General features: G+C 49.8%; 2 protein-coding genes across 2 annotated transcripts; one reads left to right on the forward strand and one right to left on the reverse strand.

Annotated features, from left to right (window-relative positions):
* Nucleotides 1-904: 904 nt before the first annotated feature.
* Nucleotides 905-113,948, reverse strand: LOC127586313 (MAP/microtubule affinity-regulating kinase 4-like). The gene is given in 23 exon segments (XM_052044159.1): nt 905-1,112; nt 4,586-4,630; nt 9,016-9,098; nt 13,355-13,412; nt 13,415-13,611; nt 13,984-14,087; nt 14,723-14,743; nt 19,188-19,289; nt 19,291-19,394; nt 20,998-21,032; nt 21,034-21,158; nt 23,903-24,015; nt 24,746-24,845; nt 29,456-29,538; nt 29,541-29,574; nt 33,627-33,863; nt 35,020-35,076; nt 36,720-36,790; nt 41,907-41,972; nt 44,447-44,495; nt 60,127-60,180; nt 67,141-67,338; nt 113,290-113,948. Coding segments are annotated over 23 exon segments (2,052 nt in total). The 5' UTR covers nt 113,341-113,948; the 3' UTR covers nt 905-1,047.
* A 27,964-nt stretch (nt 113,949-141,912) lies between these two features.
* Nucleotides 141,913-143,652, forward strand: si:dkey-182i3.11 (leucine-rich repeat-containing protein 15). Its single transcript, XM_052044041.1, has one exon. The coding sequence runs from the start codon at nt 142,030-142,032 to the stop codon at nt 143,650-143,652; it is 1,623 nt and encodes a 540-aa protein (XP_051900001.1). The 5' UTR covers nt 141,913-142,029.
* The last annotated feature ends 527 nt before the right edge of the window (nt 143,653-144,179 follow it).

Genomic DNA, 144,179 nt, shown 5'->3' on the forward strand with positions numbered 1-144,179 from the left:
CGAGGGAGAGGGGGGAGAGAGAGAGGGCGAGGGGGAGAGGGCGAGGGGGGGAAAGAGGTTGGGGAGAAGCAGAGAGATTGAGAGAGAAACACAGGGATCACCTGCAGATTTGACCCCAGCATCTCCACGACTCAGGTCCATGGCGAGGATCCTGTCACCCAGTCCCAGGGCCGTGTGATGTACTGGGGACTCCCCATTAACCACATCCCACTTGCTGAAGCCCCGATTCTCTGCATCTTCAAGGTAACCGTGTCTTCTGAGACTGTTGGTGCTCCTGGACCGCCCTCCACCCAGGGTCCTCTCCCAGGGCACACAGGAGAGGCTGGGACCAGTCATGTTCACCTGTCATTTCCTTCCATTGGGCACCTCCCTGCATCAGCCCTGGAATACCCACCCCCAGAGACAAGGCGCACTCCCCAAGCAACGTTACAATGGGCTGTGGAGCTTAGTTCACCATTCCTTCTCCCTCCCTCGCTCCACGAGCCTACTCCACCCCCCAACACCCCCTACACCCAACCGAAGATCAGCTGGCCAGCTATCCCACCAGAGCACCAGCAACCCATCCCATCGCAAGCTGACTGAGGCTCGAGGTGTTGGCCAAAGGCCCTTCGAGGTGGGAGCTCAGCCGAGGCAGCAGGAGACAGGACGTCCCATCGAGATGAAGGAGGAAACCCCCAACATTTGAGGTTTTGAGACAGGTTGGCCGTGCGCAAGGATCCAAAACAGAAGGTAGAAGGTCACCTTCAACACGAGTGGGGGGGAGAGGAGTCTTCATGTGTCTAAAGCTTCAATTCACTGGTGATTTTGGTCACTATGTTCCTGAATGACAGGAAGGTCCCAGAGGTCCTCTTAAAACGCACCCCGTTGACAGAGAGATTGGGCAGACGACAGACCTCAATCTCCCACTGGACAAGTGCTCTGTGTTCTCACGGCCATGGGCACAGGACAAGAGGAAGGGCTCCTGCTGATGGAACTGGCAGCCATTCGCTTCCAGAACCTTGCAGATCAGACCAATCATCTCGCTAGGGTCCCGCGAGCTGGTGATTTTTATATTCCATGTAAGTCTGATCGACCTGGGCTTTGCTTCTTTTTTATCCCAAGATACATTGCAACTAAAACAAAGAGAGTAGAAAGAATTAGTTTCCTCATCCCAAACTTCCATACACTTCCAGGCTGTGATACTCCCAGGGCAGGGTCAACACAGGATGGCTACAGAGATACTCCCTCTACACTGTCCCATCACACACTCCCAGGGCAGGGAAAGCATGGGTAGACACAGGTAAAGCTGCCTCTACACTGTCCCATCACACACTCCCAGGGCAGGACTGCACAGACAGCCAGATCTTCTGGCACCCGTGGGCGACACCTCAGGGGGCTGTGCCTCGGGCTCAGAAGTCTGTGGTTCAGGTCCCATAGATTTTTGGGTCCGAGGGGAACCAAAGGATTAGTGATGAGAGCAGGGAAGTGTTGTTGAGCTGAAAGATGAGCCATGGTCTTGCTGAGTGGCACAGCACGAACGAGGGGCTGAATGGCCTCCCCCTGCTCCTATCTCACTGGTTCTTATTTTCCCACTTTGGAGGCTGAAGCATGGCAGTCCAGACTGAGGGAGTGCGACACTATCCCAGGCGGAGGTTAGTCCCAACCTGAGCCGGATCACCCCAAAGGGACCCGACTCTGTGTGTCTGGTCTGGTTTGGAGCACGGAAACAGGCCCTTTGGCCAGTGAGTCCGTGTTGACCCTCCAGTACCCATTTACGCTAATCCAATCCTGAACCAATTTTATTCACCCCACATTCACATCTCTTCCTGCACCCCCCCCCCCAGATTCTACCCCTCACCCACACGAGGGGCAACTCACAGCGGCCGATTAACCCACCGACCCTTGTACATCTCTGGGATGTGGGAGGAATCCGGAGCGTCACAGGGGAACCCCATGCGGTCACAGGGAGAGCATGCAAACCCCACACACAGACAGCACGGAAGTCGGGATCGAACCCGGGACTCTGGGGCTGGGAGGCAGTGGCTCTACCCACTGCGGCACCCCAAAGCATTTCTCATTAAATCCTTGGGACTGGTTGGAGTTCAGTTTTGGCCACCATCAGGTTGGATTGGGTCACAATGTCTTACTGAGGAGACCTCCAGATGGAGGAACCAAGTCTCGGGCGAGTTGTTGAACTGATGCATGAGGAATGTCCACTATTTATCCTGGAATTAACACCAACAGAACCCATCGTCTGCTCTTTGTGGGATCTTGCTGTACTCAAGCTTGCTGCTGCCTTTCCAGAATCGCAACAGTGACTATGTTTCAAAGGTGCTTGGTACAGGGCTTTGGGGTGTCCTGTGGCCGGGGAAGGTGCTATAGAAATGCGGGGCCATGGTAATGTAGCGGTTAGTGTAATGCTATTACAGCACCAGCGACCCGGGTTCAATTCTGGCCGCTGTCTGTAAGGAGTTTGTACGTTCTCCCGTGTCTGTGTGGGTTTCCTCCGGGTGCTCCGGTTTCCTCCCACATTCCAAAGGGTTAGGAAGTTGTGGGCGTGTTATGTTGGCGCCAGAAGCGTGGCGACACTTGCGGGCTGCCCCCAGAACACTCTACGCAAAAGATGCATTTCACTGTGTGTTTTGATGTACATGTGACTAATAAAGAAATCTTCTTATCTTATAAGACGGACTTTCATCGTTTTCTCCAGCCCAGTGACCACAAGGAAGGCCACAGTTAGATTCCAAGCAATTCCCAATATGACCCTCACCCCTTCCCCGCCCTCATGACCTGCCCATCTATTCCCCACCTCCTTCCCTTTATTCCATGGTCCACTGCCCTCTCCTACCGGATTCCTTCTTCTTCAGCCCTTTGCCTCTTTTACCCATCACCTCTCAGCTTCTTACATCTCCCCCCTCCCCCACCCACCTACCTTCCCCCCTCACCTGGACTCACCTATCACCTGCCACCCCGTGCTCCTCCCTTCTCCCCCGACCTCTTATTCTGGCTTCTGCCCTCTTCCTTTCCAGTCCTGACCCGAAACGTCGACTGTCCATTTCCCTCCACAGATGCTGCCTGACCTGCTGAGTTCCTCCGGCATTTTGTGTGTGTCGCTCCCAATATCCTGAAGGCCGCAGCATTGTGATTGGTCGTCTCCTAACTACACCCTCACCTCTCCCTCCACACACCACCCTCGTCTTCTTGAAGTCATGTAACCTCACGGGAGAAACCCAAACAAGGCCAGGGAAAGTAACAGTGCCGAGTATCCGAGAAAGCTCCTGCTCCACCCCACGTTCCCAGAAAGACATTTACCCTCTGGAAGCAAGGGTTATGTCCCAGTATGGAACCCGTCCATCTCTCTCTGGCTGGGAGGCAGTGATAGACTTTGTCAGCATCTACCCCAACCAGTCTCCCTGTATAACCCCTGACTGCTGATCTGCTACTTTAACCCAACTGCCACCCTGGGTCTCCACTGATGACCAATGAAGGATCCACGGCCACTCGGAGACAGGATAAGGTTGTCCTAGCACCGCTGGCGGACAGAACGGCTCTCGTTCCCGCTGCTCTGGGCCCGGTTAAAACGTGCCCCAGAGCAAACCATCAGTGTTTGACCCTCATCCTTTTCCCCAAACACTTTCCCACAAGAAGAGCTCACTCTTCTCGCCCAGGATGATGCATCATACATTTTGCATTCTTTCGCTCCCTCTCTCTTTCTCCAACTCTCACTGTCTGCCACTCCCCGTCAGTCTCTCTCCCCTCAATTCTACACCAACAACCATACTCCAAAGCCACAAACCCAAAATCCAAGTCGACAGTGCAGGCACCACGGGAATGCTGAGGTGTTGTCTGTAGGACAAGCTGGGTGCAAAAGATCCCACAGCAACGTAAACCAGCCTACCGTCCTTCGACTCTGTCTTTACCTCTCGCTGCCTTGGCAAAGCAGCCAGCGTAATCAAAGGACCCCACCCACCTGGGTCATTCTCTCTTCTCTCCTCTTCCATCAGGTAGAAGATACAGGAGCCTGAGGGCACGTACCACCAGGCTCAAGGACAGCTTCTATCCCACTGTGATAAGACTATTCAACGAGATGGACTCTGACCTCACGATCTACCTTGTTGTGACCTTGCACCTTATTGCACTGCACTTCCTCTGTAGCTGTGACACTTTACTCTGTACTGTTATCGTTTTTACCTGTACTACCTCAATGCACTCCGTACCAACTCAATGTAACTGCACTGTGTAATGAATTGACCTGTACGACCGGTGTGCAAGACAAGTTTTTCACTGGACCTCAGTACAAGTGACAATAATAAACTAATACCAACTGCGCCAAAAGTTGGCCACAGTGAATTATTTCCAAAACCCATCCCTCAACTAGCACAACCAAACAGATACTCAGTCCTTCATTTTAATGCTTCGGGACAGTTTACTGTACAGCAATTGGCTTGATTAAGACAGTAACGGTGATTTGGAAGATCTGCATTGGTCATGAAGTGTTTTGGGACATGCTGGAGTGAGATGACAGAAACTGTACTACTTTCATTCATGTGACTTCTCAAGCCTGCTGGGATGACTGACAGAACGGGCGCAGCAATAAACTCCTCACCTTGTGACCTCAGGTCTCCAGTTTCTCTCAGGTTCGTCTGCGACCCTCAACGATAAAAGAAGAGAAATCGGAAGTTATTAACCACGGCACCCCAGAGCAACGAGAACACACTGTCATTGAGGAGCAGGTCGGCTCGGCACCAAAGGAGGAGAATCAGCCCAGGTTCGGAGGTTCTCTGTCGACCTTAGATGGTCCATCTGCGCCCATACTCGCTTCCCCCCACCCGCTCCATCTCCCCCATCCTCCTCTCCCTCATGTTTATCCCGTAAACCCATCCCTAACATTCACCTCCACCCCACCTCTCAGCTGCCAGTTTCACATTCTTCCTACGGGATAAGGTAGTTCCTCCCGAACTCCCCAGCATGGGTTTTCAATGACAGATCCTGCACTCGCTCCGTGTAAGGGCAATGATATTCCACCTACCACCAATCTCGGGTGACAGCCAATAGGGAAACTCTGGAGAGTGATCCATGTGGTTCCTGCTCCGGGATTTTCCAGCATTTTTGCCCACAGTGGCTTCATTGGGAGAGGAGGGAGGATGGGTTTGAGGGATGAGGCAGGGACTGAACAAGGCCAGATGGCTGACCTCTGGCTCAGGGGGAATGGGTTGAACCCACCCAAGGCAGGAGCATTGGTGCAACAACGGACCGCTGCAATGCTCCGGCAAGGGCCTTGCACCTTATTGTCTGCCTGCATTGCACTCTCTCTGTAACTGGAGCACTGGATTCTGCATTCTGTTATTGCTTTTCCCTTTGTACTACCTCGACGTGCTGATGTTTTGGAATGATCTGACAGGATGGCAGGCAAAATGAGGTTTCCTCACTGTATCTTGGTACATGTCACAATAATAAACCAATTACCAATGTCACCGAGCTGTTCTACAACAGAAGCTATCGCCTTCAGGGGGAAGTGGTGGTTGGCGTGGGTGGGTGGGTGGGGGGTGTGATGAGGGCAGTAAGTGAATAAACACTCCCTCCTCCCGTCAGGTTCCACCTGTAGCTTCATGGGGAGGGCTCCCACCCACGACACATTCCTGAGACTTCAGCACATAACTCTAGGCATAATCTCCCGGTGGGAGCATTATGCTGTTAGGAGGAGGTGTTAAATCATCTGCTCTCCATGGGCGAACCTGCCAATTTTACCCCCCCACCCAATAAATACATTGTTTGCCCATTGCCCCTTTTGTTTGCTCACAGGATGAGGATTTTTTTTTAACCAGTATTTATAGTCCATTCCCAATTGCCCATGAACTGGGGAGTCAGTTAAGAGTCAATCACATTGGCCGGTCTGGAGTCACATACCGGCCAGATCAGATAAGGACTTACCCTGAAAACCTGATAGTTTCACTGCCCCCTCCCTCCAATTCCTGATTTACAGTAATTCCAATAGTGGACTCAGCCCCATACATCATGGGCACATCCCTCCCCACCATCGGTAGTATCTACAGGAGGCGCTGCCTGAAGAAGGCAAAATCTATCGTCAAAGATCCCCCACCATCCGGGCCATGCCATCTTCTCGCAGCTCCCATCGGGCAGGAGGTACGGAAGCCTGAAGTCCCACACCACTAGGTTCAGGAACAGCTACTTCCCTTCAACCATTCAGTTCTTGAACCAACCGGCACAACCCTAATCACCGCAGTTTAGCAACACTGTGACCACCTTGATCACTTTGCACTGAAATGCACTTTGGTTTTTTTTGTTCTAATTGTGTTCTTTCCTGTAAAAATTGTGCATAATTTGTTTATTCTTGTGAATGCTGCTTACGTGATGCTATGTGCCTGTGATGCTGCCGCGAGTTTTTCACTGCACCTGCGCACAGATGGACTTGTGCATGTGACAATAAACTCGACTTTGTCTTATTTAAATGAATTTAACCTCCCCAGTTCCCATGGGAGGGATTTAAACTCACGTCACCAGATCAATGGTCCAGAACTCTGCAGGCCAACCCACCAATTTAACTGCATACTGTGCGCAGGTTGGCTGCTGTGTCACTAAGGTTACAACTGTGACCAAACATTCTGTGGGCGTAAAGTTTTGTGGAACATCTGGGCCATCTCTTCCATTTTCTCCCACCACTACGGCAATGCTCTGCTTTCCACCCCTTCCGGTCGGAATTCTCCCCCTTTTCCCCAACCCCGAATCGCCAACAGGATGCGTCTTACTTTCTCCCTCAATGTTCTGGGCGACCAATGTCAAATCCAAGAGGCTGCCTCCAATCCAATGGCTCCCAAGGCATCCCTTGCCCAGCGCCACTCCCACCCCCTTCCCTGCCGGCAGCCCCAGCCAAACGCCAGACAGTATCCGCTCCTCCTCTGCGTCTCATGGATGTCAGTGGGATATCCCTGAAGGAGTCCCCACAGTCTACACTTGTTCCCCCTTCTCTTTGCCCACCTTCTCATGTCCAAAATCCAAGATGTGGGTCGTGCACAGTGGGAGCTTGTCACCAGTGGGAATTCCGTGTGAGATTCTGCGCCCTGACCCCATGTTCTTCCCCTCTCCACCAGCACCCTCAACACTGCCCAACCAACATGGTGTGACTTGGATCCCGAACCTCACTAAAATGGCCACAGTGTTTTCGTAACATCTCAAAGCAAAACTTGGTTAGCTTTCTGGTCGCTCTCACGCTGCCGCACGTGGGATCTTGCTGTGCACACATTGGACTTCCCTACAACAGTGACCCACGCTTCAGAGGCCCTTCAACAGCTGCCCAGGGCCATGGGACGTCCCTGATGTGGCGTCGAAATGCAAGCGTCTCTCCCTCCCCACCAGACCAGCGATGGATAGTCCAGCCTGGGTTTCTGGAACCCTTCAGCTGGGCATCGGTAGGTGGGGGTCTCCATGCCTGCGCGTGCTCACGGAGGCACGCGTTCATGCCCTTCAGCGTGCACCCATGTACGCGTGCATCCGTCACCCATGTTCGCGTGTCTGCATGTGCATGGATACGCACGTGCCAGAGCGTGTGGGCACCACCACTAGCGTCGGCGTGGATACACCTCTCGTGCGCCCGTGGGCACGGTATACTGGGAGGGGTCGTGCAAGTGCGTGTGTGCGTGCCTTTGCATTTATATCTGCGTATCGATATACCCGAGGCTGCCTGTGCACATGTGCCTGTATCTCCTCTCTGTGTGTACACTGGACCTGGATGGCACCGTTATGTGCTGGACCGGTCCTGGTGAGTAGCTGGCTGTTATACTGCACCATTGGGCCAATTCCCAACACTGTCAGAGCTGGCATCGATAAAAGTGACTTACTTTAATCCCTATGGCTCAGCTCCACACAGTCAGGCACATTTATCATGGAGGTTATCGGTTACAGAGGAGCAGAGAAAGCCTTGACCAGTTGAGTGTTCACAAGGCAGTGGCTCAGACTGAGGTCGGGACCCTGCTCAGTGCGTTAGTGCGGGAAGGACAGAAAGGAAAAAGAGAACAGAGACAGAGATACGTGGTCTCAGGGGGACTCGGAGAAAGTGGGAAGCCCACCCACCCTGCTTCCGCCAATCAGGGACCAGAGAACCACCCCACAGGGCTCCCCCTCCCCTGCTAGCACCTTCCTTGCTCCCAGGAGGTCGGCAATCCTCTGGGATTTCCCACCCCCCCGAAGTCTCCAGGAAATCTTTGTTAATCCTACGGGCAACTCGCTTGTCAGAGAAGTTCGAGAGGGCAGGAGAAATATGAGCAGAGTCCTCAACCCCTCACCATGTGGAGACTCCATGAGGATTGGTGGATGATTCCGGGTGGGGGGGGGGGGTGGATGGGGTGGGGGGGGGTGGATGGGGTGGGGGGGGATCAGATCGATATGAAAGGATGGGATATAATCAGATCAACTGGAGTGGGATGGTTTTGGACGGGTTGGGGTTGGAACGGGATAAGGGGAGGATCGGTTGGAATGGGATAAGGATGGATTGGGATGGGATGGGGTAGGTTGGGGTAGGGTTGGCTGGGGTGGGATTGGCTGGGTCACATCAGGTCAGATACAAGGTGGCAGACCCATTGCTCTACTCCAACAAGTCATCCTCGCCCACCCTCACTAGGTCGTCCTACCTGTTTTCCACCTCCTGCCACCTACCCAGTTGGGCGGCCAGGTGTCCCCCACCCACGGCTCGGGAAGCCGCTCTGTGCTGGTGAACCAGCTCCAACAGTCACGCGTCGAGACTGCCCCAACTCACTCCCCTCTCGAGGGGGATTCAGGGACCAGTGGAGGAGACACACCTGTGCCCATTGGAACCCCCAGGACATTGGGGTGGAAGGACCCACCTTGACGCCCAATCACTCTGCTGACTTGCACTTGGCAAGTCCGCTGCTTCGTCTATGGGGGGGGGGGGAGGCGGGGAGCTGGGGGAGGGGGCTGGGGCGGAGGTGACCACATGACTACACAACCCCACGCACTCCATCAGGTTTGCCGCTGAGCACGAGGTTGAACAAGAAGACTTACTAACGGTCTTGGATCCCTGCGGGAGGGAGTTCCCTGGTACAGGTTTGTTGGCACTCTGCCGTTTTGATGGGTCAATAGTGACCCTAGGAAAGGAAAGACAAGAGGCAGAATTAGGCAGCAGAAAGCTGAAGCAACAAGACCAAGAGCTTAATTATAAAAAAAAGAAAAGATAGATAAATCTCACTTACTAATTGCGACTTTTCTGACCTTGACTTCACCGACCCAGATCACTGATGCTCTCTGGAGCAGATCACGGTGCAGAGTTGGTGAAGTACTTACAACCCGCCTCTTCATTCCCCTGAAGGCTTATGACCCAGATTGAAGCCTTTCTGCCCTTCATGTCAATGCCAGCTCAACTCAAAGTAACCCAACTTGTGCACTCTTCCTTCAAACCCTTCCACCTCCCCGCGTTAACATTGAGTCTCGCTGACCCTTAATCCAAATTGTTTCTTTGAAGCTTGAATCTTTTCAGTCTTCCACACTAGCCTGGAAATTTTACCCAAACGTTTCTCAAGGCACCTAACCCCTTCTGAGATTTTGACGTTGTCTCGAGGGTTTTCAATAGACAGATCCCCCGCAAGGAACACCGACAAAACCAGACTCTGAGGGCTTTTCCTTCCATGGGTTTTCATTTGGGAAAACCAACCATATCGAGGTCTCCGGTGTGAACAATTAATCTTCTGAGGGTCTACACTCCTGATCCAGGTCAATCTTTTCTCAAACTTCCATCGCTGATTCTCATCTACAGGAAATTGGGACCTTGTACAAAACAGCAACATAACTTCCACAGATGCAGGCCATTTGGCCTATCTGGTGTATGTTGGTGTGAGCCACCTCTCACTGCTTACCCCTCCCCTTCTATTCCTTTCTCCGTTTTATAAATACCTCCATGCTGATCACCTCTGAGTGAGGGATTGGTTTAAGTGGGTGCTCACTAACCTGGCTCTACACTGCTCGACTCTACGACTATCTGTGGGAGCTTCCTCGTTCACTCCAATTCCTGGATACTCTCCTGAACTCTGGGGGGAGGGGGAGATGCTCCCTTGATTTGAACTCACCCGCAATTGCAGGCAAGGTAGTGTAGTGGTTAGCGTAACGCTATTACACTGCCAGCGACCTGGGTTCAATTCCGGCCGCTGTCTGTAAGGAGTCTGTACATTCTCCCCGTGTCTGTATGAGTTTCCTCCGGGTGCTCCGGTTTCCTCCCACATTCCAAAGACATATGGGTTAGGAAGTTGTGGGCATGCTATGCTGGTGCCGGAAGTGTGGCGACACTTGCGGGCTACCCCCAGGACACTCTACGCAAAAGATGCATTTCACTGTGTGTTTCGATGTACATGTGACTAATAAAGATATCTTATCATTACATCTCCCCGACCAAAACTATTTCATAATCTTACAAATCTATAAATGGTCACGCCTCCGACTGTTCCCCGTCAGGAGAAAAGAGTTCCAGCCAGCTCAACCATTCCCCATCAGCACCATCTGAGGGTCTGGGATCATCCTCGTAAACAATTCTTGCATCTTTTCCAGTGGGAGACCAGCACGGCCGAGATGGGAAGCAGGGAGGCTCAACCCCTGGCTGATATTCTATAAGCTCAGTGTTGAACTCAACACCCTCAGGGACTTTGCTCTCTCTCTGTGTATCACAACCAGCTCTGCTGAGGAGGCACCCGCCTGTAATGGGGGGTGCGTTTTCCCCTCTCTCCAGTAGCACGGTCTGAACTTCGCAACAAATAAACTGCTGGAGGTACTCAGCGGGTCGAGCAGCATCTGTGGGGGGGTGGAGGGGGAGGAACTATCGACGTTTCGGGTCAAGACCCTACCTCAGATCTGGCAGTTTCCCCCCCGCTACACATGCTGCTCAACCCACTGAGTTTCCTCCAGCAGATCGTTTGATGCTCCAGATTTCTGCATCTGTTGTCTCCTGTGTCTCTATTGTATTATTCCACTGTGAAGTCTCTTCAAGGTATGCCGAGCTGGAAGAGGGTTTCCCCCTCTCTCCAACGGGAGTAGTGCGAGACCCTCCCTCACTGCTCCCCGTGTCTTCGACCACACTCTCACCAAGACTCGCTACTCAAGCCTTGCATCCTTCGGGTCCTGATGCTGGCTACTTCTGATACGGGGGAGGGGGGGAGGGGGAGGGGGAGAGGGACCAAAGTCCCCGAGGGTGTTGAGTTCACACTGAGCTTGTAGAATATCAGCCAGGGGGTGAGCCTCCCAGTTTCCCATCTCGGCCGTGCTGGTCTCCCACTGGAAAAGATGCAAGAATTGTTTACGAGGATGATCCCAGACCCTCAGATGGTGCCGATGGGGAATGGTTGAGCTGGCTGGAACTCTCTTCTCCTGATGGGAAACAGTCGGAGGCGTGAACGCTAGAGGTTTGTAAGATTATGAAATAGTTTTGGTTGGAGAGAGGAGTTGCCAGTTGCAGATGAGTTCAAATCTAAGGAGCATTCCCCCTCCCCTCCAGAGTTCAGGAGAGTAGCCAGGAGGTGGAGTGAAGAAGGATGTTCCCACAGATAGTTATCAGTGCTCCAGATTCCAGCATCTGTAGTCTCTTGCGTCTGCATTACCAGACTTTACATTCCACTGTGCTCCAAATTCCTTTATCTCACGATTTTTATGTTGCTTTATTTGTGTTACTTCTCTCCAGTTCCTCTCATTAATCCAACAACCGGATTCCTCCAACAACAGCTTTAACCCCTACAGTCCCTACACTCGGACACTAACCTCCATCTTGAAAATCCAAAGGACTGCAGATGCTGGAAATCTGAAATAAAAACAGAAACTGCTCGAAATGTTCAGCAGCATCTGTGGAGAGAGAAACAGTTAATGTTTTAGGTTGCTGATCCTCAGTCAGAACTGTTTTCTCTCTTTTTCCCAGTTCTGATGAAGGGTCTTTTGACCTGAAACATTGATCCTGTTTCTCACTCCACAGATGCTGCCTGACCTGTCGAGTGTTTCCAGCATTCTCTCCCTTTGGACACACAAGAGACGGCGAACGCTGGAATCTGGGGCAACGCTGGAGGAACTCAGCGGGTCTGGCAGCATCTGCGGAGGGAGATGGACAGTCAACGTTTTGGGTCGAGACCCTTCATCTGGACTGAAAGGTAGAGGGGAGATGGCTGGTATAAAGATGTGGGAGGGGTGAAGCAAGAGCTGGCAGGTGATTGGTGGATCCAGGTGAAGAGAGGGTGATAGGCAGATGGAGGAGGGGAGGGTGGGGACAGCGAGAGGCTGGGAGGTGGTAGGTGGAGGTGACAAATGGTGGAATCTAGGAGGAAGGCAGAGCGTGGAACCAAATAAGGGGTGGGGAGGGCAGATGGGAGCAGTGGGGGGGGTACCCAGAGGGAGGATTGCTCCATCCCCTTCCCCTCACCTCTTTACACTGGCCACCTCCCTCCTAATTTCCAGTCCAGATGAAGGGTCTCGACCCTAAACATCGACTGTCCATTTCCCTCAGATGCTGCCCGACCCGCTGAGTCCCTCCGGGACCTCGTGCGCAGCGATGCCTTTATTTCAATATTCGACCAACCCTGTCGCGCTGCTCTTGGCGTGAGGCTGTTACGTCGTTAACACTCGCTACTAGCCTCCTTCCGTCCTCATGGGGCACAACCCACGACAGGCCAATGCTCCTGACCTCTCCCTCGTCCTCTGCCACAATTCAATCACAGGGAGAGACGCAGCAGGAAACAGGCCCTTTGGCCCATTGAGCACCATGTTGACACCAATCCTAGCCCAACCCATTTTTAATGGGATTTTTGATCACCCTTCCCCTGGATCCTGGCTCCTGAGCACCTGTTGCTCTCTCAAGGTAACCCTGCTATAAAGTCTGAGGCAACTCCTGCAAGTTGTTGCTCAGGGGATGGAGATAAGTTGGGAGGGCAGACCGGTTGCCGGGGTGACCCCTCGCTGAGGAGAGAACCTGGCCCCTTGGACCTCGAGGTTACCAGGCACCCTCCCCTCCACCAGCTTCTACCCCACTGTGATAAAACTATTGAACGGTTCCCTTATACGATGAGATGGACTCTGACCTCACGATCTACCTTGTTGTGACCTTACACCTTATTGCACTGCACTTCCTCTGTAGCTGTGACACTTTACTCTGTACTGTTATTGTTTTTACCTGTACTACCTCAATGCACTCTGTACTAACTCAATGTAACTGCACTGTGTAATGAACTGACCTGTACGATCGGTGTGCAAGACAAGTTTTTCACTGCACTTCGGTACAAGTGACAATAATAAACCAATACCTCCCCCCCCCCCACCCCCCCTTCACTCGCAGGCGAAGGCGACACCGGAGGTTTGACCTCCCCTCCCTCTCCCCTCTTACCTTCTGGTAAGCTTGGAGGTGAGCTTGGAGAAGAGGTTGGAGGAGGCCCGGCTGCGGGTCTGGGCAGCGGCGTGGCGTCGGGCGAGAGGGTGGGCGAGGTGGGCGAGCCGTTCTGCGCCCCTGCTCGCCGCTCGCGGAGCTGACCCCCGTGGAAGGTGCTGCGGCTGGAGGTGCCCCGCGGGAAGCGGGTGCGGTCGGTAGAGGCGGCGATGCTGTGGGTGGAGGGCGAGGCCGGCGTGGCACGGTTCATGGCTGAGCTGAAACAGGTCAAACACCACAGGTGCGTTACACACCGCCCGGGGGTCCTGGGGGGGCACAGAGGCATCGAGGGACCACCCTTCCCTCCCCAGGCCGGAGGCTTGCCCTGAGTGTGCAGGGTCAGCGGGGAAAGGGTTACTAGTGTGACTGTACAACACACCGCACTCAGCAGGGTAAGGGTTAATCACAGTGCGACTGTACAACACACCACATTCAGCAGGGTGTGACTGAAGAAACCACAGGATCAGTAGACAAGGCGTTTCCTGGCACCCAGGTAACCACCTCGGTGACACACCGCTGACCGTGTCACTCACTCTCCCAGGTTACAGGCACAGCTCCCACCCACACTGGTCAGCGCCCACACTGACTACCTGTTCTCCTTCCCGTTCTGTAGAAGTGATTGTCTGTCGTTGGGTGTGCGGTCAGTGCAAACGTAGGTGTTCCTCCTGCTCATGGCGCTGGCTGGGATATTATTCTAGAGGAAAGGAGAACAGAAGGAGACATTTATTCTCAAATAAATATTCCCGAACCATTCCCCTGGCTCACCAAGTCAAACCAGGGCTCACCGCTGCCGCCTGGTGGTGAGCTCAGCAGGGGACGGGCATAGTGGTTCAGTGCAGCTACTGTCCCTGATCCCAGCTTCTTGTCCCTGAGTCACCAGAGACCCGAGCAGGAAAATCTTTTCCGACACTCCACTGCATTGCCGAGAGAGTGCTGCACTGTCAGAAGCAAGCAATGAACAAGATGCTGGAGGAACTCAGCGGGTCAGGCAGCATCTGACGGAGGGTCTCGGCCTGAAACGTCCACTGTCCATTTCCCCCCACGGACGCTGCCCGACCCTCTTGAGTCCTTCCGGCATCTTGCGTGTTGCTCTGGAGTCCAGCATCTGCCGCCTGTTGTGTCTCCTGCACTGTTCGAGCCGTTCATATGAGGAGTTCAGCCCGGACACTGTTTGCTCTCACGGGTGAGAATAAAACATCCCATTGCAAAAAACAGCCTGGCAGAGTGGCGCAGCGGGCAGAGCAGCTGCCTCATAGCTCCAGGGACCCGGGATCAATCCCGACCTCCGGCGCTGTCTGCATGGATTTTGCACGTTCTCCCTGTGACCGCGGGGGTTTCCCCCTGGGTGCTCTGGTTTCCTCCCACATCTCAAAGGTTGGTGGGTCAATCGGCCACTGTAAGTTGCCCCCCCCCCCGAGTGTGTAGAGGGAGTGACAGTTGATGAGAACGAAATAGCTTGTGTTGGATCAGTGCAAATGGTTGACACAAACTCAGTGGGCCGAAGGGTCTGGTTCAGTGTCGGATAACACGGCTAATGACTGCGGAGTTCCCTCTTGCAACACATCGACATCGGAGAAACAGTCTATCCAATCAACAAATGTGGCTGCTTGTGGGATCTTGCAGTGCACACATTCCCTGATGCACTAGTTACAACAAAGATTATACTTCAAGAATGTTTCATTGACTGTAAATGGGTTGGGCATCCTGTATGAAACATCAACAGCTTCACAAAAATACTTTCTCCAATTAGAAGTCAGTACACTGTGACTACATTTTCTGAGTATCCACCGATAATTGTCAGCCAATCAGCCAGGGTCAGGAGAACTGACTGTGCAGCAGTCAACTTACTCAGAGGATAAAGTCCATGAAGAGAGCACAGGAACTGGAAATGACAGCAACCTCTCCCAGTAAAAGCAGGCAAACCTCTCCAGAAAATGCAGCGGCAGGAGCATAACTACATATAAATGACAGTCAAAGTCGAGCTTATTGTCACATGCACAAGTACACGTGTGCACAGGTGAAACGAAAAACTTACTTGCAACAGCATCACAGGCACAGAGCATCAGATAAGCAGCATTCACAAGAAAAACATTAAACATAAATAAAACAATTTTTACAAGAAAGAACAGAATTAGAATAAAAAGACAAAGTGGTCTTAATACGAAGTGGTCGTGGTGTTGCCAAACTGTAGTGATTAGGGTTGTGCAGGTTGGTTCAAGAACCGAATGGTTGAAGGGAAGTAGCTGTTCCTGAACCTGGTGGTGTGGGACTTCAGGCTTCTGTACCTCCTGCTCGATGGAAGCTGTGAGAAGATGGCACAGCCCGGATGGTGGGGATCTTTGATGATAGATGTTGCCTTCTTGAGGCAGCGCCTCCTGTAGCTACTACCGATGGTGGGGAGGGATGTGCCCGTGATGGATTGGCCTGAGTCCACTACTCTCTGCAGCTTCTTACATTCCTGCGCTTTCGAATTGCCGTCCCAGACCGTGATGCAACCAGTCAGGACACTTTCAACAGCACATCTGTAGAAGCTTGTTAAAGTGTTCAGTGACAAGCCGAACCTCCTTAACCTCTTAAGAAAGTAAAGACGCTAAAGTAACTCAATCTCAGTCACTTCTAGTGGGTGATCAATATTCCTGACAGAGAAATTACCCACACATTCTCTGCTCCACCCAGAATTGGCACCGTCACCGTAAGAATTGTCTGGATTTCACATAGATTTCTGCTGCTCTGCTTAAATTAAGCCAAAGTGAGTCAACAAGCAAACCATGTGTGGGCCACAACACCAATGAAAGCCTTGTAGGTCAGAGACATTTCCCCTGGGTGGGGTGTGGGTCAGTCTCAGTATAAGGGGTCGACCATTCAGGGTAGAGATGGAAAGAAGTTCCAGCAGCTAGAGGTTGATGAATCCTCAGAATTCTCTGCCCAAGAGCGCTGTGGGGCCTCAGTCACTGAGCGTATTGAACACAGAGGTCGACGAATATTAGATATTAAGGGAATCGAGGGACGTGGAATTAGTGGACAAAAATTGTGTCAAAGTAAAAGATCAGCCAGGATCTTATTGGACGGCACAGCAGACATGAGGGGCCGAATGGCCTCCTCGTGATTCTACCTCTGAAGTTTTCCCACATCACAAGACCAAGATGCCGAGGTCGAGAGGGTTGAGAGCTTCAAGTGAACATCACCAACGGCCTGTCCTGGTCCAACTACGTAGATGTCATGGCCAAGAAAGCTCACCAGTGTCTCTACTTCCTCAGGAGGTGAAAGAAATACGGCATGTCCGGATTGAACCACACCAAATGTTATCGATGCACCATAGAAAGCATCCTATCCGGAATCATCACGACTTGGTATGGCAACTGTTCTGCCCGAGACCGCAAGAAACTGCAGAGAGTTGTGGACACAGCCCAGCGTCTCATGGAAATCAGCCTCCCCTCCAGGGACTCTGTCTACACTTCCCGCTGCCTCGGTAAAGCAGCCAGCATAATCAAAGACCCCACCCACCATAGACATTCTCTCTTCTCCCCTCTCCCATCGCGCAGAAGATACAAAAGCCTGAAAGCATGTACCACCAGGCTCAAGGACAGCTTCTATCCCGCTGTTATAAGACTATTGAATGGTCCCCTAGTACAATAAGATGGACTCTTGACCACACGACCTACCTCATCATGGCTTTGCACCTCATTGTCTGCCTGCACTGTGACTGTAACACTAGATTCTGCATTCTGTTATTTCTCTTCCCTTGAACTACCTCGATGTACTGATGTGGTGAGATGATCTGTATGGATGGCATGCAGAACAAAGTTTTTCACTGTACCTCAGTACATGTGACAATACTAAACCAATTTACCATGAGGTTCTGCCTTGAGACAGATCCTGTAGGAGTTCGAGAGTACAGATTTTTCAGTGAAGGTACAAAAGCCAATAGCGATCTGACCTGGAATTAAGGAGCGATCTCCAACACTCTGGGGGAGGGTTGTGGGGGGTCACAGCAGTAGTCAAATTAATTCCTTCCCAACCCTCGCCAACGCATTCACTTCCCAATTCTGGAAGTACCGGATTGGAAGTGAACGTTGTTTGACTTGGAAGGTTGCAGAGGGGTCGGTCAAAAGGAGGAACCTCCAGGGACAGGTTCATCGGAGCAGGAAGATGGGGGTGGTGGGGAGACGGTGGAGGGGAGGGGGCTGTGAGGAGGGGGTGGAGGAGGGGAGGGGTTGGTAGGGAGACAGAGAGGATCAGAGGCACCCTAGTGGAGGGGTACAGGGGGACAGAGAGAAGTGGGTAAAGGTAAAAAACAGGGAGGAGGACAAAACACCTGAGGGAGAGTCAGAGACAGTGCTTCACCTGGGACAGAAATGGAAATCCTGCTCAGTTGGAGCCCCATTTTTCAGGGAATCTGTGCTCAGGGAGTTTAACCTCAGCCCACTGAGCTGACTGCAGGAGCGAACACCTGGTGTGAGCCCTCACATCAGCAGAACAACTCCGCACCCTGGGTTACAGTCTGACTGACAGAGACATGTTTTCACTTCACTGAGCCTCGGGAGCTGTGGGTGTGACCCTCTCTTCCATATGCATGTTCAGCTTGTTAATGAGATGACTCAGCCACACGGCTATATCGAGGAGTGTGTGGGTGCAGGAGTGACTTCTGTTTGAATTAACACAGACATTGGAGATGGAGAGAGAGCGCGCGGGGTGGGGGGGGGGAGAGAGAGAGCGCGTGATGGGGGGAGAGAGAGTGCGCGGGGAGGAGAGGGGAGGAGAGAGAAAATGAGAGAACCAGATTGGAACTGTCCTGACACTGGGGTGGGTGTGGGGGAGAAAAGTGCTGGAAACAATGAAACTACTGGATTGTTTCCATGCCATGAATCAGGGAAGGGAATTTTCCACCTTCCCCTCTTCCCCTGTCCGGTTTCCATGTGACTCCGGACCCATCAATGTGGTTATCTGCCTCCTCAGTTCAGGGGCAATGAGGAATGGACAATAAATGCTGGCGTATCCAGCGATGCCTCGATCCAGTATATGGATAAATACAAGCTTCCTTTAAGAAAACAACCTTGAATTTCAAACCTCAACCTCACCGTGCTGGGGCAGAGGGGTGAACTTGGGAGGAGGAATGGATGACTGTCTTGCAAAATCCAACCCTCAAAGGGGCGATGGTTGGAGGCTCCCCACCCAGCACCAGCCTTTTCCCACCGCCTCAACCCCACCAAAACCTCAACAAAACCAAGGAACGAATCATTGACCAGGAGGGGAAAGTCAGGAGACCACGTGGAAAGTTTCATGGGTGGATCGGACGTGGAGAGAGGTAGCAGTCCATCGTGGACACAACCTTCCCCACCACTGACAGCATCTACAGGAGGCGCTGCCTCAAGAAGGTGGCATCCATCCTCAAGGATCGCCACCATCCTGGCCATGCCCTCTTCTCGCTGCTGCCATTGGGCAGGAGGTACAGAAGCCTGAAGTCCCACACCACCAGGTTCAGGAACAGCTACTTTCTTACAGCCATCAGGTTCTTGAACCAACCGGCACAACCCTAACCCCACCTCAGCAACGGAACACGACGGACCACCTCTCGCACTGCTGTGGACTTGACCCTGATCGTGCTTTTTTTGCACCAACGTTTTGACTCTTTCTTCACTGCCTTGTATAATGTATGCTCTGTGTGTTGTCTGTACCTACGTGCCTGTGATGCTGCTGCAAGAAAGTTTTCCATTGTACCTGCGCCTCACCGGACTGGTGCACGTGGCGATCAACTCGATGGATTTGGGAGCGCCTTACGTTGGTGGGACCCGACACTTTTCCTTCGGTCGGGGATCTCTGACTTGTTGGGGTTGTTGGCGCTGCTGACCATGGGGCTGGAGGGAGGGACGCCACTCCTGGAGCTGCCGGTGACTGCCGGGGCTGTCCACCTTGCGGGATGGGATGCGTTCTTCCTTCAGGTCGTGGTCGGCCGTGCTGGTTTGGCTGCGCTTGGGGTGAGAGGTCAGCGCCGCAGGCCCACCTGTGGGGAAACAAGGGCCCGGGCCTGTTAGATGTTCCCGTAGCGACCAGCCCTTCTGTCCTCTCGAAGGATGGAAATTCACAAGGAGCCGCCAAATCCACCCGCAACCCCAAATCTATCCTAAATCCACCCCTCCACCCCACCTCGTCCACTCCGTCTCCTCAAATTCACCCCTTCACCCTCCTCAAATCCACCCCTCCACCCCACTCCCACCCCTCTCCCTCCTGGCTCCATCTGCCCGTCAGCCCCCTCCTCACCTAGTTCCAGCTATCTCCCGCTAGCTCCTGCCTCACTACCCCCTCTCCTTTATACTGGCTGTCTCCCCTCTAGCACTCTCCGTCCTGGGTCCTGACCCGAAATGTCCACCATCCCTCTGCCTCCAGAGATGCTGCCTGAGCCTCTGAGTTCCTCCAGCAGCTTGTTATTTTGCAACACCCTGTACTCGTGTGGCTCAGCAGGCCACCCTCTTGCCTCCGAGTTGGGGGGGTGGGGTCACAGGTTCAAGTCCCGCCCCAGACTCCTGGGTCTTGGGATCTGGCCTGACTGATCCCATCACTGAGGGATGCTACACTGTTGAGGAATCACCTTTGGTGGACAGAAGTGACCTTCAATAGCGTCAGAGTCATGCAGCACGGAAACAGGCCCTTCAGCCCAAATCACCCATGCCGACCAAGGTGCCTAGCTCACAGTTAGTCCCAGTTGGCTGCATTTGGCCCATATCCCTCTAACCTTTCCTATCCATGTATCTGTCCAAATGTCGCTATTGTACCTGCCTCAACTACTTCCTCTGGCAGCTTGTTCCATACACCCATCGTCCTCTATGTGAAGAAGTTGCCCCTCAGGTCCCTTTTAAATCTTTCCCCTCTCATCTTAAACCTATGCCCTCTAGTTTTTGATTCCCTTTCCCTGGGAAAAAGACTGTGTACATTCACCCTGTCTATGCCCCTCATGATTTTATACACCTCATATTGTCAATGTTAATGGAGGCTCGTGGAGACTACTCTGAAATTGTGGGTACACGGAATCTCCCCAACGTTGTCAAGCCAAGGTTCATCCCTCAACCAATAACATAACAATAATTTAACAAATCATTGCTCATCGTGGGCTTTTGCTTTGGGTTCAACACACGTGCTGGAGGAACTCAGTGGGTCAGGCAGCCTCTGTGGAGGGAAATGGACAGTTGAAGGGAGGAGCAGGGGTGGCGGGTATAAAAAGGTGGAGCAAGAGCTGGCAGGTGATAGGTGTATCCAGGCGAGAGGATGATGATAGGCAGGTGAGGGAGGGGGGAGAGTGGAGGTGACAAAGGACTGAAGATGATGGAATCTGATAGGACAGGAAGGTGGAGCCTGGAATCAAGGGAGGGAGGAGGGAGGGGAACCAGTGGGAGGTGAATGTGGGTGATGGGCAGATAGAGAGAGTGGGAAGGGGAAGGAGAGAGGGTGATGGGGGCTGATGTATCAGGAGGAGGGGGAAAAGGGGAAAAGGGAGAGAGAGTTTGAGAATTTGACTGGGCCTCGTGCTTTCCCCTTGCTTGTCTCTTCTCCCCCCACTGCGGACATTTAGGCCCAGTGGCCGGGGGGGGGGTGTCCCACATTCTACTCACTGAAGTCGCTGTGCCGACGTTGTCTGTGGTAGGTGGGACGAGCTACGTTGGCTCCTGCTGTGCGTCGAGCTCTGACTTGTGGTACTGGTGTTCAGCTCGTTGCTCGGTCGGATCTTGGCCAACGAGAGGTTACTGCCGGTGTGGGAGTCGCCAGCGTCCAACTGGAAGAGGGGAAAGAACCAATGTGAGAGGAGGAGTCCATGGGCCACCACCTTGATCGCTCCATTTCACCACACTGGTGGAAACTCTCCTCAAAATGTCTCCATGTCCCTCTGGCCAACTTATCCAAAGGCGACAACTGACAGCAGCCATTAACTCGTTCCCAGTAGCCTAGAGGTTACATTGGAGGGTGACCAACCTAGAGGTCACCAGCTCAACGTTCACCATGATTCAGCTGAACTCTGGTTCATTTGAAAGACAGTGAAAGATTGCAGTCAAAATGCACCCCATGCATTTGCAGAGAGATGGTGGGCTGTCTCTACCACCCCCACCACTCTCGTCAATACGACTCCAGACTCACACAACGTCCTAGACTCTCAATGCCGTCCCAACCCTAACCAAACACTTTTGGGACCAACACTGTGACCCAGGTATTGAATCAGGTAACCAGACTCCTGTTCACTCTGTAAAACACTTGCACATCCCAGAGTTAACTTACAAGGAGAAATTACACAAACTAGGGTTAAAGTTGGAAAGTTGAGGCATGACTCAATTGTGGTTTACAAGATATTAAGGGGAGCTGACAGAGGGAAATCATTCTCACTGTTCAAGATGTCTGGGACGAAGGGCAGAGATGAAAAATTAGATCCAGGGTTTCGGAGTGCAGTTCGGAAATACTTCTCCACAGAGGGAGAGAAATTCAAATGCACAGGAATGTAAGAAGCTGCAGAGGGCAGTGGACTCTGCCCAATACATCACGGGCACATCCCTCCCCACCATCGGTAGTATCTACAGGAGGCGCTGATTGGCCTTCTCGTGTTCTTCCCAAGCAATGTGTCATAAAGTCAAGAGCAATACAGGATGAAAACAGGCCCTTTGGCCCAACTCATCTGTGCTGACCAAGATGCCCATCTAAGCTACTCCCATTTTTCTGCGTTTGGCCCATATCCCTCTTAGGCCCATAAAGGTTTTCTACCTATGTATTAGTCTAGGTGTCTTTTAAATGTTATACTGTACCTACCTCAACTAATTCCTCTAGCAGCTTGTGCTTAACCAACATCTGAGGGAATGGTTTCAAAGGTGAAAGAAACTTCTCGCCAGCAGAGTTGGACCAACATTGCTTTATTAAACCCTTTTGTATAGACTGTGTTCCCTCTTAGACCCCTTATTTAAGGAAGGATACATCAGCATTGAGGCAGATGAAAGAGATTCCCTCAGCTATATCCTGCGATGAGAGGATTGTCCCATCACGAACGGCTAACAAGGTGGATCTGTATTCTTTGGAGTTTAGAAGAATGAGGGGTGATCTTACTGGAACATACAAGATCTGGAAGGGGTGCGACTGGGAAGATGTTGAGATGTCTCCACAAATGGGAGAGTCTCAAAGGAAGGGAGGTAGTTAGAAGATTTCGGGGGGCGGTCAGTTACAACTGAGTGTGTGGGGAACTTGAAGCAGGGCCCATCGAGTCCATGGCAACCAGCAAGCAATGTCTATAACGGTCCTGCAGCCTCACAATAACAGCAGTGCACTTTATAGACGGCACACACTGCGAGAACAGTGCGCAGGCGGTGGAGGGAGTGAGTGCTGAGAATGGCTCCGTGGTCCTGTGACCAAGGCTCAAACCCGGACTGGAGACTGTCTCTTTCATCTGGGTGATTACAGCACAGCACAGACTTCACTGTGTGCAGTTTCTGGTCGCCCCATTACAGGAAGGATGTGGAGGCTTTGGAGAGGGTGCAGAAGAGGTTCACCAGGTTGCTGCCTGGATTAGAGGGTATTAGCCATAAGGGAGAGGTTGGAAAGAGAAAGGGCAGGCAGAGTTGAATCTGAGCAGGTATAAGTGGTTGGACTTGGGAGGTCAAACATAAGTCGAAAAGTATGGCAAGACCGTTAACAGCATTGTTGTGGAGAGGGATCTTGGGGTCCAAGTCCATAACTCACTGAAAGTGGCCACACAAGTAGATAGGGTGGTAAAGAAGGTGTACGGCATGCTTGCCTTCATTGGTTGGGGCACTGAGTACAAGAGTCAGGAAGTCACATCGCAGCTGTATAAAGCTTTGGTTAGGCCGCACTTGAAGTATTGTGTTCAATTCTGGTCGCCCCATTACAGGAAGGGTGTGGAGGCTTTGGAGAGGGTGCAGAAGATTAGAGATTAGAAACCAGGATGCTGCCTGGTTTAGAGGATTGTGCTATAAGAAGTGATTGGACAAACTGAGTTGTTTCGCTGGAGAGTCGGAGGCTGAGGGGAGACCTGATAGAAATGCATAAAATAATGAGAGGCATACATAGGGTACACAGTCAAAATCTTTTTTCTTTGGGTAGAAATGTCAAATACTGGAGGACATGCATTTAAGGTGGGGGGGCGGTGCGTTTAAAGGAGATGTGCGGGGCGTTTTTTTTTACACAGAGAGTGGTGGGTGCCTGGAATGGGCTGCCAGGGGTGCTGGTGGAGGCAGATACGATAGTGGTGTTTAAGAGGCTGTTAGACAGACACATGAATATGCAGGGAACGGAGGGATATGGAGCAGGTACAAGCAGAAGAGATTTAGTTTAATTCGGCGTTTTGTGGGGCGTAGACACTGCGGGCCGAAGGGCCTGTTCCTGTGCTGTACTGTTCCGTGTTCGATGTTCAGTTTTAAGGTTGGAAAAGAATGCAGATGCCAGATGCGAGATGTCACCGTGTTAACCCATTGATCTAGCCAGGCGCACAAAGTTGAGTCGGCCCAAGTTAAAATGCCCTTTTACCTCACTCTTATTCCTGCCCAGGAGGAGGTAGGTGGCTGTCACTTCATTATACTTGTGCTTGGTCAGGGCCTCTTTAATCTCCTCTCGTGTGTAACCCATTCCAACCATCACTTCTGTTAACGAAAATGGAGAAAAGGTTAACCTGCAGTCACAGATGGGTGTCCGAGCACAGAGCTCAGGGTGGCCTCCTTAAGGTTAGACTGAAATCCCTGTATTTTTAAAAATGTATTTATTGACGTTTCTGGATCTGGACATCACAGGCAAGGCCAGCATTTACTGCCCATCTCTAATTGCCCTGCAGAAGGTGGGAGTGAGCCTCTTGCTTGAACCACTGCAGTCCTTGTGGTGAAGATGCTCCCACGGTGCTGTTGGGGAGGGAGTTCCAGGGTTCAGACCCAGAGATAAGATATTTATTTATTAGTCACGCGTACATCGAAACACACATTGAAATGCGTCTTTTTGCGTTACTGAGAATGTGCTGGGGGCAGCCCGCAAGTGTCGCCACGCTTCCGGCGCCAACATAGCATGCCCACAACTTCCTAACCCTTACGCCTTTGGAATGGGGGAGGAAACCGGAGCACCCGGAGGAAACCCACGCAGACACGGGGAGAATGTACAAACTCCTTACAGACAGCGGCGGGAATTGAACCCGGGTCGCTGGCGCTGTAATAGTGTGACGCTAACCGCTACACTACCCTGCCTGAAGGAATGGCCATTTATTTCCAAGTCAGGTGAAACTTGGTGGGTAACCAGCAGATACCTATGCAGGAAGCCTTGTGATCTCACAACTGAAGAGTTTGAACGGGGAGAGATGTTTGTCGCTGAAGGATATACCACTCTCACCTATGCGTTTGTTGTCTCCCAGGTCCTGTTCGGGTTCCATGTAAGGTCGGAGCTCGTCTCCATCGCAGCCGACGTTTATCCACTTGTCCTTCATGATTTGCTGGTGAGATTGGAAAAGAACAGACCATTAGTGTTGGTCCATTGGCCCCTACCCACGATGCTCCCCCTAACCATGTGGTCATTGTGTGTGTGCAGTGTGCCAATGTTATCCTCACCTGGAGGTGACTGGATAACTCCACCGTTAATCAGGCTTGTCACTGTAAATGACTGAGGCTGATTTGTATGGCCCTATCCTCCATTCACAGGATTTCTCTGGAAAATTAGCCCGCTATTGTCGGGAGGAGGTGCTGTAGTTTCTGTCATACATTCAAGTTCCTCCCTTCTTTAAATAGATTGCTGAGTAAATTGCTTTTTTTGCACTCATTCTGTTGAGACTCATTCTTGCCCCCACCTCCCACTCACTGGCTGATAACTGTCTTATTAAATACACCACTGCCAGTCAGGCTATCAAGGACACAAACTGCCCCAGCCTCATCTCCATCAGCTTTGGATCACATTTCATTTCCAAGAGCCTGGTATAGGAACTCCAAAGCGCAGGAACGCAAGAGGCTACAGAGAGTGGTGGACTCAGCCAGTTCCATCACGGGAACTGACGTTCACAGGTATGAGAAGCCCAGACAGGATTAATAAGGGATCCACCTTCCTGAGAGGAGGTCAGGAACATAGAACGCTACAGCACAGTACAGGCCCTTCGGCCCACAACGTGGTGCCGACATTTTATCCTGCTCCAATATCCATCTAAACCTTCCCTCCCACATAGCCCCCCATTTCTCTATCATTCATGCGTCTATTTAAGAGTCTCTTAAATGTCCCTAATGTATCTGCCCCCATAACCTCTACTGGCAGTGCATTTCACGCACCCACCACTCTCTGTGTAAAAAACTTACCTCTGACATCCCCCTTATACCTTCCTCCAATCACCTTAAAATTATGTCCTCTTGTGTTAGCCATTGTCGCCCTGGGAAAAAGTCTCTGACTGTCCACTCAACCTTTTCCTCTTATCATCTTGCACATCTCTATCAGGTCACCTCTCATCCTCCTTCTCTCCATAGAGAAAAGCCCGAGCTCACTCAACCTATCCTCATAAGACATGCTCTCCAATCCAGGCAACATCCTGGTAAATCTCCTCTGCACCCTCTCTAAAGCTTCCACATCCTTCCTATAATGAGGTGACCAGAACTGAACGCAACACTCCAAGTGTGGTCCAACCAGAGTTCTATAGAGCTGCAACATTACCTCATGGCTCTTGAACTCAATACCCTGACTAATGAAGGCCAACACACCATACGCCTTCTTAACAACCCTAACGACCTGCACGGTAACCTTGAGGGATCTATGGATGTGGACCCCAAGATCCCTCTGTTCCTCCACACTGCTAAGAGTCCTGCCATTAACCTTGTATTCTGCCTTCAAATTTGATCTCCTGAAGTGTATCACTTCACACTTTTCTGGGTTGAACTCCATCTGCCACTTCTCAGCCCAGGTCTGCATCCTATCAATGTCCTGTTGTAACCTACAACAACCTTCTGCACCATCCACAATTCCACCAACCTTTGTGTCATCAGCAAACTTACTAACCCACCCTTCCACATCCTCATCCAAGTCATTTAAAAAAAAATCACAAAGAGCAGGGGTCCCAGAACAGATCCCTGTGGACTAGGGGCATATCGATAATTGGTAGAAGGATTAGACAGGGATTGAGAAGAAGTTACTTCACTCAATGAGCTGGAACTCACTACCCAAAAGGATAATGGAGGCAGCAACCCACTGCACATTTAAAAAATACTTGGGTGTTTGATCCTCTGGACTGGGAAGTGGGATTAAGGCGCACGTTTTTGCCAGTATAGACATGTTGGGCCAAATGGCCTCCCCCTTCTGTGTTGTAAATGTCTATGCTTTCCAAAGGATGGACAAAGAAGGCACAAGGAAATGGCAATGTGTCACTCTCCCCCCACTGTAGTTGCAGCAAATCAGTGATAGCTCAGAAACAGGCCATTCGGTCTGTCTTCTCTATGTTGTTGTTTAGGCTTCACACTAGCTGTCGCAACCTCTCTTCATCTCCCCCGCCCCTACGCCCCTCCAATTCACCGGCTGGCTACTGGAAGTGTTAGTCAGAGAGTTATAGCACAGAAATAGGCCCTTCTGCCCATCGAGTCCATGTTGACCATCACTAATCCTACATTTTATATGCTCCACACATTGTCATCAACTCCCCCCAGATTCCACCTTTCAACTCCACACTGGGCGCAACCTACAACCTACCAACCTGCACATCTTTGGGATGTGGGAGGAAACCGGAGCGCTAGTTAGGGTCAGGGATTAACCCTAACCCATGTAGTCACAGGGAGAACGTGGAAACTCCACACAGACAGCGCCGTTCAGGATCGAACTGGGTCCCTCACTGAATGGTGGAACAGGCTCGAGGGGCTGATTGGCCTCCTCGTGTCCCCATGCTTAACCAACATCTGAGGGCCTTGCTCCAGAGGTGAAACAAATTTGTACGGTTGGACTGATAACATTGCTTGATTAAACCCATTTGTATAGATTGTGTGCCCTTTGGTCCCCCTATTTAAGAAAGGAATTATTGGCATTGGAAGCAGATAAAAAGAGGTTCCCTCAGCTAATTCCTGGCCCAGTGTGGGGTTCTTTTACCTTTATAGCCCCCTCACTCCAAACATCTCAGTTTCAACCACCTGTTCAATCTTTCTTGAGTGGTATATCCACCAGTTCTCTATCTGGTACACAAAGAGTCCTGATTCCTACACAACACTCTGAGTGCGGACCCATTGCCAATACTTGAAGAAATGAAGCCTGTGCCAAAAGCACATCCTGAGTAAAAAAAAAACCTGTCGAGCGTTAACCAATTCTACCGTTTCATGACTCCTTAAATAAAACTTCAGTTTTAAAATTTGCACACATTTTCAGAACCTTTCTCCCTCCCTCTCCAAGATCTCTGACCTCTTCCAATCCCAATCTTTTTGACGATCGCCAAACTTAATCACTCCATTGCTGGACACCACACCTCAGCGCCCTGGTCTCCACTCCCTTTGTAAGACGCTTCTTAAAGCTGCCCTCTGACCGATCTTTCAGTCATTTGCATTTGCGCCTCTGTGTCAATTTTTTTCCGATAGCACTCCTGTGAAGCACCACAGGCTGCTTTGTTGCATTAAGGGTGCTATACAAATGTAAACTGCCAATACAGATTTGTGTTATGGGTCTGGGTTGGTTAGGAGGCTGTAGCCTGCTTCCTTTCTACAGTCAAGAAAGCACACCAGAAGGCTAAGGAAATTCAGTATCCCCACCCCGATGACCCTCACCAATTTTTACAGATGCATCATCCCACATCCGGATGCATCACAGCTTGGTATGGCAACTGCTCTGGTGAAGACCGCAAGAAACTGCAGAGAGTTGTGAACGCAGCCCAGTCCATCACACAAACCAGCCTCCCCTCCACTGACTCTGTCTACACTTCCCACTGCTCCAGGGAAGCAGCCAACGTAATCAAGGACCCCCTCCCCACCCAGGACATTCTCTCTTCTCCCCCCTCCTGTTGGACAGAAGATACAAAAGCTTGAAAGCACATTCCACCAGGCTCAAGGACGGCTTCTAACCCACTGTGATCGGACTCTTGAACGGACCTCTCATAGACGAACTTCTTCCCCATTGCCATTATGTTCTTGAACCAATCTGAAAAACCCTAATTCTACCTCGGACTATATTTCCCTCAACTTGCACTAATGTTGTTATGTTATTTTTGTTTATTTTGCTGTGTAAGTTATGTATAATTTATGTTAATTTAAGTTTATGTTAACTTATGTTTGTCATGTCCGTAACATACTGTGCTGCTACTGCATAAAGCTAATTTTTGTGGCACTTATACCCTGGGTATGTATGCCCTGTGACAATAAACTTGAACTGTAGATCTTCCAGTCAAAGTAGAGTTTTTTGTCATATGCACAAGTACATGTCTGCACAGATGCAATAAAAAAACTTGCTTCCAGCAGCATCACAGGCACATAGAATCAGATACAACATTCACAAGAAACACATAAATCAAACATAAATTATACCCAATTTTTTTACAAGAAAGGACACAAATAGAACAAAAAAACCAGTCCATTTTAGTGCAAAGTGGTCATCATGTTGCCAAACTGTAGTGATTAGGGTTGTGCCGGTTGGTTCAAGAACCAAATGTTTGAAGGGAAGTAGCTGTTCCTGAACCTGGTGGTGTGGGACTTCAGGCTTCTGTACCTCCTGCCCGATGGTAGCTGCGAGAAGATGGCATGGCCTGGATGGTGGGGATCTTTGATGATGGATGTTGCCTTCTCGAGGCAGCACCTCCTGTAGATACCACCGATGGTGGGGAGGGATGCGCCCGTGATGTTTTGGGCTGCCCTTGCACTTAATTTGTTCACCTTCACTGCCCTTTCTCTGAAACTGTAACACTATATTCTGCATTCTGTTTTCTGTGTACGACCTCGACATATGGCATGATCTGTCTGGACGGCAGGCAAACAAAGCTTTTCTCTGTATCTCGGTACATGTGACAACAATAAACCAATTACCAATACAATCCTACAAACCAGGGAGAGGGTTGGTTTCCACAAGCAGTCTGAATCATGCAGCCCAGTTGAGTGTAACGTGACTTACCTCCAGGGTGCCTCTCTTGGCCGGGTTGAGCACAAGGAAGCGTTTGAGGATGTTCTCACAGTCGGTGGACATGTAGAAGGGACGCGGTACTTCCCTCTGAGTACCCGCTCCCTCAGCTCCTGTGGGGACAGAGCAGAGATGTTAACCCTCGCCTTCAAAGGGAACACGTACGCCCAGCAGTGTAACCCAAGGTACTCCATAGGGGAGACCAGAACACTGGGCTTCAACAGAGACAACTGAAAGATCTGCATTCTTATGGTGCCTTTCATACCCCAACAGTGGCTACCTCATTGGCAATGTGGGAAATATGGTAGCCACTCCTGCAGAGCAAGATCCCACAAGAAAGCAGTGTGATGTAAGCTGGATAACATTAGTTGAAGAATGATTATTGGCTGTGGGACTGTGGAGAACAAACTTCTTTCCCTTGACCCCTCTCCTACAACAGAGTGCCAAGTGATCCAGGGAACAGTATAGCACAGGAACAGGCCCTTTGGCCCACAATGTCATGCTGAACTAAATATGTTAATGACACGTGGTTAAACTAATCCCTTCTGCCTACACAATTTCCCTATCCCTCCCTTCTCTGCATATTAATGTGCCTATCTAAGATCCTCTTAAACGCCTCTATCATATCTGCCTTCACCACCACCCCTGGCAGCCTGTTCCAAGCACCCACCACTCTCTGTGTAAAAATAATTGCCCTGTACATCTACTACGAACTTTTCCCCTCTCACCTTAAATGCATGCCCTCTAGAATAAGACATTTTGAACCTGGGAAAAAGATACTCTATCTATACCCCTCATAATTTTATAAACTTCTATCGGGTTCATCAGAGAAAATAACGCAGGTTTGTCCAACTGTCCTTGTAGCTAACGCCTTTTAATCCAGGCAGCATCCTGGTAAACCCCTTCTGTGATCTGTTATAAGAAAGCAGAAGGGGTTTTGGCTCAACAATTCAAAAGGAAGGACAGTGAATTTCTACTCAACAATCACTTCTGCAAGTAAATTCGTAAACTTGCTATGGCACAGAGGCCATTCAGACCATCAAGTCTACACTGGCCATTAGCAGGGCAAACCTGTCAGTCCCACTTCCCCACTCTTGTAGAATAGGTGCTGTGGACTCTTAACAGGCCAATGTCAGCATTGGCTTATCTTACTCTGCATTAAAATTCAACTTTGGTTTTCAGATTAAAATTTACTCCAATTTTAATTTAGCAAATGATACTTATTCTCCTTCAGGTAAAGAGAAAAATCCCAGCTGATGGACAATGCCCTCAAGGCTCAGAAGGACCTGTGTTGGAGGGAGTTTGTTTTAACAGACAGAGGGCCTGTTTTAACATCAGCCAGTGCTCTCCCCTAGTGACACTCAAAGAACAGGTTCCTCTGCCCAGTCCCCATCCCGGGTGGGTGGCTCAACTGGATTGCTCTTTCACCTGAGTCAGAAGGTTGTGGGTTCGAATCCCACTCCAGATATCTGGATGTCAACTCTAGGTGATAAGAAATAGGAGGAGGCCATTTAGGCCCTCGAGACTGCCCGGCCACTGATTAAGGGCATGATCTTTGACCTCAGGGCCACTTTCCTGCCTTATTGCTATTGATCTCCTGAAAGCCCAGAAGCCCTGAAAGTAGCAACACAAGCAGGGTGGTAAAGAAGGCGTAAAGCAAGAAAGTCATGTTGCAGCTGTATAGAACTTTGGTTAGGCCGCACTTGGAGTATCATATGCAGTTCTGATCGCCCCATTACAGGAAGGATGTGGAGGCTTTGCAGGGGGCGCAGAAGAGGTTCACCAGGACGCTGCCTGGATTAGAGGGTTTGAGCTATAAGGAGAGGTTGGATAAACTTGGGTTGTTTTCCCTGGAGCAGTGGAGGCTGAGGGGAGACCTGATGGAAGTTTATAAAACTATGAGAGGCATTGACAGGGTAGACAGTCAGAGTCATTCTCCCAGGGTAGATATGTCAAATTCTAGAGGACACAGCTTTAAGGTGAGAAGGGGGAAGTTTAAAGGGGGCAAGTTTTTTTGACACACAGAGAGTGATGGGTGCCTGAACATGCTCCAGGGGAAGTGGTAGAAGCAGATACCTTAGCAACATTTAAGAAACATTTAGACAGGCACATGACCAGGCAAGGAATGGAGGGATAGTGACCACATGCAAGCAAATGGGATTCGTTTAATTTGGCGTCAAGGTCGGTACAAACATCGCGGGCCGAAGGGCCTATTCCTGTGCTGCACTGTTCTACGTTCTATTGACTGATTGTTACCATATTGATATTTGTGGGATCTTGCTCCGCACAGCTTGGCCACCAGGTTTCTTGCACTGGAACAGGAGCTACACTTCCTAAGGCACTTCAAATGCCCAGAAAGGGAGGTGAGAGGTGCTAAGGAAATGCAAATTCTTTTCCTCCCACATCAGTGACACAGGATTGGGCCTTGGTGAACCAGGAAAAATGATGAACAACCGGTGCCGGGGCACACCTTCCTGTGCAGTGGAGTTACGCTGGGGTGCGATGACTTCCACAGTCGAATATCATGCCAAGCCTGTTACTGGGAGTGCAGGCCACGATCCAGGAGGGTGTCTGGGAGCTGGGGAACCGAGACCCTGGAATGGTCTGGGGAGCCTCTCCACTGAAACATCACCTTAGAGAGCAGCTTCTCTCGTCCCCGATGCTCTGAGATGCTTTCACTGGGGTTGGGAGGGGACCAGGCTCAAGTCGGGTGAGCTGATCAGAAATCGAGTATGACACTGCACCCTGTTCACCGACCACCGTGAACCCCCGATCCCAGGGCACCGTGGTCCCAACTCTGGCGAGACTCGTTCCCACGGCATGACCTCTCACCTTCAACTGCCCTCTCCTGGGGCGCACCTCTCCTGGGCCTCACTCCTGCGGTATCCTGGAGATCATAGCCTGACACGCCACAGAAACGTGACCCTGGACCCTTGACTCTGAGCTGACCACCAAGGGTGTGGTTGTGCCGGAGAGAGCGCAGAGGAGGTTCACCAGGATGCGGCCTAGATTGGAGGACTTTAGTTATGGGGAGAGATTGGACAGGCCGGGCTTGTTTTCCCTGAAGCGAAGGAGGTCAAGGGACAATGCGATGGAAGTGTATAAGATTATGAGAGGCATAGAGGCACGGTAGTGTAGCGGTTAGCGTAACGCTATTACAGCGCCAGCCACCCGGGTTCTATTCCCGCCGCTGTCTGTAAGGAGTTTGTATGTTCTCCCCGTGACTGCATGGGTTTCCTCCGGGTGCTCCGGTTTCCTCCCACATTCCAAAGATGTACGGGTTAGGAAGTTGTGGGCATGCTACGTTGGCGCCGGAAGCGTGGCGACACTTGCGGGCTGCCCCCAGAACACTCGACACAAAAGGTGCATTTCACTGTGTGTTTCGATGTACATGTGACTAATAAAGACATCTTAGGTGGATAGTCGGAATCTTTTTCCTGTGGTTTGAGGTATCAAAGACGAGAGGGCGGAGATTTGAGGTGAGAGGAAGGGGATTTAATGGGGATTTATTATTTTTTTATACACAGAATGGCTGTGATACAAGATGATCAAATCAGATATACTCACTATGTTTAAGAGGCATTTAGACAGACACTTAAATAGGCAAACCATAGAAGGATACAGTACTAATGCAGACAAATAGGATTAGTGTAGATGGGCAAAAGGGTTAGCATGAACGTGATGGGCTGGCCTGTTTCTGTGATGTACGACTCTGTGACTGTAATGCACCTATTTACATTGATTCCATTTTATTCTCCCCACATTCCCCTCAACTCCCCCAGATTCTACCCCTCACCTCTGCACCAGGGGGCAATTTACAGCGGCCAATTAACCCACCGACCCCACACATCTTTGGGGTGTGGGAGGAAACCGGAGCACCCGGGATGGGGGGGGAACCCACCCAGTCACGGGGAGAGCATGCAAACTCTGCACTGACAGCGCTGGAGGTCAGGATCGAACCTGGGTCGCTGGAGTTACGAGACAGCGGCTCTACCTGCTGCGCCACTGGGCTGCCTGTTATCCTCTCGTTTCTGGAGCCTTCTGGACGAGGATGGGAGGGAGGAGGAGCAGACTGAGCGGGAATTGTGTGCGTACGGAGGGAGGTTGGAATCACAACTGAGGAAACTCGAGTTGAACTGGTCGCCCCACAGGCATCAGGTCCCACCTTTAGATTCTGACCGTCGAACGGCAGTGAGCCGCTGACCAGTGTGTAGAGGATGACCCCCAGGCTCCAGATGTCCACCTCGGGACCGTCATACTTCTTGCCCTGGAAGAGCTCAGGGGCAGCGTAGGGGGGGCTCCCGCAGAACGTGTCCAACTTGTTGCCGAACTGGAACTCATTGCTGAAGCCAAAGTCCGCGATCTTGATGTTGCAGTCAGCATCGAGGAGGAGGTTCTCGGCCTGGGGAGCGGGATTAGTGGAGGGGGTGGGGTGAGGGAGGGGGCAGGGATGGAGGGGGAGGAAGGGTCGTAGAGGTCAGAGGAGGAGGAAGGGTCGAGGGAGGATGAGGTGGAGGAGTGGCGAGGCAGGAGGGGGAGGGAAGGCGAAGGGATAGGAGGGGACGAGGAGTGAGGTAGGAGGAGGGTTGAGGTAGGAGGGGAGGAGGAGGGGTAGGGGGGATGGTAAAGGGGGAGGGGAGGGGGAGGGATAAAAGGAATAGGAAAAGAAGAGTTAATTTTAAACGTCTGGGCTCGACGTTCCCACCTGGGTCAGACCTCCTCTGGGACACCTCCGGGAAAGCCCCCAGCCACCCCGTGGGGTCCACCCGGCCCTTGGTGATTTAATTCACTGAGGTTATGGCACCTCACAACAACAACTTGCATTTCTGTATCACCTCGAACAACGGCTGCGGTCCAACCCTGGCCTCCGGGAGCATGGGGGAGGTGGGGAGAGACAGGTGCAGGTGACCGAGGGGGAGGGGGATCGATCGTGTGGAAGGAGGGTTGGAGAGGTTTACAGAGGCAACTACAGAGCTCAGGGCAACAAGTCACTGAGGGAGCGGCAGAATTCGGGGAGTGCGGTTGCCCAGAGCTGGGGATACAGTAACGGGGTTGGTCCAGTCACTAGTCCGTCCGTGGGTTGAGGTCAGTTTGAGTTTACTGGGGCAGGGAGCTATCTACCATCACCGTCCGAGGTCACGTTGTAGCTCGGTCATTCCCTCTCTCGGCTTCTGACCCTGAAGGTTGTGTGGTTTCCAGTTCCAGGATTGAGTCGAGGAAAAAAAACCCACAACCTTCCATCGAAAGAGGGTAAGGGGTTCCCTCCTCACTCTGTCACCAGTGGCCAACACTTGATCTCCGCTAAATGCCGCCAAAAAGCGAAAGGTGCCTTTGTGCTCGCACCGCTCCCCGTGGGATCTTGCTGTGGGCAACACAGCCAGGAGCAGGAGGGCTCCACTGGGGGCGAAGCGCGTCCCGAGGCGTGATAGAAATGCAGGTCTGTCTTTTGGTAACTGGCTAGAGAGATGAGGTGAGGAATCGCAGGCAGTGGGAGAGTACAGTGAGTAAAACCTCAGAGGCTACACCACACATGGAGTAACAGAACCCTGGGTGCCCACCTTGAGGTCCCGATGCACGATGTTCCTCTGGTGGCAGTACTGCACGGCGGACACGATCTGGAAGACAGGTTAGACAGCAGTTAAAGTGCAGGCTGTCTGGTCCCTGACACACCTACTGCAAACTCCGTACGCCCCAGAGTTCACCTCCGTATATATCTGTCCACCAATACTTCAAATAAACTCTTTTCCCAGCAGGGACAGTAAGTGCGCTGCACGGCTTTGTACGAAGATATATTTCACAGCAGAACCCCTGGGGTGGGCTCAGGGAGCTGGGTCAGGAAGTAGTGTAGGGGCAATTACTGACCTCAGTAACCAAAGGCTGATGTCTCAGTTTGAGCCAATTCCTCAATGAGCAGCACAAAGGAGAGAGAGGGGAAAAGAGAGAGAGAGAGAGAGAGACAGGTGAGGGGGTGAGAGAGGGAGGGAGAGAAGAGGGAGAGAGAGAAGAGGGAGAGAGAGAAGAGGGAGAGAGAGAAGAGGGAGAGAGATAGAGAGGAAGGGGGAGAGAGAAGTGGGAGAGAGAGAAGAGGGAGAGAGAGAAGAGGGAGAGTGAGAAGTGGGAGAGAGAGAAGAGGGAGAGAGAGAGAGGGGGAGAGAGAGAGAGGGGGAGAGAGAGAGAGGGGGAGAGAGAGAGGGGGAGAGAGAGAGAGGGGGGGAGAGAGAGAGGGGGGGGAGAGAGAGAGAGGGGGGGAGAGAGAGAGAGGGAGAGAGAGGGGGGAGAGAGAGGGGGGAGAGAGAGAGGGGGGAGAGAGAGAGGGGGGAGAGAGAGAGGGGGGAGAGAGAGAGGGGGGAGAGAGAGAGGGGGAGAGAGAGAGGGGGAGAGAGAGAGGGGGAGAGAGAGAGGGGAGAGAGTGAGAGAGGGGGTGGGAGGGAGGGTGGGAGAGGGGGAGGGGGGAGAGTGGGGGGAGAGAGGGGGAGATGGGGGAGAAAGGGGGAGAGGGGGAGAGAGGGGGGAGAAAGAGGGGGAGAGAGGGGGGGAGAGGGGGGAGAGAGGGGGAGAGAGGGGGGAGAGAGGGGGGAGGGGGGGAGGGGGGAGAGGGGGGGGAGAGGGGGGGAGAGGGGGGGGAGAGGGGGGGAGAGAGGGGGGGAGAGAGGGGAGAGGGGAAGTCAGTACAAAAACGAGGGTGCAAGAGAGAGCATGAGAAAGAGATCATGAGAGGGAGCACTAGAGAGAAGTGTGTGAGAGAATGTCAGTGCAAGAGAGAGAGAGCATGAAAAGAGAGAAAGTAAGAAAGAGCACAAGAGAGAGAGACCACGAGAGGAGGAGAGAGAAAGAGAGAGAGAGAACAAGCACGAGAGAAAATGAGTGTGAGAAGATTGTGAAAATGAGAGAGAGAAGAGGAGAGAGAGAGCAGAGGAGAGAGAGAGAGCAGAGGAGAGAGAGAGAGCAGGAGAAAGCAGGAGAGAGCAGAAGAGAGAGAGAGAGAGCAGAAAGAGAGAGAGCAGGAGAGAGAGAGAAAGAGTGTGCAAGTGAGAGAGAAAGAGCGTGCAAGTGAGAGTGCTATAGCCAGAAAGGGGGTGGGGGGTGGGGGAAGGGAGGATTGGGGAGGGGAAGAGGTGGGGTAGTTTGATGACAATGACGAGAGGGAAGTGTGTGGGTGACAGGAGGGCCATGCACTGTGGGGGGCCTGGGACAGGAGACACAGGACATTCTAAAGGAACATCTGCCAACAAAGAGCATCCAGAGGTGCCGGTGGTACCTGCCGGAATTTGGCTCTGGCCTCTTTCTCCTTCATCCTCCCGTGAGACACAAGGTAGTCGAACACTTCACCTGGGAACAGTAAAGCACACGGTTACTCTCCTCATCCTCCTGTCAAGAGTCCCGCATCATGAAGCCCTCCCCAGCCAGCCCACCAAACCATCCTGACCATGGGGATACAGGATACCGCAGATGCTGGAATCTGGAGCAACAATCGATCTGCTGGAGGATCTCAGTGGGTCAAGCAGCATCTGTGGGAGGAAAGGAATTGCAGATGTTTCATGTAGGGTTTCGACCCGGAACATCTACAGTTCCTTTCCCCCACAGATGCTGCTTGACCTGCTGAGTTCCTCCAGCAGGTTGTGTATTGACTGTGACCAAGGCCTGGTGACCCATTGGACGAGCCTCAATCCTTCCGTCTTCCCAACCCTCTGAATTTATTCGTTGTGAGAATACCAGAGATAGGAAACGGGGCCCGCCGGTTCCCAGTTGAGCATCGCCCAATCCGGTAATGAGAAGACAACCTTCCAATTGGCCATGGGCAGGTGGAGCCTTCACAGCGGTGACCAATGGCAGGATAGAGAGGAAGGGTTGTTATGGCAATGAAAGCTCTTCAGACTTGAGTTGAAAAGCCACAGGATGGATCAATCCAACGTGTTCTTGCTGTGTACTGCCACCCATTGAACTCTGGCCCAAGGGGTGTGAAGAATACTGATCAGGCAGGATACTTTCCACAGTCTGTCTGAAGACAGGCACTCCGGCAAGAAGACCAGGGCAAGCTACTGAAAGGAAGGGAGCAAAGGTCCTGTAAGTATGCTGGCAAAGGAACTTGTAAACACAGTCCCCATTGCTTCTGACTCGCATGGTGAGCATGTTGCACAAGTCCCTGTTTTGAGCCGGAGGTAACCGCTGCACCGCTTCTGAGGGCAGTGGGATCGAATCCACTTGCAGCTCACAAAGGGGGACTGGATGAAGATGAAGGAGGAACTCTTGCAGGAAAATGCAGAGGATTTGTGCGAACTACACAAGTGGCGCAGTGGGTAAAGCCGCTGCCTCACAGCTCCAGGGACCGGGGTTCGATCCTGACTTGCGGTGCTGTGTGCGTGGAGTTTGCACGTCCTCCTTGTGATCACATTAGTTTCTTCTGGGTGCTCCGTTTTCCTCCCACAGCCCAAAAATGTGTGGTTAATTGGCAATATTGTAAAAAACAGCACAGAGGTGCAGCGGGTAAAGCCGCTACCTCACAGCTCCAGGGACCCAGGTTTGATCTCCACCTCCGGCGCTGTGTGTGCGTGGAGTTTGCATTGTTCTCTCTGTGACCCCGTGGGTTTCCCCCAGGTGCTCCGGTTTTCTCCCACATCCCAAAGATGTGCGATTAATTGGCTGCTGTAAATTGCCCCCAGTGTGCAGGTGAGGGGTAGAATCTGGGGGGAGCCGAGAAGGTTGTGGGGAAAATAGGACATGGATCAGTGCAGGATTAGGATGCTTGATGGTGCGCGGGGACTCGGTGCCATGTGACTTGATGACTGGGACGGATTGACGGTTTTTCCAAGGAGCCAGCACAGGCAGAATGGACCGAATGGCTTCCTGCAGCGTTCTAAACTTCTCCCAGCCTCGGATTCATGGAACCATTCTGGGAAACCATTGAATCAACCCTGGCTGGAGTCATGTGGACCCACGTCACTATCTCCCTACCCTGACCCTGACCCCTCCCCAATGTCCCCTCACCTCGCTTCCCCACTGCCTCTTCCTCGTCCCCTACCCTTCCTTCACCACCTTCCCACCCCCAACTAACCTCTCTACTGTCCTCTCCCCCACCACCACCTCCTCCAATCCCCTCACCACCTCGCCACCCTGACTCCCCCACCAACTCCCCACTGTCACCTCCCCCTCTGCCTCGCCACCCTGACCCCCACCAACCTCACCCCTCTCCCCCACCATCATCTCCTCCAGTCCCCTCACCAACTTCTCCCCTGCACTCACGACCAACCCTACCCCGACCCCACACTCCGGCCCACCACCATCTCTGACCACCTCCCCACCAACAATTTAGCCCACAGCCCTTAACCTGGGGCTTGCAGTGCTCGCTTTGGACTGACTCATGGGTCTTGGTCCGAACCAGTTTAGTTCAATCCAATTGTCTCTTAATCCCTCCTGAACCCTCGACTCCCCAGCCCCACCATTCCCCATCCCTCATCCCTTCCTTGACTCACCCAAGTTACCTGGGCATGGTTGACGAAGGCGCCAATGATGGTGGTACCCAAGACCCAGAGCCTGACCCGAGGACCAGGGCTGTGTTGCATCTCCATCCAGTGCACTGGCACATGGTGGCATCCAAGAGCAATGGGCTTGGGCCAAGGAAAAGGAGCCAAAGAAGTTGCATTGCCTACCAGCTGCCAATCGCCTTGGCACAGAGGCTCGTCGCCCACAGCCTGACATTCTTTTTTTGCTGCCTACACAAGCAGATTGCATTCTGATTGGTAGATAACATCTCCCTGGAGGAACCAACTGACATCATCGGCTAATTTGCACATTTGATTAGCCAACCAACCATGTGTGGTGCCAGCAACTAATTTACATATATCCAAATATTCATATGGCTGTGATTTATGTGAAGCAAATTACTTAACAGGCAATTGAAGAGGGACGACATTGATTTGGAACAGAGCATCTGAATGGGTCTGCAATGTCCTTCACAATAAGTCAATTTAAGACCATAAGATACAGGAGCAGAATTAGGCCAAATGGCCATCTCTGCCATTCAATCATGGCTGATTTTTTTTAACCCCATTCTCCTGCCTTCTCCCCATGACCCTTAACCCCCTTACCAATCAAGAACCTATCAATCTCTGCCTTAAATACACCCAATGACTTGGCCTCTGCAGCAACGAATTCCACAGATTCACCACCCCTGGCTGAAGAAATTCCTCCTCATCTCAGTTTTAAAGGAACCTCCCTTTATTCTGAGGCTGTGCCCTCAGATCCTAGACTCTCCTACCGATGGAAACATCCTCTCCACATCCACTCTATCGAGGCCTTTAAGGTGATGAGGTGCCCTGTAATCCTTCTGAACTCCATTAAGTACAGGCCCAAAGATATCAAACATATGTTAACCCTTTCGTTCCCTGGATCATTCTTGTGACCCTCACCTGGACCCTCTCCAGGGCCAGCACATCCTTCTTAGATACGGGGCCCAAAATTGCTCACAATACTCCAAATGCGGTCTGACCAACACCTTATAAAGCCTCAGGGGCACATCCATACTTTTATATTCTAGTCCTCTCAAAATGAATGCAAACATTTCATTTACTACCGACTAATAACCTAAGCCAAGAGCCCAATGCCCCACAGAAATTAAACAGCAAGGTCAACTTTCAGTTGAAAGGTTAAAGCCAGGCTCCACTCTTTCTCCATGTAGATATTAAAGATTCCACTTGGTGGGTACAATTACAACGTTTAAAAGATATTTGGTTTAAAAGATACATGAATAGGAAAGGTTTAGAGGGATATGAGCAAAATGCAGGCAAATGGGACCAGCTCAGGTAGGCAACTTGGTCGGCATGAACGAGTTGGGCCGAAGGGCCTGTTTCCATGCTGTATAACTCGATGACTATGATCCATTTGCAGTTGGATAACAACCGTCCAGGATTGCGCCAGAGTCTCCAGGCATGGATTCGATGGGTTGAATGGCCAGCTCTTTCTGTGCTGGTTATAAGGACCCAGTCATTTAAAACAGAGGTGCATAGAAATTTCTTCTCTCAGAGGGAGCGAATCTCTGGAATGCTCTGCCCCAGAGGGTGGCAGAGGCAGGATCATTCGATATATTGAAGGAGGAGATAGATAAATATTTGAAAGATTGAGGAATTGAGGGTTATGGGGAACTGGCACAGTGTGGGTCAGAAGGATCAGGGAGTTGGAGGTTTATGATGAAACGACGCTTAGAAGGTGATGAGGCCTGGGGCAGATCAGCCATGATCATACTGAATGATGGGACAGATGAGAGGGGCTGAGTGGCTGTCTCCTGCTCCTATCTTCTCGTGTGCTATAACCATTTTATTAATCTCCAAGACACCACAGGGAGCAACAGCCCAGCAAAAAAAAATTATAGGACCCTTAAATAAATTATATACGTGTGGGAAGGAATGGTTAGATAGATCTTAGAGTAGGTTAAAAGGTTGGCACAACATCGTGGGCCGAAGGGCCTGTACTGTGCTGTGGTGTTCTATGTTTCTTTAAGATCATTTCCTTGGAACATTTTACAATCACAAGGAAGGTGCGCCAGCATCTTTACTCTCTTAGGAGGTTAAGGAGGTTTGGCTTGTCACCGAACACTCGAACTTCTACATGTACTGTTGAAAGTATCCTGACTGGTTGTATCATGGTCTGGAATGCGCAGGAACGCAAGAAGCTGCAGAGTGTAGTGGACTCAGCCCAATACATCACGGGCACATCCCTCCCCACCATCGGTAGTATCTACAGGAGGGAACATCCATCATCAAAGATCCCCACCATCCGGGCCATGCCATCTTCTTGCAGCTCCCATCAGGCAGGAGGTACAGAAGCCTGAAATCCCACACCACCAGGTTCAGGAACAGCTACTTCCCTTCAACCATTTGGTTCTTGAACCAACTGGCAAAACCCTAATCACTACAGTTTAGCAACACTACAACCACTGATTAGTTTGCACTAAAATGGACTTTTTTTTGTTCTAATTCTGTTCTTTCTTGTAAGAATTGTGTATAATTTATGTTTATGTTTTTCTTGTGAACGCTGCTTATCCGATGCTGTGTGCCTGTGATGCTGCTGCAAGTAAGTTTTTCATTGCACCTGTGCACACATGGACTTGTGCATGTGACAATAAATTCGACTTTGACTTTGTTCACTTAATATTATCGTCAGATTGGTGTGATGGAAGCCTACAGGCTAAAAGTTAAAAGTTGACCAATGGCTATCTAAGAGCACGTGCACACTGTCCAATTGGACTCAAGAAGGCTGATGGATGTGCCAGGCAACCAACGGTAGGAGCTTGGGGGTGGGTTGTTGCTCATGGGAGGTCACATAACTCAATCTCCAGGAATGTAGTCAACTTGAGATGGTCTACTAACAATAACTCCCTCTGTGGATTAACTTGAATGTCCCGATCTGCAATATTTTCAAGTGTAATACAGAGTCAAGCTTGCTGCCTTACCTCCACTTGCATATTCCATCACCAGGTAGAGAGTTTTCTCGGACTCAATCACCTCAAATAACTTCACTAAAGGGAAAAAAAAACACACAATTATTAATTGATGAATTGACTAGACTTGCAGCAGGAGAATGTTACCACATTGGCAAATGGAGTTCAATTCAGATAAGTGTGAGGTGTGCATTTTGGAAAGTCAAATCAAGGCAGGATTCACAGTGAACAGCAGGGCCCTGGGGAGCCTTGTAGAACAGAGGGACCTAGGAGTTCAAGTACACGGTTCCCTGAAAGTGGAGTCACAGGTAGACGGTGGTGAAGAAGGCTTTTGGCACGCTGACCTTCATCGGTCAGGGCATTGAGCATAAAAGTTGGGAGATCACGGTGCAGTTGTACAGGACGCTGGTGAGGCCGCACTTGGAGTATTGTGTTCAGTTTTGGTCATCCTGCTAAGGGAAAGATGTTATTAAACTGGAATGAGTGCAGAAAAGATTTACGAGGCTGTTGCCAGGACTTGAGGGATTGAATTATAGCGAGAGGTTGGACAGGCTAGGACTTTTTTCCTTGGAGCATAGGAGACTTAGAGGCGTATAAAATCATGAGGAGCATATATAAGGTGAATGCACTCAGTCTTTTTCCCAGGGTTGGGGAATCAATAATTAGAGGGCATCAGTTTAAGATGAGAGGGGAAATATTTATTAGGAACTTGAGGGGGAAGCTTTTTTTTACACAAAGTGTGGTATCCATGTGGAATGAACTGCCAGAGGAAGTGGTTGAGGCAGGTACAATAACAACTTTTAAAAGGCTGTTGGACAGGTACATGGATTTGAAAGGTTTAGAAGGTTATGGGCCAAACGCTGGCAAATGGGACTAGCTTGGATGGGGCATCTTGGTCAGCACGGACCAGTTGGGCCAAAGGGCCTGTTTCCGTGCTGCATGACTCTATGACTTTAAGAACAAGAGGAGATCTTATTGAAAAGTACAAGGTTATTACAGGCTGGATGCAGGGAAGATGTTTTCCTTGGCTGAAAGCCTAGGACCAAGGGTCACCGTCTTCAGAATAAGTCGTAGGCCATTTGGGATCGAGATGAGGAGGTGGTGAATATTTGGAATTCTTACCCCAGAAGGCTGAGGAGGTTTAACCATGGGGATCCTGTGTCACAACAATTCCAGTTATTTCCTCTCCCCTGCCCTCTTCATAACCTCGCTTTTTTTTCTCCCCCCACTTTCAGAATCAAATTTATCATCACTGACTCAGATCACATGAAATTTGTTGCTTTGTGGCAGCAGTGCAGCGCAAGACGTAAAATCACTTTTAATTACAAAAATAGAGCAATAAAAAAGCAATAACGAGGCAGTGTTCATGGTTCGTGGACCGTGATGGTGGAGGGGAAGAAGCTGCTTCTGAATCGTTGAGTGAATTCAGACACGAAGCCAGGTCCCTGTTGAACCTCACAACCGTACCTGCTTCCACCCAAGCAGAGATTGACGGACTTCTGGGAATCGGATTGCGGGATATGGGAGGAGGGGGATGGGCTGAGGCAGAAGAACAGCGAAAGGAACATAGAACGGAGAACAGGTCTCTTCGAGTCTGGCCTGTTCAACCCGATCGTGGCCGGGGGGTCCATCTCAACAAACTTGACCTTGATGAATAAAGCAGCGGCTTGAAGGACCAAATGTCCTGCTGCTATTCTTAGTTCTTACGATGTCAACAAAGAAATGCTCCTGTGTGTGTGTGTGTGTGTGTGTGTACCTGTGGGGCGAGGCAGCATCCTGTACTCACTTCCTCAGTCACCGTGCCTTGCGCCTCGATAACCACCAACTCGGAAAGCACAGATTTGAGGTCCAAGTTAAAGGTGTGAACCTCTCGCTCTGTGTACTGGGCCAGTATTTATTCTAGACGAAGGTCAGGGGCTTTCTTGAGGTGGTCTGACACCGAGCTTACACTGTTGACAGGCTCCTGTCTATTCCGTGGGGGTCAGGGGAAAGTCAGTCCATGACCAGGGCTCATCGAGTCTATCCCGGCTCTCGATCAATCCCATTCCCCCGCTGATTTTCCCTATAACCTCCTCACGTTCCCATCCACTCCTCAAAGATACCACCACTCACCCACACACTAGGGGTCAAACTTACAGCGGCCAATTAACCTGCCATTGGGACCTGGGAGGAAACCAGAGCATCTAGGGGAGTGCGTGCAAACTCCACACAGACAGCACCAGAGGCTGGGATCGAACTGGGATCGTTGGCGCCATGAGGCAGTGGCTCTACCCACTGCGCCACCGTCGCCCTGGCTCTACCCAAATGAATGCTGGGGAATGTCAAGTGAGGACTCGTCGTCGAGTAGCCTGATACCTGTATGTGGAAGCATCCTTCCACCTTCTCCCAGTAGGGCCAGGGCTTGGGGGTGGTGGGGGGGGTGGTGAGGGGGAGGTTCGAGGGGATGGGAAGGATAGAGGAGACAGCTGCCTGAGAGACAAAAGGTGAAGAAAATACTTCCTGCAACTCTTTAAACCAGCCCTCACCCACCACCGGCTCCCCATCCCACTCACCAATATTCGGGTGGTTCAAACACTTCATAATCCGCACTTCCCTGAAAAGCTGGAAAAGAAAGAAAAACAAAGATGGAATATTTAATACAACGTGCAGCTGAAGAAGGTAATGAAGACTTTTTGGATCAGGTCTGTTGAGGGGAGAGTCTCGAAGTGTGGTGCAAGGATCGCTGGTGTGTCTCTCGGTGGGGAGATCACAGGAAGCTGACAAATCTCTCCGAGAGACATTCTCACATCCCAGGCCCATCTCTGCCAGATGTGCCAAGAACTACAACCCTCCAAGATTCGAGTGCCTTGCGCCCCATAGTGTCAACTGTGGCTCAGTGAGGTCTATTGGTCAGGAAGGTGGGGGGGGGGGGGGGGGGGGGGTGGGGGGGGGAGGGGGGGTGGTGGCTTGAGGTCCACTCCTGGGACTTGAGCACCAGGGTTGCCCGGCAGTACTGAAGGAGCACTGCCCTGCCAGAGGTGCCATCTTCTGGGCGAAATAGTGATGATTCAGGTCGGCGATTCCTTTACATCAAAGATGAGCGGGGAAGTCATCCTCAGAACACAATCAATCCCTCACAAAAAAAAAATTGATGAGCTGCTCATTATCACATTGCTGCTCGTGGGATCTTGCTGCGCAGACATTGGCTGTTGCGTTTCCTACTTTACAACTGTGACCATACTTCAATGGTTGTGATGGACGTCCAGAAGTGGGGAACGGCCCTACAAGTACATGTCTTCAGACTAGAAGAGAGAACTAGAACATACAACTGTACAGCACAGAAACAGGCCCTTCAGCCCACCTGGTCTGCAACGCCAATAATCCAATCTAACTAATCCATCTGCCTGCACATGGACTATATCCCTCCATCTCCTGCCTGTTGATGTACCCACCTAAATGCTTCTCAACGCACTATTGTATCTGCTTCCAGCACCTCCCATGGGAACGTGTTCCAGGCACCCACTGCTCTCTGTTGCTTACCTCAATGATCCCCTTTAAGCTTTCCCCCTCTCACCTTAAACCTATGCCCTCTAGGATCTGACCGGGGAAAAAATACTATCGACCCTACCTATGCCTCTCATAACTGTACATGATTCTAATATCTCAACTCAGGGTCTCTTGTACACAGTGAAAACTCAATTATGAGAGGCTGGATAAACTGGGACTTTTCCCCCTGGAGTGGAAGAGGCTGAGGGGTGACCCTATAAATCATGAGTGGTGCAGATAGGGTGAATGGTCACAGTCGTTTTTCCCCAGGGTAGGGCAGCCTAAAACTAGAGGGCATGGGTTTAGAGTGAGAGGGAAAGATTTAAAAGGGATCTAGCGGGTCAACATTTTCCACACAGAGGGTGGTGGGGATTATGGAACGAGCTGCCAGAGGAAGTGGTTGAGGTGGGTACAACACAAACGTTTAAAGGACATTTAGACAGGTGCATGGAAATGAAAGGTTTAGAGGGATATGGGCCAAATGTGGGGAAATAGGACTAGCTCCAGTATACATCTTGGTCCGCACGGATGAATTGGGTGAAAGGATCAGTTTTCCTGCTGTGTACTCGATGAATCTAAAAGTTGGTTACGTATACAGATACGAATTCAGAGCAGGAGTCCGTCTTCAGACCCTCGTACCTCCTCCATCGTTCACTAAGATCAGGCTGATGTTATTGGTACCTCAACCCCACACCCATCTATCCCAGTAACCTCTCACTACCCTGCTTATCAAGAATTTATCTAGGCTCTTCCTCCAACAATATTCAAAAGGCTCTGTCCATTGAGAAAAAGTTCCAAAGAATTTCACCAAATCACTGTCTTAAGTGGGCATTCCCTTATTTTTTTTTAAAGAGGGACATTCGGCTGGTCTGATGACAATGTCGGGGTTAGTGCGGAGGGTGTGGAGAGCAGAGCGTTCAGACGGGGTTAGGTTGGAGTAGGTGAGGGGGTCAGGGTTAGTGTGGAGGGGTGTGGAGAGCAGAGCATTCAGACGGGTGTAGGTTGGAGTAGGTTAAGGGATCAGGGTTAGTGCGGAGGGTGTGGGAGAGCAGAGCGTTCAGACGGGGTAAGGTTAGAGTCGGTGAGGTCTTCCCTTATTTTTAACACTGACCTGACTTCCAGATTCTCCCACCAGAGGAAACATCTTCTCCACATCCACACCTCACCTCAGGTCCTTATGTTTCAATCACGAGGGGCATAGACAGGGTGAATGCACACAGTCTTTTTCCCAGGGTTGGCGTATCAAGGAGCTAGAGGGCAGAGGTTTAAGATGAGAGGGGAGAGATTTAATAGAAACTTGAGGGGCAACTTTTGTTCTAACACACACAGAGCGAGGTCAGTACGTGGAACGAGCTGCGAGAGGAAGTGGTTGAGACAGCTACAATAACAACTTTTAAAAGACAGTTGTACAGGTACATGGATAGGAAAGGGTTCGAAGGTTATGAGCCGAATGGGACTAGCTTAGTTGGTCAGCATGGATCAGTTGGGCCGAAGGGCCTGTTTCCGTGCTGTCTGACTCTACGACTCTATAAAATGTAGCAGATAAGATTCAGTCACACATTGTAAACTTCAATAAAAGTCCATACATATCAAAATCTGAAATAGCTCCTTCACATAACTGCAGCCTTGTGAACACAAAATGCAGAAGGATTGTGAGATCAACTTGGCTGCAAAATTAAAACTTGACCTCAACTCAACGATGGCCAATGTGCGCTCGAGAAGCTGTAAGTACTTGACTGCCTGGACCACCCTCGCTGATCCGGTCCCAACCCCGATATTTGGACAGGTACATGGATATGAAAGGTTTAGAGGGATATGGGCCAAACACAGGCAAATGGGACCAGCTCAGAAGCGCCTTGGTCAGCATGGACGAGTTGGGCCGAAGGGCCTGTTTCCATGCTGTATAATTCTAAGAGGGTTTCAAGCCACTGGGTTGACCCACCCGGGACGGTCAAGGGGAACAGCTTTAACATTATGATGCTGGAGGAACTCAGCAGGCCAGGCAGCATCCGTGGAGAAAAGCAGGTACAGTGAAAAACTTGTCTTGCATACTGATCGTACAGGTCAGTTCATTACACAGTGCAGTTACATTGAGTTAGTACAGAGTGCATTGATGTAGTGCAGCTAAAAACAATAACAGTACAGAGTAAAGTGTCACAGCTACAGAGGAAGTGCAGTGCAATAAGGTGCAAGGTCACAAGGTAGATCGTGAGGTCAGAGTCCATCTCATCGTATAAGGGAACCGTTCAATAGTCTTATCACAGTGGGGTAGAAGCTGTCCTTAAGCCTGGGTGGTACGTGCCCTCAGGCTCTTGTGTCTTCTACCTGATGGAAGAGGGGAGAAGAGAGAATGACCCAGGTGGGTGGGGCCTTTGATTAGACCCAGGATGGTCTAAAACTCGAAGGCATGGGCTTAGGGTAAGGAGTATGGGTTTGGAGAGGATCTCATCCAGAGGGTAGGTGGAATCTGGAACGCACTGCCTGAGAGGGTGGTGGAGACAGAGACTTTCACAACATTTAAGAATATCTAGATGAGCACTTGAATCACCCAAGGCATCAAAGGCTAGAGACCAAAGGCTGGTAAATGGGATTAGAAGAGATAGGGGTATGTACTCGGTAGGCCGAAGGCCCTGTTTCTATGGAGCACAACTCTGCGACTCCATGATTCATCTTCCTCCTTGAAGACGGTGCAGATTGTTATTCTCGACAGACTAAAAACAGAAGCAATGTTGGCTCCGGGAAGGTGAGAGTGACGAGGAACTGGGTTTTAGGCTGGATGCCAACATTTTGCAGCACGGTGCTGAGACCACTGCCCCTCCTGCTGAACACTGGCGCCCTCGACCTGGCTCCCAGCAGCAGAATCCCAGACGAGGCACGGCGCAGGGGTTCTGAAGAACAACAAGAGGGCTGGCAGAGACCCCAGGACGAGAGAGAGAAGGTCACCCAGCCTCGCCCAGCACCAAGACATGAGACAAACGACGAGAAAGAGAAGGGACAAATCTGTTTTTGTTTTAAAAAGCTGTGGGTTGGAAGGTGCAACTGGGAAATTGACCCTTTACGAGTTTCCAGACGAAGAACTGAAGAAACCTTTTGGGAAATTTGCAGCATTACCAGGAGAGAAGTGCAGGGAACAAATTGGAGAACCCTTGCAAAAAGATAGCAACAAAGTGAAGGACTGAGCAGCCTCCTTCTATAGCGTAAGACAGAGATGGAAAGATTCTCAGATACTGCGAATTAAGGGAAATAGGGTTGGTACAGGAAAGTGGCACTGAGGTAAAAGACAGCCATGATCTTATTGAATGGTAAGGAAGATTTGAAGGGCCGAATGGCCTACTCCTACTTCTATTTCTCATGTAATGGGAGCTGGGCGAGGAGGACTTGGCTGGCTATGGAGACCAGGGTTCCGGCATGACGCTGGTTCAGGAAAGGGAGACGAGAGGGGGCTGGTATAGGTCGAGGCTGGAGGTGGCGAGAGCTGTGGGAAGGAGGCGTCAGAGGGAGGTGGAGTGTGTGGCTTGGACAGAGATGGTGACTAGGGCAGGGCAGCAAGAGTCACAGACTCTGCCTGTCGAGGCCAATGAGCGGACACTTGACCTTCACCAGTTTATCACCGTCAGAGATGCCAACTCTCCCCTCCCCGCACCCTTCAGCTCTGGTCGTCAGATTCCCCAACATCCTTCCCATTAATCCTGGACAACAGTGTCTCCAAAGAAATCGACCCAGGATCCGGGACTGGGCTCCAATGTCTTCCAAGCGGAACTTCTACTCAAGGCATCAACTGGAAGGCCTCCTGGAGCAGAGACATTGAGAGAGACAGCACAGACACAGGCCCTTCAGCCCACCGGATCCGTGCTGACTATCAACCAGCCATTTACGCCAGTCTAACATTAATCCCATTTTTTTTTCACTCCCCACAGTCCAACTCCCCCAGACTCTACCACTCATCTGCGCACTCGGGGCAATTTACAGCGGCCAATTAACCCACCGACCTGCATGTCTTTGGGATGTGGGAGAAACCGGAGCACTGGGGAGAATGTACAAACTCCACCCGAGGCCAGGATTGAACCTGGGTCCCTGGCGCCTTGAGGCAGCGGCTCTACCCGCTGCGCCACGGTTTCGCGCCCCTGCTGTTTTCACAGGGTGGTAAGCTGGGGGAATGCAATCAACGGTACAATGAAACCACGGCAGGAAGCTTCCAGGAGAGCAGCCAGGAAGAAGGGGCTCCTATTGGCAAACATGTCAATAAAACAAATAAAATAATAATTGTTAATAATCACTTTCCCTGGGCACAGAGCCAACAAGGCCTCAAATGTCAAGAGGGAAGGGCTGCGGCTACACAAGCATCTCACTTCAGGCTGAACTGCCTGCTGTAGAGGAGGGAGGAGGGGTTGGGCTAATTTCAACCCAGCCCACCCACCCCCAGTCCCAACCCTGATTTGCCTTCTGGTCGCGCCTCAGGGTCAGAAGGTTGTAGGTTTGAGACTTACCTAGGTACTTGTGCATCCAGGTTGATTGGCATGCAGGAAGCTGCAGAGAGTAGCTCTGATATACATCACGGGCACATCCCTCCCCGCTGTTGAAAGTATCTACGAGGCGCTGCCTCAAGAAGGCAACGTCTATCATCGAAGATCCCCACCATCCGGCCGTGCCATCTTCTCACAGCTACCATCGGGCAGGAGGTACAGAAGCCTGAAGTCTCCACACCACCAGGTTCAGGAACAGCTACTTCCCTTCAGCCATTCGGTTCTTGACCAACCTGCACAACCCCAATCACTACCTCAGTACAGCAACACTATGACCACTTTGCACTACAACAGACTTTTTTTTGTTCTAATCGTGTTCTTTCTTGCAAGAATTGTGTATAATTTATGTTTTTCTTGTGAACGTTGTGTGCCTGATGCTATGTGCCTGTGATGCTGCTGCAAGTAAGTTTTTCATTGCACCTATGCACACATGGACTTGTGCAGATGAGAGTAAACTCAGCTTTGATTTTGACGCTCCGGTGCGGTGTTATGGATGTCTTCTGGGCGAGGTACTAGACCAAGGCCCAGGTGAGCGTGAACTATCTAGAAGAAGATCAGGAGGTTCTCCCAGTGCCCTGGGACTAATACTTATCCTTAAACCCCCATCAATGTGAAAATTATTCTGGTCTTTATTTCTCTGCTGTTTATGGGATCTTGCTCTGTGCAAATTGGGAGCTGTGAGCCCACGATGCAACAGTAAAGTTGTCACGTCATCACCCAGCATGGAAACAGGCCCTTCGGCCCACCGAGTCCGTGCTGACCGCCAAGCACTCATTTACACCAATCTCATTTTATTCTCCCCACATTCCCATGAACTCCCTCCCGGATTCTGTCCCTCACCTACACACTAGGGCAATTTAAAGCAGCCACCAACCTGCACGGACTTTGGGATGTGGGAGGAAATCGGAGTAATGGGGTGGGGTGGGGGGGGGGTGGGGGTGGAACCCATGCGGTCACAGGGAGAATGTGCAAACTCCACACAGAGAGCGCCGGAGGTCGGGATTGAACCTGAGTCTCTGGAGCGTGAGGTAGCGGTTTTACTGGAAGGAACAATGAAAGGCCTTTGGGAAGAACTACAGCACATCCCGAGGTTGTGGAAGGTGCAACCAAAATGCATTCAAAAACACAACCAAAGCCCTCTCATCAATCTGGGCCCGACCAACCTACAACTCGAGCAGACCGCCCTTTGACCCCAGACTAACCCTTGACCGTAGACAGCCCAATCCTCACCTCTAGGCCAGAATGAACCCTTGCCCCCAGACCAAAGCTGGACCCTCGGCAGACCCTTGACCCAACTGACCGATCCTCGTCTCCAAGCCATGACCGACCCCTTGCCCCAGACCAACCCTCAACCATCGGCCAGATCAATCCCCTTGGCCCCCGACCGATCCTGGCGACAGGAAGCAGCCTCTGGGTACGATCCCATCCGCCTCCAACTGCCAGTCAATCTCCTGCATAATTTATTTCTCTTCCTCAGCTGAAGTCATGGTTTCCATGACAACACCAGGCACTCCTTCAATTCAGTCCCAGGAGACTGACACACGAGGAATGGATTCTCTCAGATATCCTTCCCACCCCAAACCCTTCCCAAGGTCGGAGGCAGAAAAAACATCATCACCCGACCTTCCTACCTTGTCCCACCCAAAGGTGATTCACAATGCGCACTGCCAAAGGAGAAGCACCCGTCGTCCAAAGGGTGTGCCCAACTGCTCAACTTGTAATTGGCAACTGGTTTATTATTGTCACATGCAAGATGCAGTGAGAAAGTCTGCTTCGCAATGCCGTCTACACAGATCGGTTCAAAACATCAGTACGTCGAGGTCGTACCAAGTGAAAAGCAATACCAGAATGTAGAATAGTGTTACAGTGCTTGAAAGACACAAAAAGATTCCAGAAGAAATTAATGTCCCTTCAGTGCGAAACTACAATTGTTCCCAGTTCGCTTTGGACCATAAGACATAGGAGCAGAATTAGGCCGTTCAGCCATCGAGTCTGCTCCGCCATTCGATCGTGGCTGATTTATTTTTCCCCCTCAACCCCATTCTCCCTCCTTCTCCCCGTAACCTTTGACGACCTTACTAGTCAAGAACCTATCAACCTCCGCATTAAAAATACCCAATGATTTTCCTCCACAGCCGTCTGTGGGCAAACGAATTCCACAGATTCACCCGCTTACTTTTCGCACTCTTTATCTTCCAATCCTTCACTTTTGCCCACCCTCCTACAACCCTTTGAGATCTCTGCGTTTCTCGAGTTCTGAGCCTCACTGTGATCCTGAAGTTTAATAATTTCTTCATTATTGGTCGTGCCTTCAGCTGCCTGGGCCCTGAGCTTCAGAATTTCCTTCTAAACCTTTCTTCCTCTTTTTCTCCTGTTCAGACTCTCCCGAACACACACCTCAGGGGAAACCTGATGTAATCTCTCTTTCTGTGGCTCAGTGTCAAATGTTGTCCTCGGTCGCTTCCCACAAAGTGCCTCGGGATAGGTTACTGTGATAAACGTGTGAACACAAAGGGACTCCTTATGGTAGCACAGAGACACACTGAGCGATTATGAAAAGCAGGGAGAGGAAACAGAATGATGAGAGAAATTAGATCGATATACTTTGAAGTTTAGAAAAATGAGGGGTGATCTTATTGAAAAATAAAGATCCGGGGGGGGGGGGGGGGGTGACAAGGTAGATGTTGAGATGTTTTCCACTGGTGGGAAAGAGGACACAGAGTGGGGGATGTGGGCACTCATTCAATTTGAGGTGTGTAGGAACTTCATGCAGAGAGTGGTGAATCTCTGGAATCCTCTACGCCAGAGAGTTGTGGAGGCTTAAAGAGGAGGAAGGTACATTTTTGAAAGAAAGATTGGGGAATTGAGGGTTATGATCACATGGTGCAGAAGAGGAGATGAGGCCTGGGCAGATCAGCCATGAATCATATTGAATGGTAGAGCAGGGTTGAGGAGCCGAAGTGGCCTACTCCTGCTCCTATCTTCCTGCATTCTTATGAGAGCAAGGGGGAATGAAACTGAGAGACAGGGGGACGTAAGAGGGGATGAGGAGAGCAAGAGAATCAGAGAGCGAGAGATTGAGAGAGAGAGAGAGAGAGAGAGAGAGAGAGGAAAGAGAGAGAGAGAGAGGAGAGAGAGAGGAGAGAGAGAGAGAGAGAGAATTTTTTTTAAATTTTACTTACAGTGTGGTAACAGCCCTTCCAGCCCAACGAGTCCACGCCGCCCATTTTAAACCCAAATTAACCTACCCGTATGTCTTTGGAATGTGGGAGTAAACTGGAGCACCTGGAGGAAACCCACACAGACACGGGAGAACGTACAAACTCCTTACAGACAGCGACGGGAATCGAACCTCGATCGTTGGCGCTGTAATAGCGTCGCGCTAACTGCTACGCAGAAAGTGTTTAAGCCTTTGGCCCATGTTTTGTGCTCGGGGAACAGTGGTTTGTTCAAGGTGAATATTTCATGCCGGGTTTCCCCGACCCATGAAACTGTCAGCTGAGAGAGGGAAAGTCTGATGGCAGGGCTGGATGGGGCAGAGAGAGCTCCCCCTCCCTACCCCCCACCCAGACCCCCCCGGCATCAGGCTGAGTGGTGCCTATTACAGGGGCACAGAGTCAGCAATCCTCGTGTGCCAGTGGGCCGGGTGTGAGGGGAACGAGTGCCGAATGCCCCAACACCCTGGGAGAGGGGAGGGTGGGGGTGGGAAATAGGGGAAGACGGGGGTGGGGAATGGGACAGAGGGAGCTGGGGTCTGACAACAGGATGGGAAATGCCACACAGTGCATCCTGAATCTTCCCTAGAGCACAATTCTGGATTCAGAACAGGACAAACACTGGGATTAGCGGGAAGCACCGGCAGGAAAGCATCTCTTTGTTTAGAAGTTCACAAAGGAGCTGGGTGTGTGTTGTCCTCTCCGACAGGAGGAGGGGGGTGGGGAGGTGTGGGGGGAGGCAAGGGAGATGTGGAGAAATGAGGGGGGAGTCGGGGGGCAGGGAGGAGGGAGGGAGGTGAGGCAAGGAGGAGGGTAGGGAGGGTTAGGTGAGGAGAGGGAGGTAGGTGAGGGGAGGAGGAGGGAGGTAGGTGAGGGGAGGAGGAGGGAGGGAGGGAGGTTGAGGGGAGGAGGAGGGAGAGAGGGGGAGGGGAGGGAGAGAGGTGAAGGGAGGAGGAGGGAGGGAGATGAGGGGGAGGGGGAGGAGGAGGGAGGGAGATGAGGGGAGGGGAGGAGGAGGGAGGGAGATGGGAGGAGAGGAGGAGGGGAGGGGAGGGGTGAGGGGTAGATGGGGAGGGGAGGGGGGGGGAGGGTGAGATCCACAACCCGTGGTGTGAGTGGGTCCACCCCCACCCTCAGCGACCAGTGAACAGGACGCCATTCCTGGGAGTGGGCCGCCAGAGGTCCAACCGCTGCCCTGGAATAAGGCCGAGGCTGGTCTCATCTTCCCCCTCCGCTGGCTGGGAGGGAGAGGAGCAGGAAGGGGCATCTCCCACTCCACCCCAGGGGAAAGACAGCCATTGTCCAGATAACGGCCCTATCCAGGACGTACATTGACACCACAATCCCATCCCCCAACCCAAAGCAAAAACAGGAACATGCAACTTCAGGACTTCCCAAATTCGGCACTCTCAATGGTATCTCAGCTGCGCACTAGAGGTGATGTGTCCTCGGTGACCAATGGGAATCCTCGGCTAGTGGCCCTCCGGGCACTGAGCCCCTCTGGTCCCAACAGGTGGAGCCCGGGAACATTGGAGAGGATGCATCGCAGTCCAAGGAACGCACACACGCACCCTGTCCTGGCCACAACACCTCCCCCGCCGGCGGGAGGGTCTGTGGAACCCACAGAGAACAGAAGATGGGGACGGGAGAAATTAGTGAGGAAGGTGGGAGGTGGGGAAGGGTGGGGGAGGTGAGTGGGTAGTGGGGGAGGAGGATGAGGAGGGAGGCGAGGGGGGGAGGGGCAGGGAATCTGTGCAACCCTGTCCTTTTCCGACTGCCAGCACTGCTCCCACGTGGGGGGGGGTCAGTGCCAGATGAGGCCGTGGGACACACGCACTGGCCAGCGGAGGCCACAAGCAGCCGCTACAGGGCACTGCCGTTCATGATGCCAATTCCTGCTGCCGAGGTCAGGCTTTGAATCGGTTTCCTGTGTTGGATCAGCAGCGTCCGGCCGAGTCATGCCATGGACAGACCACAGCACTGAGCAGCAGCAACCGGGAGCCTCTGGGCTTGTTACTGCACACAGGGCAGGCGCTACATAAATGCAGGCTGGCATTCCTACAGAACTACAATGGTCGAGGATAGCAGTCAGGGTATCTCTGCCCCTGTGTATACGAGCAACACTGCCTTAGCCAAGACAACAGGCACCGAGTCCCCCCCAACACACAGACACCAGACAGACAGACTCCGCGCTGCCAGACAGGCTCCGAGAGCTTGTGTCAAAGGTCCTGCCACACAAGGGCTTGGGACTAATGTTCAACAGACGTGTTCACAAATCACCAGCACAGCTGGGGGATTAAATACTATTTTCCTGGAATTAAACAGCTCGCTATAGTAACGGTGACCAGGAAACTATCAAGAGATTTGTTTTGTGAACTTGGGGAGCAGGAAACATGAGGAGGAACAAGAAGTGTTTATAATGGAGTTAAACTCCCCAGCAGCTGCCTGTGAGATTACCTCTCTGAAAGGTAAAAGATTCCTCCCACCACTGACACCATAGAAAGCATCCTATCTGGATGTGTCACGGCTTGGTACGGCAACTGCTCTGCCCGGGACCGCAAGAAACTGCAGAGAGTTGTGGACACAGCCCAGCGCGTCATGGAAACCAGCCTCCCCTCCTTGGACTCTTCAGGTTGAGCCAAAGGCAGGACTGGAAGAGCACCTTCTCCTAGGAAGGCTGAAAGAAGGACCAGGGCAGGAAGGTGTGAGAGCAAAGAGTGGGGCTTTGAAAAAGAGAACTATCAGTAAAACAGAAAACGCCGGAAACACTCAGCAGGTCAGGCAGCATCCGTGGAGAGAGCTCACGCTTCAGGATGAGAACCGATCAACGGTCATCAACCTGAAACAATAACCCTGTTTCACTCTCCACAGGTACTGAGTGTTTCCAGCTTGTTCTGATTTTATTTCAGGTTTCCAAAATCTGCAGTATTTTGATTTTTTAAAACAAAACTGCACAGGAATTATTAGACTGACTGCCAATGAAGCATGGGTTGGAGTGATGGATAAAGAGGGTTTGGTACAAGTTAAGGCAGTAGAGTTAATTCTTGAAAACGACAACATGCATTTCTACAGCACCTATCACAACCTCAGGATGTCCCAAAGCATTTCACACAGCCAACAAAATACTTCTGAAGCAGAGTACTGTGAAGTAGGAAATGCAATGTTAGCATTCAGCAATCTTGGACATCAGGGAGAATTTTTCGAACCTCCATGAGTGAATCTTTTATATTGGCGTTGATCTCACCCAAAAGATGGCAACTCTGACTGTGCGGTGCTCCTTCAGCGTTGTACTGGGTGAGTAGGCCAGGATTTTGGGTCGGGGGTAGGAATCGAACCTCTGGCCTTCTGACGCAGTGTCACCCAGTGGGCCCACGATTAATGACCTCCAAGGTGCCCAGTCACTGCCATCTGTTGTAAGCCACACCTGCAGCTGCCATACTGTGTGACAACACACTCCCCACATCATTTGCCATTCATTTCAATAAAGTATTGGTATTGGTTTATTATTGTCACTTGCACCGAGGTACAGTGAAAAAACTTGTCTTGCAAACCGATCGTACAGATCAATTCATTACACAGTGCAGTTACATTGGTTAGTACAGAGTGCATTGATGTAGTACAGGTAAAAACAATAACAGTACAAAGTGTCACAGCTACAGAGAAGGTGCAGTGCAATAAGGTGCAGGGTCACAACAATGTAGATCATGAGGTCAGAGTCCATCTCATCGTATAAGGGAACCGTTCAATAGTCTTATCAGAGTGGGGTAGAAGCTGTCCTTAAGCCTGGTGGTACGTGCCCTCAGGCTCCTGTATCTTCTACCTGACAGAAGAGGAGAGAAGAAAGAATGACCCGGGTGGGGTGGGGTCTTTGATTATGCCGGCTGCTTCACCAAGACAGCGAAAGTTAAAGACGAGAGAGTCCAAGGAGGGGAGGCTGGTGTATCCCGACTGGAAGGAAAAGTCACCCTGCAAGCAATTGCTTCACCATCATCGATGAAAATTAGTCTGGCCAGTGCACTGGAGAATTAAAGGAAACCTCCACAAAACAATCAATGACGTGTCCACGACTTCCCAGAATGCAGGGTGCGGCCTACAAGTGTCAGAGATAGGGACTTTTCTCTGCCATCGTGAATTGTGGGAGATGCAGTCCTCCATGAAGGAGTGAACCCAACCAAGACTCTTCCTGGCCGCCGCATCCACAGACTACTTTTTGGTGTTTCTATGTCAGTTTGTTAGGGATGTTGGGCGGGGTGCTGGGGGCAGATCTACCCAGAGCTGAGACTTGACGTTTATACTGTAGGACTGCCCTGCTGACAAAAAACGGGTAGAGAAGCTATCTGATTGGTCGATGGCACCTCTTCACCCCAGAGTCCTCGTACAAGGTTTGACAAGTGTCTACAATCGATGGAGTTGTTTAGCTGGTGTTGATCACGTGACTCTGATCTCTTTCAAGATGCTTCCATACATGGTAACACCAGGGAAACAGGACCCGAGGTGGTGGGGGGGGGGGGGGGGGAGGGGGTTAGCCTTTATATGCCTGACCAAGGAAGGTTAGACAAGGTCATGGTGAAGTCAGTCTAATGTCACATACTTGTGCTTCTCTCACCTTCTCTTTCTCACCCTCCCCCACTTCAGAGTGAGCTGCATCTTGCAACAAAGCAGCCAGGCCACAGAGGGATCTATTCTGTGTCCCACTGGGCCCTGGTTTGCACTTTCAAACCAGTCACAGGTCTGCACAAGGTTGGTTCTCCATCGTTGTCTGATACCTCTTAAAGGGACCCCACCTTTATATAAAAAAATTACTAAAATCCCCAACTCAGATCCCTCGAAACCTCAACAAGCTACAAAACATTTAGCAGCCAATGAAGTCCTTATTGAAAAGCAGTCCCTGTGCTGATGTAGTAAACACAACTGCCAATTTCTGCACGCCCCTGTGCATCTATTATTCTGTTTATGTTCCATCCAATTACATTCAAGCCTGTAAACCACTCTTGGGTATCTGTTATTCTCTAAGCCACTCAGTATAAAACCCAAATCCCTCAATTAGATTGCAGCCTGTAACTCACTCCTATGTAGTAGTTATTCTATGCATAGTTCCCCCAATTAAAATGCAAACTATAACGCTGAAGTATCTGTAATTCTAGGCATAACTTATTCAAAGGCCTCCAGAGAGGATTTCACTCTGTAACTCACTCCCAGTAACTGTTATACTACATCTTAACTCAACCCCTCAATTACATTAAGGATTAACTCACTCCTATGTATCTGTTATTCTATGTATATACCAACATAGCCTCAAGATTCGGGGGAGTAGATTTAGGATGGAGATGAGGAGAAACTGCTTTTCTCAGAGAGCAGTGAATTCTCTACCCAGGGAAAGCAGTAGAGGCTACCTCATTAAATGTATTTAAGACACAGTTAGATAGAGTTTTGCATCGTAAGGGAATGAAGGGTTATGGGGAAAGGCAGGTAGGTGGATCTGAGTCCACGGCCGGATCAGCCATGATCTTATTGAATGGCGGAGCAGATGGCCTCCTCCTGCTTCTTATCTTCTTCTCCAATTAATTCCAGATTTTTTTCACTTCCAGGTATCTGTATTCTACATAAATTATCTGAATCCTTTGATTTGAATCCAGTCTGTAACGCACTCCCCGGTAACCATGATTCTACATATAGGCAGAATGCCTCAACTGGAGTCCAGTGTGTGACTCATGCCCAGGTACCCGATATAACCTGTGCTGATGGCTGACGTTCACCAGCAAAAAGTTTCCAAGCACTCTTCTGTTCCAAGGATCCATCCAGACCTAACAATTAATATTCCACGTGAAAACCCAAACTAAGACCTTTTCCCAGTAAACTCAGTGACTGACACCCTGTGCTGCTTCAAAGTTCCCCGACACAACCAACAGTCGAACAACAGATATGGCAACTGCTCTGCCCAGGGCCGCAAGAAACCGCAGAGAGTCGTGGACACGGCCCCAGCGCATCATGGAAACCAGCCTCCCCTCCACGGACTCTGCCTTTACCTCTTGCTGCCTTGGTGAAGCAGCCGGCATAATCAAAGACCCCAAGACCCCACCACCCGGGTCATTCTTTCTTCTCTCCTCTCCCATCAGGCAGAAGATACAGGAGCCTGAGGGCACGTACCACCAGGCTCAAGGACAGCTTCTATCCCACTGTGATAAGACTATTGAACTGTTCCCTTATATGACAAGATGGACTCTAACCTCACGATCTACCTTGTTGTGACCTTGCACCTTATCGTCTATCCTCACTGCACTTCCTCTGTAGCTGTGACACTTTACTCTGTAGTTATTGTTTTTACCTGTACTACCTCAATGCACTCTGTACTAACTCAATATAACTGCACTGTGTAATAAATTGACCTGTACGATCGGTATGCAAGACAAGTTTTTCCCTGTACCTCGGTACCAGTGACAATAATAAACCAATACCCAATAACATCCTGATGCTACTGGCTGATCTCTCCTCTTCATACAGTTCCAGCCTGAAAAAAGTCCAGATCATCATCCCTACTGTTGGAGGAGACACCTTCAGCTGCAAAAGTCAGTCAAAGTCGAGTTTACTGTCATATGCACAGGTGCAATGAAAAAACTTACTTGCACCACAGGCACATAGCATCATCCACAAGAAAAACATAGATTAAACACAATTTTTACAAGAAAGAGCACAGTTAGAACAAAAAAAAAATTGATATTGATTCTGAATCAATAACAAATCATGTTGGGTTCAGGCAGAAATCTAGGATCCAGATTCCAAGGTCCAAAACCTAAGCCCCAAAGCGACCAAGCTGAATTGGGGCCTTGGAACTGGTCACTTATGACAGGTGAAACTTTCAGAGTAGAGACAAGATAGCCAGGTTCCACCACATGCAAAGTTCGTCCATATTTTTCTACACCATTTGGAGACAGGCAAGAATTGTTTGCTAAAACAAAAGATACCTCCTACCTTCTGCAGGCTTGTCGGGTTTAGTTGGGTCTTGTCAATGATCTTTATTGCCACCTGGAAGGTAAAAAGAAGGAAATGAATCAAGGCAGGTTTGGTACACAAGGGGGATGGACTGGACCAATTAGGGCGTACAACGCAGGGGAGATCAAGGAGTAGCTGATTGCAGGGGTTACGTGAGTGAAGGAATGCCGAGCACCATGCAGTGCAACTTTGTAAACAGTCCACGTCACCACTTTGCTCCAAGAGTAGTTATTTCATCAGAGAAAGGTCAACAATTTTATTGAATTACCATACTTTAATAATGCATTGCAGGTGTTGTGCTTTCCCTTAATCACTCTCTCACACTCTCCTGAATTCCACTTTGGTATGACGAATAGAAATAGAATCATACAGCATGGATACAGGCCTTTCGGCCCAACCAGTCCATGCCAACCACGGTGCCCATCCAGCTAGTCCAATTTCCTGCATTCGGCCCATATCCCTCCAAGCCCCGCCCCTCCCTGTACCTATCCAAGTGCTTCTTAAATGATACTATGCTCCTGCCTCAACCACTTCCTCTGGCAGCTCGTTCCATATACTCACCACCCTCTGTGTGAAAAAGTTGCCCCTTGGGTCCCTTTTAAATCTTTCCCCTCTCACCCTAAATGTATGCCCCCTGGTTTTGGACTCCCCTACCCTGGGGAGAAGACTTTTACCGTCCACCTTATCTTGGCCCCTCATGATTTTATAAACCTCTGTAAGATCACCCCTCATTCTCCTACGCTCCAAGGAATAAACACCTAGCCTGACCAACCTCCCCCTGTAACTCAGCACTCCTCTAGTCCTGGAAACATCCTCCTAAATCTCTTCTTCAGTCTTTCCAGTTTAACCACGTCTTTCTTATAACAGGGTGACCAAAACCATACACAGTACTCCAAGCGCGGCCTCACCAGCGACTTGTACAACTGCAACGTGACGTCCATGAAGAATTTTTTTTTTGAGGAACTTGGGTTCTTGCACACAAGGGACAGAAAGTTGACAAGGAGGAACCGCAAGCAGGCAGGACTGTGAACAGTGTGTTAACTCTCATTGCAAGGAAGATGAAGAACAAGAGAAAGGAAGCCTTTGGTGACACGTCAGCCAGATCGGAGGATGAACTTCTGGACCCTGAACCTGAGGGGGTGTGGGGTTACAATAAAGGCTCACCCCATTTCTTAAAGGAGAATGCTTTTATGTGCAAAGAAGGATGGGCTGATAGTTATACTGACCTCCTCCTGTGCCCACTTACAACGCAGGGGAAGCCATTTGGCCCATTAATTCCGCACTGTCTCCCAACAAAGCAATCCCATCAGTCCCCTTCCCTGTACTGCTGCAACTTATTCTCTCTCACACATGCCCGTCATATCCTCCTGAATTTCTCTGCACTTAACTCGGAGGTGATTTACAATAGCCAATTAACCTACTGCAGTTTAGCGGAGTAAATGGTAATCTCATTAAGATGATTATAATTCTTCGAGAACCTGACAGGGTATCCCTTCCCGGTGGTGCTGCTACATTTTCGAACTCTTTACCTCCCTCAGTTATACCGTTCCTGTCACTTTAGCATTTCTTTTTGCACGACCTCAGACTGCCCTACAGTCTTTGCACCATTCTGCTGTTTTGTGCTCATTGTTAATATTTATTATCACTATTACCCTGTGAGCTTCAGGTGAACAAGGAATTTCATTGCACCCTGTCTAATCTGAGCCTGCAAGGTTTCTCAGGTGTATATTCTATAACCAGAGGAAGCAGTGGTAAGGGTTTGACCACTTGGTACTGATGAGGGACCATTTGAGGGAAGTAGTTTTCATGCAGAGGGGCGTTTCCCTCTGGAATGCTCCACCTCCGTTGTGTCAAGGGAATCAAGGGGGTTAGGGATTGAAGAGGAAGGAGGCACAAGACGGGCTACGAAGCAAGCTGCTGCGGCGGGTCGGGCAGCCTCTGTGGATACAGAGGGATGATCGACGTTTCTGGTCGAGACCCTGCGTCGTGACTGGAACATCGGCCATCCCTCTGCCTCCACAGAGGCTGCCCGACCCCCTGACCCGCTCCAGATTCCAGACTGCACTCTGCAGTCTCTCTTGTGTCTACGGGACGGGCTGCGCTCTCGTTGAATGGTGGGGCAGTGCAGAGGTGAAACACAGCCCCGGCCACAAGCCCAATGTTCAACTCACGATAAAGGAGTTTGCAGACGGTACAAAACTGGCAGTGAGGGCAGGAGGTCAGGTGGACAGATGTGGAAAGCAATCCAGGGAAGGGTGGGGTACTGTATTATGGAGGTGCATTGAGGCAAGGGAACGTACAATAAGTGGGAGGACATTGAGTGGCATGGAGGGACAGGCTGCTTGGAGTAAATGGAGACACGACAGACTGCCGATGCTGGAATCTGGAGCAACCACAAGATGCTGGAGGAACTCAGTGGTCAGGCAGCATCTATGGAGGGAAATCGACTGTCCATCTCCCTCCACAGATGCTGCCTGAACCCGCTGAGTTTCTCCAGCGTCTTGTGCATTGCTCCTTGGAGTAAAGTCCACGGATCCTTAAAGGCAGCTTGGGCAGGCCAATGAGGCGATTGAAGAGGCATGTGGGGAATTTTCCTTCATTAAACAGGGTACAGAATAAGATCAGGGTGATTGGTATTGGTTTATTATTGTCACTAGGACCAAGGTACAGAGAAAAACGTCTTGCATACCGTTCATACTGATCAATTCATACACAGTGCATTGAGGTAGTACAGGGTAAAAACAATAACAGAATACAGAGTAAAGTGTCACAGCTACAGAGGAAGTGCAGTGGCAGGCGGACAATAAGGTGGCAAGGTCACAACGAGGTAGATTGTGAGGTCAATAGTCCATCTCATCGCATAAGGGAACAGTCTTATCACAGTGGGATAGAAAACTGTCCTTGTGCCTCGTGGTACTTGCCCTCAGGCTCCTGTATCTTCTACCTGATGGGAGAGGGGAGAAGTGAGAATGACCCGGGTGGGTGGGGTCCTTATGCTGGCTGCTTCACCAAGGCAGTGAGAGGTATAGACAGAGCCCATGGAGGGGAGACTGGTTTCCGTGATGCGCTGGGTTGTGTCCACAACTCTCTTGTTTTCTTGCGGTCCTGGGCAGGGCAGTTGCCATACCAAGCTGTGATGCATCCAGATAGGATGCTTTCTATAGTGCACTGATAAAAGTTGGCGAGTGTCAAAGTGAACATGCCAAATTTCTTTAGCCTCCTGAGGAAGTAGAGGCACTGGTGAGCTTCTTGGCCGTGGCGCCTACGTGGTTGGACCAGGACAGGCTATCGGTGATGTTCACTCCTAGGAACTTGAAGCTCTCAACCCCCTCGACCTCAGCACCATTAATGTAGACAGGTGCATGTGCACTGCCCCCCTTCCTGAAGTCAATGACCAGCTCTTGTTTTGCTGACATTGAGGGAAAGGTTGTTTTTATCACGCAGGAATAAAAACAGAAAACACTGGAAGTACCCAGCAGGTCAGACAGCATGTGTAAGAAGAGGAACAGAGTTAATGTTCTGGGTCGAGGACCCTTCGTCAGAACTGGTTATGCTGGAACTGCATACAGAACATTCCCGGGGTACGAATGTCCAACTTATGGACACCTCTGACTATATTATTAAATTCAAAAGTCTGATGTATGTAAATACATCTGTTCCTAAGAACAGCAGAAGTAGTTTCCTTTCTCTCCTCCACTTTTAGAAATTGTTCTTTCCTATCATCCTATGTGCTTTTGATGCTAATTAATACAGCACTGCAGAGGTGTGGTTACAATATCGAGTGAGTTTTGTGTATTTTTTGACATGTGGAGAAAATTGGCAGAACATCTGTAAAAACGGAACCCATTCATTGACCAAGGACGGCCTGTCCGAGACACGTTAGACCACAGCTAGCGTACTCATATCACAGGAAGGATGGAATTGCATTGGGAGGGTGCAGAGGAAACTTATGCGGATGTGGCCAGGATTGGGAAGTCGTGGCAATGAAGGAGGGCTGAATATGCTGGGATCTCTTTCTTTGGAACAGAGGAGGCTGAAGGGAGACTTGACTGAGATGTTTAATTGACGTGTACAAAACGATTAGAGGCCTGGGTAAAATCGGGAGGATGGACTTCCATCGGTTGAGGGATTAAAAAAAACAGGGGAAGGAGATTTAAAGTAATTGGCAGGATTCATTAGGAGGCGACTGTTTTCACTGAGGAGGCTGGTGGGGGTCTGGAACTCACTGCCTGAACGAGTGACAGAGGTGCTCACCATATTTAAGTAGTGCTTGGGTGTGTACTGAAGAGCTATGACCCACAGGGTCCTAGTGTTGGCAGGTTGGATTCGACTAGGTGCAGAAATGATGGGCAGAACAGCCTCGGTGTCACGAGCACACTGGGATTTGTGATACAATTTTCCAACACTTCCCTCCTCTGTTGGCTTTGATGTGCTCCTTCATTCACATTTTCTTGATGGGGATGGAGGCTGTTCAGCCCATCGAGTCCGTGCCAGCTCTCACAGCAATCCCATGAAACCCATTCTCCCCTCACATGTCCATCAACGGCCCCCCCCACCCCAGGTTCTACGACCCACCTACACCCTAGGGGCAATTTACAGCGGCTAATTAACTCACCAGTCAGCACATCTTTGGGATGTGGGAGGAAACCGGAGCACCCGGGAAAAGCTCACAGGAAGAACGTGCAAACTCCACACAGAGAGCACCAGAAGGTCAGGTATGAATCTGGGTCACCGGAGCTGTGAGGCAGCAGCACTACCTGCTGCGCCACTGTACCGCCCCTATCTGGAGGTTAAGAACCAAACTCAGCACAAACTTCTACCTATGATGATTCATCCTGTCCTCTTAGCTCCTAAATCCTCAATCTCTAGTCACCAACACCTGCAGCTTCCCCTCCATCCTAACTGGGAAATAGTGAATTTCCTTAGCCTCAAAGCAACCTATGTCCCTGTTGACCTTCACCAATTTTTATCGATGCACCAGATAAAGCCTCCTATCTGGATACATCACAGCTTGGTACAGCACTGTTCTGCCTGAGGCTGCGAGAAACAGCAGAGAGTTGTGGACAGAGCCCAGCGCATCATGGAAACCAGCCTCCCCTCCAATGGACTGCCTACACTTCTCGCTGCCTTGGTAAAGCAGCCGACATAATCAAAGACCTCACCCACCCTGCACATTCTTTCTTCTCCCCTCTCTCATCGGGCAGAAGATACAAAAGCCTGAAAGCACGTACCACCAGGCTCAAGGACAGCTTCTATCCCGCTGTCATAAGACTATCGAATGGTCCCCTAGTACAATAAGATGGACTCTTTACCTCACAATCTACCTCGTCATGGCCTTGCACCTTATTGTCTGCCTGCACCGCACTTTCTCTGTAACTGTAACACTTTATTCTGCATTCTGTTATTGCTTTTCCCTTGTACTACCTCCATGTACTGATGTGGTAAAATGATCTGCAAGTTTGGTACACGTGACAATAATAAACAAATTTGGCCAACGCAGATTGAGTGACTGCTTCATCGAGCACCTTTGCTCCATCCGCCACAAAAAGCCAGCATCTCCGGGTGGCCACCCACTTCAATCCCACATCCCACTCCCACACTGACATGTCTATCCACAGCCTCCTCTACTGCCACGTCGAGGCCAGGCGCAGGTTGGAGGAACAACACCTCATATCCCGCCTTGGGAGTCTCCAACCTGACGGCCTCAACATCGATTTCTCTGGTAACCCCTCCCCTCCTTTCCCACGAATTTTTGTTTCCTCCCTCCTCCCTGTCTTCCCTCATTCCTGTGGCCCCTCACCCCTTCTCTCATCCTCATGACCTGCCCATCTATTCCTCACCTCCTTCCCTTTATTCCATGGTCCACTGCCTTCTCCTACCAGATTCCTACTTCTTCAGCCCTTTGCCTCTTCGACCTATCACCTCTCAGCTTCTAACATCTCCCCCCTCCCCCACCCCCACCCACCCACCTTCCCCTTCTCACCTGGACTCACCTATCACCTGCCAGCCTGTGCTCCTCCCTCTCCCCCCACCTTCTTATTCTGGCTTCTGCCCTCTTCCTTTCCAGTCCCGATGAGGGGTCTCAACCTGAAACGTCGACTGTTTATTTCCCTCCACAGATGCTGCCTGGCCTGCTGAGTTCCTCCAGCAGATTGTGTGTTGCTCCAGATTCCAGCATCTGCAGAATCTTGTGTCACTGATTATTCCTTGATGGGTCTCTAACCTGGAATGCCTTCTCTAATCTGATTGGGAGCTCCCACCCCGGAAACTCTCCCAATTTGCCCTGCATTTCCAGGACTGAGCCAAAATTACTGAGACTCCACTCAGGAATGTTGGTGGAGCTACGGAACTTTGTTATCAAAGTGCTGGATGCACTGTGGCATTGTGGGAGCTGGAATTTGACCAGCTGCAGGGGCTTGTGGGAGTTGTAGTTCGTTGTTCACTCTCCAGTAGCTCAGCTCAACCGTTACATTAGAGAGCAGGAGTTCGACGGCACGTGTCCTGCCTGAGGATCTGAAACATCGACCCACCATTCAGGGATCAATTGGAGCCTGTGGTCAAAGGGGTCTCAGCAACAGCTTCCAAGAATAGATCCAAAGTATGGCCAAACACAACTGCAGTGGGATAATGTGGAAACAGAAAGGCTGGAAGGGGCGTTTCTGATAAAACAATGGCCTCAAGGTCACCAGGGATTCAAGTAACACCAGGGAGAGAGAGGGAGGCAGAGAGAGAGGGAGGCAGAGAGAGAGGGAGGCAGAAAGAGAGAGAGAGAGAGAGAGAGAGAGAGAGGTGAGAGGGAGGCAAAGGGGAGAGGGGAGAGGGAGAGGGAGGGGAGAGGGGAGAGGGAGAGGGAGGGGAGGGGAGAGGGAGGGGAGGGGAGAGGGAGGGGAGGGGAGAGGGAGGGGAGGGGAGAGGGAGGGGGAAGGGGGAGGAGGGGGGGGAGTAGAGGGAGTGAGAGGGACCCCCGACCTTACCCCACCCTCGGCCTCTCACCTCTCTCCCAGTCAGGATGTGCCGGGCCAGTTTGACCTTGGCGAAGTTGCCTTTGCCGATGGTCTTCAACAGGCGGTAGTTCCCGATGTGGGGCTGCTCGTCGGTGCAGGAGGCGATGGAATTGCGGCAACGTGCTCCCAGGGAGCGGCTGGACCAGGTGGAGCCCCGCTCCGAGCGGCTCTCCATGTGCGAGGAATGCTGGGGGGGGGGGGGGGGGGGGGGGGGGGGGGGGGGGAGGAAGAGAAAGAAAGGACAGTTAGTGACCTCAGACACACAACACACGTCGGCCTGTCTCTGAACACAGCCCAGAATGTCCGTCAACCACTGGAACGTGGACACCACAATCAGGAGGAGTCCATTCGGCTCTTTGAACCTCTCCTCTATTCTGGAATTCAGTGGCTGATCTGACTGTACCACATCCCCCCTTGACCCCAGTGACCTCTCACTCCCTTGCTCACCAAGAATCTACCTACCAAGTAGATTAGAAGAATGGGGGGGTGATCACAAGATCCTCAGTGGACCTGACAGAGTAGATGTTGAGATGTTTCCATTTGTGGGAAAGTCTCAAGTGAGGGGACATCAGTAAAGTCGCAGTCAAGTTTATTGCCAGACGCACAAGTCCATGTATGCACAGGTGCAATGAAAAACTTACTTGCAGCAGCATCATAGGCACATAGCATCAGATAAGCAGCATTCACAAGAAAAACATAAATTATACACAATTTTTACAAGGAAGAACATAATTAGAATAATAAAAAAAACAAAGTCCATTGGAGTGCAAAGTGGTCATCATGTTGCAAAATTCTAGAGATTAGGATTGTGCTGGTTGGCTCAAGAACCAAATGGTTGAAGGGAAGTAGCTGTTCCTGAACCTGGTGGTGCGGGACTTCAGGCGTCTGTACCTCCTGCCCAATGGTAGCTGTGAGAAGATGGCATGGCCTGGATGGTGGGGATCTTCGATGACGGATGTTGCCTTCCTGAGGCAGCACCTGCTGTAGATACTCCCGATGGTGGGGAGGGATGTGGCCGTGATGTATTGGGCTGAGTCCACTGCTCTCTGCAGCTTCTTGCGTTCCTGTGCATTTGAATTGCTGTATTATAAGCTCAAGAGGGTGCAGAAAAGATTCACGAGGATGTTGCAGGGACTGGAGGACTTGAGCACGTCGAGACTGGGACTGTTTTCCCCAGAGTGAAGAAGGTTGAGGGGTGACCTTATATAAGTTTATAAGGGGCAGAGATGGGGTAGACAGTCACACTCTCTCCCCCAGGTTAGGGGAGTCTAAAACTAGAGGACACAAGTATAACGTGAGAAGGGTAAGATTTAAATGGGATTTGAGGGGCAAGTTTTTCCACACAGAGAGTGGTGGGTATATGGAACGAGCTGCCAGAGGAAGTGGTAGAGGCGGGTACAATTACAACATTTAAAAATAATTGGACAGGTACATGGACAGGAAAGGCTTAGAGGGATATGGGCCAAATGCGGGCAAATGGGACTAGCTTAGTTGGGTATCTTGGTTGGCATGGACGAGTTGGACCGAAGGGCCTGTTTGACTCTACCATTCTCTAAGATTAAGGAGCGGTCATTTAAAACTGAGGCATGTAGGATCAACTCATCTGTGGTGAATCTCTGGAGTTCTCTACCCTGGAGTTCTCTACCCTGGAGTCTGGATCACTACAGGTATTTACAGATGATAAACGTTTGTAAGATCAGAGAATTGAAGGCTACGGGGAACAGAGACCTGGGGCAGATCAGCCATGATCACATTGAACAGTGGCCTATTCCTGCTCCTATCTTCTTGTGTTTTTCCTTCTTCCTTAAGAAGGTTCGAAGACTCTGCTTCCACCGTTCTTTGAGGAAGAAAGTTCCAAAGACTCATGACCCTTTGTGAAAATTTTTTGCCTCATCTCTGCCTTGTATGAGTGACGACCCTTCAGTTTTGAACAGTTACCCCTTGTTTTAGATTCTCCCACAAGAGGAAACATCCTCCCCTACACCCACCCTTGCAGGAGCCCTCAGGAAGGTGTGTGACAGGAACATACGTGCATTATTGATCTAATTAACAAGGAGATTCCAAGGCAGGTGACCAAAGCTTGGTCAAAAGGAGCTTTTGAGGAGAGGACAGAGGTGGAGATGTTTCAGAAGGGGGATTCTAGAGCTCGTGGCCTAGGCAGCTGAAGACTTAATAGTCATTGGTTGAACCACTAACATTCAGAGTCTTATGGTATAGAGGAAGTTAGACGACAGATTTATCTGAGCTTGTTCCCCTCCACCATCAGATTCTGAATGAACCCATGAACACTACCTCATTATTCCTTTTTTTTTGCACTATTTATTTTTTGTAATTTTTAGATTTTTATGTCTTTGCTGCCACAAAGCAACAGATTTCACATCACATGTCAGTGATAATAAATCCGATTCTGAATTTCAGACGCACCCAGAAACCTTTCGATACCCAGTCTCCCTGTCCCATCCACTCCAAGGATCGCTCATAATCCACTTGGGAGTCAGGAGCTGGTAGGTTCCAGACCAACTCTCGTGCCCACACACCAGAACTGGTGAAACAACGCTTGCTAACCAAGTCCGACCTCGACAATTCATTAACCAGAACTCATGAGCCAATCCAACATCCCCAACAGGAAGACTACATCCCCAGCGTGCAAGTCCAATCTCATTCAGGATCTCACACAGACAGATTTATCTGAACTTGTTCCCCTCCGCCATCAGATTTCTGAACGATCCAATGAAATACAGTTGAAGTGCGCACAGCAAGCTCCCACAATGCACACCAATGCTTTCACTTCCTCAGAAGGCTAAGGAAATTCTGCAAACCCCGAATTAAGAGTCATTCTGTCTTTACCTCTTGCTGTCTTGGTGAAGCAGCCGGCACAATCAACGACCCCACCCACCCGGGTCATTCTCCCTTCTCTCCTCTTCCATCAGGTAGAAGATACAGGAGCCTGAGGGCACGTACCACCAAGCTTAAGGACAGCTTCTATCCCACTGTGATAGGACTATTGAACGGTTCCCTTATACGATGAGATGGACTCTGACCTCATGATCTACCTCGTTGTGACCTTGCACCTTATTGCACTGCACTTTCTCTGTAGCTGTGATACTTTACTCTGTACTGTTATTGTTTTTACCTGTACTACCTCAATGCACTCTGTACTAACTCAATGTAACTGTACTGTGTAATGAATTGACCTGTATAATCAGTATGCAAGACAAGTTTTTCACTGTATCTTGGTACAAGTGACAATAATAAACCGATACCAATTTTTTATTGATGCACCATAGAAAGCATCTTATCCGTATGCATCACGGCTTGGTATGGCAACTGCTCTGCCTGGGACCACAAGAAATTGCAAAGAGTTGTGGACACAGCCCAGTCCATCATGCGGACCAGTTTCCCTCCATCTACACTTCCCGCTGCCTCGGAAAAGCGGCCAACATAATCAAGGACCCCTCCCACCCTGGTCATTCTCTCTCTCCCCCCCCGACACCCCACCCAAATCAGGCAGAAGAAACAAAAGCATGAGAGCACGTACCACCAGGCTCAAGGACAGCTTCTATTCCGCAGTTATCAGACTCTCATATGCTAAAAGTTGGACTCTTGAAAGCTGATCTCCCAATCTACCTCATTATGGTCCTTGAACTTTCTTTCTCTCCCTGCACTGCACTTTCTCTCCTACATTATATTCTGCATTCTGTTGTCTTTTTACTACATCAATATATATGGAATGATCTCTCTGGATGGCACACAAACAATGTATCTTGGTACATCTGACAACAGTAATCAACCAATTCCAAATTTGGTATTGGTTTATTATCGTCACTTGTACTGAGGTACAGTGAAAAACTTACATACTGCTTGTACAGATCAATTCATTACACAGTGCAGTTACATTGAGTTAGTACAGAGTGCATTGATGTAGAGCAGGTAAAAACAATAACAGTACAGAGTAAAGTGTCACAGCTACAGAGAAAGTGCAGTGCAATAAGGTGCAAGGTCACAACAAGGTAGATTGTATTATTTTATTTAGAAATGTCGATTGAATGAAAATTATTGGCCGCCACACCAAGGAAAACCCCTGCTCCACCGTTTTCTTCACGTCCACAAGAGGGCCAAAGGGTCCTCTCTGTGCCTCCTCGGACAGTGTCGCACTCCCTCAGTGTTCCCCCACCACCACCCCCCCCCACAACCCTGTCTGTATACTCGCGCCTCTGCTGGGTGGGGGAGTGGAGGACTCGAACCCATGGCCTTCAAAACAGCGAGAATGCAGTGGCATGGCAGACAGGGAGTGGTGGAGTTCTCCCTTGTATCCCAGGTCCAACATTTCCCTCTCCGCCTGCACCCGAAAGCAGGTCATTGTCACGTCTTGCTGTGCTCAGTTTGGCCGTTGCATTTCCTACATCATAGCAGTGCCTGCCCGTCAGAAGGACTGCACTGACTGCGACACACCTTGAAATCCCCGGAGGTGGAGAGAAACACTTCTGGAATCCATGGCTCCGGTTAATGCAACCAGAGGAAGGAGAGACGTGCATTTCCATAGCAACTTTCCCATCCCCTTCCAGGCACCCCAAACTGCTTCACAGCCAATGAAGTCCTTTCCTGTGTGGTCGAGCTCTTGCAACAAATAGGTTGGATCCCCAACAAACCTTATACTGGGGCTCCCAAGGTGAAAAATGACCCCGGCTCACAAAAAGACAACTTCTCCCACACATCTTTAAAGCATTTTTAAAGTTAGTAATAATAATGTTTTGTGGTAATTCTTAATTACGGGATACAGTATATATTCCATTAGTTTGATTATGGGTAGTGTTAGGGTGAATATTGAATGAAATAAAAGAACTATAACAAGTGTACACAGAGCGACAGGATGCAGGTAGCTGTTGAACAAGATGTTCCAGACTTTCAGAGAAATTGGGGAGTGGAACCCAGGGACTGTCTGAACAGTGAGACTCCAATAACCCGGCACGTTTGGAACGATGCCGGCGGACTGGCTGATTTTCCAGACTATTGGATGTTATTTCTATTTCTATCCCAACACACTTTTAATTCACCATTTTTATTTAAAAAAAACGATGTTGCCGTTTTATAATAAATTTTTGAATGAACCAGGTATGTGGGTTGGGAGGGCGGGAGCGGGGGACCCTGGTGAGGGGGCGGAGGGCGGGAGTGGGGAATCCCAGCGAGTGGGACGGGAGTGCGGCAAGCACCACCTGGCCAGCCAGACGCCGAACCTTCGGAATTTCCGAACAGCCGGATAGTGGATACACGCAAGGGGACACAACTCGGTTTTACGCCACTTCGCCCTGAATCACGCACTCACTGCTAACTCCCAGGAAACAAAATCTGCTTCAAGGGCCTGTGGCGATCGCCGTTTGGTACTGTCGACAGAAGGCAGCCCAACTGGAACCGGCTGCCCCACCCGTCAATCACAGGGACCCGGCAGTTCCGTGTTGGAGTAAAACCCCCGTTCCCCTCAGATTGACACGGATATTAACACCAGATTCCTTGCATTCAGCAACATTCCACATTTGCCAGGGAAGCACTTCTCAATAAACAGGCCTCATAGTTCCAAGCCTTTAGATAAGTTTAGTGTGCATGCTTTATACAAGTTTCCCTTGCGTGTATTTTGTGATTTTTCTCTGTGTGCGCGAGTGTGCAGACGTGTATGTATGAGTGCATGTGTGTGTGCGTTTGAGCATGGACGAGGCGTTTTCAGACGTGCAGTTAGCTTTGTGTAAAAGGTGTGGCTTTGCTCTGAGCTGCTGCCTCAGGACATTGTGGGAATCATTAACCGAGGCGTTCTAATCGTTCTCAAACTGCTCAAAACACCTCTGACAGGCGGAACGGTTTTTGGCCACTTCACCATGTTCGGCTGCACCCCGCCCCACCCGTCATTGGGAGCTCTGTCTCCTGTTCCCTCTTCCCCGGCCCGCCCCCAATCAGAGCTTTGTTGCTGTGATCAAGGTGGTGGGAACCAGCTTCCACCAGGGGCAACGCAGTCACAGAGGGAGAGTTCGGGGGCCTGTCGTCTCCTTCACCTTGGGGGGCAGCTCATACAGACTGGTGATATACAGCAGGAGAGGAACAGAGGGATTCAGATTTATTATCACTGACACGTCATGAAATTTGTTGTTTTGGGACAGCAGTACAGTGCAAGACATGAAGACAAAATTACTATAAGTTACAAAAATAAATAAATAGTGCAAAAGAGGAATAATGAGGCGGGGTCCACGGACCGCTCAGAAATCTGATGGCGGAGGGGAAGAAGCTGTTCCTGAATCGTTGAGTGTGGGTCTTCAGGATCCTGTACCTCCTCGCCGACAGTAGTAATGAGGAGAGGGAGAGAGGGAGACAGAGAGAGAGAGAGAGAGAGAGAGAGACAGAGACAGAGAGACAGAGAGAGAGACAGAGAGAGAGACAGAGAGAGAGAGAGAGAGAGAGAGAGAGAGAGAGGAGAGAGAGAGAGAGAGAGAGAGAGAGAGAGAGAGAGAGACACACACACACACACACACACACACACAGACAGACAGACCCTGTTGGTCTTTTGATCCCCAGGGTTTGGGGTCAGATGCCAACTGCTGGGCCGTATGTACCGGGACAGACCTTCTGTTGCCGAGGCTGTACCGGGACCATGAACCACTTTTGCAGTCCAAGCTCAGCCTCACTATTGGAAGGGTTGGTCTGGTGTCGACAGGAGTCTCTTAACAGTGGAAAGCTCCAGCTCTCTGCAGCCTTCTCAACGAGGAGTGACAACACCTCCAGGCTCCGGTCTCTGGACGAGGAGCCCACTCACACCACCCACTCCCTGCACCAATCCCTGAAAATAGTTAATCCTAGAGGCGCGTGAAGTTAAAGGTTTCAAAACCAATGGCTTCCACAATGGCTCAGATCTACCCTGCTTGTTCCAACACACGCCCCCAAAAAAAAATCAATGAAGCGCTTTTAAAATTGACAGAGCTGGGGAGAAATTCATTGCATTTCTATAGTGCCTTGTATATCTCAAAGTCCTTCACAGTTGGAGAAGTTCTGTCTACACCTGCCTCGAGAAAGCAGCCAACATAATCAAGGACCCCTCCCACCCCAGACATTCTCTCTTCTCCACCCTCTCATCGGGCAGAAGATACAAAAGCCTAAGAACACGTACCACCAGGCTCAGGGACAGCTTCTATCCCGCTGTTATAAAACTCTTGAATGAACGTTTTAAAACAATAAAGATGAACTCTTGATCTTTCAGTCTACCTCGTCATGGCCCTTGCACCTAACGTCTGCCTGCACTGAACTTTCTCTGTGATTGTAACACTATTCTGCATTCTGTTATCGTTTTCCTTTTGTACTACCTCGATGTACTTGTGCATGGAATGATCTGTCCGGATGGCACGCAAAAAGTTGTATCTTGGTGATGTGACAATAATAAACCAATTACAGTGCAGTCACCATTTGACGAGGCTTCCAAGGTGGTTTGAAGATGCAGGGGAACATAAATTGAAATGTTGGACAGAGCAGTGAAAAATGGAGTTTAATCCAGACAAGTGCACGGTCAAATTCTGTTAGGACACATACAGTAAATGGCAGGAATCTTTGGAGTGCAAATCCACATCTTCCTGAAAGTGGCAACACAGGTGGATAGGATAGTGAAGAAGGCTTTTGGTGCTTGCCCTTCATAGGCCGAGGCATCGAGTGCAAGAGTTGGGAGGTCACGTCCCAGTTGTACAAAACATTGGTTGGACCGCACAGAGTATTGTGCTCACCACAATACAGGAAGGTTGTGGTAGCAAGAGAGAGAGTGCAGAAGAGATTCTCCAAAATTTCACCTGGAATGGAGGGCTGCGGTTCTACGGAGGGATTAGATAGGGTGGGTTTATTCTGGAGTGTGAGAGGCTGAGGGGTGACCTTATAGAGGTTTATAAAATTATGAGGGGCATCGATAGGGCAGATAGAGTCTTTACCCCCAGAGAGGGGAGTCTGGAACCAGAGGGCACAGACTTAAGCTGAGGGGAGAAATGTAAAGGAGATCTGAGAGGCAAGATTTTTCACAGAGAGGGTGGTGAATATCTGGAACGAGCTCTCGGAGGAGGTGGTGGAGGTCAATACGACTACAACATTTAAAATGCATTTGGACAGGAGGTTGTGAAAGGAGTGGAGGGACACAGGCCCAATGCAGGCAAATGGGCTAAAGACCAGTTTCTGCACTGTACAACTCTACGATTCTGTCTCCCTTCTGCTCTCTCGCCAACAACCACGTCATCCTTGGTGATTGGGCACTTGCTGGTTACTCCGGGCTCGTATTTATGAGATTGTCCTTTTTAAATTCCACTTTTATTTGATTACTTTATTTAAATTCTCCATCTACCATGGTGGGATTCAAACCTGCGTCTCTGGCTCAATGATCCAACACGCTAGCTGCTGGTCCAGTCACTTCACCACTACACCAACACAGTGTGACTGTAACTCCTTTCCCCGATATCTCCAAGGGGTGACCTCGCCGCGAGATGCACTGTGCTCTGGAGCACTACGGCACAGAGGAAGCCACTCAGTCCAGAACTAGGGCAGGCATGGTAGTGTAGCGGTTAGCGTAACACTTTACAGCGCCAGCAACCCGAGTTCAATTCCGGCCGCTGCCTGTGAGGAGTTTGTACGTTCTCCCCGTGTCTGCGTGGGTTTCCTCCAGGTGCTCCGGTTTCCTCCCACATTCCAAAGACGTACGGGTTAGGAAGTTGTGGGCATGCTATGTTGGCGCCGGAAGCGTGGCAACACTTGCGGGCTGCCCCCTGAACACTCTACGCAAAAGATGCATTTCACTGTGTTTCAATATACATGTGACCATTAAAGAAATCTTATCTTATGCTAGCTCCTCAAAAAGAGCTGTTCAGTTCCCCCACCCCCCAAATATGTTTTCCCCTCAAACATCAATTCAGTTTCCTTTACAGTTTCTGTTGAATTTCACAGGAAGTGTGTCTCAGATCACAGCAACCCCACCTGTGGTCACAGAGTCTAACAGCACAGAAACAGGCCCTTTGACCCAACCGGTCCATGCCGACAACAATGCCCAGCTAAGCTGGTCCCATTTGCCCGCATTTGGCCCATATCCCTCAAAACCTTTCCTATCCACAGACCTGTCCAAGCACCTTTTAAATGTTGTTGTTGTTGTACCTCCCTCAACCACTTCCTTTGGTGGCTCGTTCCAAATACGGACCACTCTCTGGGTGAAAAAAGTTGCCCCTCTGGTCTCTCCCCTTAAATTTACACCCTCTATTTCTTGATTCCCCAAACCTAGGAAAAAGACTGTGCGCACATTCACCCCATCGATGCCCCTCATGATTTTATACATCTCTACAAGGTCACCCCTCAGTCTCCCCGCTCCAATGAATAAAGTCCTAGCCTGTCCAACCTCGCCCTATAATTCAGTCCCTCGAGTCCTGGCAACATGGGCATAGATAGGATGGATGATGAGGAGCTTTTCCCCATGAGGGAGACGTCCAAAGACACAGCAAAAAAATTTTCACCCAGAGGGTGGGTTCCAATCCAAGAGGGGAGAGAGGAGGGACGAGTGGTGGGGGGGGGGGGGCGTGTGGAGGGGAATCATGTGGGGGGGGGGGCGGTCAGGGGGAGTGTGTGGAGGGGGGTCTGTGAGGGCGAGGAGGTGAGGGGAGGGGGGCACTCGCAACATTTAAGCAGTATCTGGATGGGCAGTTGAATCAACAGGGTACAGAAGGTACAGATAAGTAAGTGGGATTGGAATGGACATTGGCTGAAGGGCCTGTTTCTGCGCTGGATGACTCCATGTCTGTAAGATCATGGCTGATCAGTGCCATTTTCATACTGCATCTGCATATCCCTTGTTTCCCTAAATGTTCAGAAATCTATCGATCTCTGCAATCAATGACCACCCTCCACAGCCTTAAGGGTCGAGAATTCTAAAGATTCACCACCCTCTGAGTGAAAAGATTCCTCCTCATTCCTCCCAAACAGCCTTGACTTATTTTGAGACCATGACCTTTGGATTTAGACTATTCAACCAGACAAAACATCCTCTTCATATCTATCCTTGGATCCATGAAGAATCTTGTACATTTTAATGAAGCCACCTCTCGTTCTTCTCAACTCAAAAGAATCGTAAAAACATACAGCACAGAAAAAAGTCCTTACAGCCTACCTCGTCCATGCTGATCGTGACACCAATCTATGCTACTCCCATGACAGAGAGATACAGAGAGGGAGGGAGGGAGGGAGAGAGAGAGAGAGGGGGAGAGAGAGAGAGAGAGAGAGAGAGACAAGAGGGAGAGGGACAGAGAGACAGAGACAGAGGGAGAGGGACAGAGAGGGAGACAGAGAGGAAGAGGGAGAGGGAGAGAGACGGAGAGGGAGAGGGAGAGAGACGGAGAGGGAGAGGGACGAGGACAGGCGGAGAGGGACGGGGACAGGCGGAGAGGGAGAGGGACGGAGAGGGAGAGGGACGGAGAGGGAGAGACTATTAAAGTTGAAATATAAACAACCATCCCATTCACTAATCAAGGAAGGAAATCTGCCGTCCTTACCCACCTGGCCTATACGTGACTCCAGATCCACCAGTGTGGCCGGGTCTCAACAACCTCCCAGTTCAGGGGCAGCTGGGGATGGACAATAAGTGCTGGTGTCACCAACGATGCCCACCGCCCAGAGGCAGATACGGGAGGTCCAGACCAGACCTGTCCTGGACCCTCACATCTGGGCACATGGCTCGAAAGGTGGTGTTGGACATCCGTTCACCTACCTACACCGGGGCTGCCACTGGCTTCGGGTCCCGAATGGTTAAACACAGTCAGACTAAACCGGAGAATCCTCCACCAAGGGGCCGTTGTGTCATCAACAACTCACCCCCGCCACAAGAGGGCAGCAGCATGATTCCACACATGACGAGGCCTGTGGCTACATCAGTGCATCGGCTCTCAAGATCGATGAGCCTGAGGAAGCTGTGTTTGAAATGTAGTTGGAGGGTTGGGCATGGAGTTGGCTCAACTAGAGTGGAGGCCCCCTGTCCCCCCTCTCTCCCCTCTTCTCACTTCCCCACTGTCCTCCAGTCCCTCCCCCCACCTTCTCCAGCCCCTAACCCCTCCCTCTCTCCCTCACCTCCATTCCTTCCCCTCCAGTCCCTCCCCACACTCTCCTCCCCTCCAATCCCTCCCCCAAACTCACTCTCCTCCCCTCCAATCCCTCCCCAAACTCACCCCCCCTCCAATCCCTCCCCACTCTCTCCTCCCCTCTCTCATCCCTCCCCACTCTCTCTCCCCCCTCTCTCATCCCTCCCCACTCTCTCTCCCCCCTCTCTCATCCCTCCCCACTCTCTCTCATCCCTCCCCACTCTCCCTCCCATTCTCTCTCCTCCTCCCTCTCCAGCCTTCCCACTCTCCCTCCACCACTCCCCCCAGTCCCTCCCCACACTCTGTGGAGCACTAGGGGAACCCACACAGTCCATGCTTCATGGTGGAGTTGACCCCCTGGTATCCATGTGCAAACACAGTCCTGTCCATCCCCAACTCTCACCCACCCACCACTTCCAATCAGATCACCCTTTGCATTCAATATCCTCCGTGGACTTGCCCTCTCCCAGGTTTTGTTGCGTTCCCTTCGATAACCTCACCCCCCTCCCACCTCCACCTCTTCCCTCAACCGTTAAAATAGCTCACTTCGTCATTTTGCTCACGGAAAATAACTGCCCTAGTGGGATCTTACTATGCAGCCTCTGTGCCTCAGGAAGGAAGACAAGCAGCCTTCGAGGATGCTCTCCAGTGCTGCCCAGCCAATGGAAGCACTGTTGTCATGTAGGAAATGTGGCGGTCAATCTGTGATCTAAGAATTTTAGTGCCATTGTTCAAGGAATATGTATTGGTCGGGAATGCTCACTTAGACCATAAGATATTGGAGCAGAATTAGGCCACTTGGCCATCGAGTCTGCTCTGGCCTTCAATCCTGGCTGATTAATTTTCTCATTCTCCTGCCTTCTCCCTGTAACCCTCAACACCCTTACCAATCAAGAACTTATCAATCTCTTCCTTAAATACATCAAATGACTTGGCCTCCACAGCCCTCTATGGCAACGAATTCCACAGAGTCACCACCCTCTGGCTAAAGAAATTCCTCCTCACTGTTCTAAAGGGACATCCCTTTATTCTGAGGCTGTGCCCTCGAGTCCTAGATCTTCTACTGATGGAAACATCCTCTCCACATCTACTCTCTCCAGACGTATGAAATTTTTGAACCTGAAGGGGGGGGGGGGGGGGGGGGGGAGGGCCTCAATTTAACGCCTCATCCGCAACACAACTCTTCCAAGAGTGCAGCACTCCCCCAGTACTGCATTGGAGGACGTTGGGCTAGATTTGGGTGCTCAGGACACCTTTAACAATCTATTCAACGATGCCACAACCATGACAGCTCTTTGTAAGCAATTCACTGCCGCGAGGGCACGTCTCCTTGCTGGTTACCACAGGAGAGGCCTACTCATGGACTCTCCTCTCACTAGGCCGTGATCAGACAAAGCACCTCAGGGGGGGTGAGTGCTGGAGGACAGAGCTGTCTCTGGGTCTCTGCAAAGTGCACCAGATAAATCAATGAAATGCCTTTAGTTTGGAGATCGATAGGGGAGAGAGTGCTCTTAACAGGGCCTGCGTTACCACGGCAACGAGGCCAGGCTGACGCGTTACCCCACTTAGAGAGAGCTACATGACTTGTGCCATCGCTGCATTGAACTGTTCAAATTAATGTCACTTCACAAAAAAAAAATTTTAAGAAGGTATTTAAAGCAACAAACAGATTTGACATGCTGAGCTGGGTGTTTGTGGTAATGGTGTTTGAATAAGGCCCTGTGTGTATTCCAACATTGCAGCCTGTTCAAAGGGACAATATCCCCTCCCCAACCATTAAAGGACTACTCATCACCCCCCCCCCCCCCACTTAAAAGGTTTCTCACACGTGAAACGGGGCAAGGTTGAGGAGGAGGAGTGGGTGTGGAGGGTTCCCTCACTCCCTCAGAACCAAGGGTCTCTGGGAAGGCCGGCGCAGGGAGTGGAGCAGGGAGCGGAGCAGGGAGCACACTGGCATGGAGCCAGAAGCTGCAAGAATGTGTGGGATTCAGAGCAAACCTCGGGCTGCGAACCTCGTCCCTCCCCCTTCCCAGTGTCTGGAACCTCTCCCAGCTCTGGCCTCATCTACATCTCCGATTCCTGTGGCTGTCTGGGCCTCGACCTCTGGAATCCCCTTCTGAGTCCTCTCCCACTTAAACTGGAGAGGCTGCATAAGAGACTTAAAGGGTATGTTACCGGGATTGGAGTGCAGGTTTATAAAGGGGAGGCTGAATAGGTTGGGACCTTTCTTTTCCCTGGAGCATAGGAGGCTGAGGGGTGACCTAAAAGAGGTTTATAAAATCATGAGGGGCAAAGATGAGGCGATTAGCTGAAGCTTTTCCCCAGGGTAAGTTTAAAGTGAGAGGGGAAAGATTTAAAAGGGACCTGGGGAGGGGGAGGGCAACATTTTCACACACTGCTGAGAATATGGAATGAGCTGGCAGAGGAAGTGGCAGAGGCAGGTACAATTACGACATTTAAAAGGCATTTGGACAGTTGCAAGGATAGGAAAGGCTTAGAACGATATGGGCCAAACGCATACGAATGGAACTAGTTTGGTTAGGCAACTTGGTCGGCATGAATGAGTTGGGCCAAAGGGCCTGTTTCTGTGCTGTATAGCTCTATGACATCAAGATACTCCTTCACAACCCCTCTCTACCCAAGCTTACAGTGACCAGTTCTAACATGTGGCTTGGTAGTCTGATTTTGTCGCTTGCGCATCCTTCGAAGCTAACAAGACTAAAAGTGCTTTGTAAAATGTGTGGTTACTGCAGGCGTTCTATAAGCTCATAGCCTGGTTGCCTTACTTCCCTCGGTCAGATACAGGGGCAGGACTGATAAGCTTGCTGCTACATCTTCCTGGTTGCAATCGACACAATCCTTTCTTTGGAGCTTATCCAGAAGTAAAATTGCATCGTAAGCATCGATTTCTAACACAGAACTCTTTGCTTTCCATTTGCTGATAAAGCATTAGGAGTGCACGTACAGAAACATGCCCTTCGGCCCACTGAATCTGTACTGACCATTTTATTCTCCCCACATTCCCCTCAACTCCCCCAGATTCTACCCCTCACTCACACACTAGGGGCAATTTACGGCAGACAATTAACCCAAGCCACACGTCAATGGGATGTGGGAGGAAACTGGAGCACACGAGGCAAATCCACACGGCCACGGGGAGAACGTGCAAACTCCACACAGGCAGCGCCGGAGGTCAGGATTGAAGCGGGTGCACTGCAGTCGGGAGGCAGCGACTCTGCCCACCATGGGAACACAACCTCAATCCCTCAGCCTCCTCGGGTGAAGAGCTTCGTGCACCATGGTAATCTGTGCACAGTAGGATCCCACAAACACCTAACCTGCTTAATGACTAGATTTTAACGGTTTCATTGACCAAGGGACAAATATCGAGCCAGTTCTGGGGGCAGGGGTTGGGAAAAGGCGAGGAGAATCTTGTGCCCACTCTGCCCAAGAATCTTGTGGGGACGGGTCAGATTTACGATCCAGGAGCAACTTGGATGTGCTGCATCATTCCTTCAGTTTTGGGGACCTGGGAATCACTGGCAAGGCCAGCGTTTATTTCCCATCCCTAACTACCCCTGGACAAGGCGATGTAGAAGTCCGTCATGCAAACCAGCCTCCCCTCCACTGACTCCGTCTACACCCCCTCTGCCTCGGAAAAGCAGCCAACATAATCAAGGAGCCCTCCCACCCCAATCCTTGTCTCTTCTCCCCTCACCCATCAGGCAGAAGATATAAAAGCTTGAAAGCACATACCACCAGGCTAAGGACAGCTTCCATTCCTCTGTTATCAGACTCTTGAACAGACCTCTCGTACGCTAAAATACAAACACTTGATCTCCCAATCTACCTTGTCATGGCCCTTGCACTTCATTTGTCTGCCTGAACTCTCTCTGTTACTGTAACACAATATCTGCATTCTGATTCCTTTTCACTACCTCGATTGTACTTGTGTATGGAATGATCTTTCTGGATGACATGCAACCAAAAGCTTTTCACTGAATGGCTAACACGAGGGGGCATAATTTTAAGGTGATTGGAGAACGATATAAGGGGGATGTCAGGGGTAAGGTCTCTTTTTTTTACACCAGAGTGGTGGGTGTGTGGAACGCCACTTCCAGCAAGAGGTTTGTGGGGGGCAGGATACATAGGGACATTTAAGAGACTCTTAGATAGACACATGAATGATAGAGAAATGGAGGGCTATGTGGGAGGGAAGGGTTAGATAGATCTTAGAGCAGGATAAAATGTCGGCACAACATTGTGGGCCAAAGGGCCTGTACTGTGCTGTAATGTTCTCTGTATCTGGGTACATGCGCCAATAATAAACCAATTACCAATTTCATTACAGAAAGATTCAACCACACTGGGCAAGGATGTCAGAGTTCCTTCCCTGAAGGACATCATCGAGCTCTATGAAAATATTTTTAGTTGTGTTTAAAGACACAAATGGCGGTTTTCACTACCGTCTCGTTACCAGCGCTTCCCCCTCCATTCTCTGCCCCCTCGAGGCAAGCTGGGTGGACCCACACTGCAAGGCCACATGTTGCACACCAGAGATTAAAACTGGTAAAGTTAAAATGGTAAATTGGTTTATTATTGTCACATGTACCGAGGTACGGTGAAAAACTTTGTTTCTCCAATACAGATCATTTCACTGCATCAGTGCATGAGGTAGTACAAGGGAAAAGCAATAACAGAATGCAGAATAAGGTGTTACAGTTACAGAGAAAGTGCAGTGCAGGCAGACAATAAGTGCAAGGCCATGACGAGGTAGATTGTGACGTCCAGAGTCCATCTTATCATATTAGGGGACTGTTCAATAGTCTTATAAACAGTGGGATAGAAGCTGTCCTTGAGCCTGGTGGTACGTGCTTTCAGGCTTTTGTATCTTCTGCCCGATGGAAGGAGGGAGAAGAGAGAAAGTTTCAATTATGCTGGCTGCTTTGCTGAGGTAGCGAGGTGTAAGCAGAGTCCATGGAGGGGAGGCTGGTGTCCGCGATTGTGCTGAGCTGTGTCACAACTCTCTGTAGTTTTCTTGCGGTCCCGGCAGAGCAGCTGCTGTACCAAGCTGTGATGCATCCAGATAGGAGGCTTTCTATGGTGCATCTATAAAAACTGTGGAGGGTCAACGGGAACGTGCCGAATTTCTGAGGAAGTAGAGGGGCTGGTGCACTTCTTGGCCGTGCCTTCTACATAGTTGGGACCAGGACAGGCTTCTGGTGATGTTCATCCCCAGGAACTGAAGCCTTCAACCCTCTCGACCTCAGCGCCATTGAGAGTGTGCACCGTCCCTCCGCCACCCCCCCCACCCCCCCAAAGTCAATGACCAGCTCTTTTGTTGACATAGGAGGAAAAGGTTGTTGTCATGACACCATGTCGTGAGGGCTCATCCAGTAAACAAGCATCAACTCCCTCCTCTTCCTACCCTGAAGCTTTCTGGCAAACCACCCCCCCCCCCCACCCCAGAGTCGTACAGCACAGAAAAAGGCCCTTCAGCCCACCACATCTATGCTGACCTTTTTGCCTTTGACACTAATCCCTTCTGCCTGCATTAGATCTGTATCATTCTGTGCCTTGCTATTCAAGTGTCGCTCTAAATGTCAGTTATATCAGCACTGCACGTTCTTTGCAATCCTTGCTAGAGGATATGAAGCAAGTGAAAGCCTTTTCATTGCACAAGGTTTTAAACAACAAAAGCAGATTCCACTGCTGAATGGGGAATTGCTGAGTTTCAAAATAACCGGTTTGACACACAGATCTTCCGACCTTTACCAGTTCCCGGTTACTGCCGTACTCCTACTGCTGGGAGCAAGCTTTGCCGACAAGGCGTTTTCACTCCCTACCCAGGAATCTCAGGAGCTGGGCAGCATCCTTCAACGGGAAGGAAATGAAGGAAGGAGAAGCGGACAGGCCTCACATTTCCGAGACGTTTTTGCGGAACGTCCAATGGGCCTCACGCAACCATCAGCAGCGGCATAACGTACACCGGCACAACCAGTAACCCCTGGCCCGTCCCATCCCTCCCTCACTCTGCCATTACTGTCAACGTTTCAATAAGGAGTGTAGGAACGCTCAGAGCATGCCTGAGAGAGAGCCACCAATCTGGTAACAGTAAAGGCAGCGTGCATTAGATTGGTTCTACGATCACTTCACCCAACGTCATAGAATCACAGGCCCTTCGGCCCAACTGGCCCATGCTGACCAAGATGCCTATCTAAGCTAGTCCTATTTGCCTGTGTTTGGCCCATATCCCTCTAAACCTTTCCTATCCAAGATATCTTTATTAGTCACATGTACATCGAAACACACCGTGAAATGCATCTTTTGCGCAGAGTGTTCTGAGGGCAGCCCGCATGTACCTGTCCAAATGTCTTTTAACTGTTATTGTACCTGCCTCAACCACTTCCTCAGGCAGCTTGTTCCATATATCCACTACCTTCTGCGTGGTCGCCCTTAAGGCCCCATTTTAAATCTTTCCCTCGCACCTTCAAGGTTTTTGATTCCCTTTCCTTGGGAAAAGGGAAATGTGTGCATTCACCCTGTCTATGCCCCTCATGATTTAATACTCCTCCATAAGGTCACCCCTCAGTCTCCTCTGCTCCAAGGACTAAAGTCCTAGCCTGCCCTACCCCTCCCTATAACTCAGGCCCTTGAGTCCTGGCAACATTCTCGTAAATCTTTGCATTATTTCCAGCTTAATGGTTTTTTCCTACAACAGGGTGACCAAAACTGTCTGTACGTAATACTCCCTTGGTGCAGCTATTGTACACTGCAATGTAATGTCCCAACTCCTTCCTCAATGCCCTGGCTGATGAAGGCCGTCGTGCTAAATGCCTTCTTCAACTTGTCTGTACTCCTAGGTTCCACGACAGTTCCCCAGGGCCCGACCGTTCTTTGTGATGGTCTAATGTGTCACATCAAAGCTTTGTAGTTCTGCTTTATCCAGCTGGGAATGCTGGTGAACAATTAAACAGGAAAAGGAACCTCCATGAACAACCCCATCCCTAACGACGGCGGTGTCCAACAACCTAAATCCTGAAGAAAAAGGCTTGAGACTTTGCAACAACGTTCAGACAGAAGTGCGGAGAGGGCAATCGATCTCTGCTTCTTCCTGAGATCCCCACAGTCCTCACCAAATCGGTTCACTGCACTCAACGTCAAGAGAGTGCTGGATACAGCAAAGGGTAGATGCACCACAGAAAGCATCCTATCTGGATGCATCTCAGCTCAGTGTGGCAACTGCTTTGCCCAGGACCACAATAAGTTGCAGAGCTCTGAACACAGCCCACAGTCCATCAAACCAGCCTCCCCTCCACTGACATTTAACCAAGGGAATTAATGACCAGTGTCCCAGAGGGCATTTGGCCCAACGAGCCCAAACATTTGTAGCTCGTCCCCCACCCACAAATACACAAAAGTATACAGACGCAAATAAAACACGCGCACACACACTAAAACACACATGCCTACCCGCAGACATACAAACGTGCACACACACACAGACACAGCCTCTCTCCACCCCCCGCCCACATTTCCTATTCTCTGCCTGCTCAGACCCACGTTTTCCAACAACGCAAACCCAAGCCATGCGCGAGACACAGAGTCAGGTCAGCTCTGCCTTGGGTAGAAGAACCAGCCTCTTCCACACATCTCCAGTCCACCAGATCATCTTCTGCACGGTCACTGACACCTCAATGACTGCCACCTCATGAAAGCTTTAATTTAACTCGAGAAAGCAGCAATAATTTAAAAGCACAACTGGCATTAATGTGGAGAAGGAAAGTTGGCAGGAGAGAGGTCAGAGGGGTCACAAAGAACTCCCAAAAATCTGTCAATCCTGATGAAGGGTCTCGGCCCGAAACGTGGACTGTTCATTTCCCTCCACAGATGCTGCCTGACCCGCTGAGTTCCTCCAGCGCTTTGCTCCCAAAATCTATGTAATTCATGTACCTGTGGAAACCAGGTCGCCCTAATGGAGTTTGGGGGTCAGTGTTCAAGGGTGGGTGAGATTCCTGCATTCAAACCACTGAGGTGGAAGAGTGGAGTGACCCAGGGGAGGGGGAGGGCAATGCCCACCACTGGTGGTGACTGGGTGGGGAGCGGTTGCTGTGCTCATCTCACCTCTCGCACACATCGCCCCGGTGATCCCCGGCCAGTCCCACAGCAGTGGGTCGGTGGCGTGGGCGATCACCGAGCCGGGTGTTTCAGGTTAACGGGTCGCGACAGGGAGGAGGCTTCCACAGGGTCTCGGAGACAGGTGGGCAACAGCTGTGGGCCACACGCCGGAGGGGTGTGGTGTACATGGCCAGTCTGCACTTTGGCAGGGGGGGGGGGGGGGGTGAAGAGGAGAGGAGTAAAAGGGGAGGGAGGGAGGGAGGAAGGAAGGAAGGAAGGGAGGTTACAGGGGAGTGGGGAGGGAGGAAGGGAGGTACAGGGGAGGGGGGAGGGAGGAAGGGAGGTACAGGGGAGGGGGGAGGGAGGAAGGGAGGTACAGGGGAGGGGGGAGGGAGGAAGGGAGGTACAGGGCGAGGGGGGATGGAGGAAGGGAGGTACAGGGGAGGGGGGAGGGAAGGAAGGGAGGTACAGGGGAGGGGGGAGGGAGGAAGGGAGGTACAGGGGAGGGGGGAGGGAGGAAGGGAGGTACAGGGGAGGGGGGAGGGAGGAAGGGAGGTACAGGGGAGGGGGGAGGGAGGAAGGGAGGTACAGGGGAGGGGGGAGGGAGGAAGGGAGGTACAGGGGAGGGGGGAGGGAGGAAGGGAGGTACAGGGGAGGGGGGAGGGAGGAAGGGAGGTACAGGGGAGGGGGGGAGGGAGGAAGGGAGGTACAGGGGAGGGGGGAGGGAGGAAGGGAGGTACAGGGGAGGGGGGAGGAAGGGAGGTACAGGGGAGGGGGGAGGGAGGAAGGGAGGTACAGGGGAGGGGGGAGGGAGGAAGGGAGGTACAGGGGAGGGGGGAGGGAGGAAGGGAGGTACAGGGGAGGGGGAGGGAGGAAGGGAGGTACAGGGGAGGGGGAGGGAGGGGGGAGGGAGGGAAAACGTGAGGGAGGGAGAGAGGGAGGGAGGAAGGAAAAAGGGGAGGGAGGGAGAGAGGGAGGGAGAGGAGGGAGGAGGAAAAGGGGGAGGGGAGAGAGGGTGAGAGGGAGGCTGGGAGGGAGGGAGGGAGGGAGAGACACAGGAGAGAAGGGGTGTGAGGGGTTAGGGAGTGATGGAGGATGAAGGAAGGAAAAATGAGAGAAGCAAAAGAAAAAAATTACTGTAACTAGTTCGACGTTAGAATTGCTGAGGGGAGTCCATTGTTGTCTGTTTTTTCCCAGCTATCCTGCGCCACCACCCCCCCCCCCCCCCACCGCCCCCGAACTGCCCAAAGAGAAGAACTTCCGACCTCCTGGAGACAGGCCCTTAGACAGACAGCCGCTCTAGTCAGTCAGACAAAGACATCTTCCTGTCCACTAATCAAACACTGCACCCTCAGCTGACATAAAAATGTTTTTTTTAAAAAATATCTATTCCTGAGGGAAACTCTCTCCCTGTGTAAGCAGGCGGTGTGAAAGGTTCATTGATCTGCAGTTTGTTTGGGTGAGGTGACTGATCACCCAAGTGAAAGTCAGATGCCAATCCTGGCACAGTTAGTACTCCAATCCTCTCTCACCCCAGGCCTATGAACCACATTAGTGTCTCAGCAGAGGAGTTGAAGCATAATTAAAGAACTGTATCCACTCACGAGAGACAGTGCAGTTGAAATCTGAACAAGCAAGGCCTCAGTGTAACGGACAGAATGATCTGCAATCTGTGTTGTGGAGCAGGGGTAGATTACAGGCCCTCTCTGTTAATGGGCAGGCATCCAGCTTGAGTATAGCAGAAGACTCAATAACTCAACGGCATCCAATGCTGTGGATGCAGGGAAAGAATCCTAAAAGGAGCTTTTGTAAGAAGAGGACCATAAAACATAGGAGCAGAATTAGGCCATTCAGCCCATCGAGTCTGCTCCGCCAATCATTTCCCACTCTCCCACCTTCTCCCCGCAACCCTCAACCCCTCAAGAACCTGTCAATCTCTGCCTTAAATACACCCAATGACTTGGCCTCCATGTCCCCTCCGAATTCCACAGATTCGCCACCCACTGGCTAAAGAAATTCCTCCTCATCTCAGTTCCAAAGGGACGTCCCTTTATTCTGAGGCTGTGCGCTCGAATCTCCTACATCCTCTCCACATCTACTCTATCCAGGCCTTTCAGTATTGGTGTCAATCTCAAGGTTTGCTGAATCTGGTGGTCAGTAACAATATTTACTTCCTTTTTAATACTTTATTGGTAGCTCTGGTGGTTTCTGCAGCAAGTTCTTCTTTAGTAACTGCCTTGACCACACATACAGGCACCGTCTCATGTCTTCTGCACTAAAGAAACCAAGAGGTGGGTCTTCAGAAAAGCCCTGGACACAGGCTACAGGGAGTGGTGGGACATCCAGTTCCATCATGGGTACAGCTCCCCCGACCCGAGGCAACATCTCAGGAAGGCGATATCCATCATCAGGGACCCCCACCATCCAGGTCAGGCCCTCTTCTCGAATGCAGCCATTGGGCAGGAGGTACAGGAGCCGAAGTCCCACACCTCAAGGTTCAAGAACACCTTAGTCCCCACTGCCATCAAGTTCCTGAACCGACCTGAAAAACGCCAACACTACCTTGGACTATATTTTTTTCCCCCGTCTCCCTCAATCTTGCGATAAGTCATAATGTTTGTTTTACACATGTATAAGTTATGTATTAATTTATGTTAATTTAAGTTTTCATTAACTTATGTTTGTCCTCGTCTTGTAAGGTACTGTGCTGCTGCTGCAAAAAAGCTAATTTTCATGGATCTGTACCTGTGCTATGTAGCCTATGCAACAGTAAGGTTAAACTTGAACACATGGACTCAGTGGTCCATAATCGACAAGGGTGCATCTCCTGACTTTACAAATCTGGGTCTATCCTTCCAACATTTCTTTGGAGAAGTACGGAGACATAAGAGGACTGCAGATGCTGGAATCTGGAGCAAAAAAACAAACCACTGGAGGAACTCAGCGGGTCAGGCAGCAGCTGTGGAGGGAATGGATAGTCGACATTTCGGGCTGAGACCCTTCATCTTGTAAATTGGTTAATGATTGGCACATGTACTGAGGTACAGTGAAAAAATGTTGTTTTTGCATGCTGTCCATACGATCATTTCATCACCATCCGATAGAGGTAGTACAAAGGAAAAAGCAGGTAACAGAATGCAGAATAAAGTGTTTATAGTTACAGAGAAAGTGAAGTGCAGGCAGACAATAAGGTGCAAGGCCATGACGAGGTAAGGTCAAGAGTCCATCTTATCGTACAAGAGGACTGTTAATAGTCCGATAACAGTGGTGATAGAATGCTGGCCTTGAGCCTGGTGGTGCGTGCTTTCAGGCTTTTTGTACCTTCTGCCTGATTGGAGGGGGGAGAAGAGAGAAATGTCCGGTGGTGTGTGGGGTCTTTATCATGTTGGCTACTTTACCAAGGCAGCGGGAAGTGTAGACAGAGTCCGCGGAGGGAGGCTGGTTTTCATGACGTGCTGAACTGTGGCCACAATTCTGCGGTTTCTTGCGGTCTCAGGCAGAGCAGTTGCCGAACCAAGCTGTGAGGCATCCAGATAGGATGCTGTCTATGGTGCATCAAAAAACAAATTGGTGAGGGTCAACAGGGACATGCCAAATTTCATTAGCTTCCGAGGAATTAGAGGCACTGGTGCACTTCCTTAGCTGTGGCATCTCTAACTTGGACTTGCAGCTGGCTTTCCTGGGATTGGGAACTCCTTGGGTGACCTGGGTCTCCCTCAGAGTAGCTCTGGACTGGGAAACCCCATTGCTATTTTTAAATGGGTGACCCTTATCCTTAGACTGTCCCCTCTAGTTCCAGGTACCCCACGAGGAGATCATCTTCTCAATATTTACCCTGTCAAGCCCCCTCAGAATCCTATCTTCCAATAAAATCTCCTCTCCTTCTGTTAACCACCAGAGATTACGGGTCCCTTCTGAGCAACCTTCCCAGGAGGAATCCCTGCTTTATCAAACAGTGAGCCACACACAGTGCAATTCTGATAAATGGCAAATTTTCCAGACTACTGGGTATAACACCTATTAACATACAAACACATTTTTAATTCACCGTTTTCTTTTAACAAAAAGTTACACATGACTGTAATACAGAGGGATGAAGGTCAAATGGGACTGGCTTAGATGGGAATCTTGGTCGGCATGGACCAGTTGGGCCGAAGGGCCTGTTTCCGTGCTGAATGACTCTATGACTTTAAGAACGAGAGGAGATCTTCTTGAAAGGTACACAATTATTACAGGGTTCAACAGGCTGGATGCAGGGAAGATGTTTTCCTTCGCTTCCAGTGAACCAGGTGACTTTAACGGGAGTGTGGAAAATGGGGTTCCTGTGAGTTTAAATAGAGGGCTGGAAATGGGGCCCTGGTGAGTTTAAATGGGAAATGGGGTTCCAATGAACCAGATGCCGAACGAATGGAATTCCTGAACAATGGGATGGCGGATTATCAGAGTTTTATTGCACTCTGGTGAATGGAGGAGGATTTAGGGAAGAGGAAATTCCAAATGGAAAGTGATGGATGTTCAGGATTGATGAGGTGTCAGGACTGGAGAAGCAAGGAAGGTCACCAAGGCCAAACAGGAAAGCCACCCAGGTCACAAGCAGCTTGGTTTGGTCTCAGGAGGATGGGCGCGGGGTTAGATGGGGCCGAGGTGACATCGAGCCTCTCCGAGGCCATTTTCTTCTTCTCCCAAAAGGTGCCTTCGGAATGCTTGGGTTGGGAAACGCTCCAAGGACATTCTCCAGCCCACTCTCTGAAGATTTGGCAACCAGCTTCCCTCTGGGCCGACTAGGTCAGGAAGGACCTCGGCTGTAATTTGTCCCTCTCGTTGGGGAAATCAAATACGAAAAAGGGAAAGTGAAGAAAGAAGGAAGGAAGGAGAAAACGAAACCCCTTGACACACAGGAGTACTTTGGACATAGGAGACTCCCCTTACTCAGGAACAACAAGCTGGCTTCAAAGCTTGTGGCTCTAATGTCTCAAGTTCCCAAACACCTTCAAGCTCAACACCGAAAGCCGAGACCATCACGGGCCCCAGACTGTTTCACACCATCTCCTTGGCAGAAGGATCCAGACCCACAAAGAAAACACGAAGCAACACATGGCCTGCTCCAGAGCCGTGGCCTCTTGCATTCCTTGGGTTTATCTTTCCTTGGCTTTCTGCAAACAGGGACGATCAGATTCCACACAGCAGTTGGTCACTACTTATCCTTCCAAGTATCAATTCAAATATTTATACAACTGGCTAATTGAGACGGGCTTGGCCAGGATACCCTCGACAACCCAGCGTTAATAGAAGGGCCAGCTCCTCAACTGGTTTCCTCTGCAACAGTCCGTAACTTTTCCGATGCAAACACAAAGGTTCAAGCTGTAACAGGACGAGATATGACAGAGCAGAAGGCACAAACCTTGAGGTAAACACTGCACCGAGGATTTGTCAGCTGTACGTCAAGAGAACACGGCGAAGATTGACCAAGGCTGGTTCTGTCCCGTGAGAAATTGAGCAGACCTGCATTCTCCAGGGTTTAGAAGAATGAGAGGAGACCTCAGTGCAATGTTCAAGATTCTTGAGGGCTCGATTGGGTGGATACAGGGAGGATGTTTCTCCTGGCTGGGGAGGGGGTGTTGGCACGGTCTCAGAATAAGGATAGGTCACAGGATCCAAATGAGGACACATCTCTTGGCTCAAGAGGGCAGTGAATCTACAGAATTCTCTAGCTGGAGGGCTGCAGAGGCTCAGTCACTGAGAACAGGAATTGATAGACTTCTAGATGTTAAAGGAACTAAGCGATATTGTGTAGGGTAGGAAAATAATGTTGATATAGAAGGTCAAACAAGATCGTGTTGAATAGCAGAACAGGCTCAAAGGACCAAATGGCCTACTCCCAATTCTTTTTCCTAGTCATTTATACACAGTCCGTCTGCTCTTCAATTGGACCTCACCCTCCAGTGCTTCTACTCTGTTCCAGTGCTCTAAAGGCCAGCAATGACTATTCACCTGTGAGAGGCTGCACAGCACCTTGGCAACTAAACATGGTGTGGTAGAAAGGCCTGCATTTTCATAGCCCCTTTCACTACAGTAGAACACACCAAAGCCCCGTGCAACTAAACCTATGGAGGAGGGGGTGCGGCTGTAATGTGGGAAATGTGCACAGAAAGATCCCAGAAACAGCAACAGATCAACCGCTTGTCAGTGCCGCCGACTAGGCGGATAAGTGACGAACACAATCACTGGGGGGGTGGGGGAGGAGGAGGAAAGTGGAGCAGTTGACACCCTGTTTTTCTATGTCACCTTCAGCAGTAGCTGAACGGTGTAGCCAGTAGAGCCACTGCCTCACAGCTCCAGCAACCCAGGTTCGATCCCGACCTCGGGCGCTGTCCATGTGGAGTTCGCACGCTCTCCCTGTGACCGCGGGGGTTCCCCCCGGGGTGCTCCGGTTTCCTCTCACGTCGCAAAGACGCGAGGGTTGGTGGTTAATTGGCCGCTGTAAATTGTCCCCCAGTGTGTAGGTGAGGGGTAGAATCTGGGCAAACTGACAGGAATGTGGGGGCAATAAAATGGGATTGGTGTAATTGGGGGTTTAGTGGTCAGCAGGGACTCTGGACCGAATGGCCAGCTCACCCAGGACATTGGTGCTGTTCATCTCTCAGACAGCCACCTTAGTGACACTAAGATTAAGTTGCAGAACTTCACCATGACCAATAAGAGAGACAAATGGCAAGCTGTAATAAAAAAAAATTTTAAGTTTCAAAATTGAGTCTGGGTCAAGGGCCATCCAATTTGCTGTTCAAAAGACGTCATCCAATGAGCTGAGAGAGGTCGGGCATTTCAAAGAATGGACATGTCAGACAGCCAAGGGGGAAAATGTGGGGGCAGGAGGTCTCCAGGAATGCACTTTAACAAAGTTGGTGTCTGTATGTCCATTGGTGTATTGTGAGACTGGAGCCAAACATGGTGTATACCAGCCGGCAGCAACAGATTATGTCGGTGTTTGTAATGGACACAGCTTCAATAAGCCCCAACCGTACAACCACTGATCCAGGGAGTAACACAGGATCTTTTGAGCCAAACTCACTTCTCTGATTGTGGACATTGCACAAAAAGATATTAAGTGAAAGAGGAAAAGTAGAAAGACAGCATCTACCGTGACGGCAGTTCTCAAAAGCGTCTATCATTCCATGCCGAGGTAAACGTGAAAAGACCTTTTGGAAAATAAAACAAAAGAGCTTTGACCTCACAATCTACCTCGTCATGGCCTTGGCACCGTATTGTCTGCCTGCACTGCACTTTCTCTGTAACTGTAACACTTTATTCTGCATTCTGTCATTGCTTTTCCCTTATACTACCTCGACGTACTGATGTGATGAAATGATCTGTATGGATGGCATGCAAAACAACGTTGTTCCACTGTACCATCGGTACATGTGACAATAATAAACCGATTTAATTTACCACTTTGCCTACAGAATGTGAACAGTTCACACCATCTGCAAAGAAAGCAAAACACTTCACACTTCGGCAAGTCAAGGACGTCAGTCACCCTCCCTTCCTGTACCACCCCCAAGAGCCTCCGTGCTTTGAGCTTACTTGCAGGTACTTGCCTCGAACAAGGACGATCAGGGCAGGTTTGGTGATTCACAAAATCCTGGAGGGTTTTGTATTAGCATCGGCTCTTTAACAAAAGCTTATTGGAACTGCAGTCAGTGTCAGAGAGAGACCCGTCCTCACCAGTACTGTACCCCAGTGTTACTCAGCGACAGACACTCCCTACCAGTACTGTACCCCAGTGTTATACAGTGACAGACCTGTCCCCACCAGTACTGTACCCCAGTGTTATACAGGAACAGACCCATCCCCACCAGTACTATACCCCAGTGTTATACAGGAACATACCCATCCCCACCAGTACTATACCCCAGTGTTATACAGCAACAGACCCGTCCCCACCGGTACTGTACTCTGGTGTTATAGTGTGACAGACCTGTCCCCACCAGTACTGTACCCCAGTGTTATACAGCGACAGACCCATCCCCACCGGTACTGTACCCCAGTGTTATACAGTGACAGACCCGTCACCACTGGTATTGTACCCCAGTTTTATACAGCAACAGACCCGTCGTCATTGGTACTGTACCCCGGTGTTATACAGCGACAGACCCATCCCCACTAGTACTGTACCCCAGTGTTATACAGCGACAGACCCATCCCCACTAGTACTGTACCCAGTGTTATACAGGGACAGACCTGTACCTACCAGAACAGGATAGGACAGGGGCCCAGAATGCGTCTGGCATCTGGGACCCATCATCTGGGTCCCTCTTGGTGGAAGTGTCATCTCCTACACTGGTACCCCAGAGGTCTAAGACTCAACTTACTCAACTAAGAGTGAAGGAGGTCCCACAAGCAATTAGTCAGTAATTGGCAAGCTAACGTTTGAAGTAAGCAGTTCCAAAGAGCATTTTTAACAAAGCTGAGTAAATTCGGGTAGGATCCCAGAATAATTATGACAATTATATTCTGGGACATTAATTTTCTCTTCATTCATTCTAATAATGGAGCCAATGAACCAACTGATCATCCCAACCTATCTAGTAACTCAAGCCCTTCAGTCCCAGTAACATCCTTGCGAGCCTTTTCTGCACCTTTCCAGCTTAATGACATCCTTCCTGTAGCTGAGTGGCCAGATCAGCACACAATACTCCAAGTGTGGTCTCACCAACACTTACACAGCTGCAACCTTGCTGCGCACAAACAGGCCGCTGAGTTTGGTCCACCATTATGGCAACTGGATAGTTTGGTCGTGGTTCAACCAGCCACTGTCGAACTGTGAATGGCCTCTCTTTTCTCATTGGTTACCCAGGGAAGAACACAGCGCAGCCCAACTCCACTGGGCAAGCACAAAGGTTCCTCAGCAACTCCCTCCATTCCTCCGCTTCTCCGGAAACAGTCTCATTTAACAGCCCAATCAGGTCACAACACATCATCGGATCGCTCCCAGGGAGAACAATTTACTGAGATGCTTCTCCAAGGAAATATCGTGCCCCTCAATAGAACTTCTTTTTGGGAAGAAATGCTGAGCACGTTGAAATTACAAGGAGGCAAGTGAAAATAATTAACACGTTTGGTGCAGACTCTGTCTCTCACTGAGGTCTCTCCAACTCCCTCCTGCTGCCTCAGGTGGATAGGACAGGTGGCAGCGTACCAGTCCGAGGGTGAGGGAGCTCCTTCCTAGCAATAGTTAATATTTACACGTCAGCCCAAGATCACTGGAAAAGTCAAATTAGATTATCTGGCCATCGCTGACCGTGGGATCTTTCGGTGCACAAATTGGCCGCTGAGTTTCCAAGGGTGACTGAACTTTGAAAGTAAATCTCCATTGTTTACAGGAGATCATGGAGATTGTTATATTGTCGCAGAGCTATGTAAATCAACATTAGGATGTGTCTTAATGGAGTGCCTTCACATAACAATACGAGAGAGAGGAGGAGTAGATAATTCAGCCCCTTGAACCTGCTCTGCCATTCATCAAGATCAAGACTGATCTTTTACCTCAGTGCCATTTCCCCCCAAACTATCCCCATATCCCTTGATTCACTAAATATCCAGATATCACCAAGTGAATTCAATAACTGAGTCTCCATAATCCTCCAGAGGGGAGAGTTCCAAAGAGTCTTCACCTACTGCGAGAAGAAAATTCTCCTCATCTTACACCTATACAGCCTACACCTTGCTCTGAGACTGTGTTCCCGATACTAGATCCCTACTTTTTCTACCTGCATCCAACCTGTCAAACCCTCTAAGATAATGTTGAGCTTCAATGAGTCCACTCAACTGAACTCGAGAAAATGCAGCAACTGTGGGTGGAAAGGAATGGTCAACCTTTGGGGTCAAAATCCTGCATCAGGATCCGAAACCGACAATTCCTTCCTCTCCCCCTCCCCCCCCCCCCCCCCCCCCCCCCCCCACAAACACGCTGCTCGACCCAGCAGAGTTTCCTCCAGCAGATCGTTTCGTTGCTCCGGATTCCAGCATCTGCAGTCTCCTGTTTCTCCAGAATATCCAGGCTTTGTTGAACAACCTCTCCATACATGGCAAACCACTAAAAGAATATGAAAGCACAAAGTATTTTTCCCAGGGAGGAGGGGTGCGAAAAACAAGAGGGCATAGGTTTAAGATCAGAGGCGAGAGATTTAAGAGGGACATCAGGGGCAGCTTCACGCAAAGGGTGGTGCGTATTTGGAACGAGCTGCCAGAAATAGTGGTTGAGGCGGGCACATTAGCAACGTTTAAAAGCCATCTAGGTAAGTACGTGGATAGGAGAGGCTTAGAAGGCTATGGGCCAAATGTGGGCAGATGGGACCAGCTCGCTGGGCAACACAGTTGGCATGGATGAGTTGGGTCAAAGGGCCTGTTTCCATGCTGTATGACTCCAATAGGGACCAGGCCTCCTTGATCTCTCCTAATACAACAGACCCATCCATCATCCTAGTGAATCATCACTCCACTCCCTCTACAACAAATACATCCTTTTTTTTTGAGGTAAATCAGACCAAAACCATACCCAATACTCCAGGTGCAGTCTCACCAACATCATGTACATTTGCAGCAAGACTTCTCATTTTCATCTCCAAACCCTCTTGTATTGATGGATAACAAACATTTGCCTTCCTAATCACTGGATACATCTGCACGTTGGCTTTTGGAGACTTTTATACAAGGATACCCAGTCCCTTTGAACTCCAACGCTATCCAATCTCTCACCATTTCAACCAATACTCTGCTTCACATTTACTCTGCTTTCTGCCTTACACTTTTTCCAAGGAGGGTGGGACAGAAAGATTTGGGAGGGATTCCAAAAGTTTTGGGCTACTTTGTTCTTCATCTATTTACAGAATGGCATCTGTCCCAGTTTGAATTTCAGTGTATTTTTCTTTTGCTTTAAACCATCTCTAGAAGCAGCTCATCCTGCTGGGTCTGCTAGTAGCCATTTTGTTGGCATTTATGTTTCAATGTACTTCTAAGTCATGTAGAAATCGTGTCTCATTTGCTCCATGAGTCACGCTCAAAGAAAAAAAAACAGCTTCTTTTTATTACATTATTCTATTTATACACATTTTGCTGCTTCACAGCCCCTGTAACGTACTGCAGCGTGAGTGAGTGGGCTCCAGGAGTTGTATTTAAAAACCAACATTTCTCCTTTTCGTCTGCCTGCCCACTGACTTGCTATATTTCCAGCTTCCTGTGGGATGGTTCCCCAAACAAAGCAGAGTGCCTCATCACCAGTTCTCTGAGACAGGCACCGAGACCTCGCTGGTGGGAGAGACCCTCCCCGTCAGATCTTTCCTGCACAGCCGGAGACCATGCCCCACCACATGCTGCCCTCGAGGTGGCCGAGGTGTGGATGAGGCAACTGTCCACATCCTTGTGAACCCGTGCGCTTGCTGAGAAGGTCTGGAAAGGGAATGCAGTGGTCTTCGTCGAGGTCTGCGCCAACCAGCTGCGAAACACAGGATCCTGTGTTCTACAGGCGGTTCCCAGGTTCGAGCACCGAGACGAACATCTGCTGCTGGAAGATCATCAACTGGTGAAGAGCACAAGATGTCCACAAACAAAAGGCTCTACTTTCTTAGAAGCTGAAGAAGATACTGCACATCACCAAATACTCTAACCAACAGATGCACTTTTGAAAGTATCCTGATTGGTTGCATCATGGTCCGGGACGGAAATTCCAACCATGCAAGAGGCGGCAGAGAGCAGTGGACACAGCCTGGTCCATCACGGGCACAGCCCTCCCTACCACTGACAGCATCTACAGGAGGTGCTGCCTCAAGAAGGCAGCATCTATCGTCAAGGATCCCCACCATCTGGGCCATGGCCTCTTCTCGCTGCTACCATCGGGCAGGTGGTACAGAAGCCTGAAGTCCCACACCACCAGGTTCAGGAACAGCTACTTCCCTTCAACCAGCCATTTCTTGAACCAAATGGCTCAACCCTAATCACTACCGTCACAACTGTCAGGTTTTTGAACAACCCTAACCCTACCTCAGCAATGGAACACTACGGACCACCTCTCGCACTGCCACGGACCTGTCTCTGGTTGTGTTTTTTTGCACTAATGTCTTGCTTTGTAAAGTCTTGCTTCTCTTCACTGTCTTGTTTATTTTTTGTGTGTTGTCTGTACCTATGTGCCTGTGGTGCTGCTGCAGCCAAATTTTTCATTGTACCTGTACCTCACTGTACTTGTGCACATCACAATAAACTCGATTAGACTCCAATGATGCTGACTGGCACATTCCAGGGTGCAGGAGGATGTGCTGAGGGATGCACTGACATCACAAAGGGTGTTTTACTTTAAAGCCCTTTTTTTTTAAAGTTTTTTTTTAACAAGAGCAAGTTCTCCAACACTACATCAAATTATGACAGACTACAACAACAACTAAACTTCAGCTAAATTATGATGTTACCATCCTGATCCAAGAGGCACTGGGTTCCCTGCCGCGCCCAACGGTCTTGGAACACCGCCAGGGTGCCCCTGCATAGGCTGTGTGGGGGAAGGACCTGTCACCACTGAACACTGAGGGATGGGTGCAGTCACTGCAAAGGTTCAGTGATGCAACACCACAGCGTAGGGCTGTCTTGTCACTGCACACTAATTAGTTGTAACATGTGTCAAAACCCCACAAACTACAACGTAACTGATGACGAGCTAATGTTAAGTAACGGAAGAACTTGCCTTGTTATGGAAATGTTGACTTGATTGTTCTGGTTTGCACTATTTTGAATTTTTTTAAGCACATTTTAAAATGTAATGAAATCTACCAGTCCGGGTCTCTTCCCTCTCCTGATGGTGCAGACATTTGGAATCAGAAGGTTGCAGGTTCGAGCCCCGTTCTGGTCAGCTGAGGCCAAACAAAAATCCAGGCTGACACTCCCAGTGAAGTGGAGATGGGGGTGCCACACCGTCAGAGGTGGCCTCTTTCAGAGCAGATGTTAAACCGAAGCTTCTGTCTGAAGACACAGGTCCCGCGGACACTGCTTTGAAGAGGAAAAGTGGCATTCCCTCCAGGAACCATAATTTGCCCCGCATTTGATGGGGATCGGGACCAGACGCTGATCTGGCCCAGTTTCACATTGCCGCTTGTGGGATCTTGCTGTGCATAAATTGGCTGCCATACTTCAAAGCTCCCCTCATTGGCTCAAAGCACTCAGGGACTCTCTGACATGGATGACAAAGGTGATATACAAGGACAGAGAGCATGTAGACTGGCTTTCCTGGAGGGATCATCGAATGAAGCCATTTGGGAAGAACTTGGGAATAAGAGAGGGGCGATCTCTTTGCTGGGATTATACATTAGGCCATCCAATAGTCCGCAAGAGCAGATATATAAGCAAATCGCAGAAAGGTGCAAGAGTAACAGGGTTATATCAGTGAGTGGTTTTTAACTTTCCCAATATTGACTGGGATTTCCATTGTGCAAGGTGCTTAGATGGGACATAGTTTGTTCAATGCATCCAGGAGAGTTTTTTGAGACAATACGTAGATAGTCCTTCTGGAGAGGGGACAACACTCAACCTTATCTTAGGAAATGAAACTGGGCAGGTGGCGGAAGTGTTGGTAGGGGAACACTTTGGGAACAGTGATCATAATTCTGCAAGTTCCAAGGTAGTTACGGAACAGGATAAGGTTGGTCCTCAAGATCTTGAATTGGAGGAATGCAGATTTCAATAGCGCAAGAGAGGACCTGGCGAAAATACATTGGAAGCAGATGCCTGTGGATAAGACAACAGCTTACAAGTGGGCGTCTTTTAAGACAGATTTAGTAAGAGTTCAGGGACAGTGTGTTCCGCTAAGGGTGAAAGGCAACGATGGCAAGGTTAGGAAACCTTGGCTGACAACGGATATTGAAGGTTCGATCAAGAAGAAAAAAAAGCAAATGGCAGCTGTAGACAAATGGAATCACAGGGGTCTCTTGATAAGTATAGTGTGTGTAGGAGAGAAAAAATATAGGAGTATAAAAACAGGCCATGAAATATCCTTGGTTAGTAAGAATCCCAATACATTCTACAAGTATAGAAGAGCAAGACGAAAGTCAGGGAAAGAGCAATATGGGTAACGTCCTAACTGAATACTTCTCATCTATATTCACCAAGAAGCACGTGGAAGATGGAGAGACTAGGGAGGGGTACGTGGATAATTTGGAGCAGGTCCAAATTAAGGAGGAGAAGGCATTAGATGTCATGAAATGCATGCAGGTTGATAAATCCCCAAGGCCAAATGAGATCCATCCTCAGATGCAATGGGAAGCAAGGGAGGAGATGACTGGGGTCCTGATAGAGGTTTCTGCATCTACACTAGCCACAGGTGAGGTGCCAGAAGACTGTAGGATGCTGTTCCTTTAATTGAGGAGTGCAGCAAGGATAACAACAGACCAGTGAGCCTTGCGTCAGTGGGGAGGGAAATTATTGCAGAAATTCCTAAGGAGTTATGTACATTTGGAATGGCAGGGATTGATCAGGGAGAGTCAGCATGGCTTTGTGCAGGGGAAATCCTGCCTCACTAATTTGATCAAGTTTTTTTTTGAGGAGGTAACTAAGAACATTGATAAAGGCAGGGCAGTAGATGTTGGCTACATGGTCTTCGGTAAAGCATTTAGCAAGGTCCCACATGGTCGGCTGGTTCAGATGGTTACGGCACAGGGATTCAAGGCAAGCTGGTTAAGTAGATCTAAAATTGGCTTGGTAATAGGAGGAAGAGGTAGTGGTGGTTGATTGCTTTTCTGATTGTAAGTTGAGACCAGTGGTATACCAGAGGGATTGGTGCTGGACCCTTGTCGTTTGTGATGTATATTAATGACTTGGATGCCAATGTAGGAGGTATGAATGGCAAATCCAAGGACAATATGAAAGTTGGTGGTGTTGTGGATTGTGAGGAAGGCTGTCAAGGTCTACAGCAGGATATACTTCAGATGGAAAGTTGGACGGAGCATTGGCAGATGGAACTTAATGCCTAGGAGTGCAAAGTCATGCATTCCGTGAAGTCAGCTAAGGGGAGTTCGTATATGGTAGGGCATCAAGGAATATTGATGAACAGAGAGACCTTGTGGTTCAAGTCCATAGTTTTCTGAAAGTTGCAATACAGGCAGATAAGCTGGTGAAGATGGCATATGGCATGCTTGCCTTCACAGGTCAGGGCTAGAATGTAGAAGTTGGGGTGTCATCTTGCAAGTTCACATAACACTGGTCAGACCGCACTTGGAGTATAGTGCGTAGTTCCAGTCTGTATCCTATAGAAAGGATGTAGTTACACTGGAGAAAGCGCAGAGGAGATTCCCCAGGATGTTGCCTGGATTGGACGACTTTAAGTCATGGGGAGAGATTGGATAGGCTTGTTTTCCCTGGAGCGGAGGAGGTAGTGGGGTGACCAGATAGCGGTATTTAAATTATGAGTGGCATAGATTGGGTAGATAGAATCTTTTCCCCCCATGGTAGACAAACCAAAAACAAGAGAGCACAGGTTGAAGCTGAGGGGCAAAAAGGTTAGCGTGGTGGGCCAAAGGGCCTGTTTCTGTGTTGTACAATTCTGTGACACTGTGCAAGAGCGAAATCACCCTTACTGCAATGTGTCTGGTGATTTTGATCGGAGTTCTGAGAACACAATCAATGGTGGGGCATCTGACCAGAGAGGGAAGGGCTGCCATTACATCTGGGCCAAATGCCCTCTAAGAGGGTGCAATCATTGATGCAGACAAATGGGCAGCGCTTCCGCTGCCAGACCTGCCCACGTCCTTTCGAAAACACAGAGCGAAGGGCTGAATCCACAAAGAAAAATTCTGGATGTCTCTCACCCATTCCCTTCCTTTCACTCTTGGAGGATCCACCTCTCAGCCGGGGGATTAAATGGACAACCTTGTTCTCTCAGATGGATCCTATTATTTGGAAGGGAAACAGGAGAATTCTGCCTAGTGTCCTGGGACCAAGAGTTATCCCAAAACCAACATAAGTAAATTAATGTGCTGGTCATTTCTCATATTGCTGTTCATGGGATCTTGCTTTGCACAGTGGCTGCTGCCAACTTAGGGGAAAGATCATGCATGGTTGTAAAGGGCTGGGACATTCTGAAGGGGAGGGGGTGGCAAGGAAGGTAGTTGAGAAAGAAATGACAGTTTATTGAGTTGAGACCAAGGGTGGTGAGGAGGGGGACCATCCTCAGTTTCCTTGTCCAAAGGTCCACCCAGTGATATTCCGGGTGAATCCGAGCCGTTTCGGTTTTGTGCCAGAGGTGGCGTCATTGGGAGTCCACTGGGACCTGCAGGTGACGCAGCATCACACCAGATAGCTTGCTGACTGGTGAACCATGGACACAAAGTCCTGACACTGGGAGGGCACCCTACAGCGAATGGCCAGTCCGAGATGGTCTTCCATTGGTGGCTGCCTTGTTCCAGATAGACAGTGAGGTGGCACTTGATCAATCTGAGAACCAGCCCCACAGAGAGTAGCAAGTGCTGCTGGGGAGGGAGTTCCAGGACTTGGACCCAATGATGATAAAGGAATGGCGAGACATTACCATTGAGGATGGGGTGCAACGGAGGGGAACCTGGTGGCGGTGGTATTCCCACGGTGCCCTTGCCCTTCTTGGCAGTAGAGGCCAGTGAGGTCTTGCTGGAGGAGTGGGGTTGAGGCCGAACAGGGAAAGTCAGTCTCAGACTCGAAGGGTTGGGACAGATGGACTCCACGAGGCACTGTGTGCAGTGACTGCCCACAATGCCCCCTCCTCACTGCAGAATGCTTGGACAAACACCTGAGGAACCTACACCCAGCCAGGACTCAGTTGGGAGCAACCTCTGGGTTCGCAGGTTGAGAGTTCATCTCGGCTGACACACCCAGTGAAGGTCTGAGGTAGACGGGTTAAACCAAGTCTTTCCTCCCAGCTGGATACACCCATGTGATGCAGTGCATGGGCACCCTGGCTAATATTTATCCTCTAAAATACTGTGTCTGTGATCTTGCTGTGCACAAACTGACCATCACACTCTCTACTTTACAACCATGACTGCCCTTCACAATTACTCCATGGGCTGTGAAACGTCCTGAGATTCTGATCAGCGGTTCAGCACTGCACATCTGTCTACAGATGGTATTGACAGGACTGGAACAGGGAAAAACACACAAGAAGCAAAGGCCGCGATGTGTGGGTGGAGGAGGTGGGGACAAGAGGAGGAGCCTCACATCTTCTATCTTTGGAACTTGGTGGAGATCCAGGCCAGCTCGGGCTGATCCGTCCTCTCTCTGACCCTCCAGCTGAAAGCTACACCGGTCAAAGTCAAGGCCGAGATGTCAGTGGGTGGATGGAAACCACAGAGAAAAGATTTTGTCGCTCTCCACCCAACCGGCAGCTTCACTTAAAGAACAAGGGTAGGTTAGTATCTGTTGATGACGCTGACTCAATTGTCTGTAGCTTCCAATGCCACTTGATGATTACAGAATCTAATCCAGGGTTACATAACCGAGGAAGAGCTATGCTGTCAGAGGGATGTCTTTCAAACCGGATATTGCAAAACCACCAGAACTGCAGTAACATAATTCTATGTTATTTCTTATAAAGAGTTAATCCTGATGTCATCACAGCAGGTCAGATCCTGCGGCGAGTGACTCATCTCCTGACACTTCCCCAAATCCTATCCACCATCTACAATGCGCCAGTCAGGAGTGTGACGGAACACGCTCCACTTGCCTGGCTGAGTGTGGCTCCAACGACCCTCAACAAGCTTGGCACCATCCGGGAGAAAAGCAAATCTCTTGATTGGCACCCCATTCCCTCAATGGTGAACAGTGGTTGCAGCACCTACCAGCTAGTTACTTGCCCAGGCTCCTCCAAAAGTTCCGCCCCAAACCATCCAGGAAGGACAAAGGCATAGGAACACCACCACTTGGAGGTTCCCCTCGCAACTGCGTGCAATTTGAAGTCTATCGCAGGGCCTCCACTGGCGCTGGGTCTAAATCCTGGACTTTCCCTCCCCGAAAGCACCGTGGGAGCGCCTTCCTTCTCAAGGGCAGAAAATGCTGGCCTTGCCAGCAAGACCACCTCCCAGAAAGGAATAACAAAACTGTAGCTCGGATAACCGTGAGCAGGAGCGGGACAACTGGTTAGTTACGGCACCATTGTTGGTAAGGGGCTCAACTCTGCTTTACGCACCTCAAGAATTTTGGTCATAGGTAGACTGGGGTAATTATCAGCTTGGGTCACCAAACTGGGCCTCGTCCCTCCTCCACCACTGCCCACCCTTCCCTGCCTACACTACCCCACAAATATACCACAGAACATTACAACAGATCACTTGTATCCTCTCGAGGTAGTGAGGGCCTTCCTTCAGCATCTCGCCCAAAAAAAATGTACCTAGAGCAGAGCAGAACTCCCTCTGTACTGCAGATACTTGAGTCTCTGGAAGGGGCCTGAACCCTCAAACTTCTGGTTCGGAGGCAAGAGTGGGAACACAGGGCAAAATCTGAAGTGTCTACTCCCTCAAACCCAGCACGTTAGGTTAGGGGGGTGTTGGGTGGAAGGGTCTGCAAAGAAGGTCTCTCTCTGCAGTCTCTCATCCTATCGGAAAACCCTTTCATTCAAGAGAAAACAATCCCGAGGCAGAACTAAGCAAAAACATTACACTATCTGCATAAAATTTTCATTTTATGGAATTAATTCAAATGTCTTTATTTGCTTTGTTGCAACACTGCGACACAGGTAAAGGGGACCACTTCCATTGCCTGCACCTCAACTCATTCTGCTGAGGCAAGGGTTGTCAACTCAGCTCAGGTCCATTCCTGGAGGACACATCACACGTCCCACCTCCAATCCCGCCCCCAGACTCTTACCATTGGATGCCCAACATGTCCATCCTCAGGTAGCCCCACCTTCCAATATCTAATTGGCTGATTTTTTTGATTGTCAGACAACCTTTTATATGTTCCCCATGAAAGACGTACCCGAAATGTGAACTCTCTCTCTCCACAGATGCTGCCTGACCTGCTGAGTATTTCCAGTGTCTGCCTTTAACTCAGATTTACATCAGCAATATTTTGCTGTCAGAAACTTTTTATTCCATCTTTCCCATGGGCAATATTTTTTTCAGCTAATAAACTCAATGATTCAAACAATATAAATGCACATTTTGTTTCCTCAAACCTCTCGGACTTTCCTCCAGACATTACTCATGCTGGGGAATATAATTTTCGATTGCTGGTTCTCCCAGGCTGGGTAGGAGGGAATCCCACCCAGTCCTGAGTCACCCTACCCACAGCAGAGGTTACAGACAAGGCCAACTCGCCCTCTTCAAAGATGTTCACCAACCTGGTAACCTGGAGAGTTAACAAGATACCAGTGTGGGCTGAACAGGGAGTGAAGGCCCATCTACAGAGCACTGTTATGTACTGCCAGGAGAAGGGCAGCATAGGTTAGGCAGAGTGAAGCTCCCTCTACACTGTCCCATCACACACTCTTTGGGCATGGACAACATGGGTCAGATACAGAGTAAAGCTCCCTCTACACTGTCTCATCAAACTCTCCCAGTGCAGGGACTGTACGGGCTAGATACAGAGTAAAGCTCCCTCTACACTGTCACATCAAAGACCCCACCCACCTGGGTCATTCTCTCTTCCATTAGGTATAAGATACAAGAGCCTGAGGGCACATACCACCAGGCTTAAGGTCAACTTCTACCCCACTGTGATAAGACTATTGAATGGTTCCCTTATACGATGAGATGGATTCTGACCTCACGATCTACCTTGTTGTGACCTTGCACCTTATTGCACTGCACTTTCTGTAGCTGTGACACTTTACTCTGTACTGTTATTGTTTTTACCTGTACTACCTCAATGCACTCTGTACTAACTCAATGTAACTGCACTGTGTAATGAATTGATCTGTATGATCGGTATGCAAGACAAGTTTTTCACTGTACCTCAGTACAAGTGACAATAATAAACCAATACCAATCACACATTCCCAGGGTTAGATACAGAGTAAAGCTCCCTCTACACTGTCCCGTCACACACTCCCAGGGCAGGGACAGCACGGGTCAGAGACAGAGCGAGGCTCCCTCTGCTCTCCTGTCATAATTTCCGGGTACGACGCTAATCTAATTCTTCTCAACCCTTACTGGCAGAGCTTTGCCTTCCCGGAATGCTGACGCCGAGACGTGGGAAGTGGTCCATGTTTTCCAAGGACTCTCCAGCATGACAAAGGGCCATTGTTGAAGAGAGTTCAAGAGTGTGGAACATCATAAGGCAGCGAGGGGCCCCGTGGGTGAGGAGGGAAGGCTCCATCACCTCAGTTTTGCCTATTGAAAGGTCTGAGGGATATCACATGACTAAGGCTCTCGAGCTATTAAGGGCAGACGGCTGTGTTAATTCAAACACTCCACTTGGGCAGTGAGCACACAATAGGTTCAAGCATAATGAAGGAACAAGACCGAGTTAAGCACGATGTATTTTCAAACAACATTTTGGAATAAAAGCCCAGAGAGAGACAAAAATAGGCAATACCCATCAGGCATTTACAAGAGTAGATTAATCAAGCTACAATAATATACCTGTAAATTATGACAGGGCAGCACAGAGGAAGCTTTACTCTGTATCTAACCAATACTGTCCCTGCCCTGGGAGTGTGTGATGGGACGGTGTAGAGGGAACTTTACTCTGTATCTGACCCATACTGTTCCTGCTCTGGGCGTGTGTGATGGGACGGTGTAGAGGGAACTTTACTCTGTATCGAATCTATGCTGCTTATGCCTTGGGAGTGTGTGACTGGGCAGTGTAGAGGGAGATTTACTCTGTGTCTAACTGCTGTACCTGTGATGGAAGAATGTGTGTTGGGGTGATGTATAGCGAGCTTTATTCTCTATCTGGCCCATACTGTTGTTGCCCTGGGAGTGTCTGCTGGGACAGTATAGAGGGTGTTTTATTCTGTGTCTAACCCATGTATTTTTTTTTAAAAGATTTACAATACCTACATTATTTTCAAATTAAAACATTATCATCCTGTTCAGGATGTGCCCCAGTCCATCATATGACAGCCTCCCCTCCATTGACTCCGTCTACACTTCCCGCTGCCTCAGGAAAACGGCCAACATCATCAAAGGTCCTTCCCACCCCGGACATTCTCTCTTCTCCCCCCCTTCCTCTGGGTAGAATATACAAAAGCTTGAGAACACGTACCACCAGGCTCAAGGACAGCTTTTATCAGACTCTTGGACGGACTTCTTGTACGTTGATGTTTTTTTGTGAATGTTGTGCATCTGATGCCTTGTGCCTGTGATGCTGCTGCAAGTAAGTTTCTCACTGGACCTGTGCCGATGACAATAAACTTGACTTTGACTACGTGCTAAAGATGAACTCTTGATCTCTCAGTCTATCTCGTCGTGGCCCTTGCACTTTATTTGTCTACCTGCATCTTGTACGACTAAAATGTGTCATCTCAACTTGTGTACTCAACGCCTCAGCCGATGAAGGCAAGCATGTCATAAACCTTCTTCATCACCCAGTCAACCTGCGTTGCCACTTTCGGGGAACTATGTACTTGTACTCCAAGATCTCTCCCTTCAGCAACACTCCCTGGGGCCCTGCCTTTCCCCGTGTATGTCCTGGCCTGCTTTAACTTTCCAAAATGCAATGTGCAAACTAAATTCCACCTTCCATTTCCTTGCCCATTTTCCCAGTCAAGCTAGATCCTATCGTAACCTTGGCCAACCTTTTTTCACTGTCCACTATACCAACAATTTCAGTGTAATCTGCAATCTTACCAACAATACCACCTACATTCTCATCCAATTTGTTAGTACTTACATGACCACAGAGGAGCGGCACTAATCCCTGATCACAGGACTCCAATCTAAAAAAAACCCTCCACTACCACCAAGTCAATTTTGTATCCAACTGGCTAGCTCACCTTGGATCCTATGTATTCTGACCTTGCTGAACTCATTGTTTCTCCCTCCCCGGATACTTCCCGACCTGCTGAGTATTTCCAGCATTTTCTGTTTTTACTTCAGATTTCCGACATTTGCATCTTTGATTACTGCAGCACATTCTAACAGACTCCCATCCTAGCCTCCCTTTCCTGTTCATCTCTCTGTCCTATCTTTTGGACCGACCTTTGGTTGACCCCCTCCTTGTGACAGCGAGTTCCACTTTCTCCCTGCTCTTCAGGGAATAAGGTTCTCCTGAATTTCCTGCTGGTTTTATTAATGACCGTGTTATATTGAGAGCATCTCACACCAGCCTCCCTCAGAAGTGGGAACATCTTCTCGACCTCTCCTCTGGTCACTTGAGGTTGAGGGTGAACTGTGTCTACTCCAGAAATAGGAGGAGGGAGATTGGGGGATGGGGGAGGATAACCAGTGCATCCCAGCTACACTCAGACTTCACAAGGTGAGGTCAAGGGTAAGGGGACCTAGATGACTGGAGATCAGGCTTTGCTGCATGGATTTTGCATACACGCACACACACACAGTGCAGCAGAGAGCAGAGTCAGTAAAGCGTTTGCCTCACAGCACCAACAACTGGGTTCGATCCCAACCTCGGGCACTGTCTGTGTGTGGAGTTTGCACGTTTTCCATGTGACCGCGTGGGTTTCCCCCAGGTGCTCCGGTTCCCTCCCCACATCCCACAAACGTGTGGGTTGGTGGGTTAATTGGCTGCTGTAAATTGCCCCTAGTGTGTAGGTGAGGGGTGGGATCTGCGGTAATTGTCAGGAATGTGGGGAGAATAAAAAGAGATTAGAGCATGATTAGGTACTTGTTGGTCAGTACAGACTCAGTGGGCTGAAGGGCCTGTTTCTGTGCTGCATGAGGACAAAATACCCAGACACACACTACCCACATGTAAACCACATACAAGTACAGTCACACACAATCCTCCCCACCCCACTTCCTCCACCCCCTCCCTCAACACCTTGTTCTCCCCTTACCCAACCTTCTCCCAAATTCTCCCCACCCTACAGCTACCCTGTCAAAGGCTTTAAGATCAGTTAAGACATCTCACAAGTCAACCCTCAGCCCCCACTTTTCCAGAGGACAGCCCAACCAATTCCATCTTTCCCAAGTCGAGAAACTCTGGGTTCCAGCGTTGTCCTTACAAATTGATTTACAGACCTTCCTCGGAGGTTCCAAGCCCTTATAACGGTGAATATAACTCTTCACAATACATCCTAGTTCAACCAAGGTTTTATAATGTTCAGTGCAACTCCTCTGCTTTTTGAGAATTGAACTCTTGATTCTCCCAAGACCTTTCTACTCTATGCCACTTGAACACAATCTGGAGACCATATTCAAAACAGAAGGAGTTGGGATTCAGTAGGTGGACACAACTTGCAAGAAGGAAAAGTGGGAACATGGGGGGGGAGAGAGGAAAGGTGGGGGAGAAGGAGTTAAAGATGTTTTTTTTAAACAAAAAGGAAGTTTCTTGTCTTGGAGTGGGAATCAGGGTAAGTGACTTTGGAAGAGAATTCTAGCCGAGTGCCAGGTTTCTGATGGTTGAGATACGAGAAGGCCCCATTCGGTGTACCACACAAGGAAATAGGAGCAGGAGTAAGCCACTCTGCCCCTCAAGCCCGACCTACCGTTCAACACGATCATATCTGATATGCCCCAGACCTCATCTTCTCTTCTGTGCCACTTCCCCATGGCCCTCAATTCCCTGATCTTTCAGAAAAATGCATCCACCTCCTCTTTAGATACCTCCAATGACCCAGCCTCCACAACCCTCTGAAGTAGAGGGTTCCAGAGATTCACCACTCTCTGGCGAGGTTCCTACACAACTCAGTTTTAAACGACCAGCACCTCCACTTGTAATGATGTCTCTTTATTTCAAATTTTCCTACTAATGGAAACATCTCAACATCTACTCTCTCACATTCCCCAAGTATCTTATGCTTCAATAAGATCACCCCTCATTCTTCTACGTTCCAAACAATGCAGATCTAATTTCTTTAGATCCTTATGATGGGACAATTCTCTCATCCCAGGAATTCGCCTGGTGAATGAATCTCTATTGGAGCCCCTCCAAAGCCAGTATATCCTTTCTCAAGTAAGGGGTCCAAAGCTGTGGAGAGTACTCCTGGTGTGGCTTCACCAGTAACCTGTACAATTGTAGCAATACTTCCCCATTTCTAAACTTCAAACCTCTTCTAATAAAGGCCAATGTGTTATTTGCCCTTGGTCTCTATACTTAAACAAGAATATACCTGCAACAAAATCCGCTGGAGGAACTCAGCGGGTCGAGCAGCATCTGCGCAGAAGAATCGTCTACGTTTCAGGTGGAAACCTTGCATCAGGACTAAGAGTGGGGAGGGAAGACAGCCAGTTTCTGCCGCCTCGGGAAAGCGGCCAACAGCCGAGGACCCCTCCCATCCCCATCGTTCCCTCTTCTCCCCTCTCCCAGATACAAAAGTGTGAGAACACATAGCACCAGACTGAAGCACAGCTTCTATCCCGCTGTCATAAGACCACTGAACGGAGCTCATAGGCAATAAAGATGAACTCTTGATCTCTCAACCTACGTCATCATGGCCCTTGCACTTTATTTGTCTACCTGCACTTTCTCAGTAACTGCAACACTATATTCTGCATTCTGTTTTGTTTTCCCTTTTAGACCACCTCGATGTACTTACATGTAGCATGATCTGTCTGGATAGCATGCAGACAAAAGCTTTGCACTGAATCTCGGTACCTGTGATAATAATAAACCAGCTACTGATCGAAGAGGAGCATGGTGAGACAGGGGCCAGTGGCTGACTGGTGGACTGAGGAGGGGTGTAGGATGATGGGCAGACTGAGCAAGGTAGGGGAGGGGTAGAGTTGGGCTAATAAATGGGGGCAGAGAAACAAAAAGGGCAGATGAAGTGAGGTGTGGGGAGGGAAGCGTTAAGATGAAAACCAGCAGGTACACAGCCGGAATCTGATAAGTAAGGAAGATGATAATTCAGATACTTGCACTGGAGGCAGTTCCGGGAGGAAATACTAATTTAATACTTAGGATGAAGAGGTTGTCCAATGAGGAAGAGTTGAAGGATTTGGGTCTATACAGTGGTGTTTGGGAGAATGAGACATGGCTTTACTGAAAGATGTTAGACCCCAAGGGGTTTCGATAAGGTGGACGCTGAGGGAATATTTTCCCTCACGGGGACAGTTTCAGAATCAGGAGTCACCCACCGAAGGAGACAAAGAGGAATTTCTCTCCGAGGATTGTCAACCTTTGGAATTCTCTCCCCCAGAGATGGAATCATTGAATATACTCAAGGACAGGGTGGGGATTTGGGTCTACAGGGGAGTCGAGGGTTACCGGGAACCAATAGGAAAGCAGATCTGACACCATGTGATCTCACTGAATGAGAGAGCAGGTTGGAGGGGCCAAATCCCACTGGAAGTCCAGTCAACCAGTTTGCGCATGGAGCATTCTGGATACAACCTTTGACCCAGTCAAGCAGAGAACCAAGCTTAACCTTGCAAAGTTCTTAAAAGCAATATTTGTATGTTCTAGACACTCTTGTGAGCGGTGGTGAGGGAGTGCAGTACCATCAGAGGGGCTGACTTGCTGATGAGATGTTTGCCCACTCAGGTGAATGTAAATGACCCCACAGACACTACTCTAAGAAATGAAGGATGCTCCTCGTTTTCTTACCAACCTCTCTCTCACAGCCAACACCACAAAACCAGATTACTGGATCACAGAGAGCTCTCTGCCCACCAACTGGCTGCACCATTTCCCCTTTTACAAGCAATAACCCTTGGTACCAAAAGCTGCAAAAAATGTCAGGTCACAGTGACACCTTCCTTCTCCCCAATCAAACAGAGGAATTGGGGGGGGGGGGGGGCGAGGTCCACTGGTAAAGAGATCATTACTCTGTACAGGACACCCACCTAATCCAACTGGTTGGCATCTTTGAAGGGAAAATCTACAGAATCATGGAATACGCTCCCAAAGTATCTCTGAAAACCCATGCAGCACACCAGGTTCAGGCATTCAAAATACGCAACGTATTTATGGCACATTTATAATTCATTAAGGTCTATTTATACAAGCTGCATATAATTAATATTGGTACCTTAATGATCATATCTTAATTCATAAGCTAGACAATATAGCATAACTAAATACATTAAAATATGCTAATTAAAAGCCATTGTAAATAAATTACATGTATATACAAATCTTGTATAATGCATTTTTAGTATGTATTCAGAATTCAAACAGACAGCATATCTAAATTAAGATATTCTGCATAATTAAGAGCTGTGATAAGTTAATACACGTAGATGAAATCTAAATATATACATATTAGACATGACATGTACAATTATATAAAGCTTACACAAATATAATGAATATCTGAATTATACACCATTATGTACAATTCAGATTTTATATTTGTAAATACTGTGCATTTTTCTTGTATATAATTATAGTATATTATGCAAAATAATTACATATTTTGTAATAACATACAAGATAACTACATACATCTGAGAAATGTTGTATATTTGCAATGAATATACAACCTAATATATAACGTTAAAATGTGATGGAAATATCACAAACACATTAAGATATGCATCACACATTTTGTAAATGATACGTGTAATTATTCCGACATCTATTAAGATGCAATTAAGATAATTTCCAATATAAATCGAAGGTGTAAGCGGGAGAGCACCAATACATAGATGGAAACGGCATACACATGTGTCAATACACATGACATACACACACCATACAAACGTGTGTACATATATTTTCCCATGCAGCGAGCGATCTCCGTCCGCCATGCAGTAATGCAATGTAACAACATTTCTCTCCTACCACCCCCCCCCCCCCTTTGAGAATATCGGTTCCCTCCAATGTAGGCTACTCACATGATCGAGACTCCGCTCGTTTGGGGAGGGTAACGTGAGCCTGGAAGACATCCTTTTCTCGTTCAGCGGGAGATGAACCCTTCCCAAAAAAAGAACTACACATCAATATTCATCCGAGCGAAATACACAAGACGGGGAGAATGAGGGTTTGCTCAAACCTCACCCTGTGTATCCCCCCCTCTCTCTCTCTCTGTAGAAAACAGCTTCCAATTTTTTCCAGTCCTAATTCAATACATTTTTCCACGTAGAGAAAAGCCACCCACACAACGAGAAGATGAATGAAATTCAGACGACAGGGGGGTCATTTGGATAAATATGTTGCGTTCTCTGCATCACTCCAAGTGAAACAGACACGCCAGTTAATTTCACTTCCTTGTCCAATCCAGGAACATTGCCCCTGAATGAAATCCTCTTGCCTCGTTATCCCATCGATAAAACTGGGTCTCCTCTGCTGTTTCACCCTTCCCCAGTTCCTAGGCTTGTCGGAGGGGAGAGGGACACGACAGTCCAAGAACCTCCATTGAAGGAAGGAATTGGATGTACACAGAGAGAGAGAGAGAGAGAGAGACGCCGCAAAGAAACCAACCCTCCCAACTCGAAAAGCGCAGGAAACGCGTCGGAATCAAGGCTGCCAGTGAGATTAAAGGGACCTGCCCTAGAGCGGAAAAAAAAACGGGCAAGGAAAGACAAGAGATTAAAAATAAAACTGGATTGGAAAAGGGAATTTAAAAGGCGAAGATTTCAGGTTAAAAAGACCTTGGTGCTTTACTCCAAGAGAAAAATAAAGAGGAACAGTTAGAACAAACCAGTACAGAAAAAAAAGTAGAGACAAAGCACATTTTAAATGCTTCTTTTATGTAAGAGTGGAATTTATTCAATAGCAAAGTTACTGGTGGATTTTAGATATTACACAATAAAGTCTACGCCCTGTCGATAAACCGTTACCAGTCCGTGTGTTTAAAGGCGTGAGTGCATCTTTGCCTCCTACTGATGGGGAAGGTGTTCGCCAGAAAGTTTTCTTTTGAATTTTATCGCCTGATTTGAAGAGTTTGTTTTTTAAGGCGTGGTTTCTGTTGTTGGTGCCGCAGTTTTGAACTACAAGGTCCAGAATGCGCCGCGCCGATGAAGCTCCGCCTCTTTGGCGGAAAACGCGGTGCATCCTGGGCGTTGTAGTTCTGATGTTGGGTGATCTTGACATGGGTGATTTTGCATTCAAGGTTACGATATTAAAGGTCACTGGCGTCAAAGTCCACTCTCTAAACCCAACTGCTCCAGTTTGGTTGTAATGCATATAATTTCCCCTCCCTATGCATTTTTATAATGCATATAAAACCCCCCTCCCTAGCCAAGGCGTCCTGAATGTGCCCAATGATTGGGCTGGGGGGTTGCAATTGGCTCCCTAAGTACCAGTCGGTGGGTGAGTCCCACCCCAGCGATATGAGGTGTAACTCCTAGCCCAGTGTTGAGGAAGAACAGTGTTGGATTTTGAACACTACAGCACAGTACAGGCCCTTCGGCCCACAATGTTGTGCCAACATTTTATCCTGCTCTAAGATCTATCTAACCCTTCCCTCCGACATAGCCCTCCATTTCTCTATCATTCATGTGTCTATCTGAGGGCCTCTTAAATGTCCCTAATGTATCTGCCCCCACAACCTCTGCAGGCAGTGCGTTCCACGCACCCACCACTGTGTAAAAAAAACTTACCTCTGACATCCCCCTTATTACCTACCTCCAATCACCTTAAAATTATGTCCCCTTGTGTTAGCCATTTTAGCCTGGGAAAAAGTCTCTGACTGTCCACTCGATCTATGCCTCTTATCATCTTGTACACCTCTATCAAGTCACCTCTCATCCTCCTTCTCTCCAAAGAGAAAAGCCTGAGCTCACTCAACCTATCCTCATAAGACATACTCTCCAATCCAGGCAGCATCCTGGTAAATCTCCTCTGCACCCTCTCTAAAGCTTCCACATCCTTCCTATAATGAGGCGACCAGAACTGAACACAATACTCCAAGTGTGGTCTAACTGGAGTTCTTTTGAGCTGCAACATCACCTCGTGGCTCTTGAACTCAATACCCCGACTAATGAGGGCCAACACACCATACGCCTTCTTAACAGCCCTATCGACCTGCATGGCAACCTTGAGGGATCTATGGACGTGGAACCCAGGATCCCTTTGTTCCTCCACACTGCTAAGAGTCCTGCCATTAACCTTGTATTCTGCCTTCAAGTTCAATCTCCTGAAGTGTATCACTTCACACTGTTCCCATACTATTTTCTTCTCAGAAGGAGGTCATTTGGCCCATTGAGTCTATGCTGGCTGTCGGTGAAATCCCACCTGTCCCACAAGACCACCAACTTCCTCTCAATCTTCTCCCTACGTGAGGGGCCTGTTAACCCACGGTAGTCAATAGCACGGCTTTGAGATGTGGGAAGAAACCCACTCGGCCACAGGGAGAACGTGCAAACTCCACACAGACAGCGGTGAAGGTCAGGATCGGACCTGGCTTCCCAGAAGTGGTGAGGCATCAGCCGTACTTGCTGCACAGTTGTGACACCCACCAGGACCCATCTACCCTCTCTGGGGCTAACTTGCCCTGGAGTTCTGGCCAATATTTATCCCCGGATTAAAAGAACCTGGGAACGATAACCATGGGATCTTGCTGTGCTCAAATTAGCTGACATGCACCTTTGATTACAACAGTGACTGCACTTCGAAACTCTGAAGTTGGCTGTAGAGTGCCTGGGAACTTCCCACCGCGCCTCCCCCCCCCCCCCCGAGGTTATGAATGGTGCTACAGAAATGCAGAGTCCACCTTTCATGTGCTTCAAAGGAACCAGAACAACCTTCAGAGAGGATTTCTGTTTACAAAAAAAAGTAAGAAAATAGGAGCAGGAGTAGGCCACTCGGCCCCTCAAGCCTGCCCCGCCGTTCAATACGATCATGGTTGATCTACACTGGTCTCATCTCCTCTTCTATTGAGTTTAGGAGTTGGGATGTTATGGTGAGGTTGTATAAGACATTAGTGAGGCCAAATTTGGAGTCTTGTGTGCAGTTCTGGTCACCTAACTATAGGAAGGATATTAGTGAGATTGAAAGAGTGCAGAGGAGATTTACTAGAATGTTGCTGGGTCTTCAGGAGTTGAGTTACAGGGAAAGAATGAACAGGTTAGGACTTTATTCCTTGGAGCGTAGAAGAATGAGGGGAGATTTGATAGACGTTTACAAAATTATGTGGGGTATAGACAGAGTAAATGCGAGTAGGCTCTTTCCACCTAGATTAGGAGAGATAAGTACAAGAGGACATGGCTTTGGGGTGAAAGGGGAAAGATTTAGGGGGAACATTAGGGGGAACTTCTTCACAGAGAGTGGTGGGAGTGTGGAACGGGCTGCCATCTGATGTGGTAAATGCGGGCTCACTCTTAAGTTTTAAGAATAAATTGGATAGATACATGAATGAGAGAGGTTTGGAGGGTCATGGACTGGGTGTAGGTAAATGGGACTAGCAGAATAAAGCTTTGGCACAGACTAGAAGGGCTGAATGGCCTGTTTTCTGTGCTGTAGTGTTCTATGGTTCTATGGTTCTGTGTCATTACCCCATAGCCCTCAATTCCCTGATCTTTCAAACAAATGTATCTACCTTCTCTTTAAATACCTCCAATGATCCACAACTCTCTGAAGTGGAGAAGTCCAGAGATTCTTCACCCTCTGCGAGAAGTTCCTGCACCCCTCAGTTTTAAATGACTGCTTCCTAACTGTTGTAACTATGTCTCTGTGTTCGAGATTCTCCCATTAGTGGAAACATCTCAACATCTACCCTGCCAAGCTCCCTCAGGATATTGAATGGTTCAGTTAGATCACCCCTCATTTTTCGAAACAGATTTAATTTCTTTAACTGTTCATGGTAGGACAATCCTCCCATCTCCAGGCATTAGCCCAGCGAATCCATTTTGGACTGTCTCTGATACCAGTATATTACATCTTAAGTAAGGGGACCAAAACTGTGCACGATACTCCAGGTGTGCTCTCAACCAGTAACCTGTACAATCTTAACAATACTTACCTACTTCTAATTTCCAACCTTCTTGTAATAAGATAAGATTTCTTTATTAGTCACACGTACATTGAAACACACAGTGGAAATGCATCTTTTGTGTAGAGTGTTCTGGGGGCAGCCCGCAAGTGTCGCCACGCTTCCGGCGCCAACATAGCATGCCCACAACTTCCTAACCCATACGTCTTTGGAATGTGGGAGGAAACCGGAGCACCCGGAAGAAACCCACGCAGACACGGAGAGAAGGTACAAACTCCTTACAGACAGCGGTGGGAATTGAACCCGGCTTGCTGGCGCTGTAACAGCATTATGAAGGGTAATTTGCCATTTGCACTCCTAGCTAGTTGCTACACCTGCCTGCTAACCTTTAGTGATTCAAAGGCATGGTGGAACCAATCGTGAGCAGTTTTGGGTCCCATGTCGAAGGAAGGATGTGCTGGCCTTGGAGAGGGTCCAGAGGAGGTTTACGAGAATGATCCTGGGGATGTAAGGGTTAATGTATGAGGAGCTTTTGATTGCTCTGGGCCTGTACTCGATGGAGTTTAGAAGGATGAGGGGGGATCTCATTGAAACCTACTGAATATTGAAAGGCCTGGATAGATTGGACGTGGAGAGGATGATTCCTGCAGTGGGTGAGTCTAGGATCCGAGGGCACAGCCTCAGACTAAAAGGGTGTCCCTTTAGAACTGAGATGAGGAGGAATTTCTTCAGCCAGAGGGTGGTGAATCTGTGGAATTCATTGCCACAAATGGCTGCGGAGGCCAAGTCATTGGGTATATTTAAAGTTGGTAGGTTCTTGTTTAGTAAGGGCATCAAAGGTTACGGGGAGAAGGAGGGAGAATGGGGTTGAGAGGGAAAAATAAATCAGCCATGATCGAATGGTGGAGCAGATTCGATGGGCCGAATGGCCTAATTCTGCTCCTATGTCTTATGGTCTTATGGAGTTTATTGTCATCTGCACAAGTCCATGTGTGCACAGGTGCAATGAAAAACTCACTTGCAGCAGCATCACAGGCACAAGGCATCAGCTAAGCAGCATTCACAAGAAAAACATAAATTATACACAATTTTTTTGCAAGAAAGAACACAATTAGAACAAAAAAAAGTCTATTTTAGTGCAAAGAGGATTGATGCACTTAGGTGCCTCTGTACCCTGCGATCTGTCTCCATTCAATAACAGTCTACCTTTAGATTCCTCTTACCAAAGTACATGACATCACACTTTCCCACATTAAACTCATTTGCCAACTTTTCTCCCACCTATCTATATCCCGTTGCAGAGTCTTAATATCCTGATTGCATCATTGCCCTCCTACCTATTTCTGTGTCATCCTCAAACTTGGATCCTTTCCAATAAGTATCAAAGTTACTGAATGCTGATGAGTGAGAGGTTTAAAACAACTTTCGACGGGATGAACATCGAATTCTCTAACTTCTGGCAACTACTCCCCCCCTGCCCCTTCCCCCCTCCTTCTACTTCCACGGCCCCATCACCCTTTCCCTTTTCCACCTCCAACTCCATGTCCCCGTCACCCACACACTCCTCCCTCCGGTTCCCCTCTCCACCTCCCTTCCCTTTATTCCAAGCTCCACCTTCCGCTCCTCTCAGATTCTGTCGTCCTGGTAACTTCCACCTATCACCTCCCAGCTCCTGATATTATTCCCACTCTTTATCCCCCCTCCCTCACCTGGATCCACCTATCACCTGCCAGCTCTTGCTCCACCCCTTCCCCCCCACCGGCTATCTCCCCTCTTTCTTTCCAGTCCAGAAGAAGGGTCCCGACCCGAAACGTCGACTGTCCACTTCCCTCCACAGATGCTGCCCGACCCGCTGAGTTCCTCCAGTGCTTCGTGCGTTGCTCCAGATTTCCAGCATCTGCACTCCCTCGTGTCTCTCTCCGTGTTTTCATTTATATAGCACCTTTCACAACTTCACAACATCACATACCTTAAGCCAGAGCTAATGATGTTGCTTGAGAGATAATTAATAAAAAAGATGTTAGAGAGACACTGGAATCTGGAGCAACAAACAATCTGCTGGAGGAACTCAGTGGGTCGAGCAGCGTCCATGGGGGGGGGGGGGGGGAGGAATTGTCAATGTTTCAGGTCGAGACCCTGTATCAGGAAAAAGAGTGGAGAGGGAAGACGGCCAGTGTAAAGAGAAGAAGGGGGTGGTGAGACAAGAGTCTGAGGTGGACTGAGGAAAGGTGTAAGGTGATTGGTGGACTGAGGAGGGATGGAAGGTGATTGGTGGACTGAGGAGGGGTGTAAAGTGATTGGTGGACTGAGGAGGGATGGAAGGTGATTGGTGGACTGAGGAAGGGTGTAAGGTGATTGGTGGACTAAGGAGGGATGGAAGGTGATTGGTGGACTGAGGAGGGATGGAAGGCGATTGGTGGACTGAGGAGGGGTGTAAGGCGATTGGTGGACTGAGGAGGGATGGAAGGTGATTGGTGGACTGAGGAGGGATGGAAGGTGATTGGTGGACTGAGGAAGGGTGTAAGGTGATTGGTGGACTAAGGAGGGATGGAAGGCGATTGGTGGACTGAGGAGGGATGGAAGGCGATTGGTGGACTGAGGAGGGGTGTAAGGTGATTGGTGGACTGAGGAGGGGTGTAAGGTGATTGGTGGACTGAGGAGGGGTGTAAGGTGATTGGTGGACTGAGGAGGGATGGAAGGTGATTGGTGGACTGAGGAGGGATGGAAGGTGATTGGTGGACTGAGGAGGGGTGTAAGGTGATTGGTGGACTGAGGAGGGGTGTAAGGTGATTGGTGGACTGAGGAGGGGTGTAAGGTGATTGGTGGACTGAGGAGTGGTGTAAGGTGATTGGTGGACTGAGGAGGGGTGTTAGGTGATTGGTGGACTGAGGAGGGATGGAAGGTGATTGGTGGACTGAGGAGGGATGGAAGGTGATTGGTGGACTGAGGAGGGATGGAAGGTGATTGGTGGACTGAGGAGGGATGGAAGGTGATTGGTGGACTGAGGAGGGGTGTAAGGTGATTGGTGGACTGAGGAGTGGTGTAAGGTGATTGGTGGACTGAGGAGTGGTGTAAGGTGATTGGTGGACTGAGGAGGGGTGTTAGGTGATTGGTGGACTGAGGAGGGGTGTTAGGTGATTGGTGGACTGAGGAGGGGTGTTAGGTGATTGGTGGACTGAGGAGGGATGGAAGGTGATTGGTGGACTGAGGAGGGGTGTAAGGTGATTGGTGGACTGAGGAGAGGTGTTAGGTGACAGGTTGAGCCAGGTCGGGGAGGGGAGCAGGGGTGGAGTTGGGAGACAGTGGCAGGTGATAGGTGGAGGCAGATAGAGCAAGGTGGGGGGAGGGGATATTAGCGAGAACTCTTATTGTTCATCACCATAGCAACACAGGTCCATTTACCCCTGGGTGCAGGGCTTGAACACAACCTTCTGACTCAGAGACATGGCTACTACGTGTCTCTGGTAGCCAGCATACCTTGGGGTTAATGCACAGTTAATAAGCCAACATTTCCCATCTCCTGACCCACTGTGTCTAGAATTATGGTCCCATGTTCCTAGATCTTGGCTTCCAGCACTGCTGGAAGTGTCCAGTGGACCTAAAGGATCCAAATGGGATGGTCCCGGATCTGATCACATTGTCTAACCCAATCTGAGGGACACCTTCCAATGGTGGGGAGAGTTGGTACGTCTGAATGTACGAATTAGTAAAGGTTTAAGCCACTTGTGTAGTGGATAGCACAATGCTATTACAGCGCCAGCGACCCCGGTTCAATTCCGGCCGCTGTCTGTAAGGAGTTTGTACGTTCTCCCCGTGTCTGCGTGGGTTTCCTCCGGGTGCTCCGGTTTCCTCCCACATTCCAAAGATGTATGGGTTAGGAAGTTGCGGGCATGCTATGTTGGTGCCAGAAGCATGGCGACACTTGCGGGCTACCCCCAGAACACTCTACGCAAAAGATGCATTTCACTGTGTGTTTCGATGTACATGTGACTAATAAAGATATCTGATCTTATAAAACCTGCTCCGCCATTCTATAAGGTAGAGTCACAGAGTGATACAGTAGGTAAACAAGCCCTTTGGCCCAACTCATTCATGCTGACCAAGGTGTCAGCCTGAGATAGTCCTATTTGCCTGTGTTTGGCCCATATCCCTCTAAACGTTTCCTATCAATGAACTTATCCAAATGTCTTTTAAATGTTTTTGTGCCCCTCTCTCCTACCTCCTCTGGCAGCTCCTTCCATGCACCCACCACCCTCTGTGTGAGGTACCTCAAACCCCATCTACGCCCAGTAACCTTTCACTCTCTTTCAAACACTCTTCTTCTTCTAACCTTTGAGGAAGAGAGTTCCAAAGACTCGCAGTCCTCTAAGGGAAGCAACATTGCCTCATTTTTGTCTTTAGTGGATGACCGCTTATTTTTAAACAGTGACCCCCCCCCCCCCCAACTCCCCGTTCCAGATTATCTCACAGGAGGAAGCATCCTCTCCACACCCACCCTGCCAAAGCCCCTTTGTAACCAGAGAACCTAGACAAGAGAATTAACTAGTCAACTGGAGGTGCAATGAGAAACATTTATATTTGAGCTTCAAGGTATGAGCTGGAAGCTGATTTCAAAGGGAATTGGATAAAGCTTTGAATGAGGATTATGTGCAAGGGAGCAAGGAAAGAACAGAGGAACTAGAACAAAGAACCAGAACAGAGGCCATGGGCCAAATCCCATGCAAGAAGTGAACTGCTGGCAGAACTCAGCGGGTCAAGAAATATCAGGCTGTGGAGGGGAGATCTCCTGTTGTGATGAGGTCTGTAGCAGTCTGGGAGACAGTGGCCTCGTGTTTGTTCATGGGGTTGTGGTCCAGGGGAAGGTATGAGGAGGAGTGCCAGAACTGCTGTCTCCAACGTAGAGGGCCAAATCTCAAATCTTTTCACGCAGAGGGTGGTGGATGTATGGAATGAGCTGCCAGAGGAAGTGGTAGAGGTGGGTACAATTGCGACATTGGAAGGACATTTGGACAGGTCCATGGATAGGAAAGGTTTGGAGGGATACAGCCCAAACACAAGCAAATGGGACTAGCTCAGGTAGGCACCTTGATCAGTGTGTTGGGCCGAAGGGCCTGTTTCCGTGCTGTATGAATCATGATTCCTTATGAAGGAGGCTATTCTGCCCATCGAGTCCATGACAGAATTCCCTTCTGTCCCATCCCCCGACATTTCCCTGTAACCTATTCTCTCTCACATGCCCACCAACTCTCCCCCTTCTCCTGCCACCCTCCTACACTAGAGGATAATCATGATAGCCTGTTATACCACCAGCACACCTTTGGGATGTGGGAGGAAGCCGGAGCACCCAGGGGAAACCCACAGGGTCACAGGGAGAAGGTGCAAACTCCGCCCACAGACAGCGCCTGAGGTCAGGATCGAACCTGCGTCATCGGAGTCACCGGAATTGTGATTGCCAGTTGTAGAGCTCAGCACGTAGCTAGGAATGAACTGGGTGTACCACACCAGGCTTGAACACTGCGGCTCCCTGAGTGGTTTTAAATTTGTCTGAGCCTGTAAAACCGTAAATCCTGTTACAAGCGATGAATCATCTGTGTTACTCCCAGAGCTTCTGTTGCTTGGCATTTCATGTGTGTGTGTGTGTGTGTGTGTGTGTGTGTGTGTGTGTGTGTGTGTGTGTGTGTGTGTGTGTGTGTGTGTGTGTGTAAGTGTGTCTGTGTGTATGCATGTGAATGTGAGTGTGTGTCTGTGGATGCCTGTATGGGTCTGTGCAAGTGTGTATGTATATGTAAGTGTGTATCTGTGTAGGTGTGTGTGCATTTGTGTAGGTCTGTGTAAGTGTGTGTGTGTGTATGTGTCTGTGTCTTAGGTGTGTGTGTAATTGTGTGTGTCTATGTAAGTGTGTGTGCGTTCATGTGTCTCTGTAAGTATGCTTGTGTGTCTGTTTGTGTGTCTGTGTGTGTCTGTGTAAGTATGTGTGTGTATTTATTTATGTGTATGTGTGTATTTAAATGTGTGTCTCTATTTAAGTTTGTGTGTCTATTTGTGTGTGTGTATTTAATTGTGCGTGTGTGTGTATTTAAGTGTGTGCGTGCGTGCGTGTGTGCGTGTGTGTGTGTGTGTGTGTGTGTGTGTGTGTGTGTGAGATAGAGAGAGGGAGCGAGAGATGAGAAAACTTTCTCTCTAGGACTCCACTGATAACATCCAAAGCTTTGAAATCTCAAGAGTGAGCCTGCCTGCTGGTTGGAAATGCAACAAGGATTTGTTAAGGACCCACAACGTAAGGGAAATCTTTCTGCAGCCAGAGGTAAACTTGCTGAAGGACCCTCAGCAAACCTCACCAGAAACTGATTCTCCCCTCGAATCCCATCATCAGCCTGCCTGTGGGAGCTTCCTGTGCACCAATAGGCCGCTGCATTTCCCACATTACTGGCTAAGTGCTTTGGGGGATCCTGAAGTTGTGGAAGGCGCTATAGAAATGCAGGTCTTCCTTTCTTTACAACTTAAACCCTCTCGGCTAACAGATAAACAGCAATTCTTCCCAAATTTTAATTACTCCACCAACGCTGACTTGCCTTCATCTGTCTTGACCTCCGACCTCTGGAACAGACCCGCTAAATCTCACCTTTAAAACTCTCCTCACCTGCTCTAGTATCTTCAGACGTGGCAGATCTTGTGAGAACGTTGCCGGGACTCGAGGGCCTGAGTTATAGGGAGAGGTTGGGCAGGCTAGGACTTTATTCCTTGAAATGTAGAAGATAGAGGAGTGACCTTATGGATGTGTATAAAATCAGTGAGGGGTATAGATAGAATGAATGCTCACAGTCACTTTTCCCAGGGAAAGGGAATCAAAAACTAGAGGGCAAATTGGTAAATTGGTTTATTGTTGTCACATGTACCGAGGTACAGTGAAAAAGCTGTCCTTGAGCCTGGTGGTACGTGCTTTCAGGCTTTTGTATCTTCTGCCCGATGGGAGGGGGAGAATAGGGAATATGAGGGAGCACAGGTTCAAGGTGAGAGCGGAAAGGCTTAAAAGGGAACTGAGGGGCAACTTCTTCACTCAGAGGGTAGTGGGTGTACGGAATGAGATGCCAGCAGAAGCTGTAGAGGTGGGTACAGTTAAAATGTTTAAAAGGCATGTGGACAGGTCTGTGGATAGGAAAGGTTTAGAGGGACATGGGCCAAACGCAGGCAAATGGGACTAGCTTAGATGACACCTTGGTCAGCACGGACAAGTTGGGCTGAAGGGCCTGTTTCCGTGCTGTATGACTCTATGTGACAGATCTTGCCAGATGGAACACCTTTGTGTCTACGCTACGGGTGTTAGTATAATGTAGGATGCCTTAATTGCATTTTCTGACCCTTGGACGCAGAGGGAGGGGTTTTCTCAGTGGGGGTGTGGGAGGGGGTTTTCTCAGTGGGGGTGTGGGAGGGGATTATCTCAGTGGGGGTGTGGGAGGGGTTTTCTCAGTGGGGGTGTGGGAGGGGATTATCTCAGTGGGGGTGTGGGAGGGGTTTTCTCAGTGGGGGTGTGGGAGGGGTTTTCTCAGTGGGGGTGTGGGAGGGGATTATCTCAGTGGGGGTGTGGGAGGGGTTTTCTCAGTGGGGGTGTGGGAGGGGATTATCTCAGTGGGGGTGTGGAAGGGGTTCTCTCAGTGGGGGTGTGGGAGGGGATTATCTCGGTGCGGGTGCGGGAGGGGATTATCTCGGTGGGGGTGCGGGGGCCATGAGGGAGATGTCTCCCTGGCACTTTGAGCTCCCCCTGATGCACCCAGAACAGGGATCAGCCTGGGACTGGGGTCCCCCTACTGGCTCAGTCCCAAACTGCAAGAGGACGTCCCATTCCACCGAAGACCTGCACTGACGTCACACAAACACTTCCATTGGTCTCAATGGGCTGGAGCTGTCAGCTGTTGTATCCCAACCTCCTCATCTTCCCCTTCCCCCTCCCCTCCTCATCCTACCCGTTCATACCCCTCCTCATGACCTCTCCTTCTCTGACCCTACCCCTTCACTCCAACCCACTCTCCTCCCTCCCTCCCCTTCTCCTATCCCTATCCATCCCTCTCCCCTCCCCTCCCTTCCTCCTACCCACTGATCCCCCTCCCCTTTCCCCACCCACCCCCTCTCCTCCCTCTCCCCTCCCCCTCCCACCCCTCAACTTTCCCCTCCTCCTCCCCTTCCCTGCCCAGCCCCACTCTCCCTCCCACCATCACCCCCCCCACTTCCCCATATTTATCCAGCTCCCCCTTAAACAGTCGACCCCTCCCTGTGTCAGCGGGTTCCGCAGTCAGAGAACTGTTGTGGTGCACAAGAAGGCCGTTTGGCCCATCAATTCTGTGCTGGCCCCCTGTGGAGCAATCATGTAACTCTCAGTCTCTTATTCTTATCATAACTCTACAAGTTATTCACCCTTTAAGTGCCCTCCAACTCCCTCCATTTTCACCACCTCTAGGAATACTTACTTACTTCTTACAAAGCAGAAAGAGGCCATTTGGCCCATCAGGTCCATGCCAGCTCCCAGCTGAGCAATCCCATCAGTCCCATCTCTTATTTCCCTGTGGCCTGGCAACTTATTTTTGACAATTTTTACAGATGCATCATAGAAAGCATCCTCCCTGGATGCATCACGGCTCGGTAAGGCAACTGCTCTGCCCAAGACCCCAAGAAATTGCAGAGAGTTGTGAACACAGCCCAGTCCATCACACAAACCAGCCTCCCCTCCATGGACTCTGTCTACACTTCCTGCTGCCTCGGTAAAGCAGCCAATGTAATCAAAGACCCCCACACACCCTGGACATTCTCTCTTCTCCCCTCTCCCATCGAGTAGAAGATACAAAAGCCTGAAAGCACGTACCACCAGGCTCAAGGACAGCTTCTATCCTGCTGTGATAAGACTGTTGAAGGACCTCTCATGCATTAAATGATGAACTTCTGAACTCTGATCTCCCAATCTACCTTATTGTGGCCCTTGCATTTTATTTGTCTACCTGCACTGCACTTTCTTAGTAACTATAACATCATATTCTGCATTCTTTCTTTTTATTACCTCGATGTACTTATGGCACGATCTGTCTGGACAGAATACAAACAAAAGCTTTTCGCTGTATCTTGGCAGGCATGGTAGCGTAGCCGTTAGCGTAACGCTTTACAGCGCCAGTGACCCGGGTTCAGTTCCGGCCGCTGTCTGTAAGGAGTTTGTACGTTCTCCCCGTGCCTGCGTGGGTTTCCTCCGGGTGCTCCGGTTTCCTCCCATATTCCAAAGTCGTACGGGTTAGGAAGTTGTGGGCGTGCTATGTTGGCGCCGGAAGTGTGGCGACACTTGCGGGCTGCCCCCAGAACACTCTACGCAAAAGATACATTTCACTGTGCATTTCGATGTACATGTGACTAATAAAGATATCTAAAAAACCTATAATCATTCCACTCTTTTAAATTTAAATTCTATGTCACTAAGTACTACTAATAATGTTCTTTTAAATCTTCTTAAAGGGCTGGCGATCTTCCTACCTGCAATGCACTTCCCTGTAACTGTGACACTTTACTCTGTATTCTGTTATTGTCTTTACCCTGTACTACCTCAATGCACTGTGTAATGAATTGACCTGTACAATTTCACTGCACCTTGGTCCTAGTGACAATATTAAACCAATACCAATGAATAAATAGTGCAGAAAGAAGGAATACGAGGTGGTGTTCATGGGTTCATGGACCGTTCAGAAATCTGATGGCAGAGGGGATAAAGCTGTTCCTGAATCACTGAGTGTGGGTCTTCAGGCTCCTGTACCTCCTCCCTGATGGTAGTAACGAGAAGAGGGCATGTCCCGGGTGGTGAGGGTCTTCACTGAACCACAGTTTTAAATGACCATCCCCTAACCTTGTGGTGATGTCCCCTCATTTTCCTCCACTTTCCTTCCCCCTAATCCTTTTGCCAATGACCATAAATCTGTGCTCCCGCATTCACTGACCTCTTTGCCCAGGAAAATAATGGGGCAGGCACAGTAGTGTAGCGGTTAGTGTGACGCTATTACAGTGCCAGCGACCTGGGTTCAGTTCCCGCTGCTGTCTGTAAGGAGTTTGTACATTCTCCCTGTGTGTCTGCGTGGGTTTCCTCCGGGTGCTCCGGTTTCCTCCCACATTCCAAAGACGTACGGGTTAGGAAGTTGTGGGCATGCTATGTTGGCGCCGGAAACGTTGTGACATTTGCGGGCTGCCCCCAGAACACTCTACACAAAAGATGCATTTCACAGTGTGTTCCGATGTACATGTGACTAATAAAGATATCTGATCTGATCTGATCAATGTCTTATGGTGGAGACATCGGGAGGAATTATTCCCTGTGAAACTAGCCAGGAGCTGGCACCTTCAGGAAAGAAGGGGAATAGAGTTGGTTAACAGATTTTGGAGAGTGGATCAAATTGTCCCAACACTATGGATGACCACTCATCCCACTGAATTCACACTGTCCCTGGTAACAAACTTGTTCCCGTTATTACAAAAGTCCCAAAGTCGATATTGTCTGTAAGTCGGAAAACACAAAAATCACTCTATATGGTAACTATTATTGTAATGAACAGCATCAACAGCACGGAAGTCTGATAAGAAAGAATAATTACTAAAAGTGGAGAGAGAGAGAGAGAGAGGAAACCAGTTCTCCTGTTCATAGGATTGAACGTTGGAGTTTTGAATTTGATAATATTATGGGGGCTCGTTTGTACGTAAGTCAGGTGTCTGTCACCCAGAGATGGCCTGTAGTTTACTTGTGTCACGGGGAACGGGCTAATCCTGAATGACTCGTTGTGCTACCATCGGGCAGGGCTACATTTTTTTACTGACAGAGTGGTGATGCCTGGGATGCGTTGCCTGATAGGGGGTGGAGGCAAATTCATTGGGGGCTTTTAAGATGGGCTTGGATGAGCACATGAATGAGAGGAAAATAGAGGGATATGGGCATTCTGTAGGTAGGAGGGATTAGCTATGTCAGCACAGCATTGTGGGCTGAAGGGCCTGTTCTGTGCTGTACTGTTCTATGTTCTATGACTCAGTGTGCCTGGCCCAGGTGCAGAAGACAATGGGAAGGGAGCTCTGGTGAACAAAGGGTTTCTCTCTCTTTCTCTCTCTCTCTCTCTCTCTCTCTCTCTCTCTCTCTCGCTCTCTCTCTCTCTCTCTCTCTCTCTCTCTCTCTCTCTCCCTCTCTCTATTGGTAATCAACTTGAGCCACCTGCTCGTGAAGCTCAGCAACTCCTTCTCAGCCAAGCTGAGCTTCAAGGCCACAAGGAGACAGGGTTGTTTTTGACTGTGAAAGATGTGTTAACCTGTCTGGCTGCACACAGCAACCTCTGTTTGACCAATGGTAGCGTGAGCTGGTCAAGCATACCCAAATATGGGTATGCCTGTACAGTAGGTGGATATCCACTGGAGAACAATATATTTAAGTTTGTTAGCACCCTGTATTCCTTGAGCCGGGCCATGTGCAGTGAAGAGCGGCACTGACTGTTTGCTCCTCCATGTACCCCCCACTCCCGCTAGCATTAAACTAATAAAGCATTCTTTGGTTCTGCTGTCGTCTGATTTACTACAGCATGGGTCAACTTTCACACAGGGTTGAGAGTGTGCTGGACTCTGAATGGACAGAGTTGATGAGTGCCAGCGTTTCGAGGGATTGTGAAATCAAGGCAAGTTCATGGAACCAGAACCAGCCCTGACCTCATGGGAGAATAGCTTGGGCTGAATGGTCAACTCCTGTTCTGAAGTTCACAATGTCAGGGGTGTCTGTCTAAGTACAAGAAAGAAAAAGCCCGAAGTGCTTCACAGCCTCCGTGTTGTACGAAATAAATTTACAATCGCAGTGCAGCCTGACTATTTGTCGTGATTTGTTGGAGAGATAATTATTGGTTCAGTCATTAGTTTAACATTGAGCATTTTTGCATTGAATTTTTGCAACCTCGGTGATAAGGGCCATGCATTCTCAGTACAAGGAGTCTTTCTTGATTAAGGAGACACAAGAGGCTGCAGATGTTGGAATCTGGAGCAACAAACAACCTGCTGGAGGAACTCAGCGGGTCGAGCAGCATCTGTGGCGGGGGGGGGCGGTGGGGGGAAGGAATTGTTGACATGTTTCGGGTTGAAACACTGCGTCAGGTCCGTTAATCTTTCTTAACGGCGATGAGCCTGCACTGCTGGTCGGGGCCACCAGATGGTGCAGCAGTCCAGAAGACGAGGATGAGGTGGTGGAGGCCAATGTTGAACCCAGGAGGACTCACCCTGTACCTCAACTTGTAGATGTGTGCCTTGGGCATGCTGAGACACGGGCAGTTGTGACCTGATTTTAGAACAAATATTTACAAAAGAGTGGGTTTAAAGGTTGCATTCATTAACATGCACAGTGTTAACAGCAATGTATTGTCAATGGTTTTAAATTCCTCGGTGTTAACATATAGGACGATCTGTCCTGGGCTCAGCACATAGATGCAATCACAAAGAAGGCGCGCCAGCGTCTTTGCCTCGTAGAAGGTTAAGGAGGTTCTGCTTGTCACCGAACACTCTAAGCAACTTCTACAGGTGTACTGTTGAACGTGTCCTGCCTGGTTGCATCATGGTCTGGTACGGCAATTCGAATGCACAAGAATGTAAGAAGCTGCAGAGAGTAGTGGACTCAGCCTAATACATCACGGGCACATCCCTCCCCACCAGTGGTATCTACGTGAGACGCTGCCTCAAGAAAGCAACATCCATCATCAAAGATCCCCACCATCCGGGCTGTGCCATCTTCTCGCGGCTACCATCGAGCAGGAGGTACAGAAGCCTGAAGTCCTGCACCACCAGGTTCAGGAACAGCTACTTCCCTTCAAACATTCGGTTCTTGAACCAACCGGCACAACTCTAATCACTACAGTTTAGCAACAGTATGACTACCTTGATCACTTTGCACTAAAATGGACTTGATTTTGTTCTAATTGTATTCATTCTTGTAAAATTGTGTATAAATTTATGTTCACAAGGTCACAAGACAAAGGAGCAGAAGTAGGCCATTCAGCCCATTGAGTCTGCTCCGCTACCTCACCATGAGCTAAACTATTCTCCCATCTAGCCCCAATTCCCGGCCTTTTCCCCATATCCCTTGATACCCTGACTAATTAGATACCTATCAATCTCCTCCTTAAACACCCCCAATGATCAGGCCTCCACAGCTGTATGTTTCTCATTTCTGTTCTAAATGCGTACCCTCTAATTCTAAGACTGTGCCCTCTCGTCCTGGACTCACCCACAAGGGAAACTTATCCACATCTACTCTGTCCAGTAATTTCAACATTCGAAATGAGGTCCCTTCTCATTCTTCTGTACTCCAGTGAGTACAGTCCAAGAGCCGACAAACGTTCCTCGTATGTAAGCCCTTTCATTCCGGGAATCATCCTTGTAAATCTTCTTTGAACCCTCTTAGTACATCCTTCCTAAGATAAGGGGCCCAAAACTGCACACAGTATTCCAAATGATGTCTCACCAGTGCCCCATAGAGCCTCATCAACACATCCTTACTTTTATACATTATACCTCTCAAAATGAATGCCAACATGGCATTCGCTTTTCTTACCGCCGATCCAACTTGGTGGTTAACCTTTAGGGTATCCTGCACGAGGACCCCCAAGTCCCCTTGCACTTCTGTACTTTGAATTTTCTCCCCATCTAGATAATAATCTGCCTGTTTATTCCTTCTTCCAAAGTGGACAACCGCACACTTCTCAACATTGAATCTCATCTGCCATTTCTTTGCCCACTCTCCTAAACTGTCTAAGTCTCTCTGCAACCTTCCTGTTTCGTCAATACTCCCTACTCCTCCACCTATCTTGGTGTCGTCTGCAAACTTAGCCACAAAACCACTTACTCCATAATCTAAATCGTCGTCTTTCTTGTAAATCCTGCTTATCTCATGCTATGTGCCTGTGATGTTGCTGCTGGAAAGTTTATTATTTGACCTGTGCACATATGTATTTGTGCATGTGACAATAAACTCGACTTTGACTTTGCGTTCTTCTTGCATGTGTTCGGATACCTCGCCAAAGTCAAAGCCGAACTGCAGGAACACAGCTTGATGCACCTCCGCAAGTGGTCATGTGTTGGATGGCAGGCAGTAACCATTGCTCTGGCCTGGGTATTCTGCTTCAGGGAGACACCTTCACCGTCACAAAAGTCAACGAGGTGGTTAAAGCATCATAGAGTCAAACGGCATTGGGGGGTCATTCTCTCTTCTCTCCTCTTCCATCAGGTAGAAGATACAGGAGCCTGAGGGCACGTACCACCAGGCTCAAGGACAACTTCTAAACCACGGTGATAAGACTATTGAACGGTTCCCTTATATGATGAGATGGACTATGACCTCACGATCTACCTTGTTGTGACCTTGCACCTTATCGCACTGCACTTTCTCTGTAGCTGTGACACTTTACTCTGTACTGTTATTGTTTTTACCTGTACTACCTTAATGGACTCTGTACTACCTCAATGTAACTGCACTGTGTAATGAATTGACCCGTACGATCGATATGCAAGAGAAGTTTTTCACTGTACCTCGGTACAAGTTACAATAATAAACCAATACCAATACCAATATGAGTTCATACCGACCAAGGTGCTCTCCTGAGCTGGTCCCATTTACCTGTGTTTGGCCCATATCCCTTTTCATGTATCTGTCCAAATGTCTTTTGAACATTGTAACTGCACCTACCTCTAGCACTTCCTCTGGCAGCTCGTTCCACACACTCACCACCTGCTGTGTGGAAAATCTTACCCCTCAGGTCCCCTTTAAATCTTTCCCCTCTCACCTTTTACTATGCCCTCTAGTTTTCGACTCCCCTACCCTGGGACAAAGACTGTCACCGTCTACTCCATCTACAACCCCCATAACAACCTTAAACCCATGACCTCTGGTTTTAGACTCCCCTACCCTTGGGAAAACACTGTGACCATTCACCTTATTATGTCCCTCATGAGTTTATAAACCTCTCTAAGGTCAGCCCTCAGCCTCCTCCGCTCCAAGGAAAACAGCCCCATCCCATCCAGCCTCTCCTTAGAACTCAAGGCCTGCAGTCCAGGTAACGTCCTTGTGAGCTTCTTCCACACCTTGTCTAGTTTGATCACATCCTTCCTCCGGTGATTACACTGCCTGAACGGTAGAAGGTGCCAAGTTCTGCGACACCCTCAGCAACCCTGAAGATGGGACATTCAGGAAATTCCAGACAGTATAGTCTGAAACCCGATAGACATCCTCCTTGTGTCCAAGGCACCCAAGGGCAGGTCCATCAATGCCACGGCGATGTTCCTCTCCGACCACTGCTTTCCACTGGCTGACTATTGCCTGCAGGAGGATCAGAAGGCAAACAGGCGGACGTGGAAATTGACCCCAGAGGAACTAAAGGGGTTGGAGAACGGTGAAGCCCTTCTTTAACTCCTTGATGCATTGGCGGGTGAAAATCGTTCCTTATCCAGGGTGCAAGAGAGAGTCAGAGGGAACTGCACGCAGGAAACCATGCAGAATCCTTTGTGCTGCAGTCGAGGGAGGTGGATGTGGAGGAGGGACTCCGAGAGGATGTAACCCTGCCTCCTTCGCCTCAGCGTCATCTTCCAATCCAGAGTCTGCTCTGTGGATCAGGACGTGATGTGTTCATGGTTTTCCCCAAGGGGGGTTCACAGAGGGCGAGAACTGCTCGGTAACGTCCCAGACATATCGAGGATCTGCAAACCTTTCTTTGCCTGTCCGTGTGAGTGAAAGGGTGCGGAGAATGCAGCCTCACAGAGCTCTCTGTCGCCTATCACAGAAACTTCAGATGACAATGAGCAGAGTCCAGACCAGGCATTGACCCTGGATGGACAGACAAGGTCTTTCTGTTCTCTTGAGATGAATAAAACTCTTGGAAGTTACCAGCCAGGTTGTACCTGCTTCTATGGGACTTGCTGGAAGTGTATACACTATGCTTCTTGCAGAATCCATGAGGAAGGGCATCACCAACCTCATCGACAAGGGGGAGAGGGAGGACATCAGGAACTGGAGACCCACCTCACTGTTGAATGTGGGTCACAGGATCCTGTCTAAGGTCATTGCCAATTGATTTAAGTCTGCTCAGGTCCAGCTGATCCATCAGGACCAAACTTGTGCCATACACAGCAGGAAGATCTCTGAAGATCCCTTTCGCTGCTCAGCCTATGTGTGGGACATCGGGTTGGACACGTACCTGGTCATCCTGGACCAGGAGATGACCTTGGGCAGGATATCACGCACGCACATGATGGACATGCTTTCCGAAATGGACTTTGGGGAAGGGATCAGGAATTGGATCCAGCTGGTCTACATGGACATCTGTAGTGCAGCCCGAATCTATGGGCGGGAAGTAGAAAGCTCCAGCATCAAATCTGGAGTCAAGCAAGGCTGCCCTCTCTCCTCTGTCATGTTTGTGTGTTGTGTTGAGCCTTTTGATGAATCCATCAGGACGGACACGGGCATAAGAGGGGTAATGGTGCCAGGCCGTGGGGGCACCCAGATCGAACCTCCCTGTACTTGGACAATGTCACCATCTCCTGCCCAGACCCACGGTCGGTCCGCAGATTGATCAGCTCCTCTGACCAGTGTGAACTGGCCTCAGGGGCCAGAGTCAACTGCAGGAAGAGCAGGGCTGCATGTCCATGGGATATAGCAGCAGAATTAGGCCATTCGGCCCATCAAGTCTGCTCCATCATTCAATCATGGCTGGTTTTCTTTCTCAACCTCATTCTCCTTCCTTCTCCCTGCAACCATTAACCCCCCTTACCAAAATGTCGGCACAACACTGTGGGCCGAAGGGCCTGTACAGTGCTGTAATGTTCTATGTTCAATCAAGAACCTATCAATCTCTGTCCTAAACACACCCAATGACTTGGCCTTCACAGCCCTCTGTGACAACAAATTCCACAGATTCACCACCCTCTGACTGAAGAAATTCCTCCTCATCTCAGTTTTAAAGGGACGTCCCTTTATTCTGAGGCTGTGCCCTCAGACGCCATGTTCTCCAGCAACTGTCCGACCGGTCCACCGTCCCATCACCGTCAGATCCGACTGCCTGAAGGTGCTGGGAATCTGGTTCGGAGGAGCTGGGAAATGCAGCAGGGATTGGTTGGAGTGAATAGCCAGAAACAGGAAATGTGGGACTGCTCTCTCTCTGTCTGTCTATCTTTCTCACCCTCACTCTCTCTCACCCTCTCTCTCTCTCACCCTCACTCTCCCTCACCCTGTCTCACCCCCCCACCCTCTCTCTCACACCCTCTCTCTCTCTCACCCTCTCTCTCTCTCCCACCCTCTCTCTCTCACTCTCACTCTCTGTCTCTCTCCCTCAGTGACGGGCAGGAACCTGGTCATCAGGTGCCAGGAGCTCCTGGAGCTGCTACATATGCCACACTCCTGCACCACAGCAGTCTCCTCAGCCACCTCTCACTCCAGACTCCTGGAGCCTGGTAGCACCATGGTTAAGGCACTGGACTCATAGCCAGAGTCCTCCACCATTGAGCCAGAGACACGTTCAAATCTTCCCTTCAACCATTCAGTTCTTGAACCAACCGGCACAACCCTAATCACCACAGTTTAGCAACACGATGAGTACTTTGTACTAAAATGGACTTTGTTTCTTCTTGTCTGAATTGTGTTCTTGTAACTGTAATAGTTGCAAGATGGCGCCGGAGGGTCAAGGCTGGTTGCAAGCTGCTCTCTGCAGATCTATTCATTACTTTCACTATAATCGTTCTACACTTTTAAATGTAAATTCTATGTCACTTACTATTACTATTCTGTGTTTTGTTATTGTTTTTACCCTGTACTACCTCAATGCTGTCAGTACTACCTCAATGCATTGTGTAATGAATTGATCTGTATGATCGGCATGGAAGACAAGTTTTTCACTGTACCTTGGTACAAGGGACAATAATAAACCAATACCAATTGCATTCTTTCTTGTAAAAATTGTGTATAACATAGAACACTACAGCACAGTACAGGCCCTTTGGCCCACAATGTTATGCTGACATTTTATCCTGCTCTAAGATCTATCTAACCCTTCCCTCCTACATAGCCCTCCATTTCTCTATCATTTATGTGGCTATCTAAGAGTATCTTAAATGTCCCTAATGTATCTGCTCCCACAACCTCTGCCGGCAGTGCATTCCACGCACCCACCACTCTCTGTGTAAAAAACTTACCCCTGATATACCTTCCTCCAATCAGCTTAAAATTATGTCCCCTCATGTTAGCCATTGTCGCCCTGGGAAAAAGTCTCTGACTGTCCACTCGATCTATGCCTCTTATCATCTTGTACACCTCTATCAAGTCACCTCTCATCCTCCTCCTCTCCAAAGACAAAAGCCCTAGCTCACTCAACCTGTCCTCATAAGACATTTAATTTAAGTTTAATTTAGTTTTTCTTGTGAATGCTATGTGCCTGTGATGCTGCTGCAAGTAAGATTTTCATTGCACATGTGCACACACGTACATGTGCACATGACAATAAACTTGAAAATAGAGAAGACTATATAATAAACCCCAACTTGGATTTCCAACTGAAGTCATTGAACAAATGTGGAAAAATTGAATATTAAAACCAAGTAACAGATGCTGGCATTCATTTCGAGAGGTATAACGTATAAAAATAAGGAGGTGTCGATGAGGCTGTATGGGGCACTGGTGAGACCTCATTTGGAATACTGTGTGCAGTTTTGGGCCCCTTATCTCAGGAAGGATGTACTGATGTTGGAGAGGGTTCAGAAAAGATTTACGAGGATGATTCCCCGAATGAAAGGGCTTATGTATGAGGAGCATTTGTTGGCTCTTGGACTGTACTCACTGGAGTACAGAAGAATGAGAGGGGACCTCATTTCAAATGTTGAAAGGACTGGACAGACTAGATGTGGCTAGTTTCCCTTGGTGGGTGAGTCCAGGACTAGAGGGCACAGTCTTAGAATTAGAGGGTACCTGTTTAAAACAGAAACGAGGAGAAATTTCTTTAGCCAGAGGGTAGTGAATTTATGGAATTCCTTGCCACATACAGCAGTGGAGGCCCGTTCATTGGGGGTGTTTAAGGAGGAGATTGATAGGTGTCTAGTCAGGGTATCAAAGGATATGGGGATAAGGCCGGAAATTGTGGCTAGATAGGAATAGTTTTAGTTTAGCTCATGGAGCAGACTCGATGGGCCGAATGGCCTACTTCTGCTCCTTTGTCTTGTGACCTTGTGATCTTGTGAGTGAATCAACGTTGTGATGGTTAACTCTCAATAATATCACCATTCCTTCATCGTCACTGGGTCTATATCCCGGAACTCCCTCCCTAGCAGCACCGTGGGAATATCTTTCCCACACGGACCGTGGTGGCTCAAGATGTCTCACCACCAACTTCTTGAGGGGCTACTAGGGATGGGCAATAAATGCTGGCACTGTGAAAAATGAAATAAAGGAACCCGACTAATAACCCGAGGCCTTCACTAGTAGTCTAAAGATCCGAGTTCAAATCCCACGATGGGATTTAAATTCTCTTAATAATTTGGAATTTGAAACAAGACACAAGAAACGGCAGGTGTTGGGATCTGGAGCAACACACAAAACACTGGAGGAACTCAGATGGTCAAGCAGCATCTGCGGAGGGAGATGGACAGTCGACGTTTCCGATCGAGCCCCTTCATCTGAGGGGAGATGGCCGGTATCAAGAGGTGGGGGGAAGGGGTGGGGCAAGAGCCGGCAGGTGATAGGTGGGTCCAGGTGATAGGCAGGTGAGGGGGGGGGAGAGAGGGAATAATATCAGAAGCTGGGAGGTGATAGGTGGAAGTGACAAAGGGCTGAAGATGATGGGATCTGATAGGAGAGGACGGTGGAGCCTGGATTAAAAGGAGGGAGGTGGGGAGGGGAACCAGTGGGAGGAGTGTGTGGGTGATGGGCAGATGAAGAGGGCAGGGGTGGGAGAGGAGATAGGGTGATGGGATCAGGAGGAGAGATTTAAAAAGTGGGGAAGAGGGACAGACGGGGAGAAGTTTGAGATTTCGACGTCCATGTCCGGGAGACTGCCCAGGCAGAATATGAGGTGCTCTTTCTCCAATTTGCTTTACAGCGCCAGCGACCTGAGTTCAATTCCGGCCGCTGTCTGTAAGGAGTTTGTACGTTCTCCCTGTGTCTGCGGGGGTTTCCTCCGGGTGCTCCGGTTTCCTCCCACGTTCCAAAGACGTACGGGTTAGGAAGTTGTGGGCGTGCTATGTTGGCGGTGGAAGCGCGGCGACACTTGCGGGCTGCCCCCAGCGCACTCTACGCAAAAAGATGCATTTCACTGTGCGTTTCGATGTACATCTTTAGCCTCGACCTGACAACAACGACCCTTAGTAACAAGGACTGCAAAACCTATTGGATTCTCATAGAAACCCAACTGGTTGACCAATCTCCCTCAGTCTTTCCCCAGTAGATGCAACTCCAGACCCACCCTGTGTGGATGACTCTTTAAAAAAAATAAATGCCCTCTCAAATGCCCCAGCAAGACACTGGTTGATCACCAGCTTCTCAAAGGGGCAATAAGGGATGTGTAATGAATGCTGGCCTTCTCAGTGAGTTCCACAGGTAGTGACTGAGGGAGAGTGATAATGGCAGCTTAAAGAAATGTCGTGTCCTCCAACTCATTGAGTCAATGGCATTGAGAATGAGAGGGTGGTGAATTGTGTGCAGTTCTGGGTCCCCCCCCCCTCCCCCCCCCCCATTACAGGAAGGGTGTGGAGGCTTTGGAGAGGGTGCAGGAGAGGTTTACCAGGATGCTGTCTGGATTAGAGGGCATGTTCTATAAGGAGAGGTTGGACAAACTTGGGTTGCTTTCTCTGGAGCGTCGGAGGCTGAGGGGAGACCCGATAGAAGTTTATAAAATTCTGAGAGGCAGAGATAGGGCAGGCAGTCAGAATCTTTCTCCCGGGTTAGAAAAGTTAAATACTAGAGGACATGCATTTAAGATGAGAGGGGGAATGTTTAAAGGAGATGTGTGGGGCAGGTTTTGTTTTACACAGAGAGTGGTGGTGCCTGGGGTAATGGTGGAAGCAGATACGATAGTGGCGTTTGAGAGGCTGTTAGGTAGACAGATGAATATGCAGGGAATGGAGGGATATGGACCATGTGCAGGCAGAAGAGATTCAGTTTAATTCGGCATCGTGTTCAGCGCAGACATTGTGGGCCAAAGGGCCTGTTCCTGTTACTGTTCTATGTTCTAAAAGCAATGTGTCTTGTCGGAGCTTCATTAATTCAGACTATTGTTGCTGTCTGGTTTCACACCTTGGCTCAAGCCATGGACTTCAGAGAGGCGGTGCATGGAGACACGAACGGAAGCTGAGAGCTGAGCCCACATCCTGACACTTCTATGAAATGAGAGGAAACTTGGTTAGCACCCTCGAAGGTTTCACAGAGTGATCAAAAGCCTCCTGTCAGCAAGCAGAAGGGGAACCATATCACCAAGGGTGGGCTGCGAGGCACAGCTGGTGGGACAGATCCAAGGACATCGGCAGGTTGGACCTCGCCTGTGAGTAACCAACCAGGCTCTGCTTCGTTCTTCTGGATTGGGCATGGGTTGTGGGCAGCAGAGGTCTGCCTGAACTAGTTTGCTTGCTGACCTTGAATTCCCTTACCCGGGAAAGGAATGGACTCAGGAGGGTTGGTGCGGTGGGTAGAACCACTGCCTCACAGCTCCAGCGACCCGGGTTCAATCCCGACTTCCGGATTCCACCCCCCCCCCCCCCCCCCCCAGGTGCTGCAGTTTCCTCCCACGTCCCAAAGACGTGTAGGTCGGTGAGTTAATTGGTCGCTCTAAAGCGCCCTTGGTGTACGGGTGAGTGGTAGCATCTGAGGGAGGGGGAAGTGGTGCGGGATTGATGGAATTGTTGGCCGTGTGGATTCAGAATTGGCTTGCCTGTAGAAAGCAGAGGGTTGTGGTGGAGGGAGTGCATTCAGATTGGAGGGCTGTGACTAGTGGTGTCCCACAAGGATCGGTTCTGGGACCTCTGCTTTTTGTGATTTTTATTAAATCAGGTAGAAGGGTGGGTTGGCAAGTTTGCAGACGACACAAAGGTCGGTGGTGTTGTGGATAGTGTAGAGGATTGTCGAAGGTTGCAGAGGGACATTGATAGGATGCAGAGCTGGGCTGAGAAGTGGCAGATGGAGTTCAATCCGGAGAAGTGCTAGGTGGTACACTTTGGAAGGACAAACTCCAAGGCAGAGTACAGAGTTAATGGCAGGATTCTGGGTAGTGTGGAGGAGCAGAAGGATCTGGGGGTCCATATCCACAGATCCCTGAAAGTTGCCTCACAGGTGGATAGGGTAGTTAAGAAAGCTTATGGGATGTTAGCACTTATAAGTCGTGGGATCGAGTTTAAGAGCCGCAAGGTAATGATACAGCTCTACAAAACTCTGGTTAGACCACACTTAGAGTACTGGGTCCAGTTCTGGTCGCCTCATTATAGGAAGGATGTGGAAGCGTTGGAAAGGGTGTAGAGGAGATTTACCAGGATGCTGCCTGGTTTAGAGAGTGTTGTTTATGAGGAGAGACTAAGGGAGCTCGGGCTTTACTCTTTGGAGAGAAGGAGGATGAGAGGAGACATGATAGAGGTGTACAAAATATTAAGAGGAATAGATAGAGTGGACAGCCAGCGCCTCTTTCCCAGGGCACCAATGCTCAGTAGATTACAGGGAATGTTAGTGATAGAATGGGAGCCTGCGTGGATTTGGTGGGGTGAGCAGACCCCCTTCTATGTCGTATGTGTGTCTTGGATGGGACCCGGACAAGGCCAATGTTCTTCTTCTTACCCTCGTCGGTGTTGGAGGTGGTGGGTTTGGGAGATGCTGTTAGAGTAGCCTGGGCAAGGAATGCAGAGCATTTCGTGGATGGCAGCGGCGGTGGAGGGAGTGAATGTTCAGGGTGATGGTGTCAATCTTGGCCCTGGAATGCTTGTGAATGACAAGTGTGAGTGTTTAATGCGGAAACACCGTCCACTGGGTGGACACAACGGACGGCAGATGCTGGAATCTGGACACTAGGAATTCAGCGGGTCAGGCAGCGTCTGTGGAGGGAAATGAACAGTTGAGACCCTTTGTCTGGACTGAAAGAAAGAGGGGAAGGTAGCCAGAATGGAAGGGTGGAGGGACGGGGTGGGGCAAGACCACCTCTTTCTCTCGTCAAGCACCTTCGTTCTGTCTGCCGTCCCAGCTGGGATCTCCTGGTGGGCAGCCATTTTAACTCCACTTCATGTCCCCTCACTGACATGTCTGCCCACGGCTTCCTCCACTGCAGGGTGACGGCCAATGGAAAATCAGAGGAACGACACCTCGGGTTCCACCTGGGCAGTCTCCAATCTGGCAGCACGAGCACTGAGATCTCAAACTTCTGGGAACTGCTCGTCATCTGTCCCTTTTCTTTTCTTTTTCCTTCTTCTTTTACTTATCTCCCTCCTACTGATGCAACTGGCCCCCATCACCCTCTTTCCCCTCCCCCACCATCTCCATCTGCCCATCATCCACACACTCCTCCCACCGGTTGCCCTCCTCACCTCCCTCTCTTTATTCCAAGCCCCGTCTTCCTCTCCTATCAGACTCTGTCGCCTTGGTAACTTCCACCTATCACCTCCCAGCTTCTGACACCATTCCAGCTCCAATCTGCCTATCACCCCCCCTCACCTGGACCCACCCATCACCTGCCACCCCCTCCCCTCACCCTTTTATACCGGCCAACTCCCCTCTAACTTCCCAGTCCAGGTGAAGGGCCTCGACCCGAAACGTCGACTGTCCATCTCCCTCCACGGATGCTGGCTGACCCGCTGAGTTCCTCCAGTATCCTTGTGCGTTGCTGCGGGAATCAGGTAGTCAGGGAATGGTATGGAGCCCGGGAACTGGGGCCTAGATGAGGGAGAGGGACCGTGGGAGCCGGGGACCTGGTGACTGGCAGGGAGCATGGGAAATGGGGCCCCGTGAGTGTAAGGGAAGGCAGGAACTCAGTGAGTTGGAAGTGAGCACTGGAATTATTATCTGGTGATCCAGATGTTGGACCGTCGGGATTTGTGCCTCATTCTTTCAGTCTCGACGCAAAATGTCAACTGTCCATCTCCCTCCACAGATGCTGCCTGTTCCTCCAGTGTTTTGTGTGTGGTGACCGTCTACAATGTGTTTCTTTTACAGCGGGACCATTCTACCATGGGCAGACTCCTCTTGTACCTCGTTGTCCTTGGCCTCCTGGTGTCCTTGGTGAAGACCTCTTCTGCCCACCTCTGTGAGACCTGTGAGTGCCCCAAGGATCCCCAGAGGATAATCTGGTGCATTGGCAAAGAGCTGACGGAGGTCCCCAAAAACCTGCCACCAGACGTCCGGGAGCTTTTTTTGCGACACAACAACATTTCCACCATCCTTCCGGAGGACTTCTCGGCCGCGGTCCCTAACGGCTCGCTTCTAGAAAAGACGCTGGACAAACACCTTCTCATCCTCGATCTCAGCCACAACCACTTCACCACCATACCCACCCGAGGACTGCAACTCCTGACCCAGATGACAAAACTTTTCCTCAACAACAACCTGATATCTTCCTTGGCACCAGGGTGCCTGCAGACCCTCGGCAGCCTTGAGGAGCTGTACCTGAGTGGCAATCGCCTTCGCTCGCTGGAGCCTGGGGTCTTTGCTGGCCTTGCCAAGCTCCAGATGTTGACGCTGAGCTTGAATCAAATCACCACCATCGCCCCTGGGGTCTTCAGTGAGCTGAGCCAACTGGATTTACTTCAGCTGAATGGTAATATGATCTCGGAGATCCATCCTGGAGCCTTCCAGGGACTGGGGAGCCTAAAGCAGTTGTACCTCCGAAGTAACAACCTCTCCGTTCTGACAAGAGGATCCCTTGATGGGCTCGACCAGCTTCAGATCTTAAGCTTCACCAATAACTGCATGCGATTGGCTCCTGAGGAAGCGATGGGGCACCTTAAAGCCCTGAAAAATCTCTACTTGAATAATAATCAGATCAGTGTCCTTCCTGAGTTTCTGTCCACCTTTGAAGATCTGACCTTGCTGGACATCAGTAGTAACGGACTCAGAAATCTGTCAGCTGACGCCTTGCTTAACTTGACTAAGCTGAGGCGGTTGGACCTGAGTTTGAACAACCTCACCAGCCTCCCTCCCCAAGCCTTTCAGCGGCTCGAGAACTTGACTCTACTAAACCTGTTCAACAACGGCATTGAATCATTGCCTGCCGGAGTGTTTGCCAACCTCCTGAGCCTCAAGGAACTGCACCTAGACAACAACCGGATCTTGTCCCTCCCTCCGGAGATATTTCAGGGTCAGTCGGGGTTGAGGGAGCTTCAGTTGGACAACAACCTTCTCAATCAGCTGCCGGAGGGAGTCTTCAACGGGATGAGCCGCCTGAGGACTTTGTACCTCGACAACAATCGCCTGGAGGGCATCCCCAAGAAGGTTTTCCATGGTCTGGGCCACCTGAGGGAGTTGCAGCTGGACGAGAACAACATCACCTCTCTCCCCAGGAGAGTCTTCACCGGCTTAAAGAACCTTCGGGTCCTTCAGCTCAGCCAGAATCGGATCTCACATCTTCCTCACGACGTCTTCGTGGGTCTGGCCAACCTGAAGGAGCTCCAACTGAACGGCAACAACCTGTCCGCCATTCCACAGGGAGTGTTCAGGGAGCTGAAGAAGCTGAAGGAGTTGCATCTGGACAGCAACCATCTGTCTACGGTCCAGACCGCTTTGTTTCGGGACCTGCGGAAGCTGGAAGTCCTCCAGCTGCAGTTCAACCGCCTGCTCTCCCTGCCGCCCAGAGTCTTCTCGCCACTGCAGAAACTGCAGAAGTTGCTCCTTCACAACAACCGTCTCCCCACCCTGGACCCCAACATCTTCGCCAGCCAGTACAACCTGCAGGAGCTGCACCTGGACCGCAACAACCTGTCGTTTCTGCCCGACTCCCTCTTCCAAAGCGTCCCTCGGCTCACGCTCCTGCACCTCGGCCACAACAGGTTGAGGCAGCTGAGCGCTGGACTCCTGGGGCCGCTGAGGAAGCTGGAGCAGGTCCACCTGGAGGGGAATCCCTGGGAGTGTGACTGCCCCTCCATTGTCTACCTGAGGGACTGGCTGCAGGAGAATCTCAGCATAGTGCCGGAGCCAGTCGAGTGTTCTTCCAACCGATCGTCGGTGGCAGTGGTGAAGGACTTCTCTTCTGTCCCTCCATACTGCTCCTCTGCTGTGAGATTGTCCCCACCCTTTCTTCCAACCCTCCTCCTCTCCACCTCATCTCTGCTCTGCCTCAGACTTCCCTCCTCATGAGGTCAGTCCAGCCCCAGGTAACCTCTGCCCTCCTCCGATTCCGACGCCTTCACCATTCCAATCGCATCACCATAAGGTGAAGGTACAGTCGGCCATTTGGCCCCTCAAACCTGCTTCACCATTCAAGAGGATCCAATCGTCCTCATTGCCCTCGATTTACGCCCCCCCCCCCCACCGCTCTTTAGAATTGTATCTATACCTTAAATAAGCCTAAGGAGTCCATCTCCAAAGGCTCCCTGTGGCACTCCCAGAAGCTCACCGTTGAGTTGCCTGGGCCACCAGCTCCAGAATCTCCTCCCTGAATCTCTCCAACCCTCTCTCCTCCTGTAAGCAGCTCCTTCACCGTCCCTCTGTGTCCCAGCTTTAGACTGGCTGTTGGAATACGACCCTGTGTGTCTCAGTGTCCCGCATTGTCCGGTCACACCCCTTGCGAAGCTGTTTGGGATGGTTTGCAGCTTTCCAGGTGCTGGTGTTGTTGTCAAAGGAGCCCTTTACAGGCACATGAAGACCTCTCCGACTTCAACAAA

This window comes from Pristis pectinata, chromosome 35 (genome assembly GCF_009764475.1).
Source record: "Pristis pectinata isolate sPriPec2 chromosome 35, sPriPec2.1.pri, whole genome shotgun sequence".
In the NCBI taxonomy this organism is placed as follows: domain Eukaryota; kingdom Metazoa; phylum Chordata; class Chondrichthyes; order Rhinopristiformes; family Pristidae; genus Pristis; species Pristis pectinata.

What these genes read in the sequence shown, in the direction of transcription:
- si:dkey-182i3.11 (XM_052044041.1), top strand. Translation starts at nt 142,030, where the DNA reads ATGTTGACGCTGAGCTTGAATCAAATCACCACCATCGCCCCTGGGGTC.